The 141973-nt window shown below is 41.1% G+C and overlaps 1 protein-coding gene across 1 annotated transcript; it reads left to right on the top strand.

The window, feature by feature from the left end:
* Positions 1–41027: 41027 nt before the first annotated feature.
* On the top strand, positions 41028–91159 carry NDFIP2 (Nedd4 family interacting protein 2). The gene is made up of 8 exons (XM_068422967.1): positions 41028–41166; positions 61961–62117; positions 63613–63740; positions 73381–73468; positions 81151–81275; positions 84267–84333; positions 88006–88111; positions 89329–91159. Exons 1-7 carry the CDS (start codon positions 41131–41133, stop codon positions 88107–88109), a joined length of 705 nt encoding a protein of 234 aa, XP_068279068.1. The 5' UTR covers positions 41028–41130; the 3' UTR covers positions 88110–88111; positions 89329–91159.
* Positions 91160–141973: the final 50814 nt, after the last annotated feature.

The following is a 141973-nucleotide window of genomic DNA, read 5'->3' as shown; positions in this document are numbered from 1 at the left end:
GAACACTAAGCAGTCTTCGTAGAGGGGTGGTCAATGCTCCGTGCCTGTCAGTGTTTAAGAGGCATTTGGACAGTGCCCTTAATAACGTGCTTTCAGTTTTGGTCAGCCCTGAAGTGGTCAGGCAGTTGGACTAGATGATCCTGGTAGATCTCTTCCAACTGAAACATTCTATTCTATTCTACTTTAACCCATAAATTATAGTCTTTCAACCCAGAGAACAATATATATTGGTAATAATAATATTAGTAATATAGAACTGATGCTACATTTTTAGTTAATGGGCAGACTAAATTATCCTTCCTTCACTGATTTCTACTTATTAATTCCCACACCATCTATTCCTGACAAATCATAAAAACCCCAGATTTCACCAGCTCTGTGTTTACGCACTTTCAGTTAGAGGTTTCAAGGGTACTTAGCTAAGGCACTCATGGGGATGGAGCTAAGCACTAGGTTCTTCTGGTACAACAGATTGCTCAGCCATTAACTTTTCCATTTTCTGTTTCATTGTGTGTTCCTTCTGAAGAGGAGACGACCCCACTGGCTACAGCCAGGTCAGCCACTGAACTTGTGGCAGCAGCAAGCACAGCAGCCGCAGGAGCCAAGGCGGTCCCCTTTTACTACAGCAAAAATTTGCGACAGATCCATCCTAGCCGTCCTTTGGAAAGGCTTCAAAATAAACGGCCAGGCAGCACTCAAAACAACTTGTACAAGGTAGCTTTAATTGTTGCTCAGTAACACTTCTCTGTCTCAGGCCCCCATCACCAGTGGTGTCACAGGGAGCCCCTCAAGTCGCAGGACCTGTTGGTTGCTACTGTAGCTGGAGGCAGGACAAATGTCAGCATGAATTTTGGCTTGTGAAGCTCTTCAGGGGGCAAAGAGCAGCCCTTCCCACCTCAGCTGGAAGGTCTCCTGAGAAGCTTGAAATACCTGTGGCTGCTTTGTGGCAGGTGCTTTGGTTTGTCTGCAGTGTCAAGAGAGCAGCAGAACTTCGAAAAGTCCAAAGTCACTTGGACAGTCGGCCACCACCCCATCAAGTAGCGTGTGCAAAGAACGGAGCTCGACTCTCACTGGTGTCATATACAAGAGGGCTTGGCTGCTTTTTCACTGTGAGTAGCAACCCCCGATCACTTGCAAAAGCTTTTCCACAAAATGTCACACAAGAGCTTGAGTTTTGATTTGTAGCATCTCCTGACTTAGCTTCATACATTTGGAGCCAAAGAGACAACAGGTCTGGCTCGAGCAGGCAGAAGGACGGCTTTCTTCTCTCTGAAGACTGTCTTAAGCATCCCAGGAAGAGTGGGAAGTGGGCAGGACGTGTCTGCATCCCCCTGGGCTGCACTATTCTGGCCTGCTCTGCTTCTTGGAGTTACCCACCGATGTTTTACAGGCTTGGGTCTAAAGAGAGTGCCAACCACCATCTTTTACCCAGGCATTATGTGAAGAACAAAGCTGGTGTGAAAAAGTTGGACTTAAGGAAAAAAAGACAAAGATGGAGTTCTGTGGAAGCTCCTTCTCTGGACTCTGTCATCAAAGTTCCTCCTCTTTCTCCCTGTCCCATAATGAGAGAGAGCCTTTCCGCTTGGACCACTGCTATGGCTGGAGGAAACATGCCCTTCTCACCCTCATGGCAGTGGCACCAGGAGATCTGCAGAAAGAGGGTGGGCCGACTGCAGATGGCACCGGTACGGGCACGAAGCATCCCGGGACACAGGCACACATACTCGTGACCAAAAGCAGCTCAGCAAAGCTGCTGGAAAGCAGCGTGGCAGAAAAGGCCTTGGGGTCCTGGTGGACACAGAGTTGCCCAGCAGCCAGCAAGGTGCCCTTGCCCAAAGGCGGCAGGGAGCGGTACCCTGGGCTGCACGGGGCAAAGCATTGCCAGCAGCTGGAGGGAGGTGACCCTTCCCTCTGCTCAGCGCTGGTGAGGCCGTGCCTGCAGCGCTGTGTCCAGGGCTGCGCTCCCCAGTACCAGGGAGACATGGGCATACTGGGGAGAGCCCCCAGTGCCCCTCTCCCCCCACCGCCACCCATTGTGACCGTTGAGGGCAGCTGTCTTGCCCGGATGCTGGCCCAGCAACGGCCCCAGTGCCTGCAGGGACGGTGCTGTGCCAGCACTGAGCACCGCTGGGGAGAGCCAAGCTCTTCTCCAGCAGCACTGTGCGGCACCGAGACCCCCTTGGCAGCCTCGCTTGGGCCAGCTGGGCACTGCCCTGAGCCCCACCAGTGTGTCCCAGGCGAGTCTTCTCCTGGCATCATCGGGATGGGCCAGGTGAACTGCTGCTGCGGCTCCAGGTAGGCTCCCCCCACGGCTCAGGGACACACTGGCACAGCCATGCCCCGCAGCAGCCGCCTTTCTCATGCCTGACACCGTCTGCTCTGCAGGGACGACCCTGAGCCTGTGCAGCAGTACCAGCCTGTCCCGGCATCCCCCGAGCCGCTGCTCCGGCAGCACGTGCGGGTGACCCAGGGCCAGTCAAGGAGGAAGGGGGACCTCCTCCTCTTCAGCACCACCTTAGTCATCTCCAAGCCCAAGTAAGACTCGCAGACCCCCGCTGCCTTTCCTCCCAAGTCCTGGCCCTGGCACCAGGGCAGGGACACCCAAGGAGCAGCTCCAGAACCTCCCCACCCTGGTGCTGGATGCACCCGTGGCCATGCCCATGGCAGGCGGACGCTAGACGGGACGCTAGAGGGGTAACATTAGCTACCTTTGATTAAGAGGAGAATTGGGTCAAGTTGATCATGGCTTTACCTGTCTAACAATATAATGGAATGGAAAGGTTGCCAGGCTCTTCACCAGAAAACAGAAAGCAAAAAGCAACCTGTGAAGAGGGGGGCGATGGGCAACCAGACAGGAAGAGGAGAACATTGGAAACAGAGCTGTCAGGGATGGGCAACTGAGGGAATCCAAGCAGTCAAGCAGAATGAGGAGCCCAGGTGTGTAACAGACCCTGTTGGCCATCTTCCAAATGCTTTGAACACTGCTCTGAGTATAGGAAATATTTCCAGTGTGCACAGAGATGGCCCCAGAGAGGGCGCATGCACCTGCCCTTTGGAGAACGTGTACGTCAAGAGAAACGTACCACTCCAGCGTTGGCAGTTTTCATTTGCACTTGTTGAAGCTCTATTTGGGCAAGGCTGAGCAGACATCCCAGCAAGGTCACAAGACTCACACTTTTGAGCTCTTTGACCCGCTACCTACACAAAGAGCAAAGTCCCACTTTTCTGTTCATGCCAGCTGGCAACCCCAGTACTGGCTGGTGGTGTCCGAATCCAAACGATGCAGCAAGGAGTTGTTCCAAGTCGCAATAGACACTGAGATATTGGCACTTGTTAAAAAGCTCACATTTCACCTGAGATAACTGAGGGAAGGAAGAAATACCAAACAATCAAAAAGCAGCGTGTTTTGCCTGCAAACATGGGTTCCTAGCAAGGGACAGTGAGGGACAGTTGCTGCTGCTCTGGTTTTGGAAAGGAGCACATCACAGCTCCCCGGGGGCTCCCTGCCTGGCAAGGGGGCACTGCACATCTCTGTCCACTTGCTGTGCTCTGAGAGCATCACACGTGTTGAGAAGGGGCCAAAGCAACACTGCAGTCATTGCCAGAAAGAGTTCTCTCTCCTGTGCCAGAACTACCCCTTTTTCATTGGACTTCCCAAAGAACAGGGGACAAAGTCACACCACTCCCTGCCCTCGAGGTTTCATCAGCGCTTTCTGGCTCTGTCCTTGTAGGTGCCCATTTATTTTTGCCGCTTGGATTCCCTGGATGAGCTCTGATGCCTGGACTTTGAGGGGCACGATGCAGCTCCACCACCACCTTGTCGGAGGCAAGGAGAGAGGCACCATGCCCTTCTGATCTGGCCAGCAGCTTGCACTCATGCACCACTAAGCCAGAGTGGCCCTGCACCCCCCTCAGACCCATCCCACCCCTCGCAGGAGGCCTTGCTGGATCATTCATCATCTCCGTCAGCAAATGCCCACCAGCTGGCCCATGTCCCCAGGTGGGGAGCTGGCATGTAAACTTCAGATTATATGGAAGATCTAGCACATGGCAGTGCATATCACCTGGGAGGGACACAAGGGACAACATCTATGCTGAACAGCATGTTCCAACAACCCTCTATTACTATGACTCTTAGAAACAAAGTTTTGGTTATACTTTATACATTTTTGGGTACACTTTATAGTATACTTTGCAAATGTAGTGTCTTAGCTCCCTTTCCTCCCCTTAAGCTAACATAGATACAATGATAGGAGTTCTGGTTTAGTGGTTTTGTGATTTAGAAAGTAGTCATTTCACATTCTTTGAGCACACACTTCTAGTAATTTAATTTGATTTCACAAGACTAGGCTTAGAGTGACTTTTCCACAATATTAGTAAAAAAGCAAAGAGAATGACAAAAGTCCTATCCCCCTACCTTGCCATCTGCATCCTGCAAGTGTGCAAATGGTAGGTTGTCACCCAGCTTCCTTGACACTTGTGAGTGGGTGTCAAGAAGGTGGATAATGCCAGCAGCGCTGCATTGCCTTTCTGGTACACGTACAAAGCACTGTACCTTAAAAAAATTCAAACAAACTCCAGAAAAGTAGTGCCCTGCTACTGGGATACAGCTCCATATCTTACACGCCTGTTAAGGTCGGGAAATAAAGAGAGAATCCTTTCTAAAAGAAAACGCAGACAGGCAGTGGAGAGGAGCACTGAATTACTCCACTGCATGTTTATTTACAACTACTCATTCTTGGCAGAGAGATGCTGAAGCAACCTGCTCAGTACGAGAAGGGAGCACCCATTGCTGCGCTTTGGGCAGTGCAAGTTCTTGTATGCAGCACGCAGCAAATCCCCTTTCTTACAATTCTTGCTCTAACATGACTAGCTTGCAGGTTCCACTATGTTAATAACTCCAGATGAGATACATAAAACATTGCTTTCTTGCTGCTTCTCCAGCAGATCAGCTCTCTTTGGACTGATGCAAACACAACCCTTTCTGTCAGTCATAGCTGGATTTTTGGAACCAGATTTTCCCAAAGCTCCAAATACTTAAATAGCCTCTATGGTTTTGCTACTTGAGTCCTGTATGATGTCTAATGGGGCTGAGCTACTTTCAGAGGGAAAAGGACAAGTGCCAGCCACAACAGGGGAAAGAAACTGCACGGCTGATCTGCAGGTCTTGCAGTGATTGGGCAGGAGTCAGCAGGGCATGGAAATTCAGGTGCAACTCTCCTAGCTGGCATCTGAAGTGTGTCAGAGGCAATGCCATCTTTTCTCCATGGGCAAAGCCTCACTTGATACCCTCAGCAATCGCTGCCCTAAGTAATTACACTCCTAACTGCTAGGAGCTCTGCACGAGGGCAAAACCGAGGGGGTTTAGAAAAAAATCCCTAAATCATTTTTGGAAAAAAAAAAAATCCCTCTTTTCTCCCAAGGGAGAAACAGACCTGACTGTGGTCCTTCTTACCATTTCCCTGCGATTCATTTACCTGCCTCTGTGGTTAACTGAGAACTGCAGGTCAACATTTGGTCATTTGGTCCGGAGTTACTAACCACAGGCGATGGTGCTGGTGTACACACAGCTGCCTATTTGCTAGTGCTTTCTAGAGACTTAGAGTCTCTGCTAAAACACTGCGATACAAAGTTGTGCCCCATTCTCTCTTCTGTAGCGCGGACGTCCCAATGTATATTGCAACCAAAACACTCACCAAATAAAGGACTATGAAAATGCCATTAGGAAATGATAGCAGGCATCCCAGCCGCCTGCAGACAAAGCTGTCTCAAATCTGAGTGCTGACAGAGTGATTTGTTTGTAATAGGACTGAATGACCGATATGTGCCTATTCCCCTTGCCTTTGCTGGAACACATTGTACGGACTGTCTGCAGTTCTTAGCATTTCTTAAGATGTCCTTCTTTCTAAAATGTATATCTGGTTAGTCTCAGTATTTGCATGACTCCCCTCCCCTTCCCTTCCTTTTTCTTTCTCCCTCATTCTCTGTGTTTCACCTCTCTATGATATGTAGCTGTCCAAGAAGACAACCAGGTCATGCAAGGGTTGCACTTGGAGAAGCCTTTTCTTTCTTCCAGGTGATTTGTTTTTTCTCATAGGAAACCTGAGGAGGCACCTGCATCCAGGAAAAGCTCTTGACAAGGAAAGAACTATGTTACTGTTTCTTCTAATCTGGGAAAGAAAATCACTACTTTTTGTCCAGGAGGTCACTGGTCAATATTTCTATTATCTTGCTAGGCTTTTGATCTCCTCTACTTTCCCATTGCCCTGTGCTCAGCTGTTAAGTGACAAGAAGGTCCAGATTTGTGTCTGGGTCCTGACTGTGATGTTGCCTTCCTCTTGCAGCATAAAGTGGTGATGCTTTGCTTTGAAGCACAAGACCTGCCAAGGGACTGATTGGAAGGAGCAGTTAAAGAAGCCAGGTTAAATGCTGCCCAGAATCCCAGCCACCCTCCACTACAGGAAAAAGCCCCTCGCAGGACTGATTAAGACCTGGAGGTATCTTCCACTTCCATATTTCTTCTCGTCATTCCATAGCCAATACAGTCACTCCAGTATTTATTCTAGCTGATTCCGTAGCTATGTAAGAGTTGAAACACCCAGGTCATCAAGAAGGCTGATCTAGAAGGTAGTTGATCTGAACTGGCCCAAACCACCTATGATGTGACAGTGTCGATAATGTGGGTTAATCACAGGTTCTCCTGTGACATAAGGACGTACAGATCTCACTTTTCTCCTTTGAAGCTTCAGGTTTTGTGCATGAGGGCCTTATTTACCTTTCTTTTCAGAGTTGCTCATCATTTTAGTGTTGTTTACGATGAGGAAAAGATCCTTTTTGTAGATATGTTAATTTATTTACCTTTAATAAACAGCATGAAATAATTTTAGACTAATGATCAGTCCTCCAGATGAATGAAAATAAAAAAAAAGTATGCTTTGTGCCCAGTATAAAAAAAAACACGCCTCTGTTTCCATATTAAAAAGCTGCAATTGTTTCAGTTGTGGAAGTTTGTAGCTGCAGCATTACAGAGCTGCTGGCTACCATACTCTGAGGTCCAGAGGACACTAGACTTCTTCTGAAGGCCTTCTATCAATACAATATTGTCTGAGATGACACTCCATTAAAATAGGATTTGTCCAGTAATGGGTTTCTAAACGAAAACTCAAGGATAGAAACTTGTTCCTTTTTGGCAAAGTGAAAAGCACCATGAGGCGAGGCTGCCCAAAGCCTAGCTGCTGTGCTTGAAGAAAATGCCCCTTTAGTTTCAATGGGCAGACAGGTCACACTTTTGGAAGCCTGGTCCACGAGATGACACAAGCTATTTGTGTCCCAAGAGCATTAACACCATCAGGAGGGCTGTAGGGGACTACAAAATGACAGATGAATGTCTCAAAGTTTGCAATCGTGTACATGACTCCCTGTACCTGTTAATCGAAACTGTTACTTTTGTGGGGCAGACAGCAGGTGCATTTTGTTATCTCAGGATAAGCGCGCACATTCTACCTGCCAGCGACAAGCTCTGTGGCCGAGGCCCGTGGGCACGCGTCCATTGTAGGAGACCAGCACGGAGGCACGCACCCGTTGGACGAGGCAGCATGGAGACACCTGCCCATTGGATGAAGCACGTGCGCACGCCCACCTTCTCTCCGAAAAAAGGACCCCATGGACCAGCCGCAGGGTCCTGACTTCCTGCCTGCTGCCCCCCCTGCTCGGTGGCTGCTGCTCCCCCCCACTTTCTCGCTCGGTGGCTGCTGCTCCCTGCCAAGGGGCTACTTCTGCTGCTTCTTCGTCTGTGCACCACCGCCCCCCCCCCGAGGAACGAGGACCAACGGAACACCGCTGGGTCCGTGGTGGTGACTAACCCTGCTGCTCTCTCCACTCTCCCGCTTAGTTTTCTCCTCTCACTTCCTACCTTTCCTATCGCTTCGTTTTCTCTCTGCCCTCTCGTTCAACAAAGCGGTCTGAGTGGCAGCATCTGACCTCGTTTGTGTCTTAATGTCGCTCTCTGGGATCGCAAAGAACCTTCTCAGAGCCCAGAATCTAACTCGGGCCCTGACAAGGATGACGGCTCACAAGCCAGCAATGCCAGAGTGAAGGCTGCCAGCTGTCCTGACGGCTGGCTCTGTCATTCATGGCCATAGACAGGCCCTTTCCCAGGTGCTCATGGAGCAGGAGGCTGGCTTCTTACTCAGACAGCACATAGCCAACACGGTAGATCACCATGTCTCCCCATGGCTGCATATCTACCCAACAGAAATCTTATTGTTTGTGTATGGAGAAAGACTTGCAGGAGATGCCATGGTAGGAGGCTGTCTTGGCCACACTGGTCACAAAACGGTTCAGTTTAAAATTTTTGGTGTAATGAGTTCAGCAGAGCTGCTACCCTGGATTTCAAGAGAGCAAACTTTAAACTATTCGGGGAGCTACTTATCAGTGTCCCCTGGGAATCTGCTTTTGAGGGCTTAGGGGTCCATGACAGCAGATCACTTTTTAAGAACCACCTTCTAAAAGCGCAGGAGCAGGCAACCCCGTGGTGTCGTCGGTCAAGCAAGTGGGGCAGAAGACCAGCTTGGCTAAACAAGGAACTCCTTTTGTAACTCAGGCAGAAAAAGAAATTGTATGATCTCTGGAAGCGAGGTCAGGCTTCACAGGAAGATCACAGAGGTGTAGTTCACACGTGCAAGGAGAAAACATGAAAGGCCAAAGCTCAGCTAGAGTTGAAACTGGCTGGTGTTGTGTCAGATAATAAAAAGGGCTTTTTTAAGTATGTTCATAGCAAGAGGAGGTCTAAGGAAAATACTGGACCGAAATTTGATGAAGATGGTCACCTGACAAATAGGGATAGAGAAAAGATGGAGGCATTTTATGCTTTTTTTTGCATCAGTCTTTAATATTAATGATAAACCTTGGGGTGCCCAGTTCCCTGAGTCAGAGTACCACAAGTGCAGGAGCAGTGAATTTCCATTTGTGGACACTGAAATTATAAGGGACCAGCTGTATCAGCTCAATGTTCACAAGTCCATGGGGCCTGATGGGATTTACCCCAGAGTCTTGAAGGAGCTGGCAGATGTTATGGCAGGATCCCTCTCAATCATCTACCAAAGGTCTTGGGAGTCTGGGGATGTCCCTACTGACTGGAAGCTAGCCAATGTTATTCCAATTTACAAAAGGGCATGAGGGAAGACCCAGGGACCTGTTAGTCTAACCTCAGTTCCTGGAAAAATTATGGAGCAGATCATCCTGGGTTCTACCGATAGGCATTTCAAGGACAATGCAATCATCAGGCACTGTCAACATGGGTTCACAAAGGAAAAGTCCTGTTTAACTAATTTGATATCCTTCTACGATAAGGTCACCTGCCCAGTGGATGACGGGAAGGCGGTGGATGTAGTTGTTCTGGCTTTTGATGCTGTCCCTCACAGCATCCTTCTGGACAAGTTGTCCAACCGTGAGACGAGCAGGTACACGGTGCGCTGGGTGAAGAACTGTCTGAATGGCAGGGCTCAAAGGGTTATAGTGAATGGCTAGTATAGTAGTATGAGGTAAATTAAGCTTTCCCATTTTTAACATCTTTCACAGAGTATTTTCACATTTTCTTCTGCAGCCACTGAAGAAGGTGAAGCTTATCAGAATGGGTGAAGCTTATCAGAATGGGTGAATTATAGTGGATGAAGGGAAGGCAGTGGATATAGTTTTTCTGGATTTTAGTAAGGCTCGTATGTTAAATGCTGATACAGCAAGAACACAGAACTTTCTCAGAGGCTAATCTGAAACTGAATTACTTCCTAGAAGAATCAATAACTATACATGGATTTTCTACCTGCTGTTCATGCAAAGATGTGCAGGATTTTGCTATAAACAAAAAGAAGCAGCACATGTAATATAAGAAACCTGTCTTTTTTTTTTTTTTGTCTAAGAAAAGAGGAATGAAGACACACCTACAGATGATGACAATCGCATTTTATACAGTTCCATAAAGCACTCTGACCTGGCCTGATCTACAATCATATTTTGCATGTAGCTTCTGATTATTCTAGCAAAATGCCCTTTTTTTTTCCTCTCCCCATATTGCAGTGTAGGCCCATCGTGTATTTCAGTCATGTGGTGTGACAGAAAAAAACCTTTTCCAAAACCCCTCCTCTTTTCCCACTAGAGGGCTCTCCAAAAATATTCATGGGAGATCCACTGACAGACTCTTCTACTCTAGCTAGGCATTTATAGTAATGTTTTGGGCATGGTAATGGCTAGCCTGCAATGAAATGAAATTAAATGAAATCTCTGTCAGGTTTTGCAAAAAAAAGAATTGTATATTGGTATTTGCTTATTTTTTAAATATAGTCATATATTTGCCGGGGGGTTAACTTGAAAAAAAAACCTATGCACATTCTGAGGAGTGAAGATGGCAGAATTTTAGACATATAAATCCCGGAACTGTAAGAATAAACACAATTTGTACACAAGTATTTGACATCTTCGTTATCACCAATAGTAATATATCCATAAAGCTATTTGCTCAAGAAACCTTGACTGTGTTACAAATCTGAAACTAAACACTTGCACCAGTGCTCAGTAAATATGTCGTTCAACTAAAAATAGAAATTACTGTCATCACCAAAGGGTATTCATGAGGGAATGATATTTCCTATAAATATAACAAGATACATGTGGATTAGTTTAATCTAATGAAGAAGATGTAAACAAACCAAAGGACAGAGCTTCGAAAGGAGGAAGTAAGATGCATAGAAAATGTTCAAGGGAAACTTTTCTGCTAGTTAAAATCCTTAACGTTATGCATTGTTTAAAAAAACAACAACAACGAAGTTTCTTGTTTGTTGAGCAATTATTACGTTAAGAACTTGTAAAATATTCTCCTCAAAGAAGTCAATCAATTTTACAAAGAATTTCAACAGGAACAAGATTTCTTCTACACTTATCTTACATTTTCAAATATCAACCTGTGGTTTTGAGTATCTAAATCTTAATTTTCTGCCTGAGATGCCTGCAAAGGGGTACATTTTTTTTTTTTTTCACAGAATCAATCAGGTTGGAAGAGATCTCTGGGATCATCGAGTCCAACCATTGCCCTGACACCACCATGTCAACTAGACCATGGCACTAAGTGCCATGTCCAGTCTTTTCTTAAATACATCCAGAGATGGTGACTCCACCACCATACGGTGATTGCTTAGTATTTTCTGATTGTAGTGTTTTCTCAAAAGCAGGCACATTTATAACTCATATATTATCCGAAACATTAGCTACTTATAATACTTGGAGGCATACATGAAGCAGTAAAGTACAAGGCCATATTGGAGAAAAAAATATATATATAAAATGTATTTTAAGAAGAGAGTTGAATGAGGAAGGAGGGTTATTTGGTTCATAACAAGTTACAAGGAGTTCCAAAAAAATCTGTAGCATCACCTATAATAAAAGTACCCATATGCATCTCCTGGTGCTCAATATACAGCTGTGTTTGCTGACTGCTTTACAGCTAGGCTCTGTCAGGAAGCAGCAACCGTGAGATGCTCCATAAGGGCAGGGGGGCTGGCAGCTGGGAGTGATGGTGGGGCTGGCAGGGCAGCAACTCCCCAATGGGGTGCAACCCCATGACACCCAAACAAGGAGAAAAGAGGAGAACCCGTGATGGCGACTGGGCCAGCCAGCAATCCAGGTTGCTGGACATGTCTGTGGGGATGAGGCAGGTCTGAGGTCAAGGGGAGTCGGATCAGTGAGTGGGGATCATATCTGTGACAGCAACCAAGGGCAGACACCATCCAGTGATCTCCAGGCAAGCCCATAGCAATGAGGCAAGTCCAAGGTCAGGGTTCTGGCATGAGGGACAAATGGATCAGGAAAGGATTCTTGCAGCTATCCAAAATAATGATATATTGCAGGGTTTTTTTTAAATTAGTCAATGTTTCATCTCAAATATTGAAACAGTGCTGTTGCCAGCAACATGGCTAAATGCTACATTGCTGTTTTCCTCCTTGATTGTTTCTATTTTTTAGAAACCTACAAATTCCAGCTGATGCTGAGAACTTTGTCAATCAGTATGCCAATGCACACTGAAAGATTGCAGTGGAAAAGTTTACAAGCTAAACAGAAAATACCAACATTATTAGTCCCACTTTTCAAATGAGGAGCAGAACTTGGTCAAAGTTATAGAGGACCTGAACTCAGTTTCATGATTTCCGTGCAAGACCAGCCTTCTGTCCATCACTTGGCTGACGAGTGGTCCAAGTTCCCTGGTAGCGACTAGTGGTTGCGTATTCCCAGCTGGAAGTGCCCATGATACAGAACTGGTGTCAGTACTGGAGGGTTCCTGTGCTCTGACGAAACTGGGTGAAGCATTTTTGCTACTTGAGCAGTGTTTGACCACAATGGTAATGTTTACATGATCAGACCCAGGGATATTTTCACATTCCTCAGGGCAGATGCACAGCCAGCTATGAGACACAGGCACATGCTGGCATCTGTATCTACTTGTAGGACCTCATTTCTGAGGGAAAGAAAGAGGCACTGAGGGTAGACAGAAACCAGAGAGCCACAGTTGCCTCCACGTCTGTTCTGTCAGGGGTTCAGGACCCCACAGCATGACTCCAGCAGGTCAGCCTAGACATAGACACAGAGACTTACATGGCTGCTTAAGTCCTACCCTAAAAAGAAACACTTTTTGAATTGAGGCATTTCCTGTCATCACTTGACCCTCAAGTCTCTTGTTTTCCCCGCTGTCATTTAGCCCCTTCCTGCTGCACGCACTGATTGCTGGGCAATGCAGAGCATCTTGATCGTTATTTCCATGTGGTCTTTTTCCTCAAATTTGTATGAGAAAGTGTTACATTGATTTTTGAAGTAACCTGATCCTGAGCAACGCAAGAGTCATCACTGTGCATCACACAAGAGGAGCAAACTGTCAAGTGGTCACATCTTTAGCTTGAAAAACCGCATTGCTTTGTAGTCTCATTTTATTTTAAGCATACACAGTGAACTTTCAATTAAATGCAAATTAACTAGCTGATTTGTTTGATAACTGCGTGCAACCGAGCCCTCCAAAAGGTAAAAGATTTGCATACTTTTCATTTTAGTATGCTAAAATTGAAGATGTGAGAACAGATGCCGACGTATTATCCATGATACTGAATGTTTCTGGATCTCATAGTGTGTTTTGTGCATGAGTGCTGCCCTGCAGATGTTAAAAGTAAGCTAATTTTGGAATGGTTTATAACCTATAAAAAGCTGTAACAGACTAACCTTGCATCTCAAATTAAGCTAAAGAGGTTGGTATGTGCATGTGCTATAAATTAGACATAATATTTTATAAATTGTAAGGATACTGTAAAACTATAACATAAAGTAGTATAAGTAATAGTAGTTTATTAAATGCATACACATTATATATTATTGATCACTGTTATAATTTTAAAGTGGCTAGAGATCCCAAATGACTGTGTGCTCTGGACAAATACATTGTATGTGACAGTTCATGCTATTAAGGCTGTAAAGTGCAAACAGAGAAAAGGTAGGGGAAAAAAAAGAAAAAAAGACAGTAGAAACAAGAGATTTGCCAAAGCCATAGATCAGCTTATTAGATTATCTTCAATGTGCTCAAGATTTCTAAGTCCTTTAAGACTTTTCTGGTCAAAATGGAGTAGACAAATGAAATAGCTGTACATTGATAATCATAGAATGGTTTGGGTTGGAAGGGACCTTAAAGAGCATCTAGTTCCAACCCCACTGCCACAGGCAGGGACACCTTCCATTAGATCAGGTTGCTTAAAGCCCCATCCAACCTGGCCTTAAACACTGCCAGGGAGGGGGCATCCACAACTTCTCCGGGCAACCTGTTCCAGTGTCTCACCACCCTCACAGGAAAGAATTTTTTCCTAATATCTAATCTAAATCTACTCTCTTTCAGTTTAAAACCGTTACCCCTTGTCCTATCACTACATGCCCTTGTAAAAAGCCCCTCTCCCACTTTCCTGTAGGCTCCCTTCAGGTACTGGAAGGCTGCCATAAGGTCTCCCTGGAGCCTTCTCTTCTCCAGGCTGAACAGTCCCAACCCTCTCAGCCTGTCTTCACAGGAGAGGTGCCCCAGCCCTCTGATCATCTTCGTGGCCCTCCTCTGGACTCGTTCCAACAGCTCCATGTCCTTCTTATGTTGGGGGCCCCAGAGCCGGACCCAGTACTTAAGGTGGGGTCTCACAAGAGCAGAGTAAAGGGGCAGAATCACCTCCCTCGACCTGCTGGCCATGCTGGTTTTGATGCAGCCCAGGATACGGTTGGCATTCTGGGCTGCAAGCACACATTGCCAGCTCATGTTGAGCTTCTTGTCAACCATCACCCCCAAGTCCTTCTCCTCAGGGCTGCTGTCAACTGCACTTAGCTAGCCACTCCAGCACACGCTCAGTTCAAATACTTTTTTAAGCCCATCTGAAGTCAGTAAACTTAAGCTCTTCCTGTCCTGCAAGTGAACAGGTTCTGGACCCCTCCAAGAAGGACAGCTGACCAGTGCTCTGCATAACCTCCTACGCCTGAGGCACTCTCATGGCATCTTTATGTTTCATGAGATTATGCAAAAATGCTCTCAGTTTTGTGTCTCACCCCAAGGATTGCCAGCTTATGCCCCTCTCATGGTAATGAAAGGATTCACTGCTGCTTCTCCTCACTAAGTGTTGAAAGGGTTCAATGGATAGAAAAACTGTTCTGGTTTAGTTAAAGAAAGTACAAGGATATCTACTCTGCAGATGTAGAAACACCAGGGCTTGCACTGGCACCATGTATTTTACAAGGCATTAGACCCAAAGAACATCAGGCCCTGAGTGCATAGTACTCATTAAGTACATCACAAGGTTGGAGTTCAGAACCCACGTATTTTTTTCACTTTAGAAAGACTTCAGACACCTAAATAAACCTTTTCTAAAAAATATCTTTAGCACTTCAGTAATCAAAGATGCTTCTCTTCATAATGAAATACTTAGTTAACTAAAGCTGCACTAATGTAGGCATCCACAATACTACTATTTTGCATACCATGCTTAACTTCTAACTTGCCTTTGACCTAAAGGCACGTAACATGAACAACAGTTACGATTCAATATACCTAGCTTTATGTCTATAGGGTCAACAAGAAAACTGTGGGACTGTGACAAGGAAAATGTGGGCCTCTTGCTGAGGGCGGTGGTGATTTAGATGGCTGCAGACACAGATAAGCTCATGAAGCCTCTTGTACTCAGAGACAGGGTTCAAGGAAGAGAAGAGCAGTTGGCTGTGGTTGAGGATTGAGTCACAAATTACTTCAGAGGACTCATGCTAAGCAAGTCCATGTGACCTACAGGGCTGCATCAGGGAGTGCTGAGAGAGCTGGATGATGTCCTTGCAAGGCTGCTTTCTACCATCTTTAAAAATTCATGGAGATCAAAGAAGATCCCTGATGACTGGAGGAAAGAAAATGTTGCATCCATCTTCAGAAAAGTCTGAAAGGATGATCTGGGCAACTACAGGCCAGTCAGCCTCACTTCAGTCCCTGGGAAAATCATGGAATGAGTCCTCTGAGAACATCTGGGTACATGAAGGTGGAGAAGGTGTTTGGAACAGTCACCATGGATTTACCACAGGCAAGTCAAGCCTGACCCACCTGACTGCCTTCTGTGATAAAGTGGCTGGACTTATGAATGAGGGAAGAGACAGGATGACACTTGACTTTAGGAAGGCTTTGACGCTGTCTCCCACAATGTTCTTGTATCCATGTTAGGACACTAAGATCCAGATGGGTCAGCAGTCAGATGAGTAAAGAACTGGTTGGATGACAGGGCTCAGAGGGCAGTTCTACTTGGAGGCTGGTATTGATCAGGATCTATACTGTGACCTGTCCTGTCTAAAATCTTTATCAGTGACCTGGAGGAGGTGATGCAGTGCACTCTCAGAAAGTTTGCAGATGATAGCAAATTGGGAGGACCAGCAGATAAGCTGGAAAGCAGAGCTGGAAAAAATGGGCTGACAGGAACTTCATTAAACTCAACAAGAACAAACACAAAATCCTGCCTCTGGGGAGGAAGACCCCCTGGCAGTGATACAGGCTGGGGACTAATGGCTTGGGGAGCAGCAGTCACAGGAAGAAGGCCCTGAGGGAGAGCAAGCTGTGCATCCTGACATCAAACACAGCCAACAGCATCCCGGGCAGTATTAACAGGAGCCCATTAGGTCAAGGGGAGTGATTATGCCCTGCTTTACTTAGCACTTGTTAGACCACATCTAAATGACAAGATGACAGGGAGGCGATCAGAGAAAGCCAGCATGGCTTCACCAAGGGCAAATCGTGCCTTACTAATCTGGTGGCCTCCTACTATGGAGTGACTGCACTGGTGGATAAGGAAGGATCAACTGATGTCATCTACCTGGACTTCTGTAAGGCCTTTGACACAGTCCCACACATCATCCTTGTTGCTAAATTGGAGAGATATGGGTTTGATGGATATACTACTTGATAGATAAGAAATTGGCTGGATGGCCACATACAAAGAGTTGCAGTCAACACCTCAATGTCCAAATGGAGATCAGCAACAAGTGGTGTCCGTCAGGGGTCCATATTGGGACCAGTACTGTCCAACACCTTTATTAATGACATAAACAGGGAGACTGCATCCTCAGCAAGTTTGCAGATGACACCAGGCTGAGTGGTGCAGTTGATACACTTGAGGGAAGAGATGCCATCCAGAGGGACCTTGACAGGCTTAAGGAATGGAAAAATGTGAATCTCATGAAGTTCAACAAGTGTAAGGTCATGCACCTGGGTCAGAGCAATCACCAGTATCAGTATAGACTGGATGATGAATGGACTGAGAGCAGCCCTGTGGAGAAGGACTTGGGGCTATTGGTAGAAGAAAAATTGAATACAAACTGGCAATGTGTGCCCAGAAAGCCAATCATATCCTGGGCTGCATCAAAAGAAGCATGGCCAGGAGGTCAAGGGAGGTGATCCTCCCTCTCTGCTCCACTCTCATGAAACCTGACCTGGAGTACTGCGTCCAGCTCTAGGGTATCCAGTACAGGAAAGACATGGACCTGTTAGAGCAGGTCCAGAGGAGGGGCATGAAAATGATCAGAGGGCTGGAACACCTCTCCTATGAAGACAAGATGAGACAGTTCAGGTTATTCAGCTGGAGAAAAGAAGGCTCCAGGGAGACCTTATTGTAGCCTTTCAATATTTCACTGGGGCTTATAAGAAAGATGGAGAGAGACTTTTTACCAAGGCCTGTAGTGACAGGACAAGGCGTAATGGTTTTAAACTGAAAGAGGGTAGATTAAGATTGGAGAGAAGGAAGAAAGTGTTTGCGATGGGGGTGATGAGACACTGGAACAGGTTTCCCATAGAAGTTGTGGATGCCCCATCTCTGGAAGTGTTCACAGTCAGGTTGGACGGGGCTTTGAGCAACCTGATCTAGTGAAAGACATCCCTGCCCACAGCAGAGGGACCAGACTAGATGATCTTTAAAAGTCTCTTCTAAACCATTTTATCATTCTATAAATAATGCATCCAGTTTTGGACTACCCCAGGAAACAGGGGTAAGTTCAGTGGCGGGCCACCAGGGTGGCTGAGGCTGAAGTACTTGGCTGGTGAGGAGAAGCTGAGAGACAATGGCTTGTTCAGCCTGGAGAAGTCACAGCTTCAGGGACACCTAACAGCAGCCCCCAGTGCCTGCGGGAAGGTCAGCAAGAAGATGGAGCCATGCTCTTTACAGTGGTGCATGGTGGGATGAGGAGAGACAAAGGCACAAACTGAAACACACTGGATATAAGGAAGAATTGTTTCCCCATGAGGACAGTTGGGTGAGGCAGCAGGCCCAGAGAGGTTGTGCCATCTCCATCCTTGGAGGTGGTCAACACTTGACCGTACACAACCCTGAGCAACCTGGTATGACCTCAGTGAGCAGGAAGTTGGACTGGAGACTTGCTGAGGTTCCTTCCAGCCTGAATTATCTTCTGTATTTATGATCTATGTCTCACCCTGGGCTCCCTTTACGATTAACAACATTTCTAGGATGTGATTAATTTGATCTATTCATTATGAGTATTTATTTTAACTGAGATGAATGGTGCCATACAACTGCCTGTTTCTTCACTATGAAGACAGTCCAGACAGCTAACTCAGACAGAATTATCAACATCTTAAGTGTCCAAAATCAGGTCAGGTGGCTCCCATCCTAGGTATCCATGCTACCTGAAGGGCCCAGTTGGATAACAGGGAGGGAAAGGAAGAAGTTATTTCTGCACAGCGTCACAGCAGTTACAACACTTGCCCCAAAAGAAACATGTCTGAAATCAGGACTGTATTCATAGAATCATAGAATGGTTTGGGTTGGAAGGGACCTTAAAGATCATCTAGTTCCAACCCCTCTGTCACAGGCAGGGACACCTTTCCACTATTCCCCAAATTCTTCTTTTTTTAATCCAAAACCTCATTGATACCAAACTAATAAATGTGTAGAGTATGGATTTTTCCACCTCTCTGTTCATTCTCTCTCTTTTCTTGCCCCATCTCTCTCCGCCTCTTAGCCCTTGCACAGCCCTGTGCCCTGTGCCCTATGCTCTCTCTTCCAGTGATGGAGCCATGGCTTCTTCCCAAAAAACCACAGGGCCAGCTCTCCCTGTTCCTCAGGAAATACCCCAGCTGCAGTAAGCTTGTCTCGATGCCAGCAAAATTATAAATAGCTCATTTAGGTGCTTCTTCTGGGACTTTGATTTGTGGCAAAGGGACACATTCTGATTTTTAAATTGAATTGTTTAAAAACACCTTTCTTCATGTAATTTGTAAATAGGCTACAGAAATAATATTTGTGCTACCACAGCCTCTTGCCCCTTTTACCATTGTAACAATAACTCTAACATAATCTGTTTATACATACATTTTGTAGCTGTATATACAGACATGAAAAACATTGCCATGTTTATTTATGTTACTAATAATGTGTTGGCAACAAACAATACAATTAAGTACATCAATAAATTTCCATAGGGATAATACTGTTGATTTTTCCCTTGAATACTCTGTTCAGGTTACATGTGTGAAAAAGTTCAGTAGTTTTCAATCGTGTGGATCTCCTACACAGGACAAAAATATTCCAAAATTAAACTTGCTAGAAGCACCCTTGCTATTTTTGGTTATTTTTATTACAAATAGTCCACAAATCCCATGGTGTGTCAATACCACTCTGATTCCTAGACTTTTCAAAACTATGTCTTTAGCTTAATTATAACCATGGTTTTTCATGCCTTGTTAGTGTTCTGTGCTTTGTGACCTTTGGCTTGTTTTTCATGCATATTCATTATACCAAGACACTTTAGGTTGCTTTTCTTCTGTCACTTTGCACATTAGTACCCTTTTCCTTTGTGATTCAAGCAACAACATCTTTGCTCATACTAATTCAAAGCAAGAATGCGATACTGCATTTGAAAGTGTAGGTCTTCCTGACACAACTCTTGCTTCTACATGGTGTATTTTGTCTTCAAACATTAGCACCCCAAGGCACATGCCTGATTGAGCCTTGGGAATGTGTATTTCCTTTTGAAGTTTGTTTGCATTGCTAATTCACAACAGGGTGCAAAGTTAAGACTTCTGAGCACAGAAGTAAGGACTGATTACCACCCTTTTACTTTCGGCATCTCATCCATAGACTCACATGTGTATGTCTCTAGAATGAGAGTGTATTTTATCCTGGATTAGGTTGCGAAGGATAGTTTTTGTTGGCTTGGACTCATTCTTTTTATGATTAAGAAAAGGAACACAAAGATAAAGCTAGGAAAGAATTGTTTTAAAACATGAGTGTAAACATAAACTCTCCCCCCAAGTCTTTAACCACTGAGTAGGTAAAATTATACCCAAATAATGTTGCTTTCCTTTTTCACTTTGTGTAAATGCTCTTCTTCAAAAGTCAAATAGTCTTATTTTTTGGTCTTCAGTCTTGAAAACACTTATATATGTACTTACACTTCAGACATCTCAATAGAAATGGCATAAAAAGTAGTGTTCCAATGTAAATTTTACACTTGGGAAAACATGCAGGATAAGTCTTGATGAAGAATTACCTGGAAGAATATCTGAACTATGTTTTACAAATTTCCCTCCTAACTGCTTCACTCAATACCCATGCTTTATTATATATCAGATCTTCTTCTATACTATGTCATACATTTGTCATAGAAAGCAAATACTGTTCAAAATGATCTTTTTTATTATTGTTACTTGGCAACATTAATGCTATCACTGTTGCAAGGTCTTCATTGGAACATCTGTCGTACACAGAAGTCTTTCTGTACTAACATGCTTTAGTTATTTGCATGAAGACCACTGCAGAAGAGTCACATTTTCTTTGCAGGAACCATATTAATCACTCAGCAAAATTAATTGCTATGTCTCCAGAATTTTTTTTTCAAATATTGACTCTTGAACATGAGTGGCCTAAGACAGATCTTGCTAGCCTAGGTTTACTTTTTTTCATGCCGGTATTGTTATAATTACCCATTTAGGATTCAAAGACTTCTCTTCCTCCTTTACATTTTTCTTACAACTGTAGTAGGTTAAATAACTGTATTTCCAGTAGACATTCACAGGAAAAACTGTCAGGATTTATAGCAAATACAACATGTTCAGTCTTCTGTTGTCTTTATTCATGATTTTTACTGAACTCAGTCCAATGATTAATTTGAGCTATCTCTAGATATGGAACTCTGCAGCTTCTCTTTCCACTAAATTGAACCAGTCAGTACTTTCGTGGACATATGTGGAACAATCACCTACTTGAATGTAAAAAAATGAAAATAAATAGTATTAAACTGTGCTCTCATACAAGCCTTCTATATTTTTCATTAAAAGCCTGACTGGTAAAACTGATATTCATGTCCTTAGTTATTAAAGCAGACATTGCTCAAACATGGAAGCAATTACTCCCATTCACTTGCTTATCCCTCCCTTGAAAAATATATGCTATGATAAATTAGGAAGTGACTTGATCAGGACACTATCATTTCAAGTCCTATGACTATTTGAGAGATGAAGGATGTTTAGAAACATGGATTTCAGTCCTGATTTATATGGAAAAGCTCACTAAACGGTAAGCTGGAGGGCCTAGCCAGGTTTTTTTTTTTATGGCTATGATTAATAAAAAACCATCATACTAGATTCTTGCTTGTTTCATCTTTTTAGAATAAAACCCAGTATTTTGATAATGACTGTAATTGTTACTTATAATTTCCATTAAAATGTCCTAATAACATATTCAATTTTAGTTTTTGATGTTGCACAAATAAATAAAAAAAAAAAAGAAAATTAATATTGTGGATATATGAGAATGTGTAACCATTTTATGCACTTACTTGTAATGCCTCTCTGCTTTGCCATGTGTTACTCCTTTTGTAATTGTGTTACTGATGTCACACATGCATTTTGAATATTACAGAGTTTCAAATGGAGTTTGGAGTTTCAAAATCAATGTGCAGCCCTTTGCACAGCCTGGACGTGAAGACTTCTAGATGAAAAAATTCAAAACAACATTTCAGTAGTTCTTGTATACATGAAGGATCCTTATTAGTCTGATTGACCACGATACAATCTATGAGGAAGTTGTCAGTATAAACATTAAACATTTATATGCTTTGGGAAAAATAATCTCTGGTTCAGTTCCGCTTATTTCACGGGCATAACAAAATAATGTATTTTACCCTGCATGTCACCTCAGGGAAACAAAAAAAAGAGAAAAAAAAAAGAAAAAAAGAAGACCAAAAGCGTCTCTGAATAACAGAGAAAAATATACTAAATATTTTCCAGCTCCCTCTTCTATCTGTGTTTGCACAGCTGATGTATTGAGGCAAGTCAATTGGAGATGTAAGTACAATAGGCAGCCATGCTAATAATTCTAACAGATGCTTAAAGCCTCTCCTCAAAGTTCTGCTTAGATTTTTCTTTTTTCTTTGTCTGAGGGATCCTAAGGTTTGCTGCACTGTCAGTAGGGAGCAGATCATAATTGTCATTTATGGGAGAATTACACATGTCCTCATTGCTACTTTCTGTGGCATACTGTACCACAGTACACTTAAATATAGGCAGACTGCTGTTTTCTGTCTTGGACTTTCTATACTAAAAAGAAGCAATCTCAAAACAGTCTGAGCTCTGAAAGAGTATTGTTTTCTTAAAACATGTGATTAGACTCTGACCCGACTCTTTAATGCCAATTAAATCTAGGAATTTTCCTGTCCCTAACTTTTCTTTCATATAATCCTGATGGCAGTTCTCTTTTGACAAGTCCTTCTGTCCTCACATGACACGGCCCCCATCAGTATATCTCATGCCACCGACTCGTGCTGATCACTGACTGAAGATAATTGAGGAACTAAGGATACATCTCTGCTTACCAGTGAAACCGAGCAAGTCACAAAGGTAACTTTGTAAGAGTTGTCATTGGAAAGTTCATGGCGTTTTTGTCTTTCAAACCAAATAACTATACGTTTATTTTTTCTAGAAAGCTTATATGGGCACGAAGAGATGCAAATACTTGGCTGACTGATCCTTCTTCCTTTTTATATAGCTTGGGTCTTACCATGGGCATCTTTAATTTTTAACTTTTAAACCAGCATTGTGATCTATTTTTCTTTTCTTTTATTGATTTACTACATTGTGAAAGGCTCCAAGTTTCAAGTGCTGTGTGACAGAGACCAGAAAAAATCATAAGCCCATGGAAAATAAGGTGGGGAGTGACTCCCAGGAACTATGTGTACCAATGTTTTTCACCACTGTTATTTCTTTCCACCAGAAGCAATCACACCGATGTCAGTGGACTACTCAGGGTAAGATATTGTTTAATACAAGCAAGAGGATCACAGTCTGGCTGCCTAAAAAGTACAGTACAAAGAACAGGACTCAATCTCCAAAGTACTGCACCAGTCCATGTCTAACTTTCATAGGTTAATGTGTAACCCCATATCTAAGAAAGCAAGGTGGCAAAAAGCTGGAAAGAACATTCTAGTCTAGTGGGAAAGATATCATGGAAAGTCTTTTCTCACTGATATTAGTAAAGAAACAAAATGGCTTAGGCTAATCTTTTCCAAACAGGATCAGTAAAAGAGTAAAAGAAAAAAATCAAGAGGCCTTGTTTTTAGAAATCCTGAGCATCCTAGAGGTGCTTACTAGCCATGCCTGTGCTAGCAATTTAAAAAGACTGTGGAGAATCCTCAGGCACTGTAATTTAATGCTTTATATCATTAAACTGCAAGTATGATCCCTTGGAGAAGTCTGGGCTTTGCCCAGCTTTCTAACAGTTCCCAGGCATGGTTTGGGTAATAGCATGGGTAAGAGACTGTTCCCAATAGGCAATTTAGGCCAGGCCACCCTGTCCTGGAGAGCCTAGTTGCATAGGTATGGAGGTGGGGGCTGCTTTGTCCCAACTGCCTTTAGCGCCAGAGGACAGTCCTTGGTACGCTGAATTTCTTAATATAGACCAGCCAGCTGACGTGGAAATTTCCAGATGCCTGACAATTCAGAAAGTCCGATTGCTTAAGCTGAATGTATGGATTTAGGGCCTAATTATAGACCTATTTTTAAAAAGACGTTGGCCTGAATAACTGAACAAGTACAGGGCAAAGAGTTCTTCCTTAATGCCGGAGGAAACTTGATGGCTAGGAGACATGCCAGCTGCCAGCTGGATCACTCCCTCCGAGCACTGTATTGGCTTTCCCCTCCTCGTGCTGCTCAGTAAGTGCCCAAAAATTCTCCCTCCATTGCCCATTTGTACATAATTTATGCACACGGAAAGACTTAGGTTATCTCCAGCAAACAGTTGTGACAAAAATAGCAATACAAATGACTTGACTTGGTTTTCTTATATTCCTTTACCCTTTTTGTTACAGCCCTGCCTTTTCAAGCAGATGTCTAAAAACTAGTTGATGAACTAACAACTTTCAGTCTTCAAATATGTAAAATAAATCCTCATGTTAGATGTTCAAAGATGGAAAAACAACCACTGCCCAGATTTCACTCCTTGAAGTGCACAACTTCTTTTGGCTTTAATGAACCGTGAAAATATCAAGGGGATAACTTGCACCTAAGTACTTTGGTGTTCATAAATCCTCAGATTGCTTTAATAAGAAAAACAGTTTTATCAGTATTGTACAGCATTGTATCACACACTTCTACATTAATTTTTTAGTTGGTACAACTGTCTCAAATGTTTAGTTCTGTGAAAGAACACAGATTTGTCAGCAGTCACTGTGGGGTGATGATCCTTTAAAAAACCTACAGTGGAAAAATGCACGGGGAAAGTGAAAGAATCAGCCTGTTTCCTAGGGAAATTACACTTGAGTGTGTCCTTCCTTTTGAACGTGTTTACTATTTCAAGGTATTCTGGAACAAGGGATGGAAAATTCAAATGACAATTATGTTGCTATAAACGTAATGAAAAATATTCACTAACGCAAACATAAATTGTTACCTTATTTTATAATATATTGAATTGTCTTTCTTACTCAAATGTTCCATCCATAGAAAACAAAACTTTTAAGTATCTTTTATATAAGAGACAGTCTTTTGCAATTAATTTTTGGAGCTAAAATTATCTGAAGAGTAATTATAAGCATTCTGTCTATGCACTTAGGCCTTAATTTACTCTGTGCCAAAATAATTCTCAGTTAATGCTTGTAGGTATTTAAAGTGCTTTAACTTACTGATATTCATGTTTACAGGCTGGTGGCTAATATAATTTGTCAGCTTATAACAGTAAGTTTGGTTTTCTTTTTGTTGATTTTAAATCCCTTTTTCTTAATCCAATTCCACACCTTATGTATCTCCTATCATAACCAAATTATTAGCATATCTAAAAGAGGATAGAACTCTTCTATAGTTATGATATTCTGAAAATTTTACCTTCTATTAAACCATTTTTAAGTAGTCATTTTAAAGAGGATAGAGTATAACCCAGAGTACTCAAGAACTGTTACAAAACTGAAGAGATATTTCCCTCCCTACCTATATAGTATATTTTTCAGTTCCAGGCATCTAATTTTATCATTCAAATGTTTTATTTGAGATTCCAAATTTTTCATCAAAACACAAGGCTATTTTACAGAATGTCATGAAATTATTTTTTTTCAGATTTGATAAAATCAATATATTTAATAGTATTTTCTATGTTTTTCTTGAGTAGCTGATGAATGTAAAATACTTGATTGCCCAGGGGTACCTGTATTCTAAATCCCATATTGATGTTCCTTTCTCATTTCCTTTGATTTTGGGATAATGTAATAAAGATGGAATTAATGGTACAGATGCCATGATAATCTTTCAATGTAATCTCATCATGCTTTCTCATAATTTGGAATGTATCAATGTTCATCTGTTCCACTGAGATATTTCCAGACTACTAAGCCTAGCTTGTAAAGCCTTTTTGTTGTCTTATGCATTTAATAATTAATCAAGAGATTTACCAGTATCTGTTATCTTGCTGCTCCCAAGCAATCTAATTTCCTCTTCAGTTTCTTTTAAAAATTATTTCTCCCACATTTGCTTCCAGAAGAAGTTGTTTGCTTTTAAGATAATTAAGAAGTGTCAAATCTTCTCTCAATTGTTCTATCAGTGGTATTATTTGAAATAAAAAGATGCCCATTTTTGTTTTTCATCAGAACAACTTCTCCAGTTCAGCAATAATATCTTCCCATATTCCTTTTGCCCTACTCCATCTCCTTCAGAGAGCTACATATGCAGTGCTTTTACCACCCGCTCTTCACTGGCTCTTTCAATACTAGACCTAGGAGGCCTGAAAAAGAGAAGACTCAAGAGAAAGATTACAGCAGTCTGCACAAGTAGGGTGGACAGTGTGAATAGAGATCAATTGCTCATTGCCTTTTGAGAAAAATAAATAAAGGGTATCAAATAAAGGTGGTGGGTGACAGATAAAAAAACAGAAAAGGAAATACTTCACACAATGGAGAAGTCTTGGCCATGTGGCACCAGAATATTAAAATGTCACAAGGGTTCAAAAAGCAATGAAAAAATTTATTGAAGAAAAGCCTACCAGGGACTGTTAGATACAAAGATGGTGCATACAGTTTGTAAGCCACAGGTTGCTGGAGATGGGCAAATATACTGGAGATGTGCCACTATGTGCTTGTCTTGTTCTTACCCTCTTCTCTGCACATCTACTATTGGCAGCTTTTGGGAACAAGATCCTGAGGGAGTGGGACATTTTGTATGACCTAGAGATCAAGGCTGTCCTTGGCCTCTCTTCTGCCTTATCACATTTTCCAGAGATTTTGTTTCTGAAGACATATGATCTTTGAGACACATCAATTCTCAGTTGCTCTCTTCCAGACTTGATCAAAATTCTGTTTATATCATTCCTGTTGCCATACTATCTGACGGCCTCCTTGTTTGCATCAAGATCGGCCATAACATTCACACGGTCTTCAAATCCACAAGCCTGTTTCATTAATATTATCTGATATCCCTATCTTTATTGGGATTCCTCCAAAACACTGTATTTTATGAGCAACTCAGCTATTTTTTTCCATTCTTTATTGTGCCAAGGTTGTTTTTTTTTTTCACTGCCTTTCAAAGCTTTACAGCTCCACAATCAACTTCCCTTATTAGTATTCTGACAGACAAAAGTGAAGTGACCACCAGCTGGCATCATAATTTTTCAAAGCATCTTCTGAACTTATCATTTTGCATATTTAAAGCATATCTAGAAGTTCTACATATCTAATATAGAAAATAAGTCAATATGAGTAATGCAAGCTAAAGATGTTCCTTAAATATGAAGTAGTTGAGAGGTAGAGGTTAGTGTAATTACTGTCCATAGCTTTTACTTTTCATTAATACTTGATTGGAACCCAGTCAGATTCCTGGAAGGAATATTATAGGATGAAATTTTATTATCCAGCAAATCCCAGGAAAAAAGATATTTTGCAATGGAGCAAGATAATGGCTAGACAAGAGAATGTGACAGCTCAAGTCCTGGACATTCTCAGGATTTGTGATGTCTTGCTATATCTCCTCTAAAGTTTACCATTTATTTGATTTATAAAATATGTGTGGAAGTAGTGTTGAGATTTTAATTTTAATCCAAGAATAGAAATGAGGCAAGACCTGTGGGAAAGAGATTTTCATTTACTAGATAACTGCTAGAACTGGGAAAAAAGCAAGCTCTGAGGCATAAAACTCTTTTTTCAGGATATTATCTCTCCCTACATACCTCTCCTCCTTTATGTAACATCTGCATAATTTAAAATGATTCATTATTTGCCTGGGCATTTTTTTGTAATAGCAGATTATTAATGGAAATAGTTATGGGTCTATACAGTATTTCACTCATGTGCTGGGCCTTTGTTGTTAGCCTGTTGCTATTTCATTTACTAATCATTTGTTCCTGTGACAACTTACGCCAGTCTGTCCATTTTTAATCTCTGAGAACTTTAAAAAAAAAGGCATCTCAGAAACATAATGTTAACAATTAAAAAATGAATTGCTACAATTAAAAAATGAATTGCTACTGTGAGATCCTTCTTCATTTCATAAGAGGCTGCCGTGTGAGCTTCCAGAGCTGGGTGGGGAGAAGCAAGAGAATTAGATAGAAAAGATATAAAAGGTTGGTTCAGCTGCCTCAACTTTCAGTTTCCATTTCAAAGGCCCTCTGGTTTCTCAGATAGATGCCATCCGACACCACAAAAAGCTGAGGTATCCCCCAGGTTCTGCCAGCCCTATTACGATGCCTTGAGTATTCCAGGGCATTTCAGATGACCCTCACCTAGAGTCTCAAATGATGGAAAAAGTGTGGGGGTTTTTGTTTGTTTTTCTTTTTAATCTAGCATTTCCAATTGATTTGGTAAATTGTGTAGTACAACTATAATGTGAAGGGAGACAACGAAAGGAAATGATTGCAGTAATCCAGCCTTCCTTTCCCATGAACTGGGGCAAGAGTAATAACTATCATAACTTAATAGTGTCTTAGGGCTATGTTTTTTTAAATTCCAGTGGTCTGTGTTCTGATTCATGGGATATCTACTCTATTCCAGAAAATAATTATTTAAAAAAAAAAAAAGTTTAAAAAAGTTTTGGAGCAATATAGCAGCTTGACGACACCTGAGAATTTATTTCAGAGGGATTTATGAATCCTGGTTTTACAGCTGCTTCATGCCTTTGGGCATATCAAAACAGTTAGGGACATGCAAAATATCTGGCCCTTACAGTTCAAAGATGTTTATTTTAGCCTTGCTTATTTTAACCTTAGGAAGTTCTACTATTGTGGTACTAACTGTTGTTGCACAGGCGCTATTATCTTATTCTAGGTTCATTTAAAAAGAAATGACAGTGATTCACTGAATGAATTATTCATACTTTGCTGAAGTGACAACATGTTACTGTACCAAGACACAGGAAAATATAAAGTTTTATTTGTTCTTTAGCTTTGGACACAATGGTATTTTGAAAAAATCAAATACTAATGTGTACTTTGGCACAAGATCTTCAGCATTTGTGCCTCCCTCTGATAAAAGGCGATGCAAGAGCTTTCATCCAGCCTCTGTGCAGACAAGGACACTGCTTCAGGGGAATGCCAGACAATGTAGTAGCTCTTCTGCAGTAGCCACAGAAAACATACTTTCCCTTACAGTTATCTGCTAAGGAATCTTGCTTTTATCCTCTTTCCTTTTTAAGTACCCATTTCTGCTCTCATTGAGGTGAACAAGAGCTTCTGCAGGAAATTTGCTTTTGTTCCATAGCTATTTACGGGAAGGAAATGGTCCTTCAGGAAGAGTTCATTCCTGTGCCTTTATGAATTTTCTATAGCAAGGTTCACAGCAACAGCATTTTCACATTTACCTGCAGTACAGAAATAATCTTAAACTCTCATTGCTGTCAACTACGTGTATGTGCGTTTAGCTGTTTAAAAATCAAGACAGACATTTAAGAACCTCCTATGGCCTTAGAAGACTAACTTTACGTGCTTTCATAAAACCCAAAAAACCTTCTATTTATGTCTTTTTGCATCCATTGCCACCCTCTTGATGAAACACGTGGCGCTGAGGTGCTGCACATCAGATGCTTCTTCTGTTTTGCTCTCATAAAGGGAAACTGAACAGTTTGTATCACTGTCTGTGTGTTACTAGGAGAGGAAATTAGATTACACCTTGCACTTTGAAGCAAAAAGAGGAGAAAGGGAGAAAGCTGTGGCAGATTTTACATTCTACAAGAGATACTGAGTCATACAGGGATTATTCAAAAATCACAAGCAACCGTTACTCTCACTTTTGCTTGCTTCGTTTTGTGAAAACAGCAGAGAGCAGTTGTGGTTCTGCATCTTTTCTCTGTTATCGTGGACATAAATCAATCATAGATTTGGAGGCAGGTATTGCAAATCTTGAACTCTGCATGACATTCAATATAAAGTCAACATACAGTGGTTTATGTTTCTGAAGAACCAGGTTTGAGCACTTGCGTATGAATATTCCAGCTGTGGTGTACATAGTGCACATATTTAAGACATACTCTAGTTAGCAACATCTGTTGGGATTGTGCTTGTGTCCTCAATACTGCCAGACTTCTGTACTGAAGACACGAAGAATGGAAGAACTCTAGTCACCACTTAGTGGGGTTTTTTTCCTATTCATGCTTTTGCAAAGTAAGCCAGTCAGTATTGGGGTCATCAATAGACTCTGACTCATTGACATTTTTGCCCTAGTCATCTGTTTCTGCATAGAAAGTCTTTTTTTTTTCTAGTATAGGCATTTAATATAAGTCCTTCGGATTTAAGAGCTCTCATATAGCACGGCTGTGAGATGATGATCACATAAACCAATTCTAATGGGGTTTACAAACACAGGCACTAAATATAATTACTTGCCTTTAGTGGCAACAGTACTAATAGCAAAATGAATTAGCAACTTGATCTATTGGATATATTAATTTGCCAGCGAGACTCGGACAAAAGTAGTATAATAAAGTGTGATATCAGCTTTTTTATCCTAAAAGACAGAGGATACCAGCACTGATTTCCTGAATACTGACTGATTCACTATTATTCTTGCTGACACATGAATCACTACATTTTTCAGTAATAAATGTCAGGCATAATGTTTAGAAACAGCAGAGTAACAAGTTACAGCAAAGATCCATACTGCTTTTTCCTTTGCTAAATCTGACCTTTGTATCAGTTATCTCTACCCTGGTGATAAGTAGCCTTCTCAGAATTAGTAGAGGCTAATTCTGTGACATAGCCCCATATCCCATTACAAAAATATCTCTCTCCTAATTAAGTGGTACCTTTTTTTCTCTGATTCAGAAAAAAGCCTGAAAAGCTGTTCTTTTTCCTCTCTTAGCTCTGTTCTTATGGGCATCTGGTTCAGATGGAGTTAAAAGCCTTCTAGTTCATTCAAACATCTGGTGCTATAAATATTCATGCCTTGGTAGGATTCCAAATTTTTTGCTTCCATTGGCTTCTTTTTCTAAAAAATATATGAGGAGTTTACATGAGGGGAGCTTTCCTCCATCTGAGTGCTTGTTCAGAGTTATGACTGTATCTCCAAAAACTGCTGAAGGAGGAAGAAAACTGAGGTTGTATAAAAGCAGTATAGCTATACTGAGTCAGACATAAAACCCCACAAACATTTAGACCAGCATCCTCTGACACCAATCAACAACACATGACATATTCAACAGTGCTAGCATGATTATACATTGAGCTCCTCAATGCTTCACTAAGCCTTATCTGAAGTTAGCAGAGAAGCCCTTCTTACAGTCAACAGGAGAGAATGGAGTAAATGTGGACTCCAGTTGAAACAGATTCTCCATCCTTGGAGATATCCAAAATTTGACTGGGCAAGGCCTGAGTAACCTGATCTAACTGGGCCTGCTCTGAGCGGAGAGTTGGCCTAGCTGACCTCCGCATCTCCCTTCCAACCTACATGATTCTGTGACTCTGACTGTTGTACTTAGCAATCCCTTGGTAGGAGAAAAACAAATCCTTCTTACGCTTATCTGGGATCTTCTCAGTTATACGATGAGAATGTCAAAACACACATTCGGTAGCTTTTTGAAGGCATAGAGGGTATAACTAGATGCCTGGATATGAGCTAGATGCCCAAGCTCCCGTTACAGTCAGTGGAAATCAAATCAATAGAGTTGATAGTTGCACTAAATTTTAAGAGTCTAGGTTGCCCACATTCTCCACAAGCTTGTTACTAGTTTGTTGTACTTAAATTACAGCTTAGGTCACCCCTGCCAATCTGGTGCACTACAGCTTGCGCAGTTTATGTGGGTCACACACGTTTTATGCAGTACTGGGAATTTACTGCTAGTCTAATTAAAGTTTTGACAGTCTAATCAAAGAATTATTATTAGTCTAGGCACAATGATACTAACAATCATAATTCAAATTATCCAAACATTACGGCTCATCCCAATAACGATACAGCGAAAACCAAAATACCCAAACTTTATAGTAATTGTCCCTTTCTCTGGTACTCTGCACACCCTTCCACTGTCACTATGGTGACACAGAGATCACGTCCTAAGGTTGATGGCTTCTGTCTAGGGGGCGTGTGTGTCATGGAGAGTCATCCATAGAAGAGGTATGATATTGGAGGGGTTCTTCCTTCTCTTTTCTGGAAATATGATGTTGGTATTGATGGTTTCTTCCTCCTTACTCTTGGGTCTGCTTAGTGTCATTATTATGTACTTGCTAACGCAGTCCACTTGCTCCTTATGCATTGGTTCACAATTCCACATTACATACAAATCTACTATGTACGGTATGTTTTACATATACCAGATACTTGTTCTTTGCTCTTTTTGTTACCCCAAATTGTTTTACCCAGCTTCCAAGGTTGCATTCCTTTGGCAGCCAGTAACTGACTGCTGCTGAGTTGTTTATGACCCAGGGGCCTCTGTTATCATCCTGTGTTTGCATTTCAAGGCTCCAATTATCATCCTATGCCTGTACTTCTCTAGACTGCATTTTTATTCTATCATCATAGATAGATCACTAGAGAAAGAAAAACCACATGTTGTATCTACTACCTATAAAAATGTATATTACAATAAGCCTTACACCCTGCAACTGTACAAAACTAAGCAAAGGCTGAAACAAATCAGGTAACAGCCACCTGGTTATCAGACAACTGCTGTTACAGCTAAACAAACTAAACCCAACCTCCAGGCAGGTCAAGACAAGTCCAGATGAATCCTGACATGTCCTCACGCTTGTGTTATCAGCTTAACACAGCGCCTGCAGCCCGATACTCGTAATGGTAGCACTGTACGCGCTGGCCTGTACGGCCAAAGAGTCTGCAGAGCTATTCAGCTCACCCTGTAACAGATGCCACCATTTGAAGAGCCCAGGCCCGCCTATAGTGTCCTGAATGTGTTTTGAATCCTGGCAATATATTCGTTGATCTTCAAGGAGAGTGAATTATTAACATTTTCTTTACCTAGTTCTGATAGTGCTAAGATCAAATAACGTTTCTAAAAGTCATCCTGAAAATTACATGCTTGGCAAAACTTCTGAAATGCAAATACCATGGTCTTATGTACACATGCTTTACCTCTGCAAGAGCTCATACATCAGAACAACTGGTACATTACACATTTGGAACCAGCTTTTCTATCATTCATAACTCTGATGTCCGAATGAGCCCAACAAATACCACGCTTCCTTCATGACTGGGACATTTGCCTCAGAGCAGAAACAGTTGAGACCAGCATGTCCTTCCAAGTGGACATTTGTGTGCTCAGTTGAACAATATTCTGTGTTGCTTGTTGACACCTGAGTTGCAGTCATATTCCTGTAGTCCTTGCTGACTTGTCACTGCTACATGTAGATTCACTTTTGCTGGGATTCTTGCACAACAGCCAGATCTTCATATCCAGTTGTAGCTATCAGAAAAAAATGCAAGAAAACACTATGGGTCCCACTCAGCCCACAATTCTGGGCTTCATTTCTGTTGAAACTTGGAATGGTATATCAACGGCTAGGAAATTCAATATGACACATGACTGAGTCTGTCCTTCAAATGGAATTGGAATATGATCAATGGAAACAGCACCTAGAAAAGCAATCTTAGATCCGTAAGCATAGGGAGCAAAGGACTATTAGCTCCAGTCAAACTCTCTCAAAGTATCAGCCAGCATCTTAGGCAATACAGTTTCTCATATCTGTTGTTTTCTAAGTTTGCAGAGGTTCTTGCAAATCATTGTTCACCTGTTTCCTCTCCTGTCTGGTGCCTTCTCATCTTTCTGAGACTTAACATTGCCTGCAGATTTTACAGAGAATTTTAAATTCCCACCATCTTGCTGCTTATTATACTTGTCAGTGCAAACAGCTTAACAGCAGTTTTGTCAGCACATGATTCGGCACTTCTGGAAGGTCTCACTGCACATTATTCCAAAGACAAGGAAATAAGGTCACTTAATTCTTACTCAATGTAATTATTAAGTCATAGACTTATGGCTGGAACATGCCATGGTCCTGATCCTCAGTCACTCGTTCTTCTGTCTCAGATGGGCAGCTCAGTTTTTTTTTCTGTTATGGCCACATTGCAGAACTAGCATGGTGGCTGACGCCCACAAGGTTTTCACCTCCAAGAGAATATGGTTGGCATGTGAATACAGTTCCAGAAGTACAGGAGACTAGTCTCCTATGCCTAGAATTAACCTCTTGAATACCCTTTCTCTCTTTTGCTTTCTTTCCCTTATTCTAACAGCAAAATTAGCCCTTAAGTGGCCTTTTCCTCAAATTTCCAGCCAGAAAGGGCTGATCAATGAGATATCCTAAAAAAAAAAAAATAAAATTACCTCCAACACTGTGATTAAGTACCTTCTGCTATTTTCTGAGAAACATACCTTTATTAAAGAAACACTCTGCACACCCCATGGGTTACCTGCCAGCTTCCTCATCTTGTGCACTTTCTTTTTATGTCTGAATTCATTTAGGAGCTCCTTGCTCATCCAAGCAGGACTTCTGCTGCCTTTGTTTGATCTCTTACTTGTTGGGACGGATCTTTCTTGAGCTTTGGGGAGGTGATCTTTGAATATCAGCCAGCTCTCCTGGACCCCTCTTCTTTCCATGGTCATATCCCACGGGATTTTTTCAAGCAGATCTCTGAAGAGATTGAAGTCTGCTCTCCTGAAATGTAGGCTTGTGGTCTTGCTTTTTGCCCTGCTTTCTCCTCCTAGGATTCTTCTCCTCCTGGATCCTCCTGGATCCTCCTGGATCCTGTGACTCCAGTGGTCACATGGCCACTCCAGCCAACTTTCGTATCCCTGACCAGTTCTTCCTTGTTTGTAAGTATCGGGTTCAAGAGAGTACCTTTCCTTATTGGCTTCTCCAGGCTGAGAGAGCTGGGATTGTTCAGCATGGAGGAGAGAAGGCTCAAGGGGATCCCATCCATGTGTATAAATACCTGAAGGGAGGGAATGAAGAACAGGCAGCCAGATGCTTCTCAGTGGTGCCCAGTAACAGGACCAGAGGCATTTATCTTAGAATGAGATGAATTGCATCCTGAAAGTGCCTGTTTTTCTCCACTTACTATAAAAAACATCCAGACATCCAGATCTGATGCAGACATCTCTAACAGAAACATCTAAATTTAGCTAAGCTAACTGCTCTGTAGTGGAATAAATCTGGGCAACACAGATGACAAATATTTCAAGGTAAGCGTTCCTCCTTTCGTTTAGCTGAACTCACATAATGACACGCAGGATCAAACTCTTACTGAACTGCTGAGTTTAGAGCACTCCTGTACATTCCCAGCAGCATTTAAGACACTCATGCATAGTGCTGCCTTTTTTGCTTCAAAATGGTATGAATGCTGAAATATCACGCCTGAAGCTATACACATGCATCATACAACTGAACAAAATCTAGCTTCAGTGGAAATTGTCATTGAAGAGTATTTATCAAAATTAATTTTTACTTTCTGCCACTGCAGTCCTAGGTCAGCTCAGATGTTGATGGATACCTCCACTCAGATTCAGCGAACTAGGCATTTTTTCCAGAAAGCTACATGCTTTTGAAAACAAGAGTATGGAAAAGACTTGAGCAACTTTAATTACAGTTGTGACTATGTGTTTGCATATTACTAGTTCCTGAGGTGTGTCTGGATAAAATTTGGGTGACTGCCTCTATTTAGTTGAAATGATACAGTGTATTCTGACAGTGGGATACATGTTGTTTGACTGTTAACATGCTCGTCCAGTGAAAAAGAACATTTTTCTCAATGATGTTTAACAAGTTACCTGTTGAGGTGAGCGGTCACATTCAGACAGTTTTAACTGCCATCTAAGCTCATGTGTCTAGCTAATAGGTAAAAACTATGCAGTCAGAAATTCTCTAAAAGTCATTTGAAGGGCTTTGCAAGATACAGAATGCTTACTCAACAGGAAACTCGAGGCACAGGGCCTTAGACAGAATTTAGGCTGAGTTAGTGTTGCAGCTGGCTTGGTTTCGTTGATGATGTGGTGGTTAATGCCATGGTAATGCTCTGTTTTTGTTTATATTCTGACTTACGTTCAAAGGAGACTAAGCTAGCATTACAAGGAGCCACTGTAACAGCACAGCACTGTGTGGTTTTTAATGCAGTTGTATTACAAACACAGAATAAGACCTAATCCAATGGGTTTATAATTTCTGCAGAGCTTTATTTTATATAGAGGAAAATCAATTTGGGCATAAAGCCTGCTCAAGAGCTCTATATATGGGAAACATATATAATGATTGAAAGTTATTTATAACAAAACCATTACCAGTACTGTGCAGGACAGTGTGGCACAGGACATCTAATTTGAATGATCAGCATCATCTTGATACTGAAAACATCATTTTCACTTTATAGCTTTTTCAAATAGATTTTTATATTGTGTTATAAGCATTAGGAGAAATGCCAATACATTAGACTTACTGACTTAGCAGTAACTCACTGTGAATATATGCTCAGCTTCCTTCTGTTCCTGTAGGACAGAGACCATGCATTGCAGGTAATATTTTAAAGCAATACTGGCATTACAAGAGCATGGAGTTACTTGTGTATGTATTACTTGGCCTTTCCTCTTCTAGTTGTATAAAAAAACGATTTTCAGATAACATCCAGGTCTTTATTGTTTAGATTTTTTGCACACTTATTCCCATATAATTTAATTCATTCTAAAACAAAGACAATATTCACATCACTCACAGAAGGCTTAAAACTATTTTTTTTAAAAAAGTAGCTTTCAGATTAATGGCTAAACAAATATTTGAATAAAGTATTTCCTAAGGAATACACACTATGACTATTTTCTACTTAAACATACCTTATTGATAGCACAAAAAGTGCAAGTATTGCCAAGATCAGAGTGGAAATGTCTTGTCCAACTAGGACTTCGTAATAGCAATGGATTTCTCCTTGCAGCATCCATCTGTATTGACTTTCAATGCACAAAGCATATTGTCATCTGTATTTTCTACCATTTCCTCCATTTTTCCCAACAGATCTCAAGGGTTTGGGGATTTTTTTGTTCTTTGTTTTCTAACTGGAGGCATTTTCTCACATATTTCCCACATTCCTTCATAATTCGGCATGTATTTACATTCTTTATTCTGTATGTCTACTTTACTGTCATCGGTTTAACAACTTTGCCCGACTTCTGCACATTCCATTCAACCCCGTTTGTTAAACGGAAACTTCAAAGCCATATGGGGACTTCTTTTTTAAACATTGTTTATTTCCATAACAGTACATGATGGGTACTGTCAAGACTAGGTTTTTAACATCAGATTTGTTTCTGAAAAAACACTGAAAAACTATACCATACACATTTTAAAAAACTGTAACTAATCCAGGTGTTTTGGGGTGGTTTTTGTTTGTTTTTTTTTGTTGTTTTTCAGGTAGTGTCCACCACTGGTGTTTGCTGCACACAAATAATTAAATTATTTTATGTTATTACAAGGCATTTTCCAAAAAGTAGTTATAAGCTCATAGATTTTAAAGAGAGAAACCAGCTTTAAAGAGAGCAACTTCAAACTGGCATGCGTTTACTCCTGTGATTCATCTGCTTTGTACTGACTTCTCTCAAAGTACACACGCCTCTCCGAAGAGGTGGGACTTAGCAGATCCTTCTTACTCACTGTTAGATCCTCCTCTGTCACCTGTGTGAAACGCTCTCAGCCTTTGCATTCATTCCTCATAGCAACATCCAGTTTGTGTCACATTATGTAGAAATACAACTTTTTAAGAATAATCCCCTCTCAGAGACAAGCACATACTGCCTCCACCTTTATTTATGGACTCGATACCTCTGGGTTCATAGCGTACTCCACAAAACTGGTTAAGCGATCATCTTGCAGTGGCAGCTCACTACGCTCTTTTTTTTTCTGCAAAAACATGAAGCTATACTGAAGAAGTTGTACTGCTGCTACTGCGAGCATTGTCTCCCTGAATCTGTCTGAAGCGTAGCTATGTCTCTTTGGCTGATAATGTTCCTTCATTTCCATGGTCTCCTGTTTTATCCATGCTTGGGGCCAGCACAGGTAATACGTGTAAGCTGTAAGGGAGACAACAGAGACACAGGGATCTGACCACTCTACTTATTTAGACAAAGCACAGCTATGCACAGCTATGACGAGCTTGTCAGAATATACCTGAACTAGTCTGAAACTGTTTCTGGGACTAACAGGAAATAGCTGTGGCAGTATAGAGATCTGTGCAGACAGCAAAATCCATCCTAGACCAAGGCAAATATTTGAGATGTTTCCCACCCTGAGGTCTGTGTTGCAGCAACGACATTTAAAGCTGGTTCAGATATATAAGCATGGTATTTGGACATACCCAAGGACCAGATTTGCAAGACTATACGCATGTATGTACACACTGAACAAAGATGATGACAATGTAATTGAAAATCTGTATCCAGCTATGAAATCTTAAAAGTAGCCCAATGTTCCTGTTAATGATGGCTCTGGCATTGCCTGTGTTGTCTCAAAAAAGGAGAAGAAAAGATGAAGAAAACCAGGCCAACCTCCTGCTGTTTCTTTCTAAGAAATTCCGTCCCAGTAGTTTCTTTAAGCCAACTTCCTGCTTAAAGCAGCTATCTAAACCCATATAGAGATCAGAAATTTTGTGCAGTTTATATAACCAAGAACATGGAATTAAAACTAAATAGTTTATAAACAGAGCTTGAAAACAGTGAGGAAAACAAATACAGTCAGTAAATTCACAGCCTGGTTTCAGGTTGGTCCATGAGTAAATTAGGTACATCAATTTAATTAGATTTACATTTGGAAAAATCTATTTATTAACCTAGTTCTGAAATCTAGCTATTATGTAAGTTCCTCAGAAACCTTAAAAATTCAAATAGCCCTATACATGTGAAGAAGTGTAAAGTTAAATATAGTGCTTTCTTATTTGCTGGCCATCGATTGAATAATGAATGAAAAACAAGTTTAAAATTGCTAACAGTCGTGTACCGCTTGCCTTTCTGCAATTACGTTCAGACTTGTCTGAATTCAGATCACATCCTTCAAGTCAACCTTTCACAGAACTGAGCTTCCAAGAGTTATTACTACCAAGAGGATTCTTTTTTTGGCTCTTTTTCATGGTGGAGCAAAGTTTAAACTGCTGTAAACTTGCTGACTAACAGCAATTAAATTTCTTCTTTCCTAAAAGAAATCTGAAGCAGTACTTTCTTTTAAACTACTGAATCTACCCCTGCCTCTACTGACTCTTCTCCCAAGCTCTATGGAATATTTTCTAATTTCCGTATTAAAGACATTCTAGTTCTTGCCTACTGTCCTTTCTTCCCTTAAAGGAAGTAATTTGCACAAGTTCAAAACTGAAAGTTACATCTTCATAAATGCTTACTCAACTGTATTCCAGGATCTACAGACTGAAATGCTATTGGGCAACTATTAACCAGTGCCCAAGCTGGAGTTTCTAGGACAGTGTATTCCACAGAGCTGAGATACAAAAAGCACTGACAAAAACCATGGAGGTCAGATGACATTTTCAAAATTTCAGATCAACACTCCATTTCTGATTTGCACAACACTTTTCAGGAAATGTCTTCCTGAGCTGTCACATGCAAAGCTTCAGAAACAGTTTACTTTGGGGAAATTTGTTTCTAACAATATAGAAGACACTAGAAGTTAAACCGATTACATGAATGGTCCAAATTCCATTTCCCGTGAAATCTCGTAATATAATTAAGAGCTTTTCCTTCTATTTGGCAACAGAAGCTCAGTGCAGTACTCTGTACAAACTATTCTTAAACTCACTATGACCTTTACTAATAACTGTTTCTTTTAAGACAGAATAATTAAACATAGCAACTTTCATTATGTATAGAGGTAAAGAGAAAAAATGAGGAAATCCTGTTAGGAAAATAACATTAATCCATTTCTAACCTGTATTTCTCTGCCAGCTTTGATTCCTAACTGCTAGGGCTTTTGATGTGCAACACGTTCTTATATGAGGAACACAACAAATGCAACACACAATAGAGTAGGCTCGAACTTCCCAAACTTGTTTTGTTTGGGTAGCTTTAGTAACTCCTGCATTAGCAAGGTCCCGGCTGCATGCAGAAAGCCTCACGCTTCCACCTCCTCCTCCCTCATAATCCCGTAGATCTTCACTCCCACCCCCATCTAGAAACAAAACCTCGAGCTCACTCTCCACTTCCCTGCCTCCTATGTGCACTTACTGGGACTTCACTCCACTCCCCGAAGTCCTCACCCAGTTTATCAGTAATGACTGCCTGCATGAAAACGCTTACCCCACTGTGCAGGTCAGCCCCACACAAGAGAGCAGTCTGGATAAAGGTGATGATCTGGGCTGCAGGATAAAGTTCTGTGTGCAAGCCATTAGTGATAGCAAGAAGCTGCTTTTGTGAGAGCATTTACCTTGCAGATCAGTTATGCTCTGCTACACATACAGACACTCTTCTCCACTGCAGCTAGGAGCTGTATCTACAGCTATTTTGAAATTGTTTCGTACCATAGCTACATCTCTGACAGTTTGGGAACCTAGGAATGGGTCATCCTCATCTGATATGCCACTGTGGGTGAAGGTGTTTCTCACTGTTTTCACCCCAGGAGGTCATAAACATATAAAAATATACAGTTTTAGGAAGAAGAGAGGAGAAGAAAGCCACATTTTCATGTCAGAGAATGGTGCTTTGCCTTCAAAGGGACAAAGGCCAAATGGGCTCATGACTCAAAATTACTTTAGGTAGATGCCTATTGAAAATGATTCTCCAGGTCCCCAAGATGTCTTCTGTGCCATATCCTACTTCTTCTCACCCCATATCTAAGCAAGGCATGGGTTTGGGACAAAACAGCTGCACAGAATAGCAATGCAGAGAAGAGTGGAGAAAGGGCTGAGGCGCAGACACTTGGTCATGAGCCGAGTGCCGTGTACGCCAGCTGGGAAGAGTCCGAGGATTGCTGCCAGCACGGCCAGCGGGCTCAGCACAGCACAACGTGCAGGCCTGCAGCATGGCCAGGGCCTCTAACAGCCCTCGGCCCAGTGGATCGACAGGAGGCAGCAACCCCCAGCGCCTTCAGCAGCGGCAGAGATGGCGATGCCCGCAGGCGGAAGGCCGTAGGCCAGACTGCGGGCTCAGCAGCCCCGAGGGAAACACGGGGAGAGGAGCGACGCCAGGGCAGCAGGCGGGGGAGGAAGGCGGCGCAGCACAGCCCTGCCCACAGGCAGCACCCAGCGAGGCCGCACGCCCGCCGGCCCACGAACCACATCGCTGCTGCCGCCGCCGCCCGCCCCCACCGGCCGCTGCTCCGCGCATAAGCGCCCAGCCGTGCGCGGGTGTTGGGCTGCGGGGCCACGCGCGTCGCGGTGCGTCACAGCGAGGAGGCGGTGACTCCCCCGCGCCCCGCCCCGCCGCCGTGCGCGCAGCGTGACTCTGCCGGCACCTCCCCTGGTGGGGACGTAACGCGGGGAGGGCGGAGCCTGGGCCGGCTCCGCCGCCGGGGTGGGCGGGGGGCGGCCGCAGCGGGGGAGGGCCGGGGCGGCGGCGGCTCTGGTGGAGCGGGCGGGGGAAGGGCCGAAGGACGCAGGGCCGGGCGGAGGAGTTGCGGCCGCGCCTGTGCGTGTCCACGGGCGGCCAGGATGGATCACCACCAGCCCGCCAGCCGCTACCAAGTGGTGAGTGTGCCGCCCCGGCGAGGCCCTGCTGGCTTCCCCCCACTTCCTCGGGTCGGGCTGGGGCGGGGGAGGCGGAGGCGGCGGCGGCAGCAGCAGCAGCAGCAGCAACAACAGCAGCTGGGGCGCCCTTCCCCCTCCCGGTTCTCAGATCCCACGCGCGGGGTCTGTCAGGGACCCCCTGGCCTTTCTCCAGCGCCGGTACGGGCCCGAGCGCGGCCCCGTCCCCTCCCCTGCCTCGGCGGCGGCGGGGCTCTGACAGCCGGGCCTTGCCCGGGCGGCGCCCTGCACCCGCCGGCAGCCCTGGCGCCCGGGCTCTGAGGGGGCGGCTGGCCGGCCTGCACGGGAAGCCGCCTTTGCCCGCCCCCCTTCCCCTCCCTGCGGCTCCCCCGGGGCGGTTGGTGCCGGTGGGTTTTCCCGAGTGCGTCCCCCGCCGGTGGGGGGTGGCGGGCCGCTCCGGAGAGCGCAGTGGAAGCAGGGCCGCGGTTCACACCTGCCTCGCTGCGGGGTTAGGGAAGGGGTAGGGCTCGGTATCTCCGGGCAGGTCGTGTCTGGGAGCGAGGCGGCGTTTCTGCTCGGAAACCTTCTTGTTTTTAATAGTTCGTAGCTGTTTAATAGTTCGTAGCAGTCTGGCACAGGGGCAGAGTGTAATGTGTGTATGTGTGTTGTCATCTTTAAGCCAGGGTATGCACACACACACGTGTGCGCTGGTTTACTGAAGATTAGGTGGCAGGGGGCTGTACAACGCCGAGGACTGACCTTCATCAGGCCTCTGTGTGTGTGTGCGCTCGCACAAAGAGACCTGCACCCACACATGAGCACCCTCGCTTACTAAAGATCAGGCTTCAGCACTTTTCAGTTCACTGAGTCCAATTTAAATGTCCGGTTTTGGCTTCCTAGACTTCACTGCAGAAATAATCGTTTAGGTTGCAAAGATTTTCCTTCTGCCTGAATTGTTTGTGCTGTTTGTTTCTTGCAGTCATTACTTTAACATCAGTTATATTAGTCTTGCAGTCAGTAGCTTAATGTCAATTATGCTTGAAATCTATGAGCTTTTCTGGTTATCGATTGGAAAAATTACTTAGGTGTAGTCAGTCTCCTCAAAAGCTTCAACTCTATACTTCAGTTCCTTGTACTTCATGGCTTTGCTGTGTGTGTAAGGTTATACTATAGAAAATAGTCTGAAATCTTTTCTACTGTCTGTAATTCAGATTTCTACTACAATCTTCTAGATAAATCCTGAATTATTTATTTTACTGTTTTTTACAGCTTGAGCAGTGAAAACTGTGTCCACAGAAGTAATCACATTTACTTCTGTGCATATGTAGAACTAAGTACTGATACTTACGTTCAAATTGTTCCTAGGTTACGATCTAAAAAAAGGTAATAGGAAAACCCTTGGAATAGGTTTGTAATATTTATTTTGATAATCTTACAGAAATTTCTGTATGTTCTTGGATGACTAGGATTGTCATACATCTGGCGAACACACCTAGCACCCTGTGACTTCTCAGGAGTGACGTATGCCTTTAGGATGCTAGTGGGTCGGCAAGTGCTTTACGGGGCAGTGCTTTCCAGCACACTTCTTTTCCTGCGCCACGCTATCACAACTTGGAATCAGCAGAAGTCCTGAAGTCAGAAGTCATTCCTCCTTCTTTGCAACGGAGAACAAAAATGCTGGCAGAGCGTTTTCTTAAGAGCCTGCAAACACTAGCTTCCCTGAGGCCTGAAGTAACCTCGGTATGTTTTAAAAGGCCTTAAAAAGTATATGCTATTCAACTTCAGACAAATATAAGGGAAATTTTAATTCCATTACTCAAAGGAGTAGAAAAAAAGACGGTAAGATGGAATGAAGAGATAATTTGTAATATTTTTGTTACGTTTGACTAGGAACTTCCAGTGATGGTGCTGGTGCCCAGCTTTGGGTAAATGCTCTTTGGTGTGGCCTTCCAAAAGGGCTAATTTAATATTTGATGGCAGGAGTTGGCCTAGTCAGTTCCCTGTGTATATTAAACTTTGTGGTGAGTATGTGTCACTGAATTTTGTTAGGAAGTGTTCTCTGAAGCTTTCTCAATTGCAGCATGTTAAGTTCCATTGAATTGGTCGCAAGTCGCAATGGAAGCGCTGTCTTAGTCTCTCATGTAGTCGAGAGTTTAAAATACGACCCTTACTGATTACTGACCCATAGGAAAGAGCGTGGTGTTTTATCTTCTCTCTGTTATATCTGACTGCAAGACGTTGAGATTTTTGTAATGTTATTTACTTCCTGTGTTGGGTCAGAGAATGGAAGGAATGAGGCAATTGCAGATATACTTAATTAGCACCTGATTATTCAAGCATGTGATCTTAAGTGTTATGATGTATTTGCTTGCATGGTGGCTATGATAGGTAGTAAGCAATAGATTATTGCAGATTTTATGGTTGTGTCCTAATTTTTAAGGACAAAATATAGAAGAGAAATACGACTTAACGTGGCTAATATCGCATTAGTTTTGTGAACACCCCACTCCCTGTTGCTAAGCTTATGAAGTCTGACCAGTTTTGCTATGCTCACCGTATGTCTTTTTTTTCCTTCCCTTCATCGTGAATAATAGCAAACACTTTTTTTTAAATTGTACCCATTCTGCCTTGACTTCTAACTGATCTGTTTTGCTCTATTCAGGGCAAGTTTTCTTCTAAATAGAAAGCATTATGGGCGAACATTATTATCAAAAGAATTACTGACTTGCATTTCTGTTCCTGGCAATGACAGTAGCACTTCAGTGAAGTTGAAGGAGCTATCTCGCTGCTGCCTGTTTTTATTTGTGGTTTCTTCAAGTAAGTTAAACTAAAAGACTCTAAGAATGGCAGGCAATTTAGTTTTGAGCTTCAGCGGAAGAAGCCAGTTTTATGACTTCTTATGAAACAGAAAATGTCTGATCATAAAGCTAACTCTCAGCTTCTCTTGTTTTTTATCTCTGTCAGAAATAGCACTAAAGCTTCATTCTGCATCATCATCTTTCTCATGCATCTGCGTTTTATTTAAAAAGCAGTTTAAAAATGTTCAAACCAGGCAACTGTTAAAAAGCTGGTACTTGGAATTGCAGCAAAGTGAGCGCTGTGAGCAAAGAGCAGGCGGTACATCAGCATTATGTAACTCTGCCGCCGGCATGTGTGATTGGTATTGCTTTCTGCCCCTCCTTTTTTGTCCTCTCTTCATAGGGCGAAAAGACAACTAATTGATGGGGAAGAATTTGTCATGCTTCCCTGCAGGAATATGACATCAGAAGTAAATTAGCCAACATTTGTTGTCTTGCTTTACTTCCTTTTTTTTCCTTAGTCACTTGGATGCTGCAATCCTGTTGGTAAACGTGTCTTAAATTTTACGTGCGTTACAGGAATACTCAGTTCAGTTGTGTGGTTTCCTTATTGTTGTATTTTTTTCTTTTTCTTCCCCTATTCTCCTTGTTGTTGGATAAGGGGACTGAAGCATCAACTTTAGGAAAATTATGATAAAAATTCTTCAGTGATCATTCCCCTGATTCTTTTTACCTTCTAGCTCTTTGCCATCTGACTTTAATTTGTACATTACTATCTTGTCTGAAATGTCTGCTCCTAGTCCAGCTTGTTTGCAGAAAAAGTGATTTGAATGATGCTTTGTGAATCTATACTGAAACAAAGAAAAAGAAATGCAGCCGTTTTCTGCAGTGCATAAAAGTGGGTGAGCAACTAAGTATTAAAGCTCAGGATTGCCTTTTTTTTTTCTCTGAAATGTGATTTTCCAGATAACCAAGTCATGAAGGAAGACTTCACATGCATATGAGTGATTTAGGCACAGAAATCCCATTGAAGGCTGCAGGGCTTACATGCTGAACTGCTTAAGAATTATAATCAAGTCACCGCTCCCCCCAGTCTTTCTTGACTAAAGCTTTGGGTTATCAGTCTGGGGTCAGGTAGTCATCAGTCTTTGACTTATGGGATGGTCAGAGCTGGATAGGTAAGTGGTAAAATGGGTAGGTAGCAAACCGGGACAGATGGAGCCAAAGGCATGCCAGTTTAGCTGTCACTGAACTTGCCATACCACTGTAGCACTGGGGTTTGTAAGTGATATGTGATGCAAGACTCTGAGATGGCAGCCTGCTTTTGTACAGCTCTGTACAGGGATAAAGAAATTGTGATTTTTAAAAGGTGTGTGAATATAAGTTGTGTATGCTTTTTAGAAATAGGGTTAAGAGCTGAAAATTGCTACTGTAAACACTTTATTCCAATCCATTTGCCTGCATAATGCTGCATGTTGTGAATAGATTTACCATTATCTCAGATAAGGCTTGATTTTCTATATCTCTTAACTCCATTGTCATTGACTCTTCATTCTCACAGTGTTCTCTGGTTAAAAAACTTAATCAAAGTCAAGTTATCTTTGTAGGTCTCAAACTTATGAAAGTCAACCTACACAGGAAATGTGCATAAAGAAAAATCTCTTCCTTCTTCCTTTCTTGTCACAGGACTGAACCCAATAGTGACTGGCAAATAAAAACCCAAATACTGTTTATTCTACACCTTTGATATGACACCTCTAGCTTCTATCTAGCATATTTTCTGTAGTATTTATTGTCTTTGGAGAACTCTTATGTAATGCGTGTTACTGAACAGATCGAGCTGGCTTACGTTAGGGAAATTCTTTTGCTTTCCACAGATCTGGTGGTGATGTCGTAACTAGAAGATAAAATAACTGCATCTAGGGGACTATGTTTATAATACTGAAAAAATTGAGTAAAGATGCAATGAGTGATAAGCGTTACTGTTGCTTGCTTGTGACAGTTGCCCTAATATTTTTAGGGGTACGAACCTCTTAATCATTGAAGATGAAATTTTTCAGTGCACTGGCTTTTTGCACGTGAAACACCTAGCATAGACCTTTCATAGTTTAGAAGAGGAAATGAGGATCTTCTGAAATGAGGTGAATGACACTTTCAAACAATGGGCTGTCCTCGCATCTTAATTGGTTTTTGGAATTTAATAATAAACATATTAAATTTTGAATTTATTTCTGTAACATTTTTACCTGTGATAAATTTGTCTATTGAACATAGTGGGTTTTTTTCTTGAAAGAGAACCTTTAATTTTTATAAACACTTTTCCCTATTTTTTATGAAGAACCCTGCCACAAATGAAAAAGAAAAATTATAAATGTTGAGATACATTTGCAGATACAGTAGTGATGCAGTTAATGCTTAAAAAGTAATACATTTTACTTTTTTTTCACTTTTTGTTTACATACTTTCATGTTTCATATGAGCAAGGAAATAAACCTAGTATCTCTGTGTGTGTTCCTCCCAAATCAAGGTGATGAGGTACCAGACAGGTACAATTCTTTCTGAGGTTCCCCTTTGTAAATTTAAAGCAGGGTGGTCTAACTTTGTATGTTGCCATCACTGTCTGGTTTTTGGATCTGTCTTTTGGAGAGCCACAGATACAACACCCAGCTCTGCAGCTGATTCACAGGAAGAAAACGCTGGCTCACTGGTGCAACAGGAGGAACAGCAGCTACAATAGCTTTCTGTTTCTTTGTGTGGGCCCTTTCTTTTTGGCATGGGCACAGAGGGACATAAGATGGTTTTTATCAGCCCTGCACAGAAATTGGTTTAATTATATAGGGCACCAGTTTGACTGTGCTGAACAAAATAAAATGAGTAGTAAAACGCAGCAAGATGTACCTGGGTTGTTCCACTTGGGTTTTTCTCCAAAGGTCTTGTTTGAGTCTCCACAAGGGTAGTGCAGGAGGAGAGGGTGGGAACAGGACTGTCTTCTCTGGTGGCAGCAAGCTGTTGGTGTGGCTGAGCCCATCTTGTGAAACTGTGGGAATTTTACGTTCTTGGAAGACACACAAAGCCAAAAGAAGGTTGTACATGATCTGAGCAGTGAGACTGTCATATAATGTAGAGGACAGTTTCAGGCTGTGATATACGTACATGCCACATCTAGTAAGTCTTCTAATGCTATCAAAAAAGGTGGAAGTTTGGTAGCAGGAATAAAATGCCTTCAAATAGCAGGGTTCTTAGCAGAAGTCAGTTGTGATGTGGCCAAGCTAGATGTTCTTTTCATGCTACTTTAAAAAAGAGAAACTCTAAGCACTCTCTTAGCTTCTTTGTATCTGAAAAATGTGTTAGGAACCACATCAGAATAATCTCAGAAATCAAGCACTGCATTAATACAAAATGTTAGTAGCAGTCTTCTAGATGGGGAAAATCAGGTACTTTTGACAAATGGCTAATTCTAGGCTTATTTTGAAACTTTCTTCCTGGTGACAGTGTTGACAAAACAAGGAAGATGTGGCAACTGGTAATGTCATCACACCTAACTTTGTGAGACCTCAGTGCTCAGTTTACCGTCGTAGATTTGAATGTTGTGTTGAGTTTCATCGCCTCAAACCTCCTTTAGACTTCAGGTGTGTCAGCTACTTGGAAAGGGGAATGAACAAATGGGCAGATACCAGTACACCCACATTAGGCAAGCTATTTTCAAATGGAGAAGAAAAGCAATCCTAAGAGATGATGAGGAAAAAAAAATGAAAAAAATGTCGACTTGTTAGGTTGGAGAGGCACTGCCAACTCTTCCTACTGAAACTGAGCTATTGCACAGCCAAGACTGTGGGTTTGAGCTGCCTCAGACTTAGGTCTCCCACTTCCTGGACAAGTGCTGTCACAGCTAGCTGATTTTAGTAAAATGGGCATCCCCTGCGCCAGCTGTGTTTTTAACGAAAGTGACTAACTTCTTCTGTTTTGTGCTGAAGTCATTTCAGACTTGCACAGCCGGGGCTCACAGCACATGTCAGGATGTGGATGCCTTATGGCTTTTGAGATTTACAGTGAAAGTGGAAAATGTATTTTCATTTTACCATTTAACTGTTTATTCCACTTAAGTATTCTTTCCATTATAGGCTAAGATTAGCCTAAGACTGATACAGTCTAACTTACTCCTCAGTCACTCTATAGCCAAAACATTAGGTATTGAGTCCTCCAACCCTATCGCTGGCTGTGCCTCCTCCAGCTGTGTTTGGAATGGACAGAATGATTTAGAAACAAGCCTCCGAACTTTGAGTGGTGTAGACAATAACCTGTATATTGCTTTATTTCTGTTTGTAATCCCATTTTTCTTTTTCATGAGTTACCGTTCAAGGTGTTTGCAGAGATTTGTCATCTTCCTTCTTGTAAAATGTGACTTTCCAGTAAAAAAAAAAAAAGGAAGAAAAATTTTAGTCTCCAGTTATTGTATGGTAACTTAACATATTCGCAAACATGGTTTGTCCATTTTAGCTTTGAACAATATTTTACCTTTTGACAGTAATCCTGTTAATGTTGACTGATTATTGTTGTAGGAGAGGTCAGAATCATGTCCTTGGTAAAGGTGTATATGTAGCTTTAATTATTGAACATGTTTTTGCTTTTCCCTGATTAATCTGAAAAGGTTATGTGGAGCAGCCTTAAGGAAAGGTTATTGACAAGAGGATGCTTACAGTATCAGTTATCTCCTTATTGGAGAAAGTAAGGGTTGTTTTAGTTGTTTGTTTTCTTTTTTAAAGTAGCATAAGCTCATGTTTAAGCATTGCTTTGGTAATGGTTAGTGTAGTTAACACCTGTCATCTTTGAGGAATGAGTGACACCCTTGGTAAAGCATGAGACAATTGGGATAAGAGTCCTGAGCGATACTGAGGCCAGTTGTCCATTTTGATTGTGGTACTTTGAATCAATTGTCGTATTTTGGAATTTAAGAGAAACGGTACTTAAGGTATTTTTAAGGAATGTACTGAAGCATTAAGACTCTTAATTGAAACTCCAGAGCGGTGGTCACAAAATTGACTTGCATCAAATGCATAGAATAAATTATTTGGGAAAAGACTTGCACAAGCTGTTTACTCTTAAAAACCTGTTCCAAATGCTAGAATGAGAGTGCATAATTGGAACAAGCAAGCAGGCCGCTAAGGCCCTGCAATGCTGGGCCACAGCTGATGGTGAGCGGCATGGCCCGTGTTCCTTTCTCACATACCTCGATGTCTGCTCCTTTTATTTTTTTTTAAATACTCCCTATGGTTTACACGTAGCACTAGTTTGGTCATCTTCTACTCTCCTCTGAAGAGCTGAGCTTCCTAGACTGCTGCTTTTTTTGTTGTTGTTGTTTAGCTGCCTTGTAATCAAAAAAACCTGATCTGCTGGAAAGTGCCTGCCTGTAGATGTATGCATCATCCATCTAGCAACTGAGAGATCCAGAGAATTGTCTTTTGGGCCACATATTTTGTAGACTTGCTTTAAAATGCTTAGTCGACAGTCTTTAGCTCTAACAGTAGGGTTGAAAAACCTCGATACTATGTGTTGAGGCATAAAAATGCATTCTTTAAAGAAAGGGCTTTTAATATTCATTGTTGTTGTGAGTTGTATTTTTCTTTGCTACAAAACTTCATTAAAGCTGTGAGTCCCATAGTGGATGGAAGAGAGAGCAGACCACAAATCAAAATTAGAATCTTTTCAGTAGAGCCTGTTCTTCTGCATGCAATGCACAAAAAGTGTTTTCAGCTGGTGTTGTGTATGTGTGTGGGTTTTTTAAGCTGTTGAAATTTGTCTGTGTTATCTCTCTAATGATTTGATTTACTGATATCTTAAATTGAGGAGCTTGAGTTACTCCATTGTCCAGTTACTAAGAAAATGAGATATGCTGAAAAAGTCAGGCACAATTGACCCTCTAATAAGAATAAAGAGAGTTTGCTCTTATTGATTAATAATATACTCTGATTTATGTATTATTTATTTCATTCATTTTGGGCTAACTGGTACTGTAGAGTAGGAAACTGTTCCTGCTTGACTAGCTTGATTCAAATACACAAGCAATAAAACCACTGCGTTGTCAATAAAGTTGAGACATTTGAAGTTTTCCTAGCAGTTTTACTGAAGAATTTTTGAGGACACTTACTTACCTGTGACACAGGAGACAGAAACACAAGTAGTTTTTCCCCTATCTCTCTCAAATCAGGGGCTTAAGGGGGAACTGTGTGCTCCTTCGGCAGTTCAGTTATGATGATACTTCTCCAGGAAAAAATTCTGCTTTTTTATCCGTCCCCCTGTAAAATGAATTTACCATTTTTAGCATCTTCCTGCATTGTCTTCATTAGGAAGCATTGTACATGAACCTTCCTACTTTACTTGGGCTTTTAAGTGAAACATGCGTAATATAGTTAGAGAAATACTCAGCTTTTTTCAATCAACATTGAATTTTTCAGCCCAGATGAACGTAGGCTAAAACGGAAGCTGGAACTAACTGTTGAATATTGAGTTAGCTCTTGGTGACAGCCCTCTCTCCATTTACTATTTTTAAAGGCTTTCCTATTCCCTCTGCTTTTACAGTTTGTATGTTTTGTATGTTCTGTGTGACTTTAGAGTGACTGGGATCTACTTTCTGTGCTGATTCTATAAAGCTGCTGGTAAGTAAAGACGTGACCTTTTGACTTGCAATTCTTGGAGCTGTCACTGATGGTTTGCTGAAGCTGTTGGTTAGTGGGAGCTGCCAGCAAATCCTGATAAAACATTGTATGTTGTCAGGGAAGATAGTGAGAATGAACAGGAAGCATCGTTGTATGAAACCTGGGACCTGCCTGCATGTTGGGTATTCTACGCAGTTTGGAGCCTCACAAGAGGAGCCTAGAGGAGCTACAGAAGGTAAACGGACGCAGCCTTCTTAAAAGTGGCATCTGAAATCTGTGGTGGCAGTTGGAAGCAATCAGCACTTACGAAGTCACCAAGGCGGTGGACAGAGCAGTTACGGAGCTGTTGCTCACCAAATTGTGCAATATTAAAACTGGAGAGCACTTACTGAAATTTTGTTTGAATCACAGAAAAGGTGAGGAGAAGCGAACACGTGCAGAGAAGGACTTGTGGGTACTGGTGCATGAAAAGCTCGACCTGAGCTGGCAATGTGTGCTTGCATCCCATAAAGCCAACCGTATCCTGGGCTGCATCAAAAGCAGCGTGGCCATCAGGTCGAGGGATTCTGATTCTGTCCTTCTACTTTGTTCTCATGAGACCCAACCTGGAGTACTGCATCCAGCTCTGGGGCCCCAACATAAGAAGGACATGGACCTGTTGGAGCAGGTCCAGAGGAGGGCCACGAAGATGATCAGAGGGCTGGAGCACCTCTGCTATGAAGACAGGCTGAGAGAGTTGGGGCTGTTCAGCCTGGAGAAGAGAAGGCTCTGGGAGACCTTATAGCAGCCTACCAGTACCTGAAGGGGGCCTGTAAGAAAGATGGGGACAAACTTTTTAGCAGGGCCTGTTGTGATAGGACAAGGGGTAATGGTTTTAAACTGAAAGAGAGTACATTTGGACTAGATATAAGGAAGAAATTTTTTACGATGAGGGTGGTGAAACACTGGAACAGGTTGCCCAGAGAGGTGGTAGATGCCTCATCCCTGGAAACATTCAAGGCCAGGTTGGACAGGGCTCTGAGCAGCCTGATCTAGTTGAAGATGTCCCTGCTCATTGCAGGGGGGTTGGACTAGATGACCTTTAAAGGTCCATTCCAACTCAAGCTATTCTATGCAGTTTGTTAATACACAAGATCATTGAGGCAAAGAATACAAGCAGATTCAGGAACACAAATTCATACACATCAAATCCATAACAGATGCAAATGGAATAGGCAGAGATGTACACTTTACCAGCCATAATATAACAGCTGTGAATGTCGGGGGAGTCTGAGGAAACTGGATGGCAAATGACTAAGGATTGCGTGCTGTCCATGTATCTCCTGATGATTGTGTTGGAGACAGAACACTTCCTTCGACTGACCGCTGGTCTCAATAACATGCTTCTGTTTTATTAATTGTCTGTATTATACACTCTTGCTTCTAACTAGAAAGTCTTCAAGGAAGAGAGCCTCATTTCATACTTCGTTTATAGAATTTAAACCAGTTCCTCTAGCTGTTCTCGAGTTACCATTTGACAAACAGAAGGCTACATGGTACGTGGTGATCTTTTTAGTAACTTCTAAATTCTAGAGTAACTCAGAGTTGCAATACTTCATAGTGTACAAACTCTTGAGTAAGCTTTTTACCAACTTTTTTTCTAGAAATATTTTTATACGCGTGCTTGAACATTTGGAAAATGTTGGTCCCAGCCATAGTCTTTATTAGTAATAGAGACTTGAGGTTTTTGTTGACAAATTTCACAGTTAATTCCTATAACCATGCAATAGGAAAAACTCTTGGAAATTATGGTTGATTTATAATTTTACAGTACATGTGAAGAATATATCTGTTTGGATCATACCAAAATTCCAGTATGCAGAATTACTTCTGAAAAATTCTTTAGTAGAGAAGAAACGTAAAAATGTAAGTGGAGAGAAATGGATGTATTTTAAAGGATAACTACACTCCTCGTAGTGTTAGTCTCAGAATATTTACTTTTCTAAGAGAGTTCTCATATTGACACATGGTATATTACTGCCCTTTACTAATAGCTACACTTTTGTTGTTAATGTGGGGGATGGGAAGGAGTAGGTGTCTTAGAAGCCATAAGGAATGAATGCAAATGTCTGTGTTGTGCTGTTAAATGTGTAACTAATTGTTTAAGTCTGGATTATAATCCACGAAAAATGAAAGAGTGAGTGAAATGTTATATGTAAAGTAGCCATTGGGATGGAACGAGTGATATATATATATAGAATCATAGAACTGTTTTGATTGGAAAGGACCTTTAAGATGATCAAGTCCAATTGTTAACCTAGCACTGCTAAGTCCACCACTAAACCATATCCCTAAGCACCACTTCTACATGTCTTTTAAATACTTAACCACTTCCCTGGGCAGCCTGTTCCACTGCTTGACAACCCTTTCGGTGAAGAAGTTTTTCCTGACATCCAATCTAAACCTCCCCTGGTGCAACTTGAGGCCGTTTCCTCTCGTATTATCACCTGTTACCTGGGAGAAGAGACCAACACCCACCTCGCTACAACCTCCTTTCAGGTAGTTGTAGAGAGTGATAAGGTCTTCCCTGAGCCTCCTTTTCTCCAGACTAAACAACCCCAGTTCCCCCATCCGCTCCTCATAAGACTTGTTCTCTAGACCCTTCAGCAACTTCATTGCCCTTCTTTGGACTCACTCCAGCACCTCGGTGTCTTTCTTGTAGTGAGGGGCCCAAAACTGAACACAGTATTCGAGGTGCAACCTCACCAGTGCCGAGTATAGGGAGAAAATCACTGCCCTAGCCCTGCTGGCCACACTGTTTCTGATACAAGCCAGGATGCTGTTGGCCTTCTTGGCCACTTGGGCACACTGCTGGCTCATATTCATCCGGCCATCGATCAACACCCCCAGGTCCTTTTCCACCGGGCAGCTTTCCAGCCATTGTTCCCCAAACCTGTAGCATTGGATGGGGTTGTTGTGACCCAAGTGCAGGACCCGACACTTGGCCTTGTTGAACCTCATACAGTTGGCCTTGGCCCATCCATCCAGCCTGTCGAGATCCCTCTGCAGAGCCTTCCTACCCTCAAGCAGATCAACACTCCTGCCCAACTTAGTGTCATCTGTGAACTTACTGAGACTGCACTCAATCTCATCGCCCAGATCATTGATAATGATATTAAAGAGAACTGGCCCCAGTACTGAGCCCTGGGGAACACCACTTGTGACCGTCCACCAACTGGATTTAACTCCATTCAACACAACTGTCTCTGAGCTACTGCACTGCAAGGAATGATGAAGCCACTTTAAACTCCCCGGACTTAGGACAGAGAAGAATAGTAGCCAGCAGGAGATGTATATATCTATCTACACACACACATTATATATATATATATATATATATATATATAAAAACTTTTTATTTAATTTTTTCCTTCACAAAGTCCTGATCACTGTTATTGGTTTGTGTTTTTTTTCTGATGTGCTTATAAGCTTCTTTTTAAAAAAAACCCCTTGAAATCCAATTGGTTAAAGATCCATAGTTAAAGAGAACTGACTAAAGTGATTTAACTATAACTTAAATGAAGTGCACATAAAACACTTTCAGTTGCTATGGATCACTTTATTTTTCTATGAGGAGTCTCACTTTGGCAGAAGAGCCATTCTGTTGCAACATATTTTTCAACAAAATTCAGCATAAATCTCTTCGGATTCTTTTCAGTAGAAGTTTGCCTCCAGAGGTTGTGGGTTTCCATGGTACCTAATCCTTATTTAGCAGACACACTTGGTATTTCTGCACAGCTGTGGAATGGCAGCAATAGATTTCTGTTCTGTTTTCCTGCTTCTCGTGCAGATTTTACACCTTTGACCTTCTAATATATTGACTGATGCAGAGATGCATCAAGGGGTGGAAAAAAACCACTCCACTGTCGTGAAGGGCTGTTGCTAGATCTGGGTATGTGACAGTTGATGCTTGCTGAGTGATGGGATGGTGTGAAAAAAATTGATGTGGATCTGTTCTGTGCAGTTAGGAATTCTGATCAAATTCGATCAGTTAGTTTTAAATACATAAAAGGAAAAAGTAGGTGAAAGTTGCTGGACTTCTGTGTTTTACTGGAATGTACCAAAGTGCTTTATAAGCTTAATTGCTTAATACTTTAGTAGACTATCTATTAATCTGAAGGCTCCCCAGTCTCTAGAGGATGATGTTTCTCTGCAGTGTTTTGACTGTGGCCAGGACTGTGTTTCAGGAGTTTGTGGTAAGCTGGTGTTACACCAGGAATTTGACTGAAAAGTCATGATGTTGTTGTAAACTACCTTATTGGTAGAGGATTAAAAACTGATACTGAAGAGAAAGCTAATGAGTTAAAATGCAGTGTGATTTTTTTTTTTTTTTCCTCAAGAATTCTTGTGTTTTACAAAATTGTGAAATATTTCCTTCAGAGGCCATTGTGGGCACTTTTTTCCTGATAAGAAAATGAAAACACTTATTTTGAAGAAGGATTTGTTTCTCTTTTCTGTTTTTATAATTCTTATCTAAGTGTAGTTACACATTATTGGTTTTGGTTTTGATTTTTCAGTGGCTACTAGTGACCTAAATTAGGGCTGATTGATGTTAGCACTTGAATGGCGTTTATGGGTTAATGGTATAGGCTTTATGGGGTTTTCTAAAAATAAAAAGTAATAGTCAATAGCCGTGAGCTGTTGAGACTATTCTGTGTCATTCAGAAACAATAGAGATGGGGAAACAGAGGTCAAAGCTGTCTCCAACATGAAGTATTTTTGTAACAGATTCAGAATTAATTTTTATTTCAAGGTTTCCTTTTCTTTTTCCCTTGAAAATCCCAAGATTAATACTTAGCTATTTACAGATGAATAAACCTATTTTTAGACTACAAAAGCTGAAAAAATGCAAAATGTGATTACAAAACAAGCATTTAATACACAGCCTGTATTTATTGAAGTGAAATTATTTTTACATAGGTAGAGAATTCTGCTTTCAAGCCTCCGTCGCTTAAGAGTAGCGTCTCATTTGTAGGGAGCAGTTTAGTACAGATTTAGAAATCATTACAAGTAGGCAGGTGTAAAAGACCTTTGAATTTTTCAGCAAATGAAAATATCGTGTGTTACATAAAGAAGGGAGAAGCTTCCTGAAAGCTTAACAAAGATGATAGCAGTTTTCTTTTTAACCTGCTGTTGGTTATACCTCTAATATTTACTATGGTAGAATTTCAGTGGAGTAAATACCTGTGTACCAGTATGGAAGATGTCATGAATATAATCCAGAAATGTTAGAATACTTTTTGCACAGGCAATCTTGAGATGAGTCTTTCATGCCCTTCCCTCCAGCACTAGAAGCTGCAGTAAGTAGATATTTTTGGTTGACCTTTTGGCATCGTCTGAAAAACTGACTCTAGAAGACCGAAGTGTTAACTTTTACAAAGTAAAGATGATGAATCTCTGTTGCTAAGTGTGTTGCTTTTTGTGGAGGAATAGTATGCATACAAAGGTTGAACTTGCATGATCTACTTAGTTGTCTCCATACTTTTACTTAAAGCGTAGTACTAGGTCCAGCATTATGGAGTTTCTACATATTGTATTTGTTTTAATGCAATTTGAAAGAACCCGTGAGTTCGTTGGTGTGAGGTCAAAACTGGAGAAGCCAAGCTTCTTCAAAAACATAATTGTAATATCATTTGAAAGGCTAGAAAGGAAAAGTGCTCGTAATTTAAGATTGCTAGTGAGAAAGTTGTGAAGCTCTGGCTTCCCAGGCAGAAGCATCAGTACTGAAACTTACGCACAAGCTTACCTAAAAGTCAGGCTTTTTCAGGATGAGCTGGTGATAAAAGTATAAAAGGAAACAGGGAAAGAAAGCTGACTAGTTGTTTTGGGTTTTTTTTTGGCATTTTTTTTTTTTTTCCTGTATGGTAGTGTCTTCTGCATAATTTTATGCTACACTAAAGAAATTATATAAATAGCATGAAAATGTATATTTATTTTTAAAATGCTTGCAGTGTGCTGTTGAAGTTAACTACGTTGCAATAACTTTATATTGTATGATTTCTGTAAATCATATTTTATGAAATGGGAAAACAGCAGCTTTTGAAATGTGCATAAAATCAGGTAACAGAAACAGACTGAGTGCTGTTTGTATGTGTTGCATTATGAGTATGACTAGAGCCAGTGTGTGCTGCTTTAATGCACTTTATCAGAAAACATTGTTCTAATCTTGTGTGAGTATGATACAGGTGACTGAAGACATCTTAATACATCCTTTTCACCTGATTTTTTTTAAAAAAAATTGACATATTTTAATAACTTGCCTACATTGCCACTCTTGCACAGTCAGTTCACCGCAAATGAAGCAAACTGTTTATCCAGGCAAGCAAACTTTTGTAGGTCAGACAAAATCACTATCTGCAGGTCAATGAAAAGTTTGAATAGAGAATGAGATCTTCCTCCCAGTTTAAGTTTTTATTTTGAAAAGCCTAAAGAGTAAAAGCATCTGTATCAGTCCCCTCAGTAAAGGCTTGTGTACTAAGCACTTCCTTGTGGTTCATGTTCTTTGTAGGGTGTCAGCTGATTTCAGGCATTGAATCTGATTACTTTGGAAATAATTACACAAACAAAATAACAGACTTAAGGAAATAAATTACAGGAGAAGATACAGTACTTCTTTAAAGAAATTATTTATTTTAAAAAAAAGAAATTATAAAGGTAGCTATATTTTCCACAATATTTTGGTGCTGAAAGGTCTGACATCGATTTTAACTTCTGAAATGAAATAATGAATCATTGTTTTATAGAACTTTTCTGGGAAAGAAACTGAAGATAGTATAGGGTAAAAATCATATGAAGTAAACTGATGTTTTTCCCTGTACTGTACGCTCTTTAGTAGTTACCATGAGATTTTGAGTCATAGGTGGCAGAAGAGCCATTGCTCCTTGATTGAACTTTGCATTTTAAGTGTCCTGACATAGATATATCTTGAGAATATGAGCATCATGTCTTTTGAGCCTGTAATATGTGGTAGTTTGAGGGCTGCGAAAGCAGGGATTGAAATACTTGTGTAAACAGTTAAAGAGTAGTATGTCTAATAACAAAGTATTCCCTTCTCTTAATTATAAAGCTCCATATAGTCATCCAGGTACCCTGTGTACTGACTAAGATGTGAAGGAAAAAAAAGTCTTTGTGTCCTGCTTTTAAAATGTGAGGATAGGGGGCAGGGGAAGGTACTAATTTACAGTTGTCTGTAGTTTAATAGGTCCTGGCAATTGTTTTGACCATAATCTTGGCAAAAGCAGCTGTATTGCTTACTACCATATAATGGTTCACTGGGGGCTTGGGAGGGGGCTGGAATGATGTACTGTGAGTTCTCCTTAGTCCTTTAATTAAAAAAGTGGGCAAAATAATCTTACTATTGGAAAAAAACCTTAGATACGATTTCTTTACTTTTAATGTTAAATGCTGTTTCAAGTAACACGTAAGTACATAGCATGAGTAATGCCTTGAAACAGACGTTTTCTGTTCCCTTCTGAGTGTTTTTAGGTTGGTTTCTATGGCAATGAAACCTATGCAGAGTGTCAGGCCTCTTCTTCCCCTGTCTCCAAAAATAACTTCTAAATTTACCAGCCAGTATAAGCCAAAATTAAACAGGAAGGGGGAGGCGCAAAGGCAGTCGGGTTCCTACTGGTTTCAAGCAAACTGGTGACTCCACAGAGAATCAGTGCTCTGTGAAGACAAAGGTAGAGTTGCTACAAGACAAAACGATATAACCACCCCTGTCTATCCTGCTGGTATAGGCAGAACTTCCAGCTTGCTGGGGCAAGTTCTGCTGCATTTGTGGGTTTTTGGTGTGTTGTGTTGTTTTGTTTTTAACCCCAGTGGAGTCCCCTGAGAGGAGCTGAAGTTACTGCCTTGAGGAGAAAGTAGGAGACAGGACACTTGAACGAGAACTAACAAAAGCTGGTTTCTGTTCATGGAACAACTTGTGTTTGCTATTCTAGCTGTAAATACTCAAAGCTGCTTAATCCACTTGTGATTTTTATGAGGGGATGTTCTGTAAGGAGTGTTATAATTTTTCTTTAAGTAGATGCATCAGGATAACCTTGATGCCTTTCTGAATTTCTGGAAGGTCTGTATAGCAGAAGACAGGATAAATAGAAATGCTTGATCCCTGAATATGAGTCCTACAAAATAAAGACCTTTTGAATGCGCTAAAGGGCATAACGGGACTCTTTTGTATGGAGCCCTTAGGATGGAATTTTTCTGTTTCCTAATTGCAGTTGCTGTAACAATTGAATAACTTGTTAACTTGGTCGTTGAAGGCAAGAAGTCTCTCACATGCATGTTGTTCTCCCATCCTCATGTTACTTCCATAGTTTGTTATTAAATTACAGATAATTTGGAGAAAGGTAACTTTCAAGAAAGCATGTAGAAGACAAGAAATTAATTTCCTCAGTAATGGCAAAGTGGGTTTTGAGCAGTAACATGCTCTTTGACCAATGAGCTCCTGTGGATCTCTGTGTTCTTCAGGATAGTGACAGCATATACTATGGCTTGGTAAGAAAAAACTGTTGCAGTGATTGAAGTGGAGGGCGAAAGGAGAGGAAGAATGGAGGCAACAGACAGAAATCCATTAACTAAGCTTTACTTCTTCCCCTGCTCATAGACCAGGTTGTTGTGTTGGGGTAGTCAGAACTACACATACATCCCAAATGGGGGTGGGTGTGCCAGCCATTAGTGTGGAAGTATGCCAGTAATGTTCTGTTATTTGTCTCATTGCTAATCAAGTGACAGTTTTATTTTAAAATGGTTTTATTTTATCCATTACAATACTAGATTTTTCTTCTGAATGATTGTCCTTAATTTAGAACCATAACCTTTATAGCTCTCAGTCAAGCTGTTCCAACCTGCTCGACTTTTATGGAATTGAGTGTTTTGTCTTCTCACTTGCTTTCTATATCCCTAAATATAGTAGGTTATATTGAAGTGGTTTTGTTTTCTTTGGCCTTAACTACTCTGAATGGCTATACATATTTCTCAGGTTACTACTACTTCTGGATCACTGATTGGCCATTAAATTACTTGATTGCTTAGTACCCAGAAACCCTCAATAACCCTATCAGCTCCATCGAAGGTGACTTCTCCATAATAGTATGTGCTCGTGTGTGTATTGTGCCTGTGTATATATATACTTACATATGTCTGTGCATATATATGCAGTTTATATGTATAGATAAACCCTTTAATCTTCAAGCAATAGTTCTTTGAATACAGTATTTGGAGGGACTCCTGAAAAATGCTGGAAAAATGTTTTAGCAAGTAACTTTATCACTTTGTCTCATTTGACACATTTAAAGAGAAGACTGTGGTAGAAGCCACATGAAAATTGCATGAAGTTGTTCTGTTGCACTAACTACTTTTGAAGCATTTTCTATTTTCCCTTGAACTATCTTTTCAATTTACCTGCAAACTGTTGAAATGTCTTCTATGCTTGTAATTCCTGCTGTTATCTTTAGTTTTTAATTAGAAAGAAAAGCATGGAATTTGTAACCTGCAGAACTTGAACGTGAGCCAGCGATGTGCCCTTTCCACAAAGAAGACTAATGCTGTCTTGGGCTGCGCTGAGCAAAGCATTGCCAGCAGGTTGAGGGAGGTGACCCTTTCCCTCTGCTCTGCCCTGGTGGGGCCACAGTGCTGTGCCCAGGTCTGGGCTCCCCAGTATGAGAGGGACAAGGACATACTGGAGAGAGTCCAACAAAGGGTCCCCAGGATGGTGAAGGAACTGGAGCATCTCTTCTGTGAGGACAGGCTGAGAGAGCTGGGACTGTTCAGCCTGGAGAAGAAAAGGCTCGGGGATTTTATCAATGTATATAAATACCTGAAGGGAGGGTGCATGGAGGATGGAGCCAGGTTCTTTTCAGCGTTGCCCAGTGACAGGACCAGAGGCAATGGGCACATGCTGAAACACAGGAGGTTCCCAGGTTCCCTCTGAACGTCAGGAAACACTGTTGGGTTTTTTTGTTTGGTTGATTTTTTAATAATGTGAGGGTGACTGAGCCCTGATGCAGGTTGCCCAGTGAGGTTGTGGAGTCTCCACCCTGGGAGATATTCAAAACCTGTCTGGACATCGTCCTGGGCAACTGCTGTAGGTGGCCCTGCTTGAGCAGGGGGTTGGACCAGATGACCTCCAGAGGTCCCTTCCAACCTCAATGATTCTGTGAACTTTGATATACTCTGGATATAAACCAATTTTGATATGAATGTTACCCTGCTTAACAAAGAATTTAGCATTCTTTTGAGAATGCGCTTTTTCTAATGATCTGATTGTACTTTGCCTAATATGAAATTAATGTAGATGTATTCTTAATATTTTTGTTGTTGAAATTAAAATAATATTTTTCTGTAGGGTGTTCATAGAAGTTACTGACTTGAAGCTACAGAATTCTTCTTTCAGATGTGTTCAACTTACCTTAGTTTCTGTGTTTTAAATATGATGCTTCAAGCAGCTGGCTTCTAGGCATCTTGTCTTGTAGTTTACACTAGTGGGAACTATCACTTTTCTGTGTAATGCTAGTACTCTTTCTTAAAGTTTGATTCCTATTCTAAACACTATCAAGTTAGCTAAAATAATCAGAAATGCCTTCTGTAAGAAAAAGATAATAGTTGCTGGATCTGAATACCATGGTTTTAATCAACGCTCTTCCTTATCCAAATTCTTATTTCTGTATGTACTTAACTGGACATGTCCATTTAAAACTGCATTTTAAATAACCAGACAAGCCAGCAACTTAAAGTTTTGTAGGGAAAGGGTTCTTTCCAGATTGTAAAGAAAAGCACAATGTTTTGAAAAGTCTCAGAATTTGAGTGGAGAAGCTCTCTGACAAGATGCAAGAGTATAAAAATCCCAGTTATAGAAGTAGAAATGTGTCTTATTTCTTCTAGATTAACACAATAAAAGGTAGTGTTTCTCACCTGTTGTATTTTAAAATGGGTTAATATATTTTATGAATATAGTTAAGGAAAAAAGGTGTAATACTATTAAAATACTCATATAATAGAAAGTATTTTATAGTCAGCATTTTCCCATATAGTAAACATTTAAAAAAACAGGTTTTTGAGACTCTGTGAACATCGCTGATGAGAAGGAATCCATTTCTGGGTGGGGAGGAGGGGGAAAGGCAGTTAAGATTATCTTTAACCAAAGGATTTAACTGGACTACTTGAAGTAGTCACATGCTGTTTTGTAAATAACTTTTGGTTTTGTTGAAGAGTAATCTCTCTTTTTGAAGATGGTTCTGCAAGTACTAGGTTGTCATGGAAAGTATTCCTTAAACGCATCTGAAATTTGTGTGTTTTTCTTCTAAGCTTCACAATGAGGATGACCCCCCAGAGCCTTCAGCAGCTGAGCAGCCTTCCGCATCTACAGAGACTACCCAGACTCCCCAGACAGCAGCCTTATCTGAAGCAGATACTTCCCCTCCACCTTACTGTAGCATAGCTGTAGAAGCAGCTGCAACCTCAGGTATTTTTCTTACATAACAGCTTGTCAGGAAGGAGTGTGTGTGAATGAATCAGCACTTGGTTCAAAGTGGTACGATACTGTGGTTTGTTTTTTTTTCCCCTAAGCACATAATTGCAGTATAAAGATAGGCTTTCATGCACAGCCCTTTGTCTCGTTTGTTCAGAAGAAGCGCACTTCTAAATTACACTGATTGTTCCAAATTACTAGACTAAATGGATGTTCATTAATTAGTGTAATAGGTTTTATTTAAGTCTGCATGTAGTTCAGTTCCACGTTTAATCTATATCTCTGAGTAGTGCTCCATTATTAGACTTCATTAGCAATTTTCATTGCCTCTTTATAAAAAAAAAAACCAAGCCACTGATTTGTCAAAACTCAAACTTCTTCAGTGTGTGCTATTGTTCGGTGAAAATACTGCCATGTAAAGATTCATTTTGCTTTAAAGGCTCTTAATAAAACTTCTTGGGGCAAGTGAGTAACAGGGGTTTTTCTCGATTTATTCACTTCTGCCTTTCTCATGGGGTTGTGACTTTTCTTTGGGGTCTGGGAGACTTAACAGCAGGCAACATCGAAGTCCCAGTTTAAGCAAAGTTGCTTGGATTTGCATCTTCCGTGTGCCAGAAAATATTTTAGAAGTAATTGCCAACCTAATTTTTTTAATGTTGATTAAGGAAGCAATTTCCTGTCCCTGTTCTTTGAGTCAGTTTGCAAGTATAGTTCATAGCTATGCAGAATTATCCCTATATAGAACATCTTTGTGGTGATGTGCTGACAAATCTTTTTACCGTGTGACCTATGCTGACAGATCTTTACCACGTAAGCAATCTTTTTGCGAACTACTCCTGGATGTAGGAGGAAGCTCAAGGTGTATTTTTAGTAATTTTTATTAATTTTGTTAATAATTCTATTCTATATAATGATGTTTTACTATTTCTGTATATAAGAATGATGTCTGTGATCCATTTTGATAGAAGGAACATTTTTAAAAGAATGTGGTGAAATTGAAATCTTGGAAAAACAGATTTTCCTAGAACAGCTGGAATTAGCAGTAAGGCCATGCTAATAAAAATACAGCATGGTTATTGTTGGACTTAAGTAACTAATTGATGTTGATAATTAAAAGCTTTTTTTTTTTAGGATGTTTCTGTGCACATCGTTTGTATGATTTGATAAAAAGCCTTTGGTTGGAATGCCTAGGGATGTAACTCAGCAAATACGGGTTTTTTTTGTTCATGAATTTGTTGGCTCCTTGCAGCATCGAGGTTAACGTTTCTGCCTTGAGTAGCAACTAAAAGCACCATCAAACTGCTCACTATTTTATTTTATAAAAGTGAAGTTTCTTTTAAACTTACAAGAACTTGAAGTACAAATATCATCAATTTCAGCCTCTGTTGAAAAAAATATACTTTAAAGCTCAGTAGTTATGTGCATGTAAAATTTAATATTCGTGACATCTTTGTGGCTTAAAAATGCATAACCTCTTTATTTTTAACAGAAACACAGAATGAATTTTATCCTGTACCACCTCCATACAGTGTAGCTACCTCTCTTCCTACTTACGATGAAGCAGAGAAGGCCAAAGCTGCAGCAATGGCAGCTGCTGCAGCAGAAGTTGCCCAACGAGTAAGTGATACAGTTCTACTTTATTTCCATTTTGTGAAACATGTTAGGCTAACTAATTATTTATAACAATTGGGCCCATATTATGGCCTATTTATTAAAATAATGTTGGGATGGTGATTTATATATTTTGGATGCCTACGTTTTGTATAGATAGTGTAAGTTAGTTGTAAAGTACTATGAAAAGTGTATCATAGTCACTCTTTTCTGAGGCATAGCTGTTCTCTAAACAGCTTTAAAAGCCAATTTTTGCCCTGTTTTAATAGTTTATCCAGTATTTTGTCATCTTTTAATTAGATATCCACTACTAATGCTACTTTTTAGAGTTATTGCTGATATTTAGTATTTCAGATGGTAAAAAAAAAAATGAAGAACAAAGTAGACCTTTAGAGAGAAAGGAGAATTCCAACAGTCTGGAAGGGGCAAAACCTCAAATAATGTAGATCGTTTTTAAAAGGAGAGGTCTGTGTTGTTTGCTTCATGAAAACTTTAATACTGAAGTTCAAAGAAGCATTCCAAGTATCTAAAATAAGCAAAAAAATCCACACCATGAGGTATTGTAAACAGTAAATTAAGTATTAGGTATATATTCAGTGCTTATAGTTTTGTAAGAATTAACATTATAAAGAATACAGTCTTCAAAATAGAAAATTGATATCTGCAATTAGTGTTAAATGTTAGTTTTGTAAGCAAAGTTCTTCCATTTTTTTTCCCAATATTATACCCAAATTAGGCTAAATTTTGCCTAAAAATCTCCACCTTGAGATCAAATGTGATTGCATTTGAGATGCATTTAAAGTCTTACTGGCTGCAGTGTGCTTGTGACTGGAAAAAAAATTCTGCTCACCTAGCAGGAGGCTGTTCCTTCCTTGACTGCTGTGCAGTAATCACAGTGCACAACACTCACTTTAAGGTATGCACAGCTGAATTTAAAGTGGATTTGTGTAACATCGCCAGTGAAGGTGTTGCACAAATCTGTTCTACTAAATGCAGCAGGGAACCAGGAACACTTGCATGGTTACTTGCCAAGTTTCTGCTATGAAGTGATGATTTCCAGTTGTAACCTTTTAACTGCTTTAACAGGAGCATGGATTCTATGTAGTCTGTCCTTACCGCTTGTCATATAAGTAAAACTTTTTCTGAAATATTGGTCTAAATGAAACCCTCAAACTGAAATTATAAACCTTTAAACTTACTTGAAGCATTAGCAACCAAAACTTTAGCTTTTAGGGTACCTTTACCAGTCCTGTGACACTTCAGACAGGACATGTGCAACTCTGTTGCAAGATTCTCCTTGTTTTTAACTTTGTACGTCTGGAACCCTACAGGGTGAAAGTTTCAGACATACAAGCAATATTCCTTGACCTGAATTTCACAGGCAAAACCTCAGGCTAGGATTCAGCCAATTTCAAGAATAAAGCTAAGCAAAAAAAAATAATGTGTTTTTTCCATGTTGCTTTAAGCTGCTTTTATTTTGGAGAACTCTTTTTTACATGTTCAAGTCACTGTGTCAGAGATGTCTTTTTCCCTTCCTTAGAAAATCTGCCTAGTTTTGGCCAAATTACAAGTTTTTGAAAAATGAGTTTCTACAGTTGATACAGCTTTCAATTTACTAAGTGTGTAGAATTTGTCTTGCGTGAACAAGTTTAGGCTGCTCATAGCTCTGAAGGGTGTGCAGGTGTGCTGTCACCAGAGAACATTCTCAAATGTTCTGTATCGAAGTAGGGTTACAGGACTAAAAGTAGATACACCTTATGACTGCTCTTGGCTGCTTCGGGTGAAAACACTGGGACTGAGAAATAAATAGGAATTTCTGGTGTGCCCTGAAGTAGTTTTATTATTATTGGCCTTTGATTAGAAGGGAAGGGGAAAACCGCTTGATTCAACCGCAAGGGCATTAATGATAGGTGGAGGGAAGAAGTACGACGACTCTGAGCCTCTGAAGCTTACGTGTTGTAGGAAGAGAAGTCTGGTTTTGGTTGGGCGAGGAGGTAACTGGCTTAAAGTGAACGCAGGCAGGGGTCAGAGAGGATGGGTCTAAGACAAAATGAAAAAAGGCAAGGATGAATGGAGAGCAGTGGTGTGGAGTGAGTACAGAGAGATTTAAATGAGAAACAGGAGGGAGAAGGATAAACTGGGATTACTGGAGAAAGGAACCCAAGTGGGGACAAAATGTGGTGCTTGGAAAGGAGCTGAAGCTGGTGTGTGAGAAAAGAGGAGTAGGGAGGGAGAAGGAATCTGGATTTAAGAGATTAGAGAGTAGGATATGGTGACAAAGCGATAAATAAACTTCTACATAGTTTGCTTTTCTAAAACATATAGTAGAACTTGACATTCAAGAACTAGGTGCTGACACGACAAGAATTCCACTTACTTGTGAAAAATCAGTAGGAACACACCATCATTCCCCAAAGCAGAGACTGGCTAAAAAATTATAGTCTTACAGCAGTATTAAGTTAGTATCAGAAGTCTACTCAGTGTGCCCAAAAGCCACAGTCTTGATGACTGTTAAAGATCTTAAGTTTGATAGAATTTCAGCTCAGTTTGCTTCTGTGTTTTTTGTTCTTTTTTCATTTTAAAAGCACACACATGCACTCACACAAGCTGTATTAAGAAGCAGTACTAAGGTTGCAAAGTTGAGATTTCGGGAAAAAGTAGGCAATGCTGAAGCTGAGTTCCAGTTTTGTAGATGATATTAAAATTATGTGCCAGCACAGTTTTAATTACTTCTATTTTAATTACCTTACCATGTGATACTGCTACAAAATCCCTGCCTTATTTAGTGCCTTTGGTGGATTTACACTGGAGTGGACTAAGACTGTGTAATAAGACTGTCTTAATCTGGCAGATGACTGGAATAAGAAAAAAAGGTCATATTATGGTTAGAGTGGTGGTTTGCCATCTTGAGGGGAAGGATTTTGATCTTGAGCTCTGAATACCCATGGAAGAACAGATAAGTGACTTAAACTTTGCACTACTGGTATGTAGTTAATTGTTTTCTCACTTTTTGTTTTTGAGTTCTGTCCAGAGGCGGATCAGGAGCGAGTTGAGAGTTTGTGGGTGCGAATTAAGGGGCAGGCTGTCAGGGGTGATACTGTTGTGGGTGTCTATTACAGGCCACCGGATCAGGATGAGGAGGGTGATGAGGCCTTCTACAGGCAGCTGAGAGCAGTCTCACAATTACAGGGCCTGGTTGTTGTGGGGGATTTCAACTACCCTGATATTTGCTGGGAGGCCTACTCAGCCAGCCATCCCCAGTCCAGGAGGTTCCTCCAGTGCGTTGATGATAACTTTCTGATGCAAATGGTGGATGAGCCAACTAGGAGAGGAGCGCTGCTGGATCTTATCCTCACTAACAAGGAGGGTGTGGTTGAAGAGGTGAAGGTTGAGGGCAGCCTTGGTTGTAGTGACCATGAGATGGTAGAGTTCAGGATCTCATGTGGCAGGAACAGAATAGCTAGCAGAATCACAACCCTGAACTTCAGGAGGGCCAACTTTGGCCTTTTCAAGCAATTGCTAGGGGAAATCCCATGGGACAGGGTACTAGAAGGTAAGGGGGCCCAAGATAGTTGGTTAGCATTCAAGGACTGCTTCTTCTGAGCTCAAGATCAGAGCATCCCAACAGGTAGGAAGTCAAGGAAGGGTAGCAGGAGACCTGCATGGTTGAACAGGGAACTGCTGGGCAAACTCAAGTGGAAGAAGAGGGTGTACAGATCGTGGAAGGAGGGGCTGGCCACTTGGGAGGAATAGAAGTCTGTTGTCAGAGGATGTAGGGAGGCAACTAGGAAAGCTAAGGCCTCCTTGGACTTAAACCTTGCAAGAGAGGTCAAGGACAACAGAAAGGGCTTCTTCAAATACATTGCAGGTAAAGCCAATACTAGAGGCAATGTAGGCCCACTGATGAATGAGGTGGGGGTCCTGGAGACAGAGGATAAAAAGAAGGCGGAGTTACTGAATGCCTTCTTTGCCTCTGTCTATACTGCCGGAGGCTGTCCTGAGGAGCCCCGGACCCCTGTGGCCTCAGAAGAAGTCAGGATAGAGGAGGAATCTGTCTTGGTTGATGAGGGCTGGGTCAGGGACCAATTAAGCAACCTGGACGTCCATAAATCCATGGGCCCTGATGGGATGCACCCGCGGGTGCTGAGGGAGCTGGCGGAAGTCATTGCTAGGCCACTCTCCATCATCTTTGCTAAGTCGTGGGCAACGGGAGAGGTGCCTGAGGACTGGAGGAAAGCGAATGTCACTCCAGTCTTCAAAAAGGGCAAGAAGGAGGACCCGGGGAACTATAGACCGGTCAGCCTCACCTCCATCCCCGGAAAGGTGATGGAACAACTTGTTCTTGGTGCTGTCTCTAGGCACATCAAGGATAGGGGGATCATTAGGGGCACTCAGCATGGCTTCACCAACGGGAAAGTCATGCTCAACCAACTTGATAGCCTTTTATGAGGATGTTACCCGGTGGATAGATGATGGTAAAGCTGTGGATGTGGTCTGTCTCGATTTCAGTAAAGCGTTTGACACGGTCTCCCACAGCATCCTCGCAGCTAAACTGAGGAAGTGTGGTCTGGATGATCGGGTAGTGAGGTGGATTGTGAAGTGGCTGAAGGAAAGAAGCCAGAGAGTGTTGGTCAATGGGACAGAGTCCAGTTGGAGGTCTGTGTCTAGCAGAGTCCCGCAAGGGTCGGTTCTGGGACCAGTTCTATTCAATATATTCATTAATGACTTGGATGAGGGATTAGAGTGCGCTGTCAGCAAGTTCGCTGATGACACAAAACTGGGAGGAGTGGCTGCCGCGCCGGAAGGCTGCGCAGCCATTCAGAGAGACCTGGACAGGCTGGAGAGTTGGGCGGGGAGAAATTTAATGAAATATAACAAGGGCAAGTGTAGAGTCCTGCATCTGGGCAAGAACAACCCCATGTACCAGTACAAGTTGGGGGCAGAGCTGTTGGAGACCAGCGTAGGGGAAAGGGACCTGGGGGTCCTAGTGGACAGCAGGATGACCATGAGCCAGCAGTGTGCCCTTGTGGCCAAGAAGGCCAATGGCATCCTGGGGTGTATTAGAAGGGGTGTGGTCAGCAGGTCAAGAGAGGTTCTCCTCCCCCTCTACTCTGCCCTGGTGAGGCCGCATCTGGAATATTGTGTCCAGTTCTGGGCCCCTCAGTTCAAGAAGGACAGGGAACTGCTAGAGAGAGTCCAGCGCAGAGCCACGAAGATGATTAAGGGGGTGGAACATCTCCCTTATGAGGAGAGGCTGAGGGAGCTGGGTCTCTTTAGGTTGGAGAAGAGGAGACTGAGGGGTGACCTCATTAATGTTTATAAATATGTAAAGGGCAAGTGTCAAGAGGATGGAGCCAGGCTCTTCTCAGTGACATCCCTTGACAGGACAAGGGGCAATGGGTGCAAGCTGGAACACAGGAGGTTCCGCATAAATATGAGGAAAAACTTCTTTACGGTGAGGGTGACCGAACACTGGAACAGGCTGCCCAGAGAGGTTGTGGAGTCTCCTTCTCTGGAGACATTCAAAACCCGCCTGGACGCGTTCCTGTGTGATATGGTCTAGGTAATCCTGCTCCGGCAGGGGGATTGGACTAGATGATCTTTCGAGGTCCCTTCCAATCCCTAACATTCTGTGATTCTGTGTGATTCTGTGATTCTGTTTCACTGTCTTGAAGATCACGAGCAGTGACAGCCGCAGGCAGTTATCTGACTTGTATATTAGGCACTTTGCAGAACATACAAAACCAATATAAAACGTAGTTTTTTCAGTTTTTATTTTCAGCCTTATGAAATTAGTGCTTTTATGAATGTGAGCTCTGTTACAATCCATGTCTCTAGTTTCTTCATTGTAACGTGAGGATGTATGGGCCTGTTCTTCACTACAATAATGTGAACAGTTGGGAGAAGTTAAATGTCTTTGTTACCTTGAGTGATACATGAAGCTGATAATTGTTTCATAGTATAGTCCGAAGTGTGCAGTAAAGAAGGCTACGAACCTCACTGAGCAGAAGAGAGGAAAATGGTACAAAAAGGCAGTGCATTCACTAAACATCTTTCATCCTTTTTTTTCCCTGAATGAGGTAGTGATCTTAAAAAAGACATCAGTGTGATCAAAGACTTCATCATAGGCCCTGCATCCACAGATTGTACGAACAATCTAAACTTCAAATTTACTGAAACTTTCAGTACTTGTTTTTGTAGTACTTCATGTAGTTTGTCTTACAAGAATACGTTGTGCGTAAACATTTATTTCTTTCAAATGCTCCCAGATAGCTCAATGTATCAAAGACATTGTAGCAGCCCTATGTCATCAGTAGTGATAGCATTAGTTACCCTGGCTTTTCATGTTTTCCTTTTCAAATTCTCAAGGTCAGTTTTGAAAGGTTAATTTAAATGGGCAAAAATACTGCTAACAGTTAAATGACTTGTTTGTATGTTGCAATGAATGGCTTTTACTTAATGCTTTTCAGTTGCATTTGTCTTGTGTTTTTCTGTCTTTACATGCTTAGCACGCCCAGTTTAGGGAGTCTAGGAGTCTGTTTGATGAAATATTCCTCAATCGTCCAGAGGTATGGTATAGTTCTCTCTAGTTTAGACTTTAACTATGAATTTTCCTGCAGGCAAACAAATGCTCCTGAGGTTCCTTGTGACTTTTTTCCCCCACCATTAACTTCTCCATATTGATTTGTATGCTGAAGGTATCATTTATGGGTTTTATCAAGTAATTTGAACTTTTTCTCAGAAGTTTTTCTCCGTAAATCCACTGCATTGAGAAGAGTTATATCAGTTTAGCTATCCAAGGAGTTCCTGAAAACTTGGGTTCTTTACTTGATTAAAGGTGTTTTTTTCACTATATGCCATGCTGGGTTTATAGAGCACTGGGAGGAAAAAACAGTCCTCTTTTTGCAGGCTACTACAGAGAGCACTGTCATTTCAGAAGTATTAATAGATTCGACTTCAATAGATGCTGTTTACCATTTGATGTCCTTTTGCTTAGAGAAATTACTCTGTGTGACATGCCATTTATGTTGATAATACATTTTGCAGCTTAGCTGTTTCTTTGGTCATAGGAACAGTAAGTTTTCTGTTTATACAGATCTCGGCATATTTAGCAAACAAGAAATGTTGTCCATGATCCTCAACATTTGTCAAAAATCAATGAGATACTGAAACAGTATTATGTATTTTATGGATTTGTGTGTGTTGTTACATGACATTCTTCTCATTAAAAAGAAAAAATATATAAAAATAAATATATAATTATTCTCATTGATAAAAATGTCAATATCTAATAGAAGTATTATTATTAAATTACGTTTAGTTATAAAGCATCAGCAGAGAGGACAGTCATTCTGCATTGTTCCTTTTCATTCCTCAATGGTGGCAAACAATTATATTTTGAAGAAAGATTGGGGCAGTTGACACCAACCAGATCAAATGAGAGCACTGTGAAAGACAGCTGGTATTAGTGGGGCTTGAGCAGTGGCCAGTTAGTGTCTTCCATCAGCAGGAGTGATCATAAAACCACATAATAGCGAATGATGTAGATATAGGCTGAATGTGATTTAAGCACGGGAAAGTATTTCGTTTCTTAAACATTCTGATAATTTTTGTATTCCAGTTTTTGGGGACAGTGAATAGAACTTGGTTTAATATAATTCCCTTTTGACATGAAGTGTGATAAATTACAACTTGTTCACACTTATTACGACAGTGCCTCCTTGCAGATGTCTGCTCTCGTGTCATAGAATCATGGAATAGTTTGGGTTGGAAGGGACCTTTTAAAGGTCATCTAGTCCAGCTCCCCTGTGGTGAGCAAGCTTATATATCCCTGGGTTATATATTGACCTGTATTTCTCACACATGTAAGCCTTAGAGAAGCCTGTGCATACAGAGAAACCTGCTAAACTTGTTATTTTAGTTGAGCAAAATTTTCTTTTTCTGAAGCAACATTTTGCATAGAGCATAATTCACTAATTGGTTTGGAAATGCCAGTATGAAGTACAGTAGTTAGCAGACAGTTAAAAAAAAAGTCCAGAAATTATTTTATATGGGATTTTATAGACATTCTGAAATTAAAGTTGAAAATATTTTTTGTTGACCTGACTTGAAAGGAGGAACTTTTGTAGCATACTTTTCAGAGATGAGCACATGCAAATATAGCTCTTTGTTAAATGCCTTTTCAGCCCTTCCTTCCCCCCCGCCACATTGAGCTAAACAAACATGCTTTTATAGTCACTTAAGATGACCATTTAGGGACATCTGAAATTATGTAGAGTTGAATTATAACCCCTTAACGTTGTTGCTCAGCTAACTTTTTGTGCTTTCCTTAGTATTGTCTATGTGAATAGCAGCGTTTTTAAAGTATTTTATCTGATACAGACTCCTGGTTAATTAATCCGAAATTAAATAGTGCAGCTGGAATTTCATGGCTGTGTTACGAAGAGTAATGCTGGCTGCCTTGAGTTGGTACAGTTTGTTCTAGCACATTTTTAACCATAATTACTATACCCTTGTAAATTATTTTGCTGTGTTGACGAAGGTGAACGTGTCAATCACATGACAGTGTTTGCTGTGGGTGAAACAGCTAAGTAAATCTCACTTGAACTAATTTCCATTTATTTCATTTTTTTAGTACGTCATTTCTTATCTTAATTCTAATACATTATGTTTAATTGGAGAAAAAATAGGAAAAGAATGTTAGTCATGCTTATGTATAGACCATGTTACTGCTACCGCTGACAGCATTATTTAACTTGTATCATCCTGCATTGTTTTGATGTTATTTAAGTATAAAAATGGTGTGTTTAACTGGTTTTCATCAGGCTCACTTTAGTAAGTTCCGTCATCATGAAAACTTTTACATTTCCCAGTCTACAGTTGCAGCAACGTTTTACTTGTGCACAGAACTGCGTACTAAGATCTGCCATGTTCTGTTGAAAATCAAGTACTGAGAAACAAAACAAACTCATACTTTGGCATCTTAAGGTCTAGTATTTTGACACGATGGGAGAAATCTTTGGACTGTTTTGACTGACATCTCTGTTTACTGTTGTTTGACTGTTGCTTTTGGAGTTTAAAAGACTTTTAAATACTTCTAATGTGCTCGCGCCCTCTGGAGTCCCCAGAGGTTTGCTTTGCTCTGCAGCTGTTGTGCGGTGGGTTATAGGGTAATCAGATTGGTTAGTGCAGTGCTGTTGCATTAGCAATTTATTTTAAGATACTAACCTCATTCTAAAACTTTATATTCTGAGAAGCATTAAAAGACTTTTCTGGCAGGAAAAGAACCCCACGAACATGCTATGTAATGACGATAGAGTAAAAAAAAAAAAAAGAGATTTCTGTTGGTTTTGATTGTCAAAGTACTCTTCTGAAATAATTCCTAGCTTCATTTAAGTTGAATAGGCAGTGTGTACATATCTTCTGCAGAAACTTTTACAGGCAATTTGGGCTCTGTCAGTATAAACAACAAATAAGACTTGTTTTATAGATATGAATTATTTTTCTTTTAAACTTCCTTGATGTGGACGTGTTACAGAAATGTCAATTTTCTTCTCACTTTAGAAACATAATTAATACTTTAATCCTACAGATAGTTATTCTAAAATAAACTTTTCACTAAATTATCACTAACCTGTAAATCCAGGAAGAAGAGTATCCACCACGGGATGATTTCAGTGATGCAGATCAGCTTAGAGTGGGCAATGATGGCATCTTCATGTTGGCATTTTTCAGTAAGTTATCTTGTATCCCAGACCTACTGAGGTATATCTTAATTGTACCTTCTTTCTATGGAATATAAAAGATAGCTGTGATAAACTGCATAAATGTACTGTAATGAATGGATTTTTTTACCTGTACACAGATATAAACACTTCCTGTTCTAGATGTAAAAATACGTTGCACTTTTTTTCTGTGGCACCTGTCACAGATAAGGGGACAAAGCAAAATCATAGTAAATGCTTTGAGGCATAGCAAAGCTGCGCTCGCTGTTACCGATGAATTAGGAAATTCTGTCATCTTCTTGTTGGACTACCAACTTGAATTAAAGGCTGGATCACAGAAATCTGACAATCCATTTTTAAGTAGAAAAAATTTGAGAGAGAGGTGATGTGTCATATAGAAGTTGCTGATGTTAGTGTAGTGGATTAAACAGCTGTGGGTGGATTTTTGGAACAAATCCAACCATGCTTATTTTCAGGTTGAAGTAACCACTAGCATATAAACACGTACTGTCTTCAGGTAACATCTGATTGCAACCAGCACTACTATAGCACTTCTTCAGGTACTGTGTGTGCGCACTGTGCATGTCTTTTAACTTGTGTACTGCATTGAGCAAAGTTAAATTTAGCTACTGTAAGTTACTTCTAGAAAGAAGCTCCTGTTTTGCCAATTGCATATTTCTTTCTAATTTCTGAGAATATTTTCCCTTTCTGAAATAAATGTGTGTGGCAACCTGGATGGAAGCTTGGTGTTGGGGATGTAGCTGTTCTTTTTAGCATTCATCAGGATTGAAAGCTGATTGATTATCCACTGAAATCTCCTTTATGTCTTTCAACCTGGATCTCATCTTAGTTCTTTTTTCTTTAATGTCTTTCACAGTCTCTTTATTTAACTGTTTCAGATGCAGGTTACAGAACTTTCATGGAAGTTTTTTTCATGTTGGCGTACAATGTGCTAGGACAATGTGGTGTTTGCATCTTGGGATAAAAATATGTGTCTCCCTCACATCGCAAATATATAAATACATATATAGGGTAACAAAGTGAGTTTTGTAGTCTGGCCTCTTTCATAGTTGGACCATAGAAAGGGTATATATTCTTGGAGACAAAGGGGGCTATAGCTTCATTTTTCTTTTTCCCTTTTTTCCCTTTCCATATGTGCTACAACTTTTTGTATTTAACCTGTTTAGGTTCTGTATTGTGTGAACTTGTTCTTTCTTTTAAATCCTGGTTCAGGCCTTCATTAGCACTGCACTTGGAGGTCAAGTGGATTGTTGGCTCTAATATGTTTTAAGTCCTTAAAAACACAGCTGGAAACAGACTTGTTAGCTTGCAGCTAGGAGCACAGCAGTAGTAAAAATCCTGCTATGGAGAAGCTGAAGCGGAATCAAAGGCTCCAGAAAGGCTCCAGTGATACTCAGTGCAGTTGGCATAAACTGCATCCCCAGAACCATGTGTCGACCTTCAAGAATGCAGACGTTTACTTGGATAAACTGGCAACTTTCTCTTCCAATAGCGGTTTAGCTGAGACTGACTGCACAGAGCACTACTTTTACACATTTGACAAAAATACTCTGTAGATCATGATTTCTCTTGATTATTCTGAGACTGTTACTGCCAACTTTGCTCGCCTATGAATGAAATGCATAAAATGAGTGCTTATACATTGTAAGATATTTATGCAAGTGTATGCTTAATTGGGATCTGTGTTGGCTGCTATGGTTACCAGTTACAGATGGAAATTGATAATGTTTACTAGTTGTTTGTGTTCATAGTATGAGGAGTTCACAAAAACTCGTAGCATTTATAGACCTGTAATATTAATTTTCAGTAGCTTTTCTTAGAAAAATTGGAGAACTAAATGAAAAATGAGCTTAACTTAATAAGGGGTATTAATAAATAGCAGGTGGTGTCTTCCTGTCCCTCTAATGAGTCTCCATAAAGTTGATGTGTATAGATTTGAGGGAGAGGGAATTAAAATCAAATTTACAGTATGGCTATCTTTTTTTTTTTTTTGAGGGTGGGATATGTTTAAACGCTGCAAGTAGAGGTGGCAGATCACAGACAGCCTAGAGTAAGTTCCCTCACTTAGTTACAATGCAGGAGAACAGTGTCAGGAACTGTTCTCTAGTAAGAGGAGCAGGGAACAAATGGCTTGTTCCAGATGTGCTCTCCCACCTCCTTCTGTGACTGTTATGTACAGCATAGAAAGATCTTGGGGAGCAAGGAGGAACAGGCTGACGTTGTTTTAAATATAAAACAGTTAAGTTAGCTTTTTAAATTTCATTTTATTCAACTGAAGTATAATACAATAAACTTTGTACTGCGCCTACCTGCATATTGCAATCAACTAGTGATACGGAGCTACCATCTAGTGGTAGCTGCCCAAGTTGCATAGAATTGCAGTCTTGAGGCCATCTAGTGGCCAGATCTGTTTGGGTTTTTGTCTTTGTTTTTGTTTTAGGAGCTTGGTGCATGCAAGTTACAAACCTGTTTCCCATCTAAGTTGTAAAGTACTGGTCTGTTTAGAATAACTAAACAGAACGAGACAATATCCTCTAAAGAATAAAAGTCCTTTGCGTGAAGAGGTGGGTTTTTTGCTTTAGGACTTGGTTCAGAAACTTACTGGAAAAATTTGGAAAACAACCTGTTTTATTTCCAGTACCTGAAGGGGGCCTACAGGAAAGTGGGAGAGGGACATTTTACAAGGACATGTAGTGATAGGACGAGGAGGAGCAATTTTAAACTGAAAGAGGGTAGATTTAGATTACATCTTACGAAGAAATTCTTTACTGTGAGGGTAGTGAGACACTGGAACAGGTTGCCCAGAGAGGTGGTAGATGCCTCATCCCTGGAAACGTGCAGGAATGGAAAGAATAATTTCTAGTGGTGCATGAAGATCTGGAAAGTATTATTTATTGCAGCATACTTAGTAAACCTAGGCCAGGTATGAAACACTAAGCTCTTCGGTGTTTGCTGTATATTAAAATAGTAAGTCATTGGAGAAACAAATCAAGGAATGAAGGGTGTAATTGAGCATGGTTGCCTTTTGTATATATAGTTACCATTTTAATGTTATCACAGGCTTTGAGCCATGATTCAAATTTAGAACCAACATAGGTATTCTGATCAGCTTTTCTGGCTTCTTTTCATCATACTTAATATAAACTTGAGACAACTGATTAATGTGTAGCTGTGGAAAGCTAAGTAAAAAAGATGAGCAAGCGAAGTGCAAATACAATTGAGGAAAAAGCATATTTGTTCTAGTATGCTTGTCATTATTGTTGCATCTTCTGATGTGTTGCAACATGTGCAACTCAAAACCTTTGCACAAGATTGCTTAATAACTTGAAAACCTAAGTTTTGTTTACTGTAAATTGTGAGAATAGAATGAAAGGATGTGTCAATATTGCTTTGCAACTTAATGAGCACTGACAAAAAGCAAGCATGGATTAATAAATTCATAACGACAAAGTACAGCTTCATATATCATCTTTGCCCTGCCCCTGTATTCATCAGAGAATGAGGAATGGCAATGGATACAAGCTTGTCTGTGGAAACCAAGTTGAATTATTTTATTCCAGATTCTTTAAAATTGCTAATAGAGAAAAGATTTTTGATTTCTAACTTTAATTTTTTATATGAAAAATGCTATGCTGACCACTGCCCCTCAGAAGAGGGCTTTGGGTGTGGAAATAACTGATAGAATCTGACATGCAAAATCAGGCTAAGACCTTTACAACATTTAGAGCATCCTGTGCTTTGTATTTTGGCTGGGATTGTCTTACTGCAAACCATAAAGAGAAATAAAAGTACAACATAATTGTTGTGGGCGCTACATTGGATATCAAGAAGACTTTTTATTAAAAAAGACCTTTAGTCCAACCCTCCTCCTCCCAGAAAGTAACTTCTTACCTATTTTTCATTATGAGTTTTGTTGTCACGATGAAATAACTCTAATGGTTATATTCTGTTTATGTGAATGACATTAGTATAGACTTACTTTCTCCTCTTGTCGTCACTTCAGGAATGTATAAAACTCAAAAATACTATTTTTATCAGTCCCACTTGTCTGTATGGTGTTAGAGTAGCAAAGAAAGAGACTGAAATAATTGATGCCAGCACAGTCAGTGTGAATTCCATCTTAATGTCTGAAATCTGTTAAAAGAAAGAGGACAGTAGTTGAAAGTTGGGCTCAAGTATGAATCCAAATGGTAGCGATCTCTGGGAGAGGAAACAATTTTTGCTGTGGAGTGGTTAGTCTTGCAGTGGGAGTCTCAAAGATGAACATAGAGTGTGGCTGCATGAAAAGGACAGGCAAACAGAAGTTAAGAACGCTCTTCTAGTTAAAACTACGATGTGGTTGTAGCAGCTTGTTAGACTTTCCATCTCATTTTTAGGAATGGCTTTCTTCTTTATGATAGCGTGTATTAGTGTCAGACGAGGAACATTGTCTGTATGAGAATATCATGAGAAGCTGAAGTGGTATGAAGGACGAGGTCATCTCTTCAGCTGCTGAGCAGTGACATTTACATTTCACAAAGTGAGTGGATACAGGCAAATAGTGGAGGATTGCATTTGTTGCACCAAGAAGCTTGCACAAGGACTTAGTTGTCTCTATTTAGTAAATAGAGAAAGAAGTAGATACACCTAGAGAAAATAGTAGATGCTTCCTTTTACTAGTCTCTCCCCTCACCGTTGTGTTTTCTCTCAGCTTGGTGCAGAAACTTGTGCTGTGGCTTCTCTATGGCAATATAGGGATGAAAATTATGGACAACTTTTATTGCAATAATTAGGTGAGGCAGGAATTATACAGAAGATAATGTAACTCTTACCAGATGCAGCGTAGGCCACAAAACGCTGACGACTTGCCTGACTGGCAGAGTATATACATGGAAATCATAGTGGGAAAAGATACAGATAGGCAGATAAGGCTAATCTTGGTGTAGAGAAAAATAAATGGAATAAAAATCTCATTTGTTGCAGTCTACTCAGAAGCTGGAGATGCATTTCTGAAAGGAAATAATGTATTTTGTAACCAGGATGAGACTGTGAAGATGATTTTAGGATTACCAATAGGACACTGGGGAGGTGAGAGAGAAGCAATGGGAAAGAGTAAAAACATGTAGACATTATTGTTGCCCATCTTAAGTTTGTTAAATGATGCAACACCAAGGCAATATTGGAGAATCTCCCTAATATGTTGCCTAAGTTTTACAGAGGTGGAAGTAATACATTCCTCATACTGCTGAAGACAGAGAATTTTTATTAGGTCCTCACTGTGGAAATTTTCTAGTGGATGGTTACAAATAGAAGCTTAAACAGTGAGATTTTTCTTCTGTATGTAGTTCAGTTTTGTTGGGATGTGTGAACTTCAGTAGTTTAAAACTTTTGTATCGTTTATGCCTTTTCTTTCCTGCTTGCATTGTCTGCTTGTATAACTTGATGGAAGAGCACACTGGTTAAAGGAAAAAAGCTATTGTGAACAACACTGAAACATGCTAATGCCTTTTCTTTCAGGAGCTGGGCAAACAACCTCGTGTTAAATATCCACCTAATACTCGTCCAGTAACTGTAGATTCTATTTTGAATATTCCTTTAGGCCAAATTGAAAGGAAGGTAAAATTGTCACTGTGTTCAATTTTGATTATAAGAACTGATTTTTTTTTCCCCTTCCTGTATTTGTGATTGGGAAATCTCTAATTTTTATAAACCATGTACAAATTAGTTCAGGTGTTATAAAAATCCTTGATTTTTTCAATAAACACCTATTAAAATTGTAAGTATTCTGGGAATTCCTCCAGTCTGCTTAGTCCATTAGAAACACATCTATCTTCTGTCCTTTTTAGCATGCCTATCTTTGTCGCTTGAGTAGTGAGGAGAAAGGGAGAGAGCAGTAAGCTGTTCGGCTGAGACAGGAACAGAGGTGCGTTGAAGAACTAGCTTCTGAAATCTGTTACTCTTAAAAGTAGGGTGGATTTAGCTTGCTTTAAAATAGGGAAATCCTGTTTTCAAAACAATGTCTCCAAGCTTTCTCAAACATAAATGCTTTTCTTGTGTTTTGGAAAGATAGGTAAATGTTAGGGTCACAGTGTTGTTCTTATGTAATAGAAATGCTCTCTCTTATTTTTCTCTCTGCGTATATCAATTTGGATCAGCATTTATTCAAAGTTGTTTATGTTTTTTGGTTTTGTGGATTTTTTTTTTTTTTTTTAAGATTAGTAATCAGCATAAAAGTGAGCTTTCTCATTCCCACCATCTGTTACCTATGTCTCTGTCCATGGAAAGATGTTTTCTTACCTGTACAAATGACTATGTTGATGTAAACTCTTCCAAAACTTCTTTTGGAACTTCAATTTCTTTACAGTTCATGGAATCCCACTGTAGTTTTACAGACTAATTTTGCATTTGTGGGCAAATCATTGCATCTTCATGTGGATTGTTGGAGGAGTTGTAACAAGGTTTTAAATTACAAAAAAAAAAAGTGGTTGTTTATAGATAATCCTCCCTAATTGACTTTTATTTAAGAAAACTATTGACTGATTTTCTGTACCTAATGTTTTGCTGTAAGTGTTCAAACTTTAACTGAAAAGACATACTTTTTTTCCGTGGTGATTTAATGTCTGAATTTGTGTGTTTTGTTTTTTCCCCAAGTTTGGGGATTTGAAACATTAAGGATTTGTGTGCAGGGGTTTTGTTCCCGTCTGCCCCGCCTTCCATTCCTGCTTGCCTCTTTGGTGGTTTTTGTGTTTATCGTGGGCTTCCCGAATGTTTCCAATTTTCCACCGTCTGGACCTCTCCAGAACTCCTGAATTGTTGTCTTCCGCCAGCTTCCCCACCTCTTCTGTTTGGTGGTTTTCTTTTTAGTTGCCCTCACTTACTCCCAAAGCTGGGACATCACCTAACTGGGATTTCCCACACTTTGACCTAATGCATGCAAACTGAAGTCAATACAGATGATGATGTTGATTAACAAGTATATATGCAGACATGAAACTTTAAATTGTGAAGCTACTGGGAGTTGTGTAAAAGTGTTAATTGAAGTAACAGTGGTAGTTATGCTCAATGTCCTTTTTGTTTCTTGATTTCTTAAGCTTCTATGTAAAACTTCCGAGGTTTCTTACATCTTATGCTTGAATATAGATCTAAAAGAGAAGACAGTAACCAGTGAAACATCAGCTTCCCAACTTACCTTCATTTCTATACTATGTTTACAGAGCAAGAGCGGATACCTTTATTCTATTCGATCCAAACTGGATAAAGCTGAATATGCAGCCTTGATACATGCACGTATGTGTGCATATAACTATATTTTTGGTTATAAAAGTGTAGCAAGGTTTTCTTTCTTTGTTTTAATCCAAGTGTTGTATGTTATAGTCCTTTGTTTGCATTTACCCTTCATATCTAGTGTCATCCGGTTAGATTTCTGTAGCAATGTAATGCTTTCTTTTATGTTGGAATTTTCTCTTGTTTAAAGCAGTAGGTTCCAACCTGTTTACCATTTGCTTTGTTATTAAGTGACTATACCATGGGGAATGTCTGGGTTCAAAGTCAATCTCTGAAAGCCTGAATTACCAGAAGGGAATTACTGACTGTGTAAGCATGACCTTATTAGTTTAAAAGTGAAATTAATGTTAAGTCTGTTTGCTTAGCTATACAGATTAACAGAAACTACTGTTTCTTTTATTTTGTAGTGGCATTTATTTTCAACTGGATTGGATTTTGTTTATCCTTCTGTATAACAAATACCATAGCTGGAAGGTATGGTGCAATCTGTGGATTTGGTCTCTCCCTGATCAAATGGATTCTCATTGTACGGGTATGTTTCTTGATTCACACTGTACAGACTCTGTAGAATGAAACCATAACAATTTATTCAAGGATATATAATAATGGAATTAAAAATCAGTATATTAAATTCTAGCACTTAACAGAGCACCTAGAATTTTCTCTAGCTTCCACTTCAGTAGAGAATTTACTTGCTATATATTCATATATGCTTACTAATGATGAAGCTTAATCTATTTTTATCTGACATAGTATTTTACGTTCATCTTTCCACTAAAATAAATGCAGAATGACTCATTCTTTGCACAAATATTTAAAAGCATACAGGAGTAGTGGAGCAAGTACATAAAATGTCACTGGTATTACAGTATCCTATATGAAAGATTTATAAATGTCTCGGCCTGTTGGGGGCAGGGGGGGACAGAAAACATTTCTTCCTTGTATCTGTTTCTTTTATTCCTTGTATGATACGTACCAAATCAAGTAAAAATTGAATATGAAGTTAGTCACGTGTTTACCATCTTAGATGCTCAATTTCTTGATGTTTTAGCTGCAAGACTAGATACTTTTCAGAAAGGTGTGTTAGCCAAATGGAAGTTATTTAGCTGACTAAGTGGATGCTGGATGAAACGTAATGATTCTTTCTGAACTTGCATTCTACATGTCTGAGACAACATTTAAAATCTCATCCTTTCTAATGAAGAAAGAGATCTTGGATAACTTAGTTATCTTTTATGCCCTGCCAAGTCTGATTTTTTTTTTTCTTCGTGTGTGCTAGTAACTTAACTTGATTTGGTCTTAGCACGATGGTACAAGGATTGTAGAGAGAAGAGATTGCACGGTCCTTCCTGGACATGTCCTGCATCTTTCTTAGAGCTGGAATTCAGGGTTTGAGGTGGAATTTATCTTAAGGGAACAAGAAGATATGATGTGTTCAACTGTGCATTCATTGGGGATATTTTCAGCTTCCCTTGAGGCATACTAAACAGAGGGCAGAACTTGCTCACTGTGTCAGTTTTATTATTCTCGTCTGCTTGAAAACAGAACTCATAACAAACACAAAAATCAATATATGCTAAACTTCCTTGAAGAATTACTGTGTTCTAGACTATATTTAAATTCTTGTATATAATCTGTTGCTAATTCTAAAATATTAGAGCTGACCAATTCCAAGACCTGAGAGGTGTTTTTTTTTCATAGTGAATGATTATAATCTTCCTGTGTCATCTCCCTTTCTATAGCAGAAAGCTTATAAGGTACATGTCGACCATTTTGTTTAAATGGTGACACACAAGGATGCATGTGTGCGCAAAATTGTTCTATTCCTTTGTTTCAAGCTCCTCCAAAGGCTTGTGCTGCCCTTTCTCAATCAGGGTCAGTAGTACAAAACTTTATAGTGTCCAAACAGTCTGAGTTCACATATGCTCTCTCTGTATCAGTTTTTACTGGACAGGGGGGGAAAGAACAAAAGCACAGTTTTGCTGTTGAGGAAGTTCTACAACCGTGGCTGCTTCTGCCTAAAGAAAGTGTGAGAGTAGTGCACATAGGCCAGTATTTGGTTGCAGGTTTTAGTAAATCTTCTTTCCAATAAAATGAAGTTGTAACTTTTAAAAAAGTGTATTGGTATCTATGTTTAGAGAATTGAAAACACTGTCAAGTGAGATGGGATTAATAATGTTGTGAACTTCCTGGGAATTGAGTATTCATTTGACATGTTAATGAAGTGTCAAAATATGAAATGCTTACTCTGCTGAATCATAGAAATGCTAGTATTTATATAGGATAATGTAAGTACCAATTCTTTAGTTAGACTTAGCAATTCTGTTTCTTGATATTTTTTTCTTGGGTTGCCCATAGAAATGAATACAGTACAGGATTAAACCTTTAAAGAATTCACATGATCTGGCTTTCTTCTGGAGAAAACATGCATCTCAGTGCAGTTACTTGAAGAAAAGCACAACTCTATCTAGCATTCTTTAATTCTTTAAATGTCTTGGATTTTTATCTGGTTGCATATGTGGCCCCGTATCTTTTTTTTTTTGACTAAACTGAATTATTTGCCTGAATTATGTGATTTCTTGGTTGATACTACTGAAATGTCGTAGAAATGGCAAATGGGAAGCACTGTGGCAGGAGGCAGTAAACCTACTAGTAGGACGGGAAGTGTATGAAAAGTGTGCAGAGCTACTAAATAGGTTATTTTATTCCTTCTGGCAACTTTTCACACATCTCCCCCATTCCTGCTTCTTATGTGAGTTTTGGAGACATTTGATTAGCCTTTTTATCAGTGAAGCATGCAGTCTGGAGCCTGGTAAAGGCACAGATACCTGTCTCCAGTACCATCACACCCTGCCCTCCAGCTGCCTCCCCCATCACAGGGAGGACAAAACTGTCTACCATGGTCACTAACAGGAACAGTTGAAATGCCACTTCAAGGTTCATTTAGTTGCGTTCAGCTCACTGCTGGGAACTGAATGCTGTTTTGAAAATGAAAAGACTTTAATGAGTTGGGGGTCTTTATGGGGCTGGTATTCTTGGCAGCGATTAACAGTAGGGGGTATACAGAAGGTCAAAAGCTCTTCTTTTGAGGGGTCAGCAGAACATCCCTGCCTGATAAGATTAAACTAATGTGGCTTTTGGTGTTAATATCTAAAGCAGCAGGCTGCTGTAATGTGTTTGGGATGGCAGGCATTGGGGGGAAAAAAGGAAAATCGACAAGTGGTGAGTCATTATAATAGAAAATGTAAGATGATTCTGACAAGTAATACAAGTTTGTTTTTTTTTTCTGCACACATACATTTTTTAGAGGTTATTTTAAAATAACTTTGCCACAGACCCACTGACACTGGAAGTGTTATTTGTATATTAAACTGCTGCACAAATACCAGTTTTGCATTTTAATTGAATATATTACTTTTATTTAGATTTGCTTTTTCCTCTGTGCTTTCTGTATTTCCATAGTGCACTAAATGTGTCTTAGTAATTTGTCTTACTGCAGCTAAGCCTTGTATATGAATTTCAGTTTTCAGATTACTTTACTGGATATTTCAATGGACAGTACTGGCTTTGGTGGATATTTCTTGTACTTGGTAAGTGGCAATTGAAAACATTTCTATTTTGATTGGAAGTACTTAAAGATGAATCATGTCATTGTGAGTAAGAGTTCTGTAACATGTTTAGCTATGTGTTTTTCTTTAGCTGCTGATAGTTTTGTGTGTTGTTTTTACTTCCATAGTATTCACGAGGTTATTGGTTACCATAGTGGTGCTATTGTGTGAACTGCAGACTATTCAGATAAATTTTGTTCTACATATGTAATTATGTACATACCCGAGACTTGTAATTTGTGCTTTTTAAGCTGCTTCTACTGATCTAGGGGTCAGAACTCTGTAATGAAACTTCAGCTTTATGTAGAGAACATATTGAAAAGTGAGCGATATCTAGTACTTACAGATACAAATCCATATGTCAAGTATTAAATTTTAAGAAATGTGACTGATCCTAGGAAGGTGGAGTCTGCTGTCTTGTACATAGGTCACAGAATGTCCTTTTCTAGTCCTTTGAAATGCGTACTGCATCAGTAGTTTCTCAGTCAGATGAGAGAATGGCTTCATGCTTTCTGATCACAGTGCTCCCATGATGTCAGCTTTCTCTTAAGAGGTCTTTCTGCCCATGTTCAGAGTCTTATATGTATCAAATTCTGCTCCTCTGTCTATTTTTAATTAGGATGTACCAAACCCTAGCCACTATACCTTTTTTCCTACTGTGGATTTTGTAATTCGAATATGGAATCTGGAATTATTTTCTTTTACAGAAGTGAATGCTACTATCCATTTTCTTTGCTATCTCTGGAAGCATAGTAAACTGTTGTTGGTTCAGTAGGTGGCACTCTTCCCTTTGAGTCAGTTGACTCAAATGGCTAGCAGCGAATCTTAGAATGAAATGTTGAGTAAATGTAAAAAAAAAAAAACAACAAAAAAAAACCACAAAAAAAAAAACCAACAGTGAGATCCTGACTGTTTGTGACTCGCTATTTATCTCATGAGAAATGCCAGAAATCTTAAATGATGTTACCTAAACTTTTATCTGCCTTTTGTTAAAGTTTGAGGGAATTCATCAGACTTCTTAATGCTCAGCTTGCTCTACTGTTTTGCACTTAGTTGCCTGAGATATATGGAAGCTGCAAATGTTTAACTCATCACAGCACCAGTCCCTTGAATGCTTTCATATTGTTTGAGGTGATTGCATTTAAATAGCAAGTGAAATGAGTCTTTACAGGTACAAACACCTCCAGATAAACCTTTAATTAGGACAAACCCTTGTGGTGCCTGAAATTGGTGTTTGACACTGTTTTCACTTGGATGAAAATAGTGGTGGTGTTCCCCTAACATTTTCCCTCACCGTATCTATGGAAAAAGCTGTGCATTTGTAGGTCCTCTTTTTCCTGCTCTTTTGCAGCACTTGTTCAGAAGTTAGCTCACTCAGATTTAGGAAAGCCTTATCTTCAGTCTTAACTGTTTGAAGGTTTTTTATTTTCCTTTAACTCACAAAGTTTATAATATGCCTTGGAATAAAAGGCACTGTGAGGCACGCAGTATGCATCCAGCAGTCAGCATTACCTTGCTTTATGAATGTTTTGTATGAAATAAGTCGACAGTGTTTTTAAACTGATAAAGTGGATATACCGAGATTGCTGGAAGGATTTAACCCAACAGAGCTGCTTAGCAGGACATGGAGGAGTGTTATCAAGTCACGGGAGCTCTGCCAATCAGATCTGTATTTCATTGTTTCAGATAACTTTCCCGTTAGAGCACACAAACTAGCATATCCTTATGTCTCTTCAGAAATGAATGAACTGAATTGGATTCTTTCTTTTGCATAGTCCTTTGACGTACTTGAGCCCATGTATTGCCGTCTTCTGGTGTTTATCTATCTGTTTCTGCTCCCTTCCCTTCTTTCAACATCTGGAAAAATCTGCTCATGCTTCATGGAAAAGTGAAGTGGCCTACTTCCTCCTACTTCCAAGGAGCTGTCATGAACAGTGAACAAACTGGAGAGAGAGACAATTCTAATTTTTAAATTTAAATTGTAGCCAATGTTTCTTTTTAAGGAACACAATGGGAAGTGTTGTTTTTTTTCTTCCCTAAACAGAGAAATATAAAATATGGGTTGAACTTGGACTGGTTTTCCAACATGTGTAATGTAGAAAGTATGCTTTCAGGCACCGTAAGAGCTGTCTGGCCACCTTTTGCTGTTTCAGCTGCTTTTCGGTTGAACATGGGACTGTCTCTGGTAACGTCTGGGTAGCAGCTTTTGTAGTAGACTTTTGATCTAGATCTTAGTGCTTATTTCTCCATGCAGAATTCACCTTAATCACAGAAATGTGCCTGGCTTAGGCCAAAGTTCTAGTGCTTAGCAGAGCATTCTCTGTGGTTGGGGTTTTTTTTGTGTGTGTCCTAATGAGACTTTGATTTTAAAAAAGCAAAAGGAAAGTAAATAAAATAAAAATTTGCAAGTAAAAAGAGAGAAGAAATAAGCATAGGGGAAAAAAAAATCAGTCAACCTGGAGAGCAGGAAGAAAAAGTGCATCACATAGCAAAATATCAATGTAAGCATAAAGATTGTTTATGTGGATGTAAGATAATTGAAAGGATGAAATCCTTTGCTAAACTTGTTAAGCTTGAGTTCAGATTTTCATTTGAACCTTTGGAATCTTAATGTATACATGTATATATACACATAAGCATGTATCTTCAAGGTACCTGTGTGTTCATTAAATGAGGAGAATTGCTCTCTAGTTTCGTGTTTCTCTCCACTGGACGTGAATTCAGATCTTGACTCCCTCAACTCTCTGGGCAGATTGTTTTATCTGTATTGGATTCTCCCTGATACAACTGATGAATGGATTAATCTGTTGAAGTTTACTCAGTGGAGGAAAATGGGCAAAAGAGCTGTGTCCACTATGCAACAATGTGTTTTTCTGGGTTTGTTCAGATGTCCAGCGAATCTCTTAATTAACAAAACAATGTTGACAGCATCATGTTAGTGATTTCCATTGTTGCAACTGTAACTTCTGTGTGACTATTCTGTACCTCTTGTTCCTCTTATCAGAGTTGAAATATTATTTCAAATGCAGTTAAATTTAAGTATTTAAAAATAATTTGAAATGTGGAGTTGACAAAAGATACTTAATCGTAACAAATGTTGAGTAATTTTTTTTGAATCAACTGTTGTTCTTCCTCCTCTTGAACAGGTACATTTTCCTGGATTGTTAAATCTCAAGCCATAATCTACTATAATTTATTATTGGCTTGTTTCTAGAGCAATCTGTACTATCTTTTTTTTTTTCCTCTTTTGACTTACTATATATTCATCTTATATATTTCTAAAGCTATGTTTTGTGGTTCGGGTAGTCTTCTAACACACTAGTAACTTATTTGAAGAATTCTACTTGAAAACAATATGCAGCATGTATTCTATTTTTTCTTCTTTTTAAGTTTTCTCATGCAGTCTTTTTCTCAGATGATGCTTGAACCCAGAATGAGTGTAAAATTTCTGAAAAGCCTTCCATAAGGCTGTATCCTGATATCACAAGATATAAGCAGAAGACTTGCTTGTTGAATTTGTGAATGATACATAAAGACCTCACTTTACTTAGTATAATCTAGATTTTTAAAAGTTATTTTAATAATAACTTTTAATGTGGGAGAGCGTGTACTTAGGTTGATATATTTCATTTTGTGCATTTTCTACACTTTCAGGACTCCTCCTGTTCTTTCGAGGCTTTGTTAATTATCTTAAAGTCAGAAATATGTCTGAAAGCATGGCAGCTGCTCACAGAACAAGATTTTTTTTCTTGTACTGAAGGTAAGCAATTTTTAGTGATAAGATTATATCTCCCAGGAAAAATTGAGAAGAATGAAATACTTACATTAAAAATAAATAATCAAACTTCTGTCACAAAATACAAGTAGCATGGTTTTTGAACATCTGTCATGAATGTTGTATATATTCTACATGGACTTGGAAATATCTGAAGTCTCTTGATGTCATGCAATTGAAACTAGATAATGCATCCTTATTGCCTCCAGTCGTCTCTGGAACTAATGTTCAGTAACAGAAATGAAGAGGAAGAAACAGTATCTGCTGCCTGTCAGGATACTGTCCTTTGTGTTGCAAAACTGGCTTTAGTAGTCAACCTGTTGTCAGCAAGTTAGGAAGCACTAATCTGCCTGCATGTTAAATCTGATTGACATGGGTCTGAACATGCAAACAATAGATGAGTATTGTCTCTCTTTACATGACTGGATTAAGACAGTCATGTACAAATACCATTATTGTGTATGCAACAAGGTGCTTTATCCTTCAGGTAGCTGACTAATCAGTCTGGCACATATCCACTCTTTTTTTTTTGTTATGCTTTTTATCCGTTAGGTGGATCTATTGGACTTCACTATGTAACTTAAGTTAAGGGTCTCCATTTGTGTTCAACTTTTTTTACTTAAACTGCGTGACGAGAGAAATTTAAGCCTAGAAATAAGTACTGCAGCATTTTCATTACTCTGCAGTTTACTTAAAAGGCTTAAATACTGTATTTTGACTTAACTGAGAAGCTATGTTTGCCATAATAAAGCAGGTTTTCGTAACTTTTCTCCAAGATTGGTCACAGGATCAATATGAAGTAACCAGCAACACATTATTGAAGCCTTAAAAAAACTGAGACAGTATTTGCCTAGAAAAAAACTGTTCCTTTTATATAAGACAGTGATATACATTTAAAAACAGGTAATGATAAAAGTCTATGCTATACTATATAGCTCTTGATCATGGAAGAACTCTGTTAACATAACTGTAACATATTTCTTTTTAACGTGCCATTTTGTCAAAATTATGCAGTAAGTTAAGGTTAAATAACTGGGGCATATATTGCCTTTTAGTAACCAACCTAAATTGGCATCTACATGGCAGCATTTCCTTTTTACAGTAGTTACATATTGCTGCTTTTCTTAGTAATGTGGTAACCTCTTCAGAATACTGTAATTTGTAGAGACGAGACTGATGTACAACTCTTTCTTTATCTCCAGACTGCATCGAACAGACATTCCTTTCCTATACCAGTGTGAAATTTCCAGATGATCTGTAACCCTCCGAGTTAATAGGATAGAAGACTACTAAAACCAGAAGACAAATTAGTGAAGATACAGCTTCAGAAACGAATGACAGGATGGTTTATGCTCAAATACCAGTTCTGGTCATTCTAGTACATATTTATAATTGCTGCCTTTTGTTTTAGCACATTTGTATATGTGCTTATTAAAAAGATAATATTGAAGAAAGAACAAACCAACTGTTAGCATAGATTAGGTACCATCAGACTGGGTTAATCTGTGCTTGTTGTATCTGAAAGATTTAAGTGGTAACTTGTTTCACAGCATGTATGTACCACTGACTTGATCTGAACTTTGAGTACAATAAAATGCATTAGATGATTCAGATTAACCAGTTCAGACAGTTTTTTATATAGTTTAGATTCATCTAATGATTGTGTAGAACATTTTTAAGTTTACTGAACCCCAAAGTTCCTTGTTGTCACAAACTTGTATTTGCCAATATTTTATCAAATTCAAACCGATATACTGGTTTGCTTAAAACTGATACTCCACTTCGAGTCCCCTGTAAATAACTCTGCATAAATGACTGTTTGAATTGCTTCTTACAAAATATATTTTGACATATTTCCTAACAGCATATTCTCTAAATTTTGTTTAATCTTAGAGCTACATACATATTTTTTGTTAATTGGCTGTTAAGGGTATAGTTACTATTAGATGTAATTTTGGAGGTAAAGGCATTGAATTGTTCATCTCATCCTAACTTTCCTCACATGAATTATTATTAACTGGTTTGGGCTTGAGTCTGAAAGTCTTTATTCATATGCATGATCCCATTAAAAGATAGAGTTTGTTCATGTTAGCAGGGATGGACAGCCTGACATCTTTAATCCTTGGTTATGCAGTTGGATCCTCGTAGGTGCACTTTTGTTCCTGAAACGGAGTATTGCAAATGTATTCCCTGGGTTATAACACTGGCTTTGTTTAAGAAGTTTTGAGTTCAGTATAAATGCAACATCCACCCTGAGGGCTTCTCAAAAAAAAAAAATCATATAGCTATATTACGACGCTTGTTTAGAATAAATACTTTGCCATTTCCTAAGAATAAACTAATTTCAATGTAATGTGATTTTGGAAAGAATCTATAAAGGCAAAAAAAGAAAAAAATCTTAAAGCTCTGAAAGTAGAAAATGTGTGTTGCATCTCTCACGGTATTCATTCAAGTTATACCATTACTTTCTTATAAATATCATCTCTTTAAGGGGTATTGGCTACTCTTCATGCATGTGTGGTTTCCTTTAAAGTTTGTGAATTTTATGCTTCTTAAGTAGAAGAATACATCTCTCAGTCCTTTGTACAACTGGAATCTCAGTTGCAAAATTACATTGGTTGTAGGTTGCACCTTTGAGGAAAAAAAAATACAAATACTTTCCTCCAGTTTTTCTTTTTATATTAGAATTCTGCCTTTTTATTACTAACATTAAAAACAGTATGGTTTATGTTGTTTTAAGCTAGTGCTGTATTCAGTTTTGTACCTATAATGAATGTTTAAAATATACATATGTAAACTGGTCACATTACTCATTTCCTTAATCTTTCAGAGATATTGAAAGTGACTAAAACTTTAGGGGCACCTCCACTTCCCAGATTTTTATGGAAAGAATAAAATTAAGTATTATGTTCAATATCCAATTAGGATTTCCTTCTAAACTTCTAATCTGTTTGTTTCTGTGTTCTTTTGCATTCATTGTCCATATGAAAAAGAAGCGGATAATAAAACATTGCTTTGTTTTGCTAATTAAGACTTAACGCTTCTTGGATTTTTTTTTTTTATTTCACATTGAAAAATGCACACTGCAATTTTTGTGTCAACATGGAATTACAGACAAATTACTTGTCAAAATAGGTACTAACCAATCCTTTCTACTCTCCTTTTCATCTCATGCTTTATGGCAACAGTCTGTAAGGACGTTTCTTTTAATGAGTTAATACAACTGTGCAAATCATGCAATATTGTTTCATTTTCTATGTTTACTGGTATGAACTAGTACTGTTTTCCAACTATATCAATTTTCCCAAATTAAGTAGCAGCCTTCTGATTGAATTAGATCTGTTTGCTCCACTGCATTTTACAGAAAGCTTCATACAGATACTTGGTTTTGTGGTGGTTTTTTTTTTCTGGACTAGCTTGGAAAAATTCTCATTTGGACAGAAAGAATATGTAGGGTTAAAAATGTACACATGTTATCTAATCCTCTGTAGTTGATGCAGCAGTTTGGTAGCCTGAAATCTCATCAGCAGGAGGAAGGGAATTGGGACACTGTTTTCAAAGACTCTGGAATCTGTTCCAGATGTGTCAAATGCTGCATATTTTCCTTGCTATTTCCTGTGCGCTTGGTTAGGAGCAGCTGGCTCTGTGGTTTAGAGACACCTGGCCAGCTTTGCTTTGTGTCTTAGTCGGGGGGAAGGGGGAGGGGAAGCTCCAGTATAGCAGTGAGGTTGACTGTAAACAGATTTTGTATGAATGCAAATAAGGCTTTGAAGTTTGGGGCAAAAACAGCTGGGGGAGGGGAGGTAGGGAGAGACAATTCCATTTTATTCGAGCAACTGGCATGAACATAATTTCTTTAGTTTTGTCATCTACTTTTGTTGATGTGAACACCACAGGAAGATGGACATCTTCAATATGATTCAAGTAGCCTGTGACTCTATTAATGCATTTCAGAAATGATCCATCACTCACACTTCCAGTCCTCTTATGGAGAGGAGGTTGTCTCCAAGCTTTCACATTGCTGTCTCCCCTAGAGTATGGACACTGTCCTCATCCTGCAACACCTTTTAACCTGGTTTCAACACCCTACTCTTTCTGGGTCCACTTCCCTCCCTTTGAATGATGACAACAGGTGAGGAAAAGTGGTTTTATTAATGTACTATCCTAACATCGGAAAGCTTTTAATCTCTTTTCCACTTTTTGAGAATGTTTTCCCATGATACTCTGCATTAGTCCCTCCTGTGTGGTTGCTTGCAGTGTTCACTTGAACAGAAAGTTCATCTCATGCAATTACTATTGCATCCTGGACTTTTAAAGAGAAGGTGAATAACCTCTGGTATGGAAATAGATATCTCTCAATAAGGGAAAAAAACAATTTCTAATCATGCTAAAATGCAATTAGCATATGTGCACAGCTACCCAGAAGCAGTGGAGACCAGTGTGGTGTTTGTCCTATGTATGTTGTTCTTTTCCACCATCCCAAAATCTTTTTCCTTTATACATCCAAGGATACTTTTACCATCTGTATCTCCTCTACTTGGCATGTCCTTTCCACTTCCATGCCCCTTCTCCTTTCTCTGTGCACTTGTTAAGCATCATGCGAGGGCAGGCAGAAGGCTGCCTTACTGCATGTTGGCTGCAGTTAATAAATAACCCACCCAGCTATTTCTAACTTTTTTTTCTTAACTGCAATGATACTTTGCATTTTCGTACATCCATATTTTACAAGTAAGCCAACTTTTTAAAATCAATGACTTCAGACAACTGAAAATGCTTAAAATATGTGACTGTGCCATCCACCTGTTGTTAAGTATTGCATATGCATGTGGAATTAAAACAATGGCAGAGTTTGATTTAGGTATATTTTCCTTTAGCACGTAAAGTGTCTGCATGATCAACTTTAAACATTTTTTCTGATATGTAATTGCTTTTTCCCCCCCCACTTGTCCCAAATGAAAGAAAAGTCAGCTTTCTTGGATTTTTGTCTATGGTATATTTTCTACATAAGGAAACTCGCATGCAGTGAGACTTAAAAGTATTGCAAACAGCATCAGCTCTCCAGCTATTGTTCATATTTTTTTGTGTTAAACAGAAAGGTATATATTCAAAAAAGTTTAAAATGTTTTGGTTCTGTTATATTGAGGGATGATTACAGTTATCCTCATGTTTTTACATCTGTTCTTGTAGTCTTCAGTGTTAATTTTTCTTGTGCTCAAGGAAACACTGTGTTTGTGAGGGTATCCATAGCGTAATACGAGAAGCTGTTCGTTAATTCTTCATTATACTTGGCTGCACAGATGCCCATCCTTCTTAATTTTTTAGGTTGGTGTAGTCCCATGACTTCCAAGTGCCCAGTTTCACGTGGAACAGACTGCTGCTGCGATAAATTGTTTATTAGTAAAATAACTATAAAGCATGTGTTCATTAATTGAATCTTGTCGTTTAACATAGTTGCAATAGCATTGCTGGTCAGTCCACTTCTGCTGCTGCTGTACGTAGCTGATGAGAGCTCACTCCTGGAGTCTGAAGGCTTAGATGTATTTTTTCTATTAGTAGTGACCGGGTGTTTGCGCCAAGTCTGCAGCTCTTACTGGTGGAAGCGTTACTGGAATAAAGCCAGTGCTAATTGATGTGTAACTGGTAGCATGAGCACCTGCGGGACCATTGCTTAGCTGGTCTCCTCTTCTTTGAGTCTCTGACTTCTAATTAATGAATTAATTTGACAATGTCTCCTGCAACTTTCATAGAAAGTATTCGTATCGATTTTTGTCTTAAAGGATGATGAGTTGTTTTTAATGGATCAAATTTACCTCTGTACCTCTCGGAACAAGGAACTTCTGAAGACAGCCCTGTCAGTTCACTTCTCCGTATACACAGAACAATGGAAATCATTTCTGCAGATTAAATTGATAAGCCAAATACTACTATTTCTACCTGAAATGTGAATCAGATCCCACTTAAAAGCTGTTACTTTGAGGATAGTCTGACACTGCAGTTAAGCAAAACCAGGAATTTCTATTGGATGTAATTATCAGCAGTCAGTTGTAGTGTTACTTTGGATTCTCAAATGCTGTTTTTTCCCTGAGGAGTCAAAGTTTTGGGTTGTGGGGTTTTTTTGTAGGAAATTCGCAACATTCCAGTTCTGCTGGTGTTCATCGTAACACGGACGTATGTTAAATGCAAGAAACACTGACAGCGTAATCCCATAGTTAAAAAAGTTTAAGCGTATGCATTCAGGAGACTTAAATGTTTCTGAATTCTGACTGAAAGCTGACGTGACATGTTGGACGTGGCAGTTTGCGTATGGCTTGGCTCGAGTCTCTGCCTGATTCCCCCTTCATAAGGATGGTGAGTGCTGCTATGCAGTGTGGATAAGTCACGGGTTCAAGCTGAGATTGCTGCATATTAAGCAGAGATTCACTGTGAAGGGAGCAGGAGAAACAAGGGGAGGAGGAGTCCTTGGACCTTTAGCTCTGGGTTTGCAATAGCTAATGTAGTAGGTGTTTCTGGCAAGACGATGGGAGCACATCTGAGTGCAGTCCTCACCCCCTTTCTCCCCAGTTGACCAGCCACTTTGTGTACCTACATAATCTGTGAAAATTGCCCTTAGGTTTTCTTTTCTTCCTGGAGACAACTGGACTAGCAAACTCTCCTCCACTTGGACAGAGGAGGAGGTCCCAGCTGGCTATCCATGAAGGCACTTGGCCGGCAATTGTTAGCCTAGCTGGCCCCATGGGAAATGCCTCTGGCTCTTTCCCTGCCTTGCCGGCAGGAACACAATCTACAGCCCTGTTTTGGATTATACAATCTGCATGGCATATGCAGCCTTCTCAACTCTTGCAACACTGAAGTTTACATCAACAAAGAAATCAGTGTTGTCAACTTTATATTTTGTCACAAATCCCGTGATGCTGGGCAGCTTTCTTACTGTTTCACTTAGTGTGGTAGCTGTATGAGGTTCAGTTTAGGGTGAAAAAACATATGTTTCCTCCCAGCATGTTTTGTAAAATCTCTTAGATGGGCGTGATGTGGTCATGAACACTTGCTCCTGATCTTGGATGGACCTCTCTGTAGCTACCAAGTACAAAGGGGACACTGAGATTTGTGGCTGGCTTCTTAGGAATTGCCATTTTGCTCATGAAACTTGCACTTTTTAAGAGAAACTGCTGCTTACTAGAGATGTTATCTATCCAGTTACAGCAACAGCTGTAGGAGAAACATAGGCCAGAACACCAATAGTTCTTACTAATAGTGTCTAATGTAACACATTATTTCAGAGAATGAAAAATTTCAAGTATCGTGTTAAATTTTTCATGTTGGAGTGGTTTTTTTTACTTGTTTCTGAATTAGTTTGGTTTTTACATTTAGTTTGTGTGAAGTTTTTTTCCTGTGGGGGATGTAGACAGCTAAAAGGTGAATGTTGCAGTTCTCAAAGGCTGAGTCACTTAATTTGGTTGTTTTTAGAGGGTTGTGCTTCTTTGAACTGTGAACGTGAAAATTACTTAGGGAGGTTTCAAGAGCAATGAGTTATCAAGAATTTAAGAATCAAATTGATTAAGGTGGCATACCCAGAAATAAAACAAAGCAAAAGAAAAAAAAAAAGAAAAAGTATCCAGTTTTTCAGCTTTTCTACTTTCATTGTAACCAGTCATGCAAAACTAACTTTAGTTCTGCTAGGTCTTGCCTTGCAAATCATCAGTATTAATAAAAACTCAGTAGAAGAAGGTGTCCTTCCAATTATGCTCTTATAACTGAACTTGTATTTAGAGTCTTCACACAGTTAACATACATATAATCCGTTACATAAAAATTCCCTACAGAGAAAATTAATGATTTTGTAATTCAAGGAAGATATCTGTCCTATAATAATAACTAACTTAAAATTTTGTGCACTTGCTGTTTTCTGAGAAATGTAGAGTGGTGGGTATTCTGCCCCCTCATGATCAGACTCTTCAATGGAATGTTGTGAAGTGAGTACAGTTCTTAGGACTGGGTATGTAGGGTAACTCTGACATGTACCTGCGATGCAAGATGCATAATTCTTGCCTTCCTCAAATCTCTTGAAGATGCATAATGCAAGAAGATCCTTCAACTTTATTGACTTTGTAGTATAAAAATAAATAGTTTCAGAATACGGGGAGATGCATTGTTCTTCATTTGCTTTTTGCTTTCAAAATTGAAGTAACTTAGAAGTAATTCCGAAGTTTGCGGTCAGTAAATGTTATCACAAAGCATTTTTTATGTTTGTTATTTCCCTACTGCTGTTGTAAAGTCTTTCTCATGGTTATAGCTGGACTATATAAGTACTATATATAGAATCGGATCTCTGTGGTTCATGCCTGTAAAGTGACTTACTGTATTTTATGTATATGCAGTATACATGTCTTCTGTGATGATATCAAGAGAGAAGATGGTGTGTAAAAAAAAAAAAAAAAAAAAAAAAAAAAAAAGTGTAGCGAGGTTTGCTTTTGGTTTGCTTTGGAAGTTTCAGCAGACAATTTATTACTTATGCAGCTCAGCCCTAAGCTGTAAATTACAGTGATAATGATGATTTTTGTATCTTTTATTTCCTTGGGTTTTTTTCTGTTCTGGTTTTTGAGGCCTGCATTAACACTTGTGAAGCGCTTAGCATGGTTCCCCTCCCCATCTTTTTTAGAGCTTCTGATTATACAGCATCTGCATTACCAAAGTGATTAAACAACTAGTGTGTGTGATTTAATCCATATTTGGGGCTTGTGAAATGCATAAAATGCAATCCAGTAGTATTTGTGCTCCTAATCAGTGCAGAATTGTTTTGCTCTTCAAATGAGAACTATGATACGGTTAACTCTCAGCTACCCAGAGGCAGCTTATCTGCATGATGAATCAGTGAACGCCACAGGCTGACACCTGCACTGATCTTGTTTGGCTGCCAGCTCTGTGCTCATCAGTTTAGTCACGGCAGCTGTACTGCTATGAGCCTTGATTTAGGCTTGAGTTTGGAAGTGCTATCACAGCCGCCCTGTGTCCCGGATCCTGAGCTAGTGAGTCCTTTGCAACTGAGCTAGCTGCACGCAGAGCTGTCTTCAGTTTCCTAGGCTGTGTCTCTAGTATCTGGACTGCTGGGAAATATTGTGCAGAATTTTCTGTCTGGAGCCAGCTTGGGTCTGACATGGCTGGTTGCAACTGAGGTAAAACAGATTTGGTCAGGCTCTCGTTTATGCCTTTTGGGCTGCTCTGAGCATCAAGACTCCTCAGCATATCTTGAGTATCCATATTAATGAGATCTTTTTTCATGATAGTGAGAAATCACTATCAGACTGATGTATACAACATTTAAGTTCCTTTATGAACGTGGTTTTACATGTATTGCTTAAGTATACAACAGGTTAAAGCTGAGTTCCTGCTCTCAGGATCATTTCTATGTCTAGAGTAAAGGAAACTCTCCTTCCCTGAGTATCCCAACTCCTATCTGAGTGCTATAGCTAGGATAAAGGGTTGGATAGCCTCTTACGTGCTTTCCTTTGGACCAATTGTTTCCACGCTTACTGCAGAATCAGTCATTTGAGTTGGATGGGACCATAGGAGGTAATCTGGTGCAAGCTCCTCTTCAAAGCAGGGCCGGTGCTCAATTCAGACCACATTGCTTAAGACTCTGTCAACTGGGTCTTGAAAACCCCAGAGCTCAGCAATTCCCCACACTCCCCAGGTGACTTGTTACAGTGCTGCATTATCCTCATTCATCATCATCTCTGACTGAGTTTTGATGAGGGATGTGCTCTGTGGCTCCTTCTGCAGCACCCCAGAGCTCTGAGCTCCCTCCTGGCAGGCAAATCCTGGCACAAGGAGGGATGTAAGCCTCTGTCTCTGGGTTACTGAGCAGCCCTGCAAACTGCTCAGCTGTCAGGTGATGAAGGGGAGAAAGCATTTTGAGAGAAAGAGTGTCCAGTCTTTAATGCATTGCCCACATTTCCAACACTGGAAAGGGATGGTGGGTTTTTCCACTATTTCCTGCCAGCTCGTTTAAGTATCTTAGTGCTCAGAGCACTGGATGCTCTTAATTCTCTTAATTGTTCCTAAAATTGTCACTTCCACAAGGCTTCTTACTTCATACATGGCACCTGGGTATTCTCCTGTGATTCCTGTTTCAGACTAACTGTAGGTTTAAGTATCGGGATCACTTGCAGCAGGACTCATGTCATCTAATTTCAGTGGCCTAAAAGTTTAGTCATCTAAGTCTAAGCTAGTCATCAAGGATTACTCTGTAGTCGGATCAAGAGATGCATCTGCAAATGATGCTTTTTTCCACCCAGAGCTGTATGTCCAAAATGGAGGCAGCTGAATCAGCACTGAGAAGTATTTGGCCTGCAAACTGCACCTTTCAGTACCTTGTAAAAAATGTGCCCTGCAGGTTCTTAAGAAAACAATAGCTTTTTGGTCACACTGGAGCTTGCTGAAGAGTTCCTCATTTATAGGAATACTGCTTTTCTTTCTTTGAAATTCAGTTGAGCGATTTGCCCCGGCTTCCAGTGTTCCTGCCCTTCGGGCACATCTGTCCTGTGGCTGAGGATACCACAACTTCCAGAGTTGCCAGTCCCCTGGGTTCCCCCAGCATCCTGCCTTGTATTTGGCAACAGACTTCAGCCTGTGGTGTTTCGAATGGAATGGTTTGGGCTTTGTGAAATCCTGTTTTCCTACAGACTTTGTTTCACAAGCAAATAAGGATCAGCTGTTCGCTCCATTCTGATCCAAGAACTGAGAGGACAGAATGAAGCAAGTATGCAGATGTTGAATTTTTTTTCACAAAGCATGCCGTTGAGCTGTGGGACTCCTTTCCCCAGTATTTTGGTATGTTGTTGTGATTAGAGTGGCTAAGTTCTTTGCAAAGATCAGAGAAACAAATTTCCATGGCCAGACTCCATTTTGGTATGGCTGTGGGGGCTGTATGTTTTCATGACAGAGCTGGCAAGGTGTGTTAAGAGTGCCACACAGTGACTTAAAATTTGTCATATTGCCAGCTCATTTACCTAGTTTATGAACAGTATTTGTAGCTGTTATTTTGGGATTGACTGCTACTTTAGTGATTTTGAGATTTCGAGAGGTCACCCAAGTGCTCTGAGTCCTACAGCCCCGTTTGATTCTTGAATCCTCCCCCCGTGAAAGCAAGAGCTCTACCAGTTCTGAGTGTTAGCAGCTTGGCATGAAGAATAACAAACCCTGGTGCAGGAGTGCTGCTCAACGGCTAGACAACGCTTTCTAGATAGGGCTTAGGGACTTGCGCTGTCATGAATTAAACCAATTTTCAGAGGCAGCCTGGGACTCTTAGTACACTGCTAAATATGTCAGCTGCAGAAAGGGATCCTTGGCCCCCAGGCCAGTGGTGCAGGGTGGCTTACGTCCACGCTACTGCGACCCAGCAGACCTGCAGCAGGCTGGATGCATCCACACCGCATGCGTCCACACCACGTGGCCTTGTCTGTTGTTGGGTCCTAAGACAGAAGCATTGTTTTGCATTTATGTTTTAGTTCAAAGCACCTGAAATGTGGCCTATATTGCAGCTTTTCAGACTGGTGCTTTTCTAGCATGAAGCATACAATCTGCAATATCTTAGAGTGCTCAAGTGTTCCAAAGCTGCTGAGATAGTGTTTGGAGGACTGAGACAGTAGCAGAGAAAGGAGAGTCAAACCTGGTGCAGTCTTAGCCATGCTGCCTTTTGGGAGCCTCCTCTGGAATAATTTCTTGCCAGAACTGCATCCAAGTTCGGTCATGGGGAGAGAGCTTAGCTAGAGCAGTCCAAAATAGCGCCAGAGAATGACCTAACAGCTAAGCAGTGCAGAAGACTGGGGCTCTGGTGTTTGCATTCTATCCCTGACTCCTTCAATGAGCAACGTGGGCATAACGTTAAAACCTGTTTTCCTGGTGCCACAAATTGACTTAGCTGCAAGCTCAATCAGATAAAACCCTGGAAGAAGCCTCTATACTGTTTAAGAATTTATGTAGATTCCCTCTCTCAGCTTCAGGAAACTGATTCAGCTGCTCCAAACTAAGCAGGATTTTCTTGTGAATTGGAAGGTTAAGCCTGAATGTTTTAGTCTGTTACATGAAATGAGCAGTGATCCAGAACATAGTTCAATAAGATGAAGGACTTGAGGAGAATTTAATTGTGGCCACTGGGGAACAGGAGGGTCTACCACTCCTTGAAAGCTCAAACCTGCCCTTGCCACCACTATACAAGTTAAAATGCTGTGACTGTGTAGCAGAAGGTGCACGTTAATATTTAATTTTCATCCTGTGAGACGTAGGAGTGCCTCCCCGCTCCTGACTCTGCTCCACGTCCCATCTTCTGGCAGGCTGGTTTCCGTACAAAGGAAGGGAGTAGCAGTGAGCTCTGAAAATATCCCCAGGTCTGAACAGCTATGAAAGGAAGGTGTGTTACCAAATACACTCGCCCTGCCCAGCCAGAGAGACCACGTTTTGGATAGTTTCACAAGCTGTAAAGCCTCAAATCCTGCCAATGTTAGCACATAATCTTTGCTTTTGCATTTGTAAGTGGTCCCCTTGCTTTCAAAGAGAGGGGGAGTTAAGAAGAGAGGCCTCTTTTGTAGGACTGGGTTTTAGTCTGATTTTTTTTTTTTTAAATCCCGATTACTGTTTTTGGTTAAAAAGAAAACACAGTAAATGTGACTCATTTAATATTGTAGTCAAGTTTTCCTCCTTTGGGTTTCTGTAAAGAGGTATGGAAGGGCTTGCAGAGCTGTTGACACAAGGGTAAAGGATAACCAGCCGTGCTCTGAGGGGCTGGATGGGTATCTGGAAGGTAATGCTTCACCTGGGCTTCATGTTCAGGACTGGTGGCTGTGCCCACCCAGAAGGCTCAATGAAAACCTTTTTTCTTTTTTTTTCCTTTACCATTGTTCTGCTGAGAAGAGGCTTCCTGATTTCAGATACATAAACTTTTAATGAGTGACCTATTTGCGAGACTCCTTTCCGCATTGGCAAATAGTATGGATGGGGAGGGAGCCCCTCGTGCTTTCTGCGCCACAGCCGCCCTCTCCTCCCCATCCCCTCTCAATGGGACCCAACCGAGGCAGAGAGAGCTTGACCTGAACTCACCAGCCATGAAATACAGTGGCTGGGCATGGTGTTTCTGCACCTTGCTGTATCAACACCAAAAACACAGGCACCTTGTGGTGTGCACCCTCTGCCCTGGCCGGTGAGAGACTTCTCAGGCCTAAAGTAAACAGCTCTTGCTAAATGCTGAGACCCGTGCTGTTGCTGACATAGCGATAAAATAGCGTTTGCAGCCTACAGCGTGCTTTCTTTCACTGCTTTTGAAAGGTGTAATGTGTCCAAGTACCAGAAAAGCAATGGGTTTGGATCTAGCGTGTCATGCTTTACAAGGAGAGATCCCAACATCTGTCTGGATGGGTCATAACAGCGCTTCTTCCTCCTTCCTCCTCCTCCTCCGCCTGGTGCTCCAAGGGTTGGGGTTTCTCTCCAAACATAGGAACTTCTAGATTAATTTCTTTATACAAATAAAAGATACTTACTTGAAATAGTATTTATTGCATGTTGGTATTCTTTAGGCTTAATGTATTCCCAAAACGGGGGGATTAAGAACTAGAACTGGGGGCAGGGAAAGCCCCAAACCTGGATCAAAATAATTAACAGAAGTGATTGAACAAGGTGAAGTTGAGATGTAATGTTGTTACACGTTCTTTGAAACCCAGATGACTTCATACTATGCAAGACAATATGGCAAAAGAAGTTTCTAATGAATAATCCCGTTCATCATATGATATTCCAGTAAATACTGAAAAACAGAATTATTGCTCAAGGTTGTACAGTCAGGTGTTTTTTTATGAAAATATTCCTGAGTTAACTTCTGTGGACAACTCTGGTCAGAATTTGTCCCACAGGCAGTTAGCTTAAGAGTTTTTAAAGAAAACATCACCAGTAAACTTTAATTACTTAACTTTTGCTTTAACAGAAAGGAGTTCATAGACTGCACTGATGACAGCTTAGTCTTCCATCTCTGAGAGACTTGAAAGACATTTGTACTGCTACAGTGAAGATGAAATCTCTATATTACATATGTTGTAAAGAGACAGGATACATAGAGAGGAGAATAAACAAGCATTAATTAACATCTGGTTTCACCTGAGGCAGACGTGGGTTTCACATCTTTGTTCTGTTTTAGAGTTCACATACAGGCTTTGTGAGAGACCAGATGCATGTGTTGATTGCAAGCAGAGTCCATCTTTCACATCTACAGTACCTAAAAATGCGTAGTTTAATGCTGTACGCAGAGAGAAGGACAAAAACATCCACGTTTATCTTGAAGTTGTACTCAGAAAGTGAAATAAAAATGCCCATTTCAAATCCTCAGCATCACTCCGTGTTCCAGTGGTTTTCCAGTGAGCTGTGCTGTAGGTAGGCCCATTTGCAACTTTGTAAAAAGTTGTCATTATGATTTGCTTCCTGATATTACACTTGCTGTTTCTCTACGGTAACTAGTAAAAGGTACAAGAGTGACAGCTGTTTGAACAAGTGACCTCAAAATGCCAAACTTTGGTTGCAGGGCAGTTCAAGGTTTGTGTACATGCTTTAGCCTGAAACTTGAGTTCAAACATTGGTTAATTCAGCATGTTGGAAAGAGCCTGATAGTTTATTTGTGTGCATCTCAAAACTGCCGCATAGTTTGGCAGGGGAAGGGACTAGCAGTGTACTGGTGGGTCAGGAGTGAGGTCAGCTGGCAAAACAACGAGGAAGCTTGCAAAATACCTGCCTGCCATTGGTTTGGCTCTAGCTGATGCTAATGTCCCTTGCCATCAGGAGCTCTGAAGTCACCCACAAATCAAACAATGTTAAAGAAACACCCGGTGCATTGTAGACATTTGTATAACATTGTAAATATGAATCCATTTCATTAATGGAATGTGCTTTATCAATGAAATTGATAATCTTAGATTGGATATTAGGAAGAAATTCTTTACTGTCAGGGTGGTGAGACACTGGAACAGGTTGCCCAGAGAAGTTGTGGCTGCCCCCTCCCTGGCAGTGTTTTAAGGCCAGATTGGATAAGGCTTTGAGCAACCTGGTCTAGTGGAAAGGTGTCCCTGTCTGTGGCAGGGGGATTGGAACTAGATGATCTTCAAGGCCCCTTCCATCCCAAACCATTCTATGAAATGGGAATCTGGATTTGGGGGAAAGAAGATGGATGGGAGATGGGGTTTTTTTGGGGGGTGAGGGGAAGAGGAGTCTCTTCTGTGCAGCAAGATTCATTCCTCTGGAAGGTCCCCACCAGGTGTTTTGGTGAAGTCCTGTGGAGGAATGTGCAGTAATAAAAAAATGGAGATTCAGTGAACAAACCAGGAGGGAAGGATGGATTTATGTTCTTGGCAGCTCAGGCCAGTCTCCATATGTTGTTAACATTAGATGGTGAGAGAAATTAACTGTATCGTATGCTATTGCACAGCCTGTATTTTGAGCCTCTCCTGTTTAAAAACAGCTTAAAACAAATGGAAAAGAGAAAATGAGAATTTTCCTCAAGTGAGAACAGATGGCAAAGTTTTCAGGCTCTGGAAGGCAGAGGGAGACTTACCCATGGACAGGAGGAGGTGGGACGAGGAGCTCTCCTCAGGGCATCGTGCCACCTCTTTCTGCAGCAGGAATGTCTAAATCCTCCAGCAATGTGCTTTTTGTCACAATAACTTACTTTTTGTAGCCAGCCACCCTCTCTTTGGTTTACTATGGTTTGAAGATGAAAATATTACGAGCATGAAGTTCATTGACAGACATGGTCAATACTCCTGATGACACTTGATTCATTAAGCTGCATTTTCCCATTCCTTCTTCAGCAAGACTTGGGGCCTGTAACGTGGTACCATCAAGCATCTTGGTCTTCTTCCTTTCTTATATATCAGGAAATGTGGGAGTTTGTTATTGATTTTTGTGGCATCTAAGTTGCTCTCAGGCGGTCTATCTGCCCAGCCGGCACCTCCGTCTGTTCCTGGGCTGCGATGCTGGCAAGCGAAGGAGCCATACCAGACGTTGGTGGCAGCCGGAGGTACCCTGCCACTGGCGTCCAGAGCCTCCAAATAAAGCAGGGAGGATGCTTTTAGAACAATTAGCTCAGGAACTCTGCAGTTTAGCCCTGTGTTTAATTAATTTATTGAAGATGTGGGCTGACTTGAGTTCCTTAAAAGCCTTAGTTGCAATTATTTTCTCTTAAGATGTGAGCCTTTTTAAGGCTCTGAAACAAAAAAAAATCCAAACAAACAAACTCCACTTCATATTTTGTCCAAAAATTTTGTCACTAGAGCACCTGCCTGGGGAGGATTCAATTCTCATTTCACCTGCGGGGGATTTTTTTAATTTGTATCCATTTGAACCATGACAATAACCCCCCTAAACAGTGCCCCCAAGTAACAAGGTGTCTGGGGGCTATTTTCGCAATCCCTGATGATGACTTTTTCTTCCCCAATAAAAATTTATTGGGTCACTGAAATAACAACATCATTAATGAATTATTCACTTGCTTGCTTTACCTCCCAGTAGAGTGCCCTAACTGATAGGCCTTAAAGTCATTTCCCTCTCTCTTTGTTCAATGTATATTTAAGTAATTACTTTATACAAAGGGGTGGAACAGCTCCAGGAGGAGAGCTTGGCAGAGCAGGGCTGCTTTGTCAGGGCGCGCAGGAACCTCTCCCAAGAGACGACTGCTGAGGATTTCACATCCCAGTAGGGAAAGACAGAGATTGAACCAGTATCTCCCAAATCCTGCATGCGGGCTGTTGAATAAAAGGACTACTGCCTTCATGTTGCAAGCGATGCTGAAGTGCAGCCGTTAGAACATTTTGTTTGCCCTGAAACAGATTGGTTTGGTTTAATGTCAATGAGGACACCTCTCTTCAAGTCCCATTTTGCTTTGGAAAAAAAATGCCTTTTAATTTTTTCAGTGGTTTCAGTTGTACTTCGAAGGCTTAAGGAAAATGAAAAAAACCCAAAGAATTTATTGACACATCTATGGCTAACTGGGCCTTGCAGAGAAAAGGCAGAGAGGGAAGTGCAGCTGCAGGTTCATCCCTTCAGGGCAAGGAGATAGCTTTTCATTTTCCGTCTGCCGCAAAATGATGAATTTCATTGCATCTGGAAAATAGTCATGGCTATAGGATCGCAGTTCAGCTATGACCTTCGGGGCGGTTCATATCGCCATGGAGCCCGGGAGTTTGGTTGGGTTTGTAATCGCTGTTGCACCGCCTTACACTCAGTAAACATTTTGAAAGCTGGCTGCAGCTCCAACTGCTAGAGACTTTATTTTTCAATGTAATCTGAGACCTGAAGCATGTTTTGCAGAAGGGTTGAACTGTGGGCACTCGTGAAATATACAGCAGAGGCTGCCATCGTTCATGCCTGTGTTTCTAATTGCTGACAAATCTGTAGGCAACCAAATCACTTCATAGCCTCTGCAAATGAGAACAACTGAAATACCAGGTCAGCCAAGCACCATGGTATGTCTACAAATAAACTACAATGTCTGGACAAATCTGGGGTGGATTATCTGTCTAATCAAAATTTGTAAGGTGTATTCAACAGCACAGAATCTGAATTTCTCAGCAACAAGTCATCAAATAATTCAACAATTGGCCAGGAAGTTAATTGTTTATACTAAAACAGCTTTCTTTCAAGACTTTGGGTGTGGATGAAGCATAATATTTATTTAAAGATGGAGATAAAAATTTACCATGCACACATAATCTTGTATGTACATCTCTGATGTAAACACCCTCTTATCCCTGATGCCTCTGACTGCTGTAATTATGTATTGCACTATTTATACAACCAGGCAGATACGAATTAAAAAGGAAGTCCTGTATATCTTTTATGTTGGAGCACACAAAAGCACCCGAAGCAGGGAATCAGAGCCTTTGTTTTCATACGGATTTTGTGATTTTTAGCAAACAAAATGGCTTCTAAACACACGTCTTTTCCTCTCAGCACGTAGTTTCTAAGAGTTACTGTGTAGGTTATGTCTAGAGAAGGTCAATCTGCTTTTCTCCCCCATCTTTGTAGTAGCAGTATAGTAGGGGGTTGCGGGTTTGGCTTTCTCCTCCGCCTTGTTTGACAGCAGGCACGGGCTCCGTGCTGCAGCAGCCCCGGGAGCAGTTAATGACGAAGCGATTGCTGCCACGAGGAGATGCTTCGCAGGCCAGTCCCAACACGGCGTACGTTTCCCTTACCAAGGATTTTAAACTTGTTGACTGGGAAAACCCTACTTGCCAGAACAAGATCTTTTTACACACAGCGAGAACAATCTCCTATTGTCTCCAGGGATAAAATGGTGTCAATAAAAGATAAAAACCCCATGCCAATGCGGTGATACATAACTATGTTAACTGCTTCACCACTGTATTTAACTATGAGGCAAAAGACTCCAAGAGAGGTGGCTTTTTTGGTCTCGCACATCCGAATAAACGGAATGTAGCGATTACATTGAAAAAAACCCCAAATGTTGCATTCACAACTCCATAACTATGCGACTATGAATATTACAATTTTTTTTGTTCATTCTTATGCCCTGGCTGAGCGTTTGTATGGTGGGGCAGGAGCGAAGGTTGAAGCGTCTCCTGCTGACTTCCCAGCTTTGTGGGGCTGCTGTCACAAGTGAAGCATTTTAATTCTCTATAGCTGGAAAGAAGTTTCTCTGACCCACTTCATTTTTTCATGGGAATGCACCATTTCTTGTGCCTCCTCTCATGATGGTTCCTCCTCTCCTACAGAAACAGATGCTGCCTCAGTTTCCCCTCACTAAGGCAGCCCAGCTCTGTATGAGCAACGTCTGCTTGAGGGTACCTGTTTGGTGTAGCCGAGAATTTTTAGGGTTTGGAAGGAGACTGGGCATGGGTCTTAGATAAGACATGCATTGGCTAGAAAACTGGAAGTTGGGTCTGATAATTCTGATTTCCCCCTCCCAGCTTAATGCCCTGACAATGAGCCTGTAGGGTTGGGTTTTCTCTGCCCCCAACTCCTCCTCTGACTCACGTTCTTGATGGCCTGTCCCCATCAGGTGAGGGAGCAGGCCCTGGTGGCAGGGCAGTCCGGTAGTGAGGTACTTCTGTGCCATGGACTCTCTAGGTAGACTTGTAGGTGAAGCCTGAAACGCCTTCTCCAAGAGGCGTCATCCACGTAGGGCACCAGAGCAATTCCCAGAAGGGACCCTGGAGGCAGCAAGCACCTATTTTAAGAGGAAGAGCATTTAGCCATCCCAGGCCTGTTATATTCAGTAGTGTAGATAAGGTCTGCAGGACATGAAACAGGAGCTTGCAGAGCCTGTGTGGAAGATGGGTGCCTCTTCCTGGAGAGGAGTGTGCTCAAGACAAGGGGCTCTGGAAAATCCCATGCTCACCAGGGATGCAGTGGGGGACTGTAGGATCTGCGGGCTTAGGTGCTACTGGCCAGTATAGGCTTTCAGGGTGCTTTGTCTACTTGGATATAGGTAACCACAAGGAGAATTTGGTGGTCTGAATCTTGCTCTGTGCTTTCGCCTGATTTTCCTTACACAAATTGATGATTGTTCTGCCAGTTCTTAAACAAATCTGCTGCTTTTCCTTTGATCTCCCATTGCTCTTCCTGTCCCGCTCAAGCCCATTTTGTAAGTTAGCGGGAGCAGTGGTGGTATTTTTCATGGTCATAGTACTGGTGTTGCCTTTGAACAGATGTTTGCTGAGGGGTGCTTTACCTTGAAGCATTCCAACCCTTCCTTCTCTTTTTATTCCCCCCTCCCATGCTCCAACTTCCCTTCACTAAACTCAAACAATATATCTCCTAAAGATCAAGTAGAGAGCCAGTTTATAATATATATTGCATGTATGTCTATGTACAATACACATATGAATGCATGCATAGAGTATATGTACACCCACAGAGTATGTATTTATATATGTATGTATATGCATATAGAGAGTATTACAGAATAGCTCCAAATGCAGCGTAGCCTCTAGATGCTACTGCATTACAGCCAGCCCCTCTTTCAAAATCTCTTTTTTTAAGTTTGGTTGTGCTCATTGTGGAGAACTGGCCCCATTATGGGGCTTGCCCTTTTCCATTGATTACACGGCACCAAAATGTAGAATTGAATGCAAGTCTAGGTTCATGCTGAGAAAACCCTGCTAACCTCAGGGAGATGGAATTAGTTGGTTTTGGCATTTTAATTTGATCCCAACTGTATTTCAGCTTTCTTTCAAAAATCTGAAAAGCATAACTATCAATCAGACCATGCTACATAGATCCATGTCATTGAGTTAAAGTGTTGGTTTGGAATAAATAAATGGAAGTGCAAACCACTGCAAACAATCTGGTTGCAGATTGTTGTCAAAATTATATACACACATGTATACATTTTCATTTCCTTCCTCCCCAAGATAAATTATCCCTTAAGCTTCTCCTGTGGAACACATGTGTCTCTGGAATTTCAGGATACTAAAATGTGTGGAAATGCAACATGTGAAATCTGAATTACATCTGGTTATGTACTTTTTGACTCCAGTATGGCTCAGTCTCTTGCTTCCCAACAATGTTTAGATTAAGCCCTCCAAGATGAAAATTGATTCTCTTTGTGTCTCTGAGTTTGCAGCCATGAGAACTTAAAAAAAAAAAAAAAGGCAAGAAAGAGAGACTTTTTATGGTGCAGTCTTTTCCTGTATTGCTCTACATCTTTTCTAATTGGTAAAATTGGCTGTTATGACAGAGGCAGCATCATAAATAATAAGCAGCAAGCTGTCCAACTAAGAGCTTCTTTCTCACGCTATTTCCTGCAGAGTCAGATTGTATGGATGCCTGCAAATATCTAAACTTGGGGCAGTATTCGAACATCCCTATTACCTTTCTAAGCTTTAGATCCAGCTCTTTGATTTGTTCTCTCAAGCTCTTAAAGCTCCTTCTCTGCCAGTTTGGATGATGTGTAGGAGTCTGTGATGAATACGCTCATTATCTAATACAAAGTGGCATAAAACACTCATGCCATGAACTCCGCCACACAGCTATACCCTGCTGCAGTTCTCTGATTCATGCTGTACGAGATTAATAGCATTTATGTTATTCATATATCTTGGTTGACCTTGATCTGTTAGAAACTCCCTCCTTTTTATCTCTGTCCCATACTGGGGAGGTTTTGTCCCACATTAACAATAGATCTTTTGTACTTCAAAGCACATTCCCCCCACGCCCAACATCCTGAGTTTTTATTTTCCTTACATATATAATATCTATTCCCTTCTCTTTCCCTCTCATATTCTTACCTATGTTTAATGGGCTGATACTATCTCAGGAGCTGTAAGCTTTTATTTTTTTTTTTTTTTTTAATCATCTTACGTTAACCCTTTGGAAGCTAATTGCAGAAAAAGATTAAAATTCTGCTGGAAGAAGTAAAAACATGCTCTAAGAATAAACAGTATTTGTAGTTTTTCTCTGTGGCATTTGTAGAGCAAATACTGTCATTTTAGCTGGGACATAAGAAGACGTGTATGTGTGGGGAAAAAGAAGATACAGGTGTTTGAATAAGGGAAAAAAAGGGGTCACACAGTTATAGATGTGATTTTTCAGAAAGCTATGATTCCTGAGCTTCTCGTTGGGCACATTACAAAACTGGGGCATGTTCCTGCCTCTTGTGTTGTTTCTGTGCTCGGAAGGATGAATTGCCCTCCATGGTCCTTCACTTCTGCTCCCTGCTGCAGCCCATCACTCCCCACTCATGGTGATGCAAGAGACCCTTAATCTGTGAGAAAATTTGGGTTGTGCAGGAAAAAACATCCTGTTGGAAGTAGGTGTCCATGGTCTAATATGTTTTCAGCCAACCAGTCTGCCTTTGCTGATTGCAGCTTCCCACTACTGATGATGCACAGGGTGAGCAGGCTGGGGTTCAGAGGAGCCGTCCCCTGCAGATGAGAAGACATCCTTCCCTGACCCCTTGTGAAAACAGCGGTGCTTTGGGGACAGTTTGCTGCCACAGTGGTGGGGAAGGAGTGCTGGATGGGCCCAGCAGCTCTTGTCTCAGCTGTGTGGAGCAGGAGCTAACAAAGTAGTGGGCAGGACATGCCCAGTAGGAGACAGAGGGACAAGAGCAGAGCTGGGCAGGGGCTGCTGGCAGTGCAGTGGGGCAAGGAAGTGCAGAGGAGCACAGAAACAGATGCAGAGGGATGGTTAGAGAAGGAAAAGACCAAAAGTGGTCAGTGGTGATGAGCGTGAGTCTACTGAAAATAAGAATGGAGCCCCTACATACGGTGCAAGGGCAGATGCTGCCTGTGGTCCTGGGGCCAGCCTCCCACCTCGAGGAGTCACGGCTTTGCTGTGGACCTGCCATCCTACATCCTTACTGTCCATCCTGGCCATCTTCCACCGTAGCTGGCAGTGGGATCCAGCTCCATCTGTGTCCCAGTCTGTCGCAATTGCTGTGACACCACCACAACACTGCACAGCTGGGAACTCCAGCTACCACCTTTTCTCTTCCTCAGCACATGCCAATACTGAGCGCTGTCAAAACAGGTACATGCCTGAGTCCAAAATTGCAACTGGCAAGGACCATGTGATTCTTGGGGTTATAACAGTTTTCCAGTCTATTTATTTATTTACACCTCCCTCTGGCTTGTGATCAGTGGCTTCTTAATTTTTATTTTCCCATCAGCTTTCTGAAAGTCTGGATTAGAAATGTAATAGCTAAAAACACTGATCTAGAAATATATAGGAACCAAGAGCTGTGGGGAGAGTCAATGTCTTTTATTAGACACACTGATACCACTGAAAAAATAGACAACTTCCAGATATAGTGACTCATCTTTATGTCATGAAATCTTGTTTTTATTTTTTTCCCCAGTGATGCTGGTTAGGACTAATAAAAGGTATGATGTCTCCTTCCAGATTCTTCCATGCTTGTGTCCCTAGACCATCATCGCTCCAGCAGCGCTTATCAGTAAATACTTGTGGCCAGAGCTGTGCTGCTCGGCGCGGTTCCCCCTCCGACTCCCTCCAGCCCCAGCTGTCATCTCCTTGTCGCCCCGCTGCTGCCAGCGTGCAGCCCCTGTGCTGAGCGGCAGCAGCCCACCGAGCAGGGGGATGGCTGGCTCTGCTCCATGTCCCTGATGCTGCACCCGCCTGCAGCTCTCTTTGTAGGTGGTTTGCTGAAAGGGAAATAAAACAATTGTGCATAACACAGAGTAAATAGAGCAGATCCTACCAACCTTTCATTGCAATGTATGGCGAGTGCTGCATATTTTTTCCTGCTGTTTTCCGGGGTTTTTACAGTACATGAATGTCACGGTTTAAAGCTGGGCTGGCTATTAAACCTGGTGGCAGATGCTCTCTGTTAACCCTCTCCCCCCCACCTAAGGGAAAGGGAAAGGGAAAAGGGAGAGAGACTTATGGGTTGGAAAGTTAAAACAGTTTTAATAAACTATAATAATGAAAAAGAATATAATAACAATAATAATAGAAATAACCAAATATATACAAATATGTACAAAACCAAGATCAAGAGCTTGGAAATCCTCCTCAGGCAGAGTTGCTCCCCCCAGTACAGGCAGAGGGGAAAAGGCAGTACCTCCCCCCAGCACAGACAGAGAGCAAAATGCAGTAGCTCCCACTGCCATCACACCTGCAGGCTTTTAACTGGAAACTGGCAAAGCTGGTACCAATCAGTGGGAGACAGGAGGGCCCCTCCCTCCTGGGCCCCACCTCCAGGAGGCAGTGGGTTAGTGATAAATAGGAAAGTGAGAATGACGTGTGTGGGATGGAATACCTCGTTGGTCAATCTTGGGTCACCTGCCCTGTCTGCTCCCCCCTGCAGCTGCGACCCCCCTTTGGCTCTTCACTCGTAAGCAGTGAGGAATTTAGCAGTGACCTTGGTTTCTCTAAGACTAATTGGCCTGGTTTGGGCCAAACCAGGACATTCCACCCCTTATTCCATACCATTCACGTCATACTCAGATCACCACTACCTTTTCATTTTCAAATATATATACACATATCACTAGTTTATGATTCATCTCTATACAAAAAGTTCATTAAGTTCATTTGGTTCAGGATTGTGGGTTTCCATCTGGCTAGCAGTCTCTCAGCAGTCTCTCTGGCTAGCAGTCTCTCTTTTGTCATGGTTCGTGCCCATGGGTTGCAGGTTAAAGATGTCAGACTCGAGGAGGTTACTGGACGCCACTTGATGAAGCTCCGGTCTCATCACCACTGTCTTAACCTGAAAGACACTTATGCAGTAACAACATAGTGTTCAGAATTAAGTAGTCTCACCCAGAATCAGATCACCTTCAGGGACACATCGGACTTCACCATCTTGCAACATCACCCACCAAGTACATCCAGGTCCCTGAGCAAAAGCAATCCCACGAATGGGTTTACCTTTGCCCGTTACAGGAAGAATCCAGACAGTTTTTCCCAATAGATTCCTTTCATGCACCACAGGGACTTTATCTCCTTCTACTGTATGTAGAAGGTCTGACTGAGCAGGGCCAGCTCGATTGATAGATCCCCTGGTGTTTAACTAACCAGGTAGCTTGTGCCAGATGTTTATCCCAGTTTTTAAAGGTTCCACCCCCCATTGCTTTCAGGGTAGTTTTTAACAGCCCATTATACCGTTCAATTTTCCCAGAGGCTGGTGCATGATAGGGGATGTGATATACCCATTCAATGCCATGCTCTTTGGCCCAGTTGTCTGTGAGACTGTTTTTGAAATGAGTCCCATTGTCCGACTCAATTCTCTCTGGCGTGCCATGTCGCCACAAGATTTGCTTTACGAGGCCTAGAATAGTGTTCCGGGCAGTGGCATGGGGCACAGCGTATGTTTCCAACCATCCGGTGGTCGCCTCCACCATGGTAAGCACATAACGTTTACCCTGGCGGGTTTGAGGGAGTGTGATATAGTCAATTTGCCAGGCCTCCCCATATTTATATTTCAACCACCGCCCCCCATACCACAAAGGTTTTAACCGTTTGGCTTGCTTAATTGCGGCGCATGTTTCACAATCATGGATAACCTGTGCAATAGAGTCCATGGTTAAGTCCACCCCTCGGTCACGAGCCCATCTGTATGTTGCATCTCTCCCTTGATGACCTGAAGTGTCATGAGCCCACCGAGCTAAAAATAGTTCACCTTTGTGTTCCCAGTCCAAATCTATTTGGAACACTTTAGCAGCTTGATCCGCTTGTTGGTTGTTTCGATGTTCCTCAGTTGCCCGACTTTTAGGTACGTGAGCATCTACATGACGTGCCTTCACGACTAGTTTCTCTAGCCGAGCAGCAATATCTTGCCACAATTTAGCAGCCCAAATAGGTTTCCCTTTGCGCTGCCAGTTGCTTTGCTTCCACTGCTTTAACCACCCCCACAAGGCATTTGCCACCATCCATGAGTCAGTATAAAGATACAGCCTTGGCCACTTTTCTCGTTTAGCAATGTCTAAAGCCAGCTGGATGGCTTTTACTTCTGCAAACCAGGACACATTGCAATGTATGGCGAGTGCTGCATATTTTTTCCTGCTGTTTTCCGGGGTTTTTACAGTACATGAATTACCATGGATCAGAGTTTTTAAAGCAGACGGTGCTTCAAAACACGAGTTTTCCTTGTGCTCGTGCTGTTGTTGCCCCCCAGGTCTGAAGCACGTTAAGGTCCATCTATATTATAATCCATTGAATTAGCTAAGGGAGAACAAAGGAGAGACTGAGATAATTTTTTCTAATCTCTGCTTCAATCCTGCAAAGAAGAACATGACACTCTCTAAAAGAACTCCTAAGTGATAACAACCTTATTGGTATTAGACCCATGGTTTAACTGTGCTGTGCCTGTGTTAAAGGAAAGCTCTGTTGACTCTGGATTTTCAACAGAGCACACACTACTTTCATGGGATTAGAAGCCCATATACTTTGGCCTTGTGAAATTGTTTTGCTTTCTCGGCATGTTCGAATGTCTTGAGGAAGTGAAGGACTTCCTCTATGAAGGGCCGTGATTACTTCATTTCTTTGTGCTCCAAGTACTGAGACAGCAAGTTCCTCAGGAGATCTGTTCTTTGTTCACTTTGGGTTTATTTATGACATGCATCTGCCTGCCTTTTCCTCTCTGCATTCAATACTAAGAAGAAAAAAGAAAGAAAGAAAACAAAAAGGAAAGAAGGAAACTCTTGGTGCTTCTGCAAAACCATATCCCCTAATCTTTATTCAGGGATAGACTGACACTTTAAGGCACAGTTTCACAGTAAATTAAATTGCAGTGTGCAGTGCCGAGAAGTGTATCTGAACATCAGCAGGGAACATATCCTACCCAGCATCATCCTTCTGGACTTTGAGGGAGCTCCTACTTTTTTTTTTTTTTTCATAAAAAGCAAGCCATGCATCAGTATGGCCAAACATTTTCTAACCTTATGGCCTCCACCAGGCCACACCCAATTAATAGGTTTGTCTCCTGGCTTTTCAAGCTCAAGTTTTTGACTAAAAGTGTTTCATATAACTCCATGTGACAGATTCCTTGTTTCCATGCAGGTCGCATGAAGTCCCACTAGTACACAGCACTCAGGTACTGCTTGCAAAGTTGTGCAAAAACATTCTTTAACAGGATGGGGTCCCAACACACTTTGGGCAGAATCGGGCTGTATTGCTGCAGTCCTGGAGCACCACATAGGACATTGATTGACAAGTGGTAAAAGCCTTTTTATCCTATCTCCTGAAAGGTCTGCACTTGAAAACCACAAATTTTTGGTGAAGTGGACATGTAAAAACACAGTGTGTGATCCCAGAGTTGATTGCTAGGGTTAAGGTCTCTCTAGCTCCAAGTTAAACTCATCCTTTAAGGTTCCTCTGTGATCAGGGGTGATGGATTCGTCCCACTCAAGAGGAATGGTCTGAAAGAGAGATTCTTCTCTCTCTCCAGGAGTCTTCTCTCCCTACATTCAGGGGTAACCCAAGCAATATGCTTAGGGTAGCTGACTACATGTTAGACAGTTACATTTAGACAAGTTAAATCCTACCATGAGCAAACAAAGACAGTTCCCAGCTGAAAGTCAAGGTACCCAGAGAATGATCAGGTTAATAGAGGGACACTCGCAACAGTTCCTCAAAACATCCCACAGCACAAAGCCACACGTGAGACTTCTTTAAAAGCTGGATGGTGCTTCTACCTTCAACATATGTGACAGTTTGTATTTACCAAAGCTATTATTTGCTGGTTCCCAACATAACATACGAAGATGCAGTGGAAGAGGGCAAAGTGATAGCGTATAAATTTAACCTCCAAAAGGAGGGGAATCATCTGCTTTTCAGGTCCATAGGGAGAAGAAGTAATTTCATTAAACTGAAGTGAAGGAGATTTTGGCAAAGCGTATTTCTGTTATAAATGGTGACTAAATGCTGAACTAGACTAGGAAGCCATGGAAATCTGCCACTAGAGGTTTGTCAATTAGAAGTTAAACAAACTTTGGTTTAGTTTGTATAAAGAAACAAGATCAATTGAGGAAAGATGGACCTGCTCCAAAGTTATAGAAGGGGCTTCCCAAACACTGACCTCTGGGCACTGAAGTCTCCTTTCTACTGCTCCTGCAGTGAGCAGGAATTCAGACCAGGAGGCTGTCTTACATGGCGTTTGTGAATGGCTGAACTAGTGACTCTGGATTTGGGGGAAAATTTTGCATTGTGCTAAGAATGTGTGAATACAGGGATTATAACAGAATTCTGAATGAGCACTGCATTACTCAATGAGGACTGCTGAGAAGCCGTTTGAGTTAATGAGTTACACGACACAAACCTAGAAACGGGGCAGCCAAGCCCTGACTGATGTGAATTTAATAATTTGGTAAAACATCTTTCAGAATGAATGTAAAATAACTAAATATTTGTAAGAAATTCCAGGAAATGCACTGAATCGAGGTAGCAGGCAGCATGAGATAGCAGCAATGGTATAACGTTGTGTCTTGCTGTGCACACATTTGTGTATCCCTGCCACTGTATCCCCTATAATCATCTGCAGTTGTTGCCTGCCTTGTTTGGGATCTGGACAGGGGCTGTATATTTAGCTTGACTTCAAACATCGTCACTGCTTGGCTCTGAGTTGCACAGGCTCTTGCCATTTCTAATATTCATTGTTTGGGACTGGAAAGCCTTATATAGCCTTTAGTTGGAAGATAACATATTCAGCTTCTACAGTCACAGGAACTGACTGACTGATTTATACCCACTTGGTGTTGAGGATTTAGGTAAAGCCTTCAAAAACCTCTCAGTGTTGTCAAGTAGAAACTGGGAAACTTTTCTAACTGGTACCACATTTCACAATTTCATTTTACCTTGTTTTTTTAGAAGTTCCTTTTAGATGTGGATTCAACCTGGCATCTTAGATGGAACTGTTGTGATAACAGATGGGGCACTATCTGGAAACACCAATTCCTCTCCACTTACTGTAGAGGGAACCTAGAGAGGTAGCTTAGATAACACATTCATCTTTCAGACTGCTGACATTAGATTAGAGGAATCTGTGTCTTTGCCAGTAGTGAAATCAAACCACAAGGAGAGAAAGTGCCAGAAAGCAGATCCACAGAAGTCGGTACAGAGTGGAAAAACTTAGCTGGCTCTTAGGAAATACTTATGAGAGAGTGTGATTTGGGCACTAATTCTGAATGTGAAACACCTACTTTGAGGTTGCAAAGAAATCCCTACTGCTAATTGAGGTCACAGCTATGAAACATCTCCTAGAGCTGGTTACCTTAGTACATCTGTTCTCATAAAGACCGGCAGAAGATGGGAGCCAGGGTTAAAGTATTCTCTGGCAATACGTCAGACATCCGAGGCCTTTCTTTCCTCTTTTGACTGCCACTTGCGAGAAATGGCTGGTTTAATAGCCAACATCCAAGAGAGGGTTCTTGGCCATGTATTCCACATGGAGGGACGCAGGTCCATGCAGTTCAGACTTAGGTGCCTACTTTGTTCATAGAGATGTAGAAAAATATGGCACAAAACCAACTTCCAGACTGGCCTTGGCAGGCAGAGGAGTATGTAGTCTGTGATTTCTCTGTCTTTAGATGTGAATTAGGTGCCAGCTTGCTTGACACCATCAAAACTTAAGTCGTTGTGAGCATGCCCAGAAGAAAGGTATTTAGGTACCATAGGAAGTTTACTGTAGAAACCATGAGCTGGGTACCTCCAAGGTGACATGGCACCTAAACAGAGAATTCGAAAATCCAAATTTAGCCTTAGAGACATGGAATAGCAGTGAAGCAATTCTGCAAGGGCTGTGTCCTGGTAGCTGCTTTGTATAGCGCATGGAGCTTAGCCCAGGGTCACCTTCTGAGTCTTTACCAGAGTTCACTTGTGCTGCCTGACATGAATTCCAGGCTGTGGAGGCTAGAGGACTTCCAGTTCCCAAATATCAGGTCCACCAGGTAGGCCTATGCCATCCTTGAGCAAGTGACTCACTTGTGTCTTGCTACATGACTTAAGGACATTTCTACATACCCTGCAATGCCAGTTCTAACTGTATGGGGGATAGACCCCATAGCTTTTCTAGGCCTTGCTTTTAGCCCCCAAGACTCAAAAGCTGAGAAACTCAAAACCTGGAGCCTACGTGCACCTGAAATCACAAGAAGTATCTAAGTTTAAAAGCACAGTTGCTTTGCTCGTGTGGGCAATGGAAAGAGAGAGGATCATCTGCAGAAAGGAGGTACCCCTGCCTCTGGGCTGAGATGTCTGGGACACCTTGGCAGTGTTTGGTATGGGAACCTTGTCATGTACTATTACCACAAATGGGACTTTTGCCATGGATTTTGTGTAAATGGATCAACCTTATCTCACAAATGTTTCTTTGCAGAAGAACCGGGAGCAAAGCAGTGCTCACCTTTCATAAAAAAAATTAATCTGGAGATGGAGTGTGAATTCACATGTGTTGTAGGCATAGATGTTTCTGGAACAAAAGTCTAATCATGTGTTTTTGCTGAGAGTTGGTTCATAAATCCTGTGGTTGTTATATGATGCTACTGGTCCTATGTGTTTACTTTCAATTCACTTTGTTAGCTCTGTTTATTGCCTTTTATTAAAGCTCATCAAGCAGATTGTTTTTAAGTCCTGTTATGAGAAAGATGAACACCAACATGTGGAATAACCGAGATAAATAAACTGAAAGTAGTTGAAAGCTTCTATACTCAGAAGTACCTTATTTGAATTTCTTGCGTGGGAGTATTTACTTGCAAAAGACAGGATATTGATGATCAAACATGCAATTAACTGAAAGGGTTCTGTGTTCTTTGTATTAAACAAAAGTATATTGCATAAAAGCTCTGGCAGTTTAGTTTTTAACTCTTTTTTTTCACTCACTTCTTTAACTGAATGAATGCATATGTTGCAATATGCTTTACCATAAGCTGACTAAATTTAGTCACACTTTTGTTAAAGGAAAAAATATCAGCTTTCATTGACTTAAAATCTCACAAAACTGCTGATATAAATTGCTTCATCTGTGCAAGCCAATCTGTTCATCTGTTATATTTTATACTGGTTCATTTCTATACTTTAGTTAGAGGATCATTATGAATGTTCTGTTAGATCTCCTATGTAATGCAGTTCGTAGGTCAACTAACAATTTTGAGTTAAGCCTATAGTGTCTATAGGAACTAGGGAGGCAGCTAGGGAGGCTCTCAAAGATTTCTCATTCACTTATACAGCCTAATAGCAGGATATTTCTGCCTTAATGTCTACCACTCCATTGCATTTCAGAAATGCTTTTATGTTATCATCCTCTCTCTGTGCCAGCCATTCTGATGCACCTGTTTCTTTTTTTCTTTTTACTTTTTTTTTTTTTTTTTCTCCAGGCTACTCACAAGCGTCTGTATTCACAGTGTTTGTGTGTCTGTTTGTATTTTACTCCACCATCTGACACCCTGTTTCTTTGCCAGGATGTACCTCTACAGTCCCAGTCTTTCCCATTTCCTGTTCAGTTGTCATTTTTATCCTACCCTCTACTCCCAGACACAGAGTTACCTTTGTGCTCTTGACATCTCTAGCAGATGTCTTTCTCTGACCTGAGTGCTCCCCAGCACCTGTTAACTTTTCCCCAATTCCTGTTTTAAATAACCCCTTCCCCTCCCAATTCTATCAGTTTTCTTGTTGAGTAACTTGGCTCCATCATGCTAAGTACTCCTTTCCTTGTATGATTCTTCTGCTTCTCATTCCCATCTTATCCAGTATTTAGGAAGAGTAACCCTCCTTTTACATATCATCTTCTGCAAATACACGGTTTTCCTTGCCAACTGCTGCAAGGTGTAGGGATGAAGAGCAGTTCAGGATAGGATTTGAGTGGCAATTTCAGCCCTAAGGACTGCGTAGTCACACTCATATAGAGAGATGAGTTCTGTACAATGAACTTCTTACAGGGATAAACTGCATTAGTACCACACTATTGAAGTTTAGGTATGACCTAGGACTGTAAGGTCCAACTGGTACATAGAACTGAAATGGTTCAAGAGAGGATTTAATAACCTGGAAGTCTAAAAATTAAACCATGTCCTTGATAACCAAAGCATCACTCCGAGGATCTCTTAACTCCTCCCCCAGGTGTGCAATACAAGATTGTGACCATTACCAGAGAAATGTGGATCCATGGTGAGATACCCTTCAGTCTCGTGATGCACGGAGTTACCCCCAATAACCAAGGTCTGAGGGCAGAGGGTGCTGGGTCACAATTGCTGCACCTGAGAGGAGCAACTCCTCTTTTGTGGGCAATGCAGATGACATACGAAACAGGAATATGACCAGTTGTTGATTTTCCCCAGCCTTTCTGAAGCCTATATGAGAGTGACCCAACTTGATGCACATCCCAGTGACACCCAGCCCAAATTCTGACCCCAAAAATGGAATTGCCTTTTCTAAAAACTGCTGTCCTCCTTCCCAATGTCCTAGCCTGCTGTTTTTCACTCATTCCTACCCCGTGTGAACTCCTCTGATCTACTCTGTCCTACGCTGCAGATTTTAGAAGTGTGGTGCAGAAATGTTCAAGCTGGCCCCCGCGTAAAACTTGCCCAGATTCAGTTCATTTGCTTAACTGAACTACAATCCTCGTGTGCTTGAGTCACATCGATGAGGCATGCTTCCCTACTTGGTAACTAGTGGTATAGGCGACAGCTTAGCACAGAGAGCAAACCATTTGCTCTGTTTAAAAGTGAAGAAAGCTTTACTCTTTGAACTGCGTGGTGTGAACATCCCTTCTAAGAAGTGTTTTTTCTTAAGAAAGAAGAGAGTATGTCATCTGCAAACCCATCGACAAATTCTCCCCATGTGGAAAATATGATCTTGGCTAAAATCTAGCAGGTGTATTTGAATTTAACAGAAGATGTCTAGGTTCCCTTTTTAAAACATATTTCTTATTACTCAGTACTGCCAAAGTACAACAAGATGTAAGATTTAGCATGGTGGCATCCAGATGTTTTCTGGTCTTTTCCCCTTTTTCCTTTCCTTCATTCACAGACTGCCTTGCCCTTTCCCTGAGCTGTCCCATTAGGCAGTGGCTATACTTGGCTATTGATCCTTGGTAATACGCTGTACAAATGATTTTTTTTTTGTTTGCTTTATGTAGGGGCTAAGAATGTTTAATAGAGCGTAAATGTACGTGGGTGAAATGTAGGAAAACACCCAGGGCGGTTGCTTAATTCGTCACTGAACTGTGGCCATTTTAACTGTCTGCGTGGCCACCTCTCTGGACGATGGGGGCACATCTGTTCGGGACCTGCAGCTGCATTAACCTCGGGATTATGACATCAAGAATGGCATTTGTACAATTAAAAATGTTATCTTGCAGGGCAGCCCCTGTTGCCCTCGGCCACCTTTGGGTAAATTGTGTTGTAGGAAAGGTTAAAAAAAGCTGCTGGAACTAATCCTTTTGATGAAACCTTTAACAAGTATGTCAGGCTCCTCTGATCTTGGCCCTGGCAGAGTATAGTTGTAGTTAATGTCCCTGTCTCTAACTCACCGTCTAAGACCCTCTTTCCTGCCGCGTGTTTTCTTCATCAGTTTGTATTTCTGCCAGTCAGTGTCACAAAGCACTTCCTGCTTCATCCCCGCCTGACGGGGTTAAGCCGCGCTGATGGTCTGCAGTTGTGTGCAGCTTCATTTTTCATAGATTCTTTCTGATAACCATAACATGAACTCTGGAGTATGTGTTAGGAACTGAAAACAGGCCAAGTGTTTTGTATTAGAGCCTGTATTCCCACATTCACCAATTCTCCAAGGGTTGCAAATGCATCAGTGACATGTATGAGGAAAAAAAAGGCTGGGACTAAAATCAATTTTCTCCCCTCTTGCCTACATGAAACAAAATTAAAAGCACAATGAGCCTTATTCTTTTTTCATTTACTGCTGAAATTCCTCTGCCGTCTGTGGAGCAACTCTTGTTACACCACCGTAACTGAAAGGAGAATCAACCCCAGTGTCTGCTGCAGATATTTATACCTTAAAAAACAGGAGTACACACAGCTTCTCTATCTACTCATTTTTTTTAAAAAGCCAGTGAACATTTTATCTGGATGGATGGATCTAGACCCCAGAGAACTACATTAACCAAAACTTGTAACTTGGTCTAAATGAATGATTTGATACTCCCTTACACATGACTGGCTTTCAATATCATGGTACGTATTGTGACTTTAAGCTGTCAGTTTAATGCCTGTGTTAACACAGATCAAAGGAGAACTGAAACAAAATATAAAAATATAGCAATAAATAACCTAGTGTGTGTTCTTATCTCCAGTGAGAATTTTATATTAGGCTGGTTTATTTGCTTGGTATTACAGAGTCGTCTTTACTTCCGTTGAAAAAAAACAGGGGTGAAAAGCCACAATAATCCTTCAGATAAAATGGAAAGAGTTATTTATGCCCTGTGCTATTAATAGATGTCTCTTCTTAGAAAACAGCCATTTGTGGGGTTTTTTTGTAGCATCACTTTTCTCCCTGAGATCTCACAACCTTTTTTTTTTCTTTTTTTTTGTTTCCCTTTTTTTTTTTTTTACTGTAATGCAGACCCGTGTTAACAGTTCTGCCTTCCTGCTGTCAAAGAGATTTCCTGTGGTCTGTTTTTGGCTGTGCACTCAGCCAGTTGCAGTGTATATCAGGCATTTGTTTAAAGAGTAAACAGCTACAGTCATCATCAACATAAAAATTAACCCATGATGCGCAGGATTTTTTGCTTTCTTCGTGTGTATCCAAGAGCCACCTGAAGACTCGCTGAGAGATGGACAGCCAAGGAGTTGAATGCATTTGAGGGTAGTTGTTGCCATGAGAAAGGCAAGCCAAGTGTCATCATCTGAATGCTAAACAGGGGTAACCATGGATTTGCTTATGTGATTTGATCCCTTTGCGCTACTCAGACAGAGAAAGGGACAGAGGAAGCACTGCTGGGGCCTTTCCAGACAGGGACAGAAGGGGACAGTCCCTCCCTCCCTCCCTGCCAGCACCAGGCTGTGCAGGTCCCACATGCACCCTTACAAAAGGTCAGGTTCATTTTCTAAGAACAAATCAGCTATGGACGTTTTTCTCAGCATCATTTGAAGAATAAGTGTGGTTTCACAAGTTATTTTTCGCAGTAACATGTGAAGAAAAGGCTAAATTACTCTACTCTGCTCAGGATGCAGAGGTATGTAGAAACATTTGCCAAAAGTGAATGTCTTTAGGCTTAAGAACCTAATGACATTTTTTTCTTTCTTTTTTTTTTTTTTCTCTGCTGCAGTGCCTAGTTCTGTTTCAAACATCAGATCACTGTCTGGCTCTGTCTCATAGTTCCTAAGTATTAAAAATGTTTTTTTGAGGCTTGCCAAGAATGCTCTATGAGTGAGTAATGCCATTTGACTTACTGAAAGGGTTCTAATGCAACAGAGCAGTAATACAGCTTCCTTTACAAGCTGATGAGATACTGTATTATAATGTCACAACCATAAAGATTTGCAATGCATTAGTTTTAGGCCTGGCTATTTAAATTTGGGCAGTATAGAGATTAATCTGCATAATTATTTGCTTTAAGAATGAATCAGAGTATATATTTCCTGCATTAGACTGTACATTTAAAGTAAGTGTCGTTGGAGATAAAAGCCTCTGTTTGCAATAGCAATGTAAGTTAACACATCTTCCAGAAACCTCCTGTTCTTTCTGATACCTAAAACAACATACTGATAAATTATGTAGAGGTCCACAGGTTTTTATCATCCTTGGGAAACCAAACCTAGCGTTATACAACTTAATTATTCGTACACAAACTGATGTACCAAGGCATGGTACATGATTTCATCTAACTTTAGCTCCCAGAAGGTTAGGTATCAGGCCTCTGGTAGCCTCCAGGTACAGGTTCTTTTACTGGATTTTATACACCATCTTTTAAGTTGGAGGTCTAAGACAGTTGAAAAGGTTCTCATTTGAAGTTGTTTTTTCCCCTCATCTAAACATGTAACATCAAATGAGACAAATCTTTGTTTTTTTCTATCTGGAAGTACTGCAAGACATAGAAAAGTTAATGAGCTCAAAAAAAAAGTTTCTACTGGGAGTAAACTCCTCAAAGACACAGAAGAAGAGTTTCAGAATACCACGTAGGCATCTCAAGTACTTCTTTTTAGGTAGCAGTAGGTGCCCATGTTTGGAAGAACAAGCCATTTGTACCTCCTGGGGTAGATCTGTGTCATGAAAGGACGGACAGACAGGAAGTGAACTCATGCAGTGGTTGGTCTTGGCAGCTCCCTCCCGCTCTTTCAGGGACTCTTTTGTCTAGCATTCGTTAGCCTTCCTCTTCTTATATCATCACAGTGGCGAGCTCTTAGACTTTACATTCATTCAAGTGTACAAGGTGGGCAACATTCCCCAAATAATTCCAGCCTGGGAAGTAGAAAACCCAGCTGCCAGGGAAACTCAGTGATTTCTACCATGTCTTCAGAAAATGTCCTTGTGCGGTGCTCTGGAGCAAAGTCAGGGAGGTGGGAGAGCCTCCAGTCTTCTCTTGAAGCTTGTGCATGTCTGCATGAAGACAGCAGGAGTCCTGAGGCCCAGAGGAGACCAGGAGAGAAGGGACATGGTGTTTGTGCAGTGACCGGGAGACCAGCAGGGAGTTAAGATGAGGGTTTAGGTCTGTGCTTCGAGAGGTTCCCCATTTCCATCCCCTGCCCAATGTAGAAAGTACATGCAATCCACCTTCTGTCACAACTGAGGGACCATCCAGACGAGAGGATTTCAGTGATTTTTCAGGCCAAAGGAAGAACAGAAATGGGAACCCAGGATCTGGAGCTAATGCTGTTCTCAGAGTAACAGGAGTGCCTAATTCCAGGGGGGGCTTGTGAAGGCACTTCACATTTGGGGGCCCTTTATGGCATGTGACATGAAATCACTTTCTAAGCTGAAACGGTATACTTCCAGTGCTGATGAAGATGCCACAGCAAGTCACTCGTTTCACATAATAAGTGGATCAATTATTTTGGCTCTCTGACCTTCCAGTTCCAGGAATGCCCTGGTCTTTTTTGTTCCCAAGCTGTATTTCTTTTTGCATAGACCACGAACTGAATTAATTTCTCTAAGGAACATGAATAAAGTTTGTTTTTCCTAAATTCCTGGCAAACAAGTTGATGAAATCCATATGGATCACAAAGACTGAATGCTTGAGTACAATGTTCCTCATGTGAGCAAACACTTGTCTTTTAAAATAGATGACTTATAGCTGTGGGGATTATATATATACATATTTGAGATCCGTTCTGTGAGCCATCAGCTAGATTTCAAAAGCGTAAGACAGGAAGCTGACTGCTTCTGAAGGTGTTTTCCTTCTTCCTCATGTTAAACATACGTGCTTTTCAGATAAGGTTTGTTAATTTTAATTTGTTATCATATCTGATAATTAAAGCAAAATTATTAAAAAGTGGTTTGAAACTTTCATTTTAAACCCTAATCCTTCTCAGCCTGAACACCTCTGAGTTTTAACTTTATTCTTACCATTGTTAAGATCCCTTCAGCACACACACGCATACACATCCTGCTTCTGCTACGTTGGCCAAGCTGCAGATGATCCAGCCTACTGGGATTTCGAATCAATCTCTTTTCAATATGTCCTGCGCACATCTCCACACCCCAGCAGGTCTCCAGCCCACACCTTCCTGGCACCAGACTACCTGAGACATGCTCGAGTGCAGGCTAGGACAGGAAAGCATCTCAGGGGCAAGCCCTTTGAAAGGATGCAGAGAAGGTGATTTCTCACACCTCCCAATCTGCTCAAAGGAAAGCTATGCCCTTCCCTCCTTATGGAAAAGAAAAGGGGTGACCAGCTTAGCTAATTAAAAACTGCTTGTTGTTTGTGAAAAGAGTAGCACTGAAATGAATTATCAGTTAGCAGAGCTCATCTGTATATACTTAAAAACTGTAAGGTGCTTTCTTATCCCTGTCTGTACATGAAACGAAGCAGCTTCAGGTGCTAGACCCTATGGCTGTGCAGGAGAACCATGACCCTCCACTGCTGCACCCTCTTTGGCATACCCAAAACCCTGCCTGGGGGCTTCTGCACCAGCCAGGTGCTCCACTGTGCACAACCTTCCCTGTTTTAGGGCAGGAGCAAAAAGGCATGTTTAGTCATATTCTCTACTCTCTTATCTCCTCACTTCCTCAAAAGACAAGGAGAAGTGGCGACAGTCTCAAAGCTCCATGGGGAGTGTGTGTGGTTGACAGAGCTGAAAGCATTGGTGGGAGAGTGAGCAGCAAAATAGGGAGATGACAAAGCAGGATGGCTAGATTTGAGTGGATATGAGGGTGAGGATGGGGTTGGTATCTCCCCGTAAGGAGGCTGGGTAGGGCTGGGCAGCTGCCCTTGCACCTGGGGGCTGGAAGTGGCTCCTGGCCACTTTTGGTGGCCTGACACAGTAGTACACAATCATCAGTTTATCTATCTGCAAAATAAAGCATAAGCTCTTTAGTGTGCAGCCTCAGAAACCTTTAAAATTACTTGAGAGGAGAATAAAAGCAATTAGCAAAATATGTGATTAGAACCAAGGCAGTTTCTGCTGATTTTTTTTCTAAATGTTTATTTTCTAAGTGGAGTGAACAGTGTGTAGTAAAAAAAAAAAAAAAAAAATAATTGAGAAAAGTTTTCCTTGGCAGAAATAAAGCATTTTAAAAGCAGCAGAAGATGAAATGTCAAGGCAGCTGTTGGACTACAGTGACTATGCCATAACACAACACTTTGGTTAGTTAGGCACATGGCAGAGACACGGGGTAAGAGTCCAGCGGTGGCGGTGATGAAGGGCAGGTTATTGTTTTTTGAGGAGGTTCTGAAAATTCAACACAGAGAAAGAACTATCCTTTTTAAACGACAATGCATGCCGAGTTTCCTGCTACAATATATATAGTTGCAAACACATTGTGTCACTTTAAAAAAAGCCCATCTGAAAATCTGTAACAGTCAAGCACTTTTTGCAAAACTGATGCTTGCAGGACAGAAGGATGATTCTCTTTATATTGGGTCCAAGTATCTTATGTCTTTCATGTATTTGTATTCACAACACCTTGTGGAACAAGAAAAACTTTTATTCCCATTTTTTCTTGTGGGGACAAGAAACCAGAAAGGCTATGGTGTGAATTCATGAGAAAATGCAGGTGTTTGGACACCACATCACCTAATGTGGGCACATCGAAACTACCTGCCTAGTGAGTTAGGCTCACCCATGTCTCCATTTTTGCAGATTTTTGACAACGGCATGAAACAAACATGTTGAAGGCAAGGCAGTCCTTTTCCTCCTGCTCTCCTCCACCTCCCACAAACCAGAACTGAGCCTTAAATACTGTGTTATTGGGTAAAAGTGGACAGTCCTTCCAGCCCATCTTTCATAAGGAAGGAAAGAGGGTTGATCAGTTTTGAAGAAAAGATCTGGCTTCCCAGCTTCAGTAACAGGTTAAGACCTGGGAAAAGCTCCTGGTGGAGCTGAGCAAGGGCACATCTGGGTGGAGTTCGCATCAGCATGTCCCCTGCTGCTGAGCTGCTGCCTTTCTGCAAACAAGGACATTTCAACTCCATATTTGCGGTTTCTCTTCACACCTTTTGTCTATTGTGTTTATTTTGAGTAGAAACTCCTTCATGGACTGGTGGTGGTGGTGGGAGCACTGGTTTCTATGTCATGTGTGCACAGCACAGTATGCCTCTGAGGCAATTTGGATGCTGTACGTACACATCGCCAATGCAAACAGCATAAATAATGTTACATATTCTTTCAGTGTTGAAATACAAGAATTACCCAGGATAACACATCACTGTTTATATTTTTGTCTTTCTAAAAAAGCCAAATCAAGATCAGCTTGGGTTTTCTTTGCATGGGGAACCTCGAACAGGAATGACAGTCCCAACTCTTGTAACAGGCTTCCCCAGGACAGTCTTTCTTAACCTCTTTCAGAGCTGCTGCTGATTTTGTGCGGTGCTGCACTCTTGGAATTCAGGGGTGTTAAAATCAACTCCTTCTCCATTCTGTTTGTCAATTAATAATATCCTATCGCCTTTGTGAATTCAGGGGTTAATCCCTTCTTTCAGCTGGCACTTGCTTTCCTGGGCAGCAACTGGCTTCCTCCACCATCCCCTGTGGCCACAGCAGCCCGAACACCCCTATCTCAGGTAGCCCCATCCCCAGCACAGCCCCTCACCTGTGCGCAGACTTCTCTGGTTTGACAGCACAGACCAGCTTGCAGGACGGAGACCTCAGCACACAGCCTTGAAAAGTCATTTCATCCTGAAAAGTGCTGAAGTAATACAGTAATGTAAAGTAATACCTAAACAAACCCACAAAACCTAGAAGGGAAGAGATTTAAGTCCTGTAATTGCCCCAAGCTTTGCTAATTGTGAGACCACCAGCTGTGATAAAGGAAATTGATTTCATCAGTTGTCAGTGATCCTCCTTTTATTGATGACCAGAATTTCACATCTCCTCCAGGCAGGGCAAAGCCCTGCTCTGCTCTACTCCTGTCTGTCATGCTGATAGCTCTGGCTATAGCAAACCCTTGCGTGTTACACGGGGAGTTTTTTCTCTCCCCAGTGGTTTCTCTTGCTGGGATCATGCTGAGACGAGTCCTTGTCCTGACAGCTTCACTCAGAAGTTTCTTGTCAGGGTTGTTCCTTCATCCCTTCACTTATTAATTAATATATCTGACTCCTAGGGCAGAATTTGTCTGTGCTGTGACTAAACTTATTTCTGTTAAATACAGCTAGACAGCTACATTACCCTGAGAGGGTGTTGCTAAGTATAATGGGTAGTACAAAGATGCAGGACAATGCTGACCACTCCTAAGAAAGAAAAGGCATGCTTCTTTCAATTTCACATGAAATTGAATTAAAATTAACCCTATTTCTAGCTGGTTTTTTTGTTTGACAATACAGCCGGGAATGTTCCTTGCCACCTCTCCTTTACTGAAGTGCAAAACTAACTCTTAAAAAAGCTAGTGAAAGATGGAATTATATGAGAAGGGAATTTGAAATATTGCTGGCTGCATATCAATTCTTGATTGTTAGGGTTTCAGTTTCAGATAGATGTGTATTGACAAGCCTTTGTACTGCTCTTGGAAAAATAAGAGAGCTCTTAAAAATATTCAAAAAAGAATGAAAAAGAAAACCAAAACAGGCATGTCCTCCCTCTTCATTCTAAACAAATGGTTCTGGCAATGCTTTTCCAGCAGTGCTGACTGGATCTGTATAGATGAAAAAGCTGTACCAGACTTTCAAACTGTCTGCACTCAGTAGAAATGGATAATTTTAAAATTTATTGAAGGAACATTGTGGAAAAAAAATGTTTAGTGATCAGATGAGAGATTTTGCTTAAATGTTGACTTTTGTTTTGCCTCTTTCTGTCTACTGAATTCAGTCTTGGCCATCTAAGTTTTAGACACCTGCAGTAGGGCACATGCACCCTACCCCTGCAGTCTGATGGAAGAACTGGTACTGCGGTGTATAAGTGCTGCATTTAATCAGTGTTCCCATGAAGAATCATGGGGTCGTGCATCTACAACACTTCAAGCAAAAATACTGTTGACTATGGTGTGGGAGAATGATGGAAGGGGAATGAAAGTATAAAGTGGGGCCTTGGCATCCACACTGACTGTGTAGTGCCATTTGTTGATTTTGCACATTAATTAGACTTGTGAATGATGACCTGTGGGATTCACTACCTTGTGACGTATTCATCTGTGAAAAACTTGTCTTCTAATCACAAAGTTCCAGTGTCTTGGAGAATCCCCAAATCTTTTAAAGTCACGTTTGCATCAAGGCTGTTTGAATAAAAATGCAATTTTTGTGAAAAAATACATGAAGGAAATGGATTACACCCTCCAGAAATGGTAAACAGAATGGGGAACTAGTGAGCTGGAGTAGAAGAGATGAGGGTTAGTAGGTGGAAAGAAAATTTTGCAGAAGGATGGTAGGAGCAGAATACAGCAGAGAAGTGGAATGGGAGGATTTAGAGGAAAGGTCTCGGGGTACAAAATATCATTGGACCCCAGCCATGAACAAGAGCTGGGCCTGCAGAAAATACCTACACCCTCAACGCGTGAATGAGATTGTGCACAAGCTTGAGTCTCACATTGCTGCAACAGCAAACACGTGCCTCAAGGGTACCCACCAAAAAAAAAAAAAAAAAGAATAAGAAGAATTGAATGCTGCCCTTTATGATGTGCACAAAGCTTCTCTGGAAAGCCCACGTAATGAGTGCTGTGCAGTGCCAGGAAGAGTGTTACGGCAAGAAGGAGAATACTGCTTGTATTTTCTCATCACTCTGTGACCTTGATACGTTTTATTATTTTAAACACTTAATTGTGTTATTTAAAACCTCTTATAATTACTCAGTTCTCTAGGGGCATACTTACGGCATTTGTGTAACAGTCCTGAGTAGATCATGAGGCAATTATTGAGGAAATCCTGTGAAATACTATATTGTAGAAGCACTTTATGGGTTAGTTATAGCATAGTAACTATGGGAATGTATGTAACTTGCTAGCTTATTGCTTCTTCATGCCTGCAGCAGGAAATGGCAGTTCCGAAGGGACAATACAAGGGACAGCAGTTCAGTCCCTGCCAGCACTGTCTTGCTCCACAGTCACTACCTGGGCATTGCTCTCTACCTGAGGCGATGTCTAGCAGTACTAGAGTCCAACTGGGATACAGACAGCCAGAGGTCAGGGAACAGAAATGTCAGTCATTACCGTTGCTGGATGACTCTTTGGGTTGAATTACTATTTATTAGATTTTTAGATACAATTGAAACAGCTATAGATTGAGATAGATGTGTTAAAAAGCAATAAACCAAAAATAACAAGCCATTTCCAGGCTTTTTAGTTTTCACCTCAGCTTTGGGATATGTGGCATAATTTCTTCTCTCTGTAAAGTTCTTGTGGGACTTCCCTCTGTACTGTGTATTTCAAAGGTTTTTCTTTGTTCTGTTATAAAAACTTGAAGTGGTGTGAAGCAAGTACAGCATGTGAGTGTAGGCAGCTTGCTGTGACTCTGCTCCACTGGAAGAGCCACTTCCTACAGGCAAGAAGCCTGGTGTCCATTTGAAGAACGTCCATGGGGGAAAGCAGATATTTTTAGAGGCACCCTCCAGCAGCGAACCATTTGTTGCCTGTTTATGTTTAAACAATAATCAAGCTCTTCCGCTCTCAGTTGGTGATTCACAGTAATTTTGTCATATACAGGCTCTAGATTAGATGAAGGCAGCTGCGTGCATTTGATCAGACTCTTACATCAGCTGTATTTCCCAGTTCAGTGGAAGAACAATGGTATCTACCCGGTGGAAGAACAATGGTATCTACCCGGTGGAAGAAGACCAAAATGGATGTGGGAACCCAGACAGAGCTCCCACGGAAGGAGGCTATGGTGCAGGTTGCGGGCTGCAGGGAATGCTACACCGTCTCTGTGGTGTCAGGGGGCTGTGTGCGCTGTGAGCAAGTAGATGATCTGCTTGGCCGAGCGGCACAGCTGCAAAGCCAGGTTGAAAGGCTTCAAGCCGAAGTAGAAAGGCTTAGGAGCATTCGGGAGGCTGAAATGGAGATAGACTGGTGGAGCCAGGCTCTGCCCTCCCTGCAACAAAAATGGGAGAACCTGCCAGAGAGCTCCCAGGATCGAGGGACCCCTGTACTCTGCCCCTCTCAGGTGGAAAACGATAACCTAGAGGAGAGGAGTGAGTGGAGGCAAGTCTATGGCCGTGACAAAAGGCGAGTGCCCTCCTTGCCTACCTTGCCTCCACAGGTGCCTCTGAGCAATAGATATGAAGCCCTAGTGGAATACAGCTGGTCCAATGGGGATGTGGTGGAGAGGCAACCTATATCAGAGGTCCCACCACAGTCACAAAAACCTGACAGGCGTATAGCTACCTCCTCCACAAGGAAGAAGAGAAGAGTTTTAGTGGTTGGAGACTCCTTCCTAAAGGGATGTGAGGGCCCAATATGCAGAGCTGACCCCCATCACAGGGAGGTCTGCAGCCTGCCTGGAGCCCGAATCAGGGATATCACCAGGAAACTCCCCAACCTGGTGAAGGCCACAGACTACTACCCCCTGCTGATCTTCCAGACAGGTGGGGAAGAAGCTGCATCCCGTAGTCTGAGGGGGATGAAGAAAGACTATAAGGCCCTAGGGCGGTTGGTGAAAGAGTCTAGAGCACAAGTTGTTTTCTCCTCTCTCCTTCCATTTTCAGGTGATGACGTGGGATGGAACAGTAGTATTCTCTCTATTAACGCCTGGCTACGAGACTGGTGCTACAGGCAGGGCTTTGGATTCTTTGATAATGGCTGGTTTTATAAGACACCAGGCGTGACAGTGATACATGGGAAAGGTTTATGTCGTAGGGGCAAAAGGGTTCTGGGACAGGAATTAGCAGGGCTCATTCGGAGAGCTTAAACTAGATTCGAAGGGGGATGGGGTGGTAGCTGGGCTTGCACCACTGGGGCAACGGTCTAGTGTTGAGGTAGACCAGGAGGCCTCCCATCCCCCTGGGGTGAAATCAGGGGGTGAATCTGGGATGAAACCGGTGTGCCCAGCTCGCTCCCTGAAATGCCTGTACACCAATGCACGCAGCATGGGGAATAAGCAGGAGGAGTTAGAAATCCGTGTTCGGTCGGGGGGCTATGATCTAGTGGCAATTACAGAGACTTGGTGGGATGCCTCGCATGACTGGAATGTGGTCATGGATGGCTATGTCCTGTTCAGGAAAGACAGGCCGCTAAGGAGAGGTGGTGGAGTTGCTCTTTATGTGAGTGAGCAGCTAGAATGTATTGAGTTCTGTCCAGAGGCGGATCAGGAGCGAGTTGAGAGTTTGTGGGTGCGAATTAAGGGGCAGGCTGGCAGGGGTGATACTGTTGTGGGTGTCTATTACAGGCCACCGGATCAGGATGAGGAGGGTGATGAGGCCTTCTACAGGCAGCTGAGAGCAGTCTCGCAATTACAGGGCCTGGTTGTTGTGGGGGATTTCAACTACCCTGATATTTGCTGGGAGGCCTACTCAGCCAGCCATCCCCAGTCCAGGAGGTTCCTCCAGTGCGTTGATGATAACTTTCTGATGCAAATGATAGATGAGCCAACTAGGAGAGGAGCGCTGCTGGATCTGATCCTCACTAACAAGGAGGGTGTGGTTGAAGAGGTGAAGGTTGAGGGCAGCCTTGGTTGTAGCGACCATGAGATGGTAGAGTTCAGGATCTCATGTGGCAGGAACAGAATAGCTAGCAGAATCACAACCCTGGACTTCAGGAGGGCCAACTTTGGCCTTTTCAAGCAATTGCTAGGGGAAATCCCATGGGACAGGGTACTAGAAGGTAAGGGGGCCCAAGATAGTTGGTTAGCATTCAAGGACTGCTTCTTCTGAGCTCAAGATCAGAGCATCCCAACAGGTAGGAAGTCAAGGAAGGGTACCAGGAGACCTGCATGGTTAAACAGGGAACTGCTGGGCAAACTCAAGTGGAAGAAGAGGGTGTACAGATCATGGAAGGAGGGGCTGGCCACTTGGGAGGAATATAAGTCTGTTGTCAGAGGATGTAGGGAGGCAACTAGGAAAGCTAAGGCCTCCTTGGAATTAAACCTCGCAAGAGAGGTCAAGGACAACAGAAAGGGCTTCTTCAAATACATTGCAGGTAAAGCCAACACTAGAGGCAATGTAGGCCCATTGATGAATGAGGTGGGGGTCCTGGAGACAGAGGATAAAAAGAAGGCGGAGTTACTGAATGCCTTCTTTGCCTCTGTCTATACTGTTGGAGGCTGTCCTGAGGAGCCCCGGACCCCTGCGGCCCCAGAAGAAGTCAGGATAGAGGAGGAGTCTGTCTTGGTTGATGAGGGCTGGGTCAGGGACCAATTAAGCAACCTGGACGTCCATAAATCCATGGGCCCTGATGGGATGCACCCGCGGGTGCTGAGGGAGCTGGCGGAAGTCATTGCTAGGCCACTCTCCATCATCTTTGCTAAGTCGTGGGCAACGGGAGAGGTGCCTGAGGACTGGAGGAAAGCGAATGTCACTCCAGTCTTCAAAAAGGGCAAGAAGGAGGACCCGGGGAACTATAGACCGGTCAGCCTCACCTCCATCCCCGGAAAGGTGATGGAGCAACTTGTTCTTGGTGCTGTCTCTAGGCACATCAAGGACAGGGGGATCATTAGGGGCACTCAGCATGGCTTCACCAACGGGAAGTCTTGCTCAACCAACTTGATAGCCTTTTATGAGGATGTTACCCGGTGGATAGATGATGGTAAAGCTGTGGATGTGGTCTATCTCGATTTCAGTAAAGCGTTTGACACGGTCTCCCACAGCATCCTCGCAGCTAAACTGAGGAAGTGTGGTCTGGATGATCGGGTAGTGAGGTGGATTGTGAAGTGGCTGAAGGAAAGAAGCCAGAGAGTAGTGGTCAGTGGAACAGAGTCCAGTTGGAGGTCTGTGTCTAGCGGAGTCCCTCAAGGGTCGGTTCTGGGACCAGTTCTATTCAATATATTCATTAATGACTTGGATGAGGGATTAGAGTGCGCTGTCAGCAAGTTCGCTGATGACACAAAACTGGGAGGAGTGGCTGATGTGCCGGAAGGCTGCGCAGCCATTCAGAGAGACCTGGACAGGCTGGAGAGTTGGGCGGGGAGAAATTTAATGAAATATAACAAGGGCAAGTGTAGAGTCCTGCATCTGGGCAAGAACAACCCCATGTACCAGTACAAGTTGGGGGCAGACCTGTTGGAGAGCAGCGTAGGGGAAAGGGACCTGGGGGTCCTAGTGGACAACAGGATGACCATGAGCCAGCAGTGTGCCCTTGTGGCCAAGAAGGCCAGTGGCATCCTGGGGTGTATTAGAAGGGGTGTGGTCAGCAGGTCGAGAGAGGTTCTCCTCCCCCTCTACTCTGCCCTGGTGAGGCCGCATCTGGAGTATTGTGTCCAGTTCTGGGCCCCTCAGTTCAAGAAGGATAGGGAACTGCTAGAGAGAGTCCAGCGCAGAGCCACGAAGATGATTAAGGGAGTGGAACATCTCCCTTATGAGGAGAGGCTGAGGGAGCTGGGTCTCTTTAGGTTGGAGAAGAGGAGACTGAGGGGTGACCTCATTAATGTTTATAAATATGTAAAGGGCAAGTGTCAAGAGGATGGAGCCAGGCTCTTCTCAGTGACATCCCTTGACAGGACAAGGGGCAATGGGTGCAAGCTGGAACACAGGAGGTTCCACTTAAATTTGAGGAAAAACTTCTTTACGGTGAGGGTGACTGAACACTGGAACAGGCTGCCCAGAGAGGTTGTGGAGTCTCCTTCTCTGGAGACATTCAAAACCCGCCTGGACGCGTTCCTGTGTGATATGGTCTAGGCAATCCTGCCCCGGCAGGGGGATTGGACTAGATGATCTTTCGAGGTCCCTTCCAATCCCTAACATTCTGTGATTCTGTGATTCTGTGATTCTGTATTCTGACAGGCTGGCACTGTCCTGTTTTAGCACCGTCCTTCATGCATACAAATATCCTGGCATGAGAGTTTCCTAAACTACATGGTTGAGGCTGACCAGCATGGGAACCCTGCTACTGCAGAGAAAGAATAAGTGCCTTGCCTACAAGGTTCTGGCTATTTTGCTTCCCATTTAGGTCGCTGTACTGGCAACGTGATACGTCCAGTTAATCTTCAACGGGCGATCTCAGACGTTATAGATCCACTTATACCTTGTGATGAATTACTTCAGTGTTTGGCAAATATTAAATAACATTTTTTTTGTTGACATGGAAGTGTGACCTGCAGGCTGCAGCTGGTTCCAGTGTTTGGTGCTGTTTGTGTCCTGCCATCTGGCTCTTCCTCCCTCTGTTCGCTCGCTATTGAGACGCAGCTGGTTTACGTCCGTCACAGTCAATGGAAGGACATTTCCGAGCTGGTAGTTGCTGAGAGGATCCGGTGCTGATGGCTTCTGGAGCTGCCAATCTGGGGAGCAGCTTTTGGCTCCTGCTGCGTACAGCATGTCTGCAGTTTGACCATTTATCTCACTTTACATACTTGAACTGAAAGAAAGGTTTGTGCAAGCACTTGCTGCTCATTCCCTGGCATGTCCTTCTCCCCCTCGTCCCCTCCCTCCCTCTCTTGTGTGTTATCAGCTATTGCAACAGCACTAAAATGCTTCAAATAAGGTGAATGTTGTTGTCTAGTTTTGAAGTCATGCTTCACTATGACTCCATTCAAAATATGACTTTGAAATAATCACTGGTTCCCAATTATGGGAAAAGAAATACAATTATACTGGCTACATTCTAACTGAGTGTTGTAGGCCCAAACTGTCAAACTTTGGTGTTTAAATGTAGCTGCATAAAAATTATTTAGGCATTTTCATAGGTGTTTCTAAGCTCAAAACCTGGTGAAGACTGTCTGTTAAGGAAATACAGAAGGTGGAAGAACAATGAAATCAGGCTGCTGCTGTAGGTGGTTGAATTGCTTTGTTTAAGATATCAAATGTTAAAAACATTGAGTGGATCCAGTCTGCAAAATCCTGCTTATGCTGGGACTTAGGTTCCTAAAAGCCACTCAGTTTCCAGCCTTGCTTAATCCTGTAGGAATCTAAATTCACTAAGCCACTAAGCCTCACTACCTAGTTGAAAGATCCTTTGGTTCCTGGTTTTATTCACCTGCAAATGCTCAGATTGCTGTTGCTAGGAAATGGGTGTCTGTCTGTCATCTAAAGCAGTTTGGGATTCAAGCTGAGGAGGACAGCCACTCAAATACTGCCCAAGATCCTTGGAAAAAAACATGAAAAATGAGATTTCGTCAAACCAATGATTACTTTCATTTGACATAATGACATTGCCCATGTGTTGCTGATTAGCTGAGTGTCTAGCATGCTGACAGAAGAAGGGAGATGCTGGGTGGTTAGCACACTGACGGAAAACTGACAACAGAAGAGAAATTCTATTTAGCATCTTTCTTTCATCCAAAGAGCTCGTGGAGCCCTTAGAGCTCTTCGTGGAGCCTAGCTGGACCCAGCTAACTGCAATGTGCACCTCCTTTGTATTAGATTATCAGCGGATAAACAAGAAAAACTACCTTGGGAGCAGAGGTCAAAACAGTGTCTTCCCTTCCCCCTTCAATTTCTCAATTTTTTTTTCAAGCTACACAGAAATTGTGTTGAAGAAAGCTCCTAAAATAAAAATGTTACCCTTTTGCCTTCCCTTCCCTTCCCTTCCCTTCCCTTCCCTTCCCTTCCCTTCCCTTCCCTTCCCTTCCCTTCCCTTCCCTTCCCTTCCCTTCCCTTCTTTCTTCTCATTCTCAGTCCTGTTCATTCCCTTTGTTTAATCTGCTTTAACTTTAACCTGTTGCTATTCTCCATCACAACTTTCGCGGCCCTGCTCTCTCGTCTGCTGCTCAATGTGTGTATATTTGTACAGGGAAGAATGCTGTCTTCCTGCTTTGGCATCTTCTTTGTTTAGCTCACCTGTTAGTCAAGATTGTTCACATCTGTTTGCTTCTCAGGCTCCATGGAGACTGCGTATAAATCCAAAGCAAGGTGACAAAGACATCATAAAAAGGTGTTTGTTTCAAGACAGATATTGAGAAATTTCTGACATGTAGCCACCATGTAAGTGGAAGTAAACATCCTCCCAACTCTACAGGATAAAGAAAGTTCACAATAAACTCTCTTGTTTCTTATCTTGTGCCTTCAATGAGGTGTCACCAGACGGCAAGAACTGTAGCGAACGCCACCAACCTATTTTTCTCTTCACCATTTTAAGCATGGGTCTATTATATCAGAACTGTACTAGGTGTAGGATGGAGAACATCACTCTTTTCTTTACAAAAGATTGAGTTTAAATACCTACTACACTGATCTGCAAAAGCCTTAGTCTACATATGCCAGATTCCTCTGTCTCGCTGTGTTCTGGTACACATATAAATTGTGTGGCATGGTATTTGGAAGAAGGAAAATGAGTGTGGCAGTCTGTTCCCCTCTCTTACACTCCATGCCTGGGTGTGCACAACTCAGCTTTGAAAGGATGAGCCAGAAGGAAGGCGATCAGCTCAGGGTTGCATCTGGTCTGTCTGTGGAAATCCATTCCTGATTCAGTTCTTTGCACAAGGACAAAAAGGAAAAAATATTTTGGAATGACTTTCTGGCTCAAAACTGCTTAGTTACTGAAACGTGGCAGATCAATATGGAAGGTTGGTTGTAATTAATTTGACAACTGACAGAAATACATCTGTGGAGCAATCAATTTCTAATTATTATTCAATTATACATATTAAAAATCTTTCCTAAAACATATTCTTAAAGGGAAAGCTCTTCAAAACAACAGGAAAAAATGTGTGCAAAGACCTTTCGTGCTGAGATGTTAGCAGTGTCCATCAGCTTTTTATGGCTGCAGATGACTACAAATAGAGCATGACAGAGCAAATCAGGCCACAACAGAGTATCAATGATAGCTAAACTGATAGGCAATAATGCACATAAATAACTGATAAAAATACTTGCCTTTTAAAAATTTAATGTAAATGTTGTGCTTTATTCCTATTTTCAACAGGACAGAGAAGACTGAAATACAAGGACCTTCAGTATGATCTAGGACAGCCTTGTTCCTACAGTTTTGTTGAATTTTTATAGAAAATTTCTGTTTTCATGAAGTTTTATAGTGGTTGGTGTTTGCGTAAGGAAAATATTACAGAAAGAACACTTACAGGGTTTCCTACTGTCTATGACTTGCCTGAGAGCATAGGAATGTTTGCCTTTCCTTGCAATATGAAAACCATTAATTTAATATAAATTTTGAAACAAAAACTATTCTAAGGTTCATTCACAGGAAGCGTGAATAAATAGATTTTAAAAAAAGAGACAAATATCATTCAAGGTTTAAATACTCGTAAGCTGCAACACAATTTCACTGAATTTACTGTAGCCAATGCCGTCCTTAAGAGAATCATTGTGCATGTGTTCTTATCCTAAACCAAACAAACCATTCACAAATGTGTGATGTATTTGTCTGTAGGTTAAAAGAATAAACCCCTTAAATCACAGCACATTCACAAAACTGCAATAATGATACAGGAACTGTAGGAACTGATCTTTCCATTTGCACCACACAACAGCAGGTGGATTAACCAATTTCAGCTCCTTATGGGAAAAAAAAAAGTTATTCAGAAAACTGTACACTGAATTTTTATTTCCCAGGATAAACAGTAGAACTCTATATCAAACACAAGATGTCCATCACATTACAGCATTGAGGCCTAAACCTAAATATGTGAATGTTGTATGAACACTGGGATGTGAATATGACTGAAGCTTCTTTGACCTTAGTGAATGAACACATAAGGCAAACTAGAGAACAGAATATGCCGCTCATCACACAGGGCTGAATCACACGAAGATATTGAAAATTATAAATGACACCTTCAGAACTGACTTGAACTACTAATTCTGTAGCAGATAAAGAGGACAAAAAGGAAAAATCGCAGATGAATGCATGATTCAGGTCTGTCAAATTCAATCGCAATATTGCTTGTCAATGACTTTATGTGTTAGGGAAATAGTGCATTCACCGCACACTCTAGACGTCAACAAATACATGTTTTTTAAATCCATAGTCCTTGTAGTTCTTGTCCTGCATCTAAGACTGCAGGACAGAGAATTAAAATGTTATGTTTATTCAGAGCTACAAATCTCTGTATCAGCGAGGACATAACTAACAATTATGTAACACATGATTGCATAGGATCATAGGGGAGCTTGGCGACACTTATTTAACGTATCCTTTGGTATCTCTGAGACTGTCTTTTGGATTTGTTAGAGACCCTGGTGAAAAGTTTGGGGTGGAGAGGAGGGGTACACAGAGGGATGAAGACCACAAAATGGAAATAACATCCAAGGGAAAATACCAGTAAAGAGCAGATCAAAAAAATAGCTGTACTGGATGGTACCAAAGGTCTTTTTATCCCAGTTTTCTCTCTCCCATGAATGTATGAATGCGTTTGCTCCATTGATCTCTCTCTCGTAAGTTAATAGCCACTGTATCTGATGTATTTGGGGTGAGGATGAGGAAGACTAAGGTCCTTCAGGACTCCATTAGCTCTTCTGACACCCCCTGCCACAAGTCACCCAGTCCTTGGTGGCTGTGTGACCTTACAGCTTCCCTCTCTTCCCAAGAAATACTGTGGCATAGATTAACTAGCTGCTGCTGATTTTACCAGCACATGTCATGACATGATTTTGGGGCAAACCCTGTCATCTGATACAGCGAGGGTGGCTGTGCCTCTGTCACTTGATCAGACACAGATGGTGGTCTGTCTGCTCCTCCAGTTCCCATCACCCCATCATCTTGTTCAGAAGTTAAATGTGCAGTAAAAGAATTTCTTAGAGAGTTATCAAGATTTTCTTGACAAAGACTTCTCAGAGAAATTTGGGTGACCACATACTGGGAAGAAAACTAGATTATGTTCTCTTCAACTTCCATCTTTCTTGAGTCAGGAAATACACCTGCTCTTCTAAAACAAACACGGCTAAATTATAAGGTCCTTGGTCAAGTTCCTCAAGTTTCTGCAAACAGGTTTTATGTTTTGTTTGACCTGTTCAAGAATTTGTGGCTATGTCCCAAGTACCAAGTGGCTGCTTCCCTCATACTCCTGTTGTATAAGAAATAGAGCTGTTGCTGAGGGTGGTTTCTGAGCCTGTACTAAGAATGGCTTGCCTTATATACATTAATTTTAACATTAATTCTCATTAATGGTTTTGCAAGCCTTTTTATTGTCCAGTGTCAAGAACAGTGTTTCTTCCATAACAATTTAAAATACAGAACGTACTATATATTTCACTGTTCGTTATCATAACACTTTACATTCCTCCTATACTGCATGGATACTTTTCTTTATTTAATATATGTCAGAAAAAGCTGAAAAAATAATTTCTAGACTACCAAAGCAGTACTTTGAACCCCTACCCCAGCTTTAAGTGCTTTGACTCATATCTCTGAAGTGTGAGCAGAGAAATAGAAAACGCTACCTGGGAGGTACATTTGGTTTGTGAAATTCTTTACAACTCAACCAGTGAGAAAAGGCTGATTCTCTGATTACTGTGTTCACCAGGTAGTCTTGCACTGCACTGGGTCTTGGTGCACTGAAAATGAATTAAATTGAGAAAGATAAACCCACATCTCAAATGTTTTTATTGTTTAATACAAAGAACAAGAATTAAGCTTCCAGAGTTCCCCATTCAACACATTTACTATTCACACAAGGCTGTATTCTGATATTATTCATACCGAGCAGTGAAATCTCTGACTGTTCCCTTTGCCTTTTTTTCACTTTGGTTACTAGGTGCAAAACATAGTTTCCTGATCAAAGGTTTGAGAAATAAGATTTTGCATTAAAAATATATTACAGATTCTCATGATTTTTTTGCCCAACTTTCCTTTTTCATTTTCGTTCTTTTTCTTTCTTTTTTCCCCACAAAATTAGCCTCACAAATATAATTCTCAAAACCAGAAGTTATCATTTTTTACAATCACATGACTGCTGGAAAAAGAACATAATGTGTCATAAACTAAATATTTCATTTGTTATGCCCTGAAATACAGCATCTCACCTGCTTGACTAAAATAAATCATTAACAGCATGAGTTCATAAATAGCTTTAACATCCTTTCCGAGAGTATTTTTGATATAGACCAGTCAGGCTGAATTCAAAACATTCCTATGGCTCTAAAAATATACATACTCATGGTTTCTCCTGTTACAGATTGGTTATTATAGTTGATACTAAAGTCCACACACTAGCAGCTCTAACATGGAATTTTCTAACACATTTGTTTATATTCAGCTCAGATTTAGACACAATAAGACTGGTTAATAACTGCCTAGTTGTGCTAGCTCTCTAAAATACATGGAGAATTTGCTGTCCTGTGCTATGATAACCAAAAAAAACCCCCAGTAGTAACATTGATTAACTCTGACGGTGACAGGATCAGATTAGGGATTATTCAGTGAACTCTTAATGAATATGCTTCTCTACATTTTGGAGGCTTAAATCCATTTTCTTCTTTGCTATTAAGGTCTGTTTCATCCAACCTAATTGCATACCTATTTCCAGAAAACTTTCTTCAGAATTATAAGAGCTATAATTTCCATTATTTCATTTGCAAAGAAAAATCAAACAAAAATAGGTGTGAAAGTTTATCTTGACGTTTTTTCCCCCAACCTCTTTGAAATATCAGAATTATTTTCTGCTTGCAAACAGTGTGGATGAGTACAGTTAAAGCCTACCTCTCTTCTTAAATGTGTTTTCAACTTGCTCAATGTAATAGCTTCACAGTGTGAGTCCTTCCTGACACAGCTCACTAGGGAAGGTGTCTCGCTGGACCTCTTGTTTGCAAACAGAGAAGGACTTGTGGGTGATAT

Source organism: Nyctibius grandis, chromosome 2 (assembly GCF_013368605.1).
Source record: "Nyctibius grandis isolate bNycGra1 chromosome 2, bNycGra1.pri, whole genome shotgun sequence".
Classification (NCBI taxonomy): domain Eukaryota; kingdom Metazoa; phylum Chordata; class Aves; order Nyctibiiformes; family Nyctibiidae; genus Nyctibius; species Nyctibius grandis.
The sequence above is the reverse complement of the archived record's forward strand: the minus strand, read 5'-3'. Positions and strand labels throughout refer to the sequence as shown.

Coding starts and splice junctions, on each gene's coding strand:
- NDFIP2 (XM_068422967.1), top strand. CDS start 41,131: ATGGATCACCACCAGCCCGCCAGCCGCTACCAAGTG. Junction 62,118..63,612: donor AGAAGCAGCTGCAACCTCAG/GTATTTTTCTTA, acceptor TATTTTTAACAG/AAACACAGAATGAATTTTAT. Junction 81,276..84,266: donor AATGGATTCTCATTGTACGG/GTATGTTTCTTG, acceptor TATGAATTTCAG/TTTTCAGATTACTTTACTGG.